The sequence below is a fragment of the Rosa chinensis genome, chromosome 2, assembly GCF_002994745.2.
Source record: "Rosa chinensis cultivar Old Blush chromosome 2, RchiOBHm-V2, whole genome shotgun sequence".
In the NCBI taxonomy this organism is placed as follows: domain Eukaryota; kingdom Viridiplantae; phylum Streptophyta; class Magnoliopsida; order Rosales; family Rosaceae; genus Rosa; species Rosa chinensis.
The window spans coordinates 54,558,124-54,702,302 of NC_037089.1; the positions used below are offsets into that span (position 1 = coordinate 54,558,124).

The 144,179-nt window shown below is 38.0% G+C and overlaps 8 protein-coding genes and 1 long non-coding RNA gene across 22 annotated transcripts; 5 read left to right on the top strand and 4 right to left on the bottom strand.

The window, feature by feature from the left end:
- The first annotated feature begins 6,816 nt into the window (after positions 1-6,816).
- LOC112188402 (pentatricopeptide repeat-containing protein At1g15510, chloroplastic) lies at positions 6,817-10,063 on the top strand. Its single transcript, XM_024327510.2, has one exon. It carries the CDS (start codon positions 7,033-7,035, stop codon positions 9,667-9,669), a length of 2,637 nt encoding a protein of 878 aa, XP_024183278.1. The 5' UTR covers positions 6,817-7,032; the 3' UTR covers positions 9,670-10,063.
- A 383-nt stretch (positions 10,064-10,446) lies between these two features.
- On the bottom strand, positions 10,447-14,147 carry LOC112188403 (titin homolog). Its single transcript, XM_024327511.2, has 7 exons — positions 13,927-14,147; positions 13,249-13,364; positions 13,022-13,140; positions 12,752-12,914; positions 12,440-12,666; positions 12,021-12,342; positions 10,447-11,916 (listed from the first exon to the last, which is right to left on the bottom strand). The coding sequence occupies exons 1-7, from the start codon at positions 14,083-14,085 to the stop codon at positions 10,692-10,694; spliced, it is 2,331 nt and encodes a 776-aa protein (XP_024183279.1). The 5' UTR covers positions 14,086-14,147; the 3' UTR covers positions 10,447-10,691.
- Positions 14,148-20,875: 6,728 nt separating this feature from the next.
- On the top strand, positions 20,876-22,690 carry LOC112188149 (molybdate transporter 2). Its single transcript, XM_024327197.2, has one exon. The coding sequence runs from the start codon at positions 21,069-21,071 to the stop codon at positions 22,458-22,460; it is 1,392 nt and encodes a 463-aa protein (XP_024182965.1). The 5' UTR covers positions 20,876-21,068; the 3' UTR covers positions 22,461-22,690.
- A 2,301-nt stretch (positions 22,691-24,991) lies between these two features.
- LOC112189510 (heat shock 70 kDa protein, mitochondrial) lies at positions 24,992-28,663 on the bottom strand. Its single transcript, XM_024328852.2, has 7 exons — positions 28,539-28,663; positions 27,830-27,897; positions 27,638-27,716; positions 26,962-27,528; positions 26,237-26,857; positions 25,181-25,843; positions 24,992-25,048 (listed from the first exon to the last, which is right to left on the bottom strand). Exons 1-6 carry the CDS (start codon positions 28,611-28,613, stop codon positions 25,217-25,219), a joined length of 2,037 nt encoding a protein of 678 aa, XP_024184620.1. The 5' UTR covers positions 28,614-28,663; the 3' UTR covers positions 24,992-25,048; positions 25,181-25,216.
- A 24,808-nt stretch (positions 28,664-53,471) lies between these two features.
- On the top strand, positions 53,472-69,740 carry LOC112186128 (U3 small nucleolar RNA-associated protein 20). Its single transcript, XM_024324484.2, has 31 exons — positions 53,472-53,643; positions 53,734-53,856; positions 53,936-54,093; positions 54,201-54,245; positions 54,416-54,494; positions 54,613-54,686; positions 55,624-55,736; positions 56,875-57,033; positions 57,268-57,471; positions 57,587-57,803; positions 57,902-57,976; positions 58,065-58,408; positions 58,778-58,967; positions 59,076-59,313; positions 59,397-59,736; positions 60,060-60,237; positions 60,338-60,478; positions 60,724-60,985; positions 61,443-61,904; positions 62,128-62,591; positions 62,865-63,001; positions 63,086-63,267; positions 63,355-63,747; positions 63,963-64,088; positions 64,278-64,343; positions 64,443-66,166; positions 66,241-66,520; positions 66,983-67,213; positions 67,736-68,260; positions 68,376-68,508; positions 69,087-69,740. The coding sequence occupies exons 1-31, from the start codon at positions 53,575-53,577 to the stop codon at positions 69,356-69,358; spliced, it is 8,004 nt and encodes a 2,667-aa protein (XP_024180252.1). The 5' UTR covers positions 53,472-53,574; the 3' UTR covers positions 69,359-69,740.
- Positions 69,741-70,761: 1,021 nt separating this feature from the next.
- LOC112186991 lies at positions 70,762-74,570 on the top strand. Its single transcript, XM_024325584.2, has 2 exons — positions 70,762-71,055; positions 71,184-74,570. The coding sequence occupies exon 2, from the start codon at positions 71,273-71,275 to the stop codon at positions 74,471-74,473; it is 3,201 nt and encodes a 1,066-aa protein (XP_024181352.1). The 5' UTR covers positions 70,762-71,055; positions 71,184-71,272; the 3' UTR covers positions 74,474-74,570.
- Positions 74,571-79,302: 4,732 nt separating this feature from the next.
- LOC112185811 (pleiotropic drug resistance protein 1) lies at positions 79,303-89,951 on the top strand. The gene is made up of 24 exons (XM_024324121.2): positions 79,303-79,883; positions 80,187-80,307; positions 80,424-80,512; positions 80,629-80,713; positions 80,832-80,991; positions 81,123-81,199; positions 81,356-81,409; positions 82,855-82,945; positions 83,060-83,361; positions 83,446-83,727; positions 83,826-84,142; positions 84,229-84,389; positions 84,491-84,594; positions 84,695-84,851; positions 84,931-85,014; positions 85,135-85,256; positions 85,385-85,717; positions 87,741-88,031; positions 88,133-88,216; positions 88,299-88,432; positions 88,529-88,756; positions 88,848-89,019; positions 89,107-89,361; positions 89,471-89,951. Exons 1-24 carry the CDS (start codon positions 79,576-79,578, stop codon positions 89,726-89,728), a joined length of 4,269 nt encoding a protein of 1,422 aa, XP_024179889.1. The 5' UTR covers positions 79,303-79,575; the 3' UTR covers positions 89,729-89,951.
- A 3,805-nt stretch (positions 89,952-93,756) lies between these two features.
- On the bottom strand, positions 93,757-98,166 carry LOC121048878. The gene is made up of 6 exons (XM_024325718.2): positions 98,108-98,166; positions 97,413-97,479; positions 96,692-96,748; positions 95,101-95,286; positions 94,527-94,654; positions 93,757-94,108 (listed from the first exon to the last, which is right to left on the bottom strand). The coding sequence occupies exons 1-5, from the start codon at positions 98,164-98,166 to the stop codon at positions 94,562-94,564; spliced, it is 462 nt and encodes a 153-aa protein (XP_024181486.2). The 3' UTR covers positions 93,757-94,108; positions 94,527-94,561.
- Positions 98,167-101,073: 2,907 nt separating this feature from the next.
- On the bottom strand, positions 101,074-108,548 carry LOC112187079. Of its 14 annotated transcripts, none has more exons than XR_005806226.1 (11): positions 107,519-108,539; positions 107,255-107,325; positions 107,077-107,123; positions 106,733-106,862; positions 106,515-106,577; positions 105,009-106,049; positions 104,226-104,876; positions 103,972-104,129; positions 103,799-103,890; positions 101,800-102,354; positions 101,074-101,356 (listed from the first exon to the last, which is right to left on the bottom strand). It is a non-coding gene; the product is annotated as an uncharacterized LOC112187079 (long non-coding RNA). The 14 variants fall into 14 exon arrangements; XR_005806229.1 differs by having other exon boundaries at positions 101,800-101,908; positions 107,519-108,537; XR_005806233.1 differs by having other exon boundaries at positions 101,800-104,129; positions 107,519-107,738; positions 108,177-108,548.
- Between the last annotated feature and the right edge of the window lie 35,631 nt (positions 108,549-144,179).

The window sequence follows — 144,179 nt, forward strand, 5'->3', positions numbered from 1 at the left end:
ATAGGCAATAACAAGTTTAGTTTCAAAAACAATAATTGACAAATTCAAACCGGTGCTTCTAAGGCTTCGATTCTTTTTGTGCCTATTTTTGGATGAAAGTTATTCTTCTAAATTTTGAAAAAGCTCATTTACCTTTTGCCATCCATAATTAAAACTAATATTAAATTATGGCGGTCATGTTCAAGGAAATGAGTGTTTTGTGCCTAATTATGTTTGCATTAGTTTTGATTGAAGAAGTAGATAGCACACAATTTATACACTACAGACCTATTGAAAGAGATGATGGAGTAATTCCTGGATGCAGCTCGAGGCATCCTCAGAATTGCAGGCATGGAGATGCAAATCATTATGGAAGAGGTTGTAACCCAGAATTGGGATGCAGGTCAAGCCCCCCGTACCCTCAGGTATAAATGCAACCAAATGATCAAGACTCTGCCTGCGATAACAGATTTAAGATTATATCTATATCTAAATTAATATAGTCATAATAATCCATGATGTATCAATTACATATTTAAAGACGCTATATTAAATAAATTGAGAAATCGTATGTGTACTTTATCGTAAATGTAATACCTTAATCGTACTACTACCTTTTTAAGTGGTCATTTACTATGTAGCGTTTAACTTTGTTTTGGAGTACTAATTATATGCCCATGGTTCTAAAAATCGCTAGATGCTAGTTGGGCGGTGGCCATAGGACTAGTACTCAGGTGACTAGGCGGCACCTAGGCGATTTTGTATTTTTTAATTTTATTTTTATTTTTATTGCACATTTTTTTAAATTGCAATATGAATAAGAATTGGGTGGTTCTATTCATACCTCCCATAATAGTATTTGGCCCTCTTTGGATACTTTTTACCATCAAACATCCAATTTTGCCCCTCTATGTTTTTTCTCTACACCTCCTCTCATTTGTGAAAATGATTTGGTAGCAAACAAAGAAGATGATGCCCAATTTCAAATAGTTGCAGAAAGACATCAACTTGACAAAGATAAATACGGGGTCGTTAAGGATTTTGCAACAAAGGATAACACCAGTTGATTAAAATGGCTTGATCAATTGATCTTTTCCATATGCTTGCTGGAGCGGTGGAGCCTCATAAAGTTGTTTGGGTGGCCCTTTAGAAATTGGGTGTTGTGCATAAAGGCTTATTGCAATGTAATGTCTAATATTTGATTGAATATATTATTTGTGTATATGTGTTTTTTTTTTCTTCTGTTATGCCTCTGATTTTAGTGAATCAAAAGAAAGAGAGGTTAGATAAAGAGAGGAGGGTAGAGACGATATGGGGCTTAGAGAAACTAGACCAGACGCATGGATGAAAGAAACTGGATATGAGAGACGCAAAATAAGATTTTTTTTTAATCTCAAGAGATTTATAAATGTTCAAAAATAAGATGAGGTCTAGCTACTAATATGGGAAGTATGAATAGTGTTAAATATCCAAACCAAATTCAAAGAATGTTCATGAATGATCCATTGGTTCTAGAATAATGTATTCTAGTTTCCCACAAGGAATTTATGAGGGTCAAACATCTCTTGGTTTTAGAGTTTGAACTGCATGGACCAAGATGAATGTGGAAGATTCATGAAGGAGCATTAATTGAAGGTGGTTGAATGGAGAATTAATGAAGTCATCTAGAGGGTTCCTCCTTGGTGTATATAAGGAGAGGTCATTTTTCCATTCCAATCAAGTCTAATCCGATATCCGATCTCATCCGATCCAATCCATTCTCATCTTCATCCAAGTAGAGAGTGAAGAGTGTCCACTCCAAGTTGAGAGTGTTGTAGTTGTTAGGTAGCAAAACAAGTATGTGAGTTAGGTAGCAAAACAAGTGTGTGAGTTAGAGAGAGTTTCCTTCAAGTAGTATTCTTGAAGTTGTATATCTCTTGTACCCACCTTATCATAGTGGAAGTTTTTGTTGTTGGTGCCCCGTGGACGTAGGCACCTTGCCGAACCACGTTATATCCGGTGTTCTCTTTCCTTTACTCATTTATTTCTTTGCATATTATCCTTTTGTGGTTGAAGTTATTATTTCCATTCTATTAATTTTCCCAACAGTGGTATTAGAGCCCTTGGTTAGTGGGGTGTTAGAATGGAAGGTTAAAGGAGTACCATGATCCGACTCAACCACTCAAATTGGATTACTTGGTAGCCGAGAATGGAGGATATTCTCTATTGCAAAGATTTGCATGAGCCAATCGAAGGAGAGGAGGCCAAGCCAGAAGGGACTTCAGATGCAAATTGGACAAAGATGAATCGCAAAGTCATCGGTCATATCCGCGAATGGGTGGATGATAGTGTATTCCACCATGTGTCCAATGAAACCAATGCACATGAATTGTGGTTGAAGTTGGAGTCCTTGTTTGAGAAGAAGACCGCTGCCAAGAAAGCATTTCTAATTAAGGAGCTCGTAAACATGAAGTACAAAGATAGTGTTAGAGTGACCGAGCACCTCAACAACTTCCAAAGTACAATCAATCAATTGGCCACGATAGACATGAAGATTGATGACGAGTTGCAAGCCTTGTTGCTATTGGGATCGTTGTCGGACAATTAGGAGACCTTCGTTGTAACTGTCGGTAATTCTGTTCCAAATGGTGTATTTTCTATGGATAATGTTAAAAGTAACATGTTGAATGAAGAAACTAGAAGAAAATCTTCAAGCTCCGACAATAGCCAAGTCTTTGTGGCGGAGAATAGAGGAATGAGCAAAAGCAAAGGCCCCAAAGGCCATGGAAGGAGTGTGAGAAGATCGAGAACAAGATTCAATGGAAAATGCCATCATTGTGGTATTTTTGGCCACATGAAGAAGAATTGCAACAAGTTGAAGAAGGATCCAAAGGAGGGTCGAGATGGCAATACTCATCAACCCAAGGATGACACGAAAAACACTGCAGTTTCGGTGTCTTATGATGAGTGTGAGTTACTTTGTCTTGAAGGTGAATGTCTACTTGTTGATGATTGTCCCGGTGTTGCATGGGTTGTTGATTCCGAAGCCTCTTTCCATGGCACTCCACACTTGGAGTACTTCACTACATACAAAGGTGATGACTTTGGGATTGTGAAGATGGGCAACGATGGCTACTCCAAGATTTCAGGAATTGGAGATATTTGTTTTGAGACCGATTTGGGAAATAAGCTTATGTTGAAAGATGTTAGACATGTTCCTGGTCTACGTCTCAATTTGATGTCAACCGGTGTGCTTGACCGACAAGGATTTCATCATCATGAAGGTGATCAAAAGTGGAGGCTTACCAAGGGATCACTAGTGGTTGCTAGAGGGAAGATGTGTTGCACCCTCTACAAGACATATGGCAAGATATGCAAAGGAGAGTTGAATGTTGTAGACGATTCTTCTCCAAGTCTATGGCACAAGCGGCTAGGCCACATGAGTGAGAAGGGATTGCAAGTTTTGGCAAAGAAGTCTCTAATTCCCTTTGCCAAAGGTGCCTCACTTGACCCTTGTGATTATTGTTTATTTGGTAAGAAACATAAACTTAGTTTCACAAGAACATTTACAAGGAAAGAAAATGTATTAGACCTAGTACACTCAGAGATGTATGTGGCCCCATGGAAGTTGAATCACTAGGTCATAATAAATATTTTGTCACTTATATTGATGATGCTTCACGAAAGGTTTGGGTTTATTTGTTGAAATCAAAAGACCAGGTGTTCCAAACCTTTAAGGAGTTTCATGCCATGGTGGAGAGGGAGACAGGAAGAACCCTCAAATGTCTTCGTAGTGACAATGGCGGAGAGTACAATTCGAACGAGTTCATATATTATTATTCGAAGCATGGAATCAAACACAAGAAGACAATTCCTGGCACCCCACAACATAATGGTGTAGCAGAGAGGATGAACCACACCATTCTAGAAAAAGTGAGAAGCATACTAAAGACGGCCAACCTGGCAAAAGAGTTTTGGGGTGAAGCAGTGACAATCGCATGTTACCTTATCAACCGAATACCATGTGTACCGTTGGGCTTGGAGACTCCCGAAGGCTTGTGGACTGGTAAAAGCGCTTCATATTCCCACTTGAGGGTGTTTGGGTGCAAAGCATTTGCACATGTACCAAAGGTGCAAAGATCAAAGCTAGATGACAAGGTCATGCCATGAATCTTTCTTGGGGTATGGCAATGAAGAATTGGGCTACTGGTTGTGGAATCCAAAGGCCAAGAAGTTATTTAGAAGCAGAGATGCGGTGTTCCAAGAAGGTACAATCAAACCATTGCGGATTTTGACAAAAATGAAGTAGAACATGCAGACCGCCTCACCTACGATTCATCACCGCTTTAAGAAGAACCTAGTGACATAGCTCAAGATATGGTAAATGAAAATATTCCTGATATGGCAAAAGCAGAAGCAACAGAACCTGCAGAACCTGCAGATGATGATCAAGAGAATCATGATCAGGGGGAGCAACTAGAAAATGCCTAAGTACCAGTTCAAAGATCCAACAGAGTGCCAAAGCCAAGTACCAAGTATCCTTCTTCACAGTATATTTTGGTCTCTAGTGATGGAGATGATCCATATTCCATATACATTCTATTGACCTATGATGGGGAGCCTGAATGCTTTGAGGAGGTAAAGACTCATGCAGACAGTGATAAGTGGATGTTGGCCATGAAGTCTGAAATGGAGTTCTTATTAATGAATGACACCTATGAGTTGGTGGGGCTTCCTAAAGGGAGAAAAGCACTCAAAAATAAATGGGTGTTTAAGTTGAAGAGACATGAGAATGAACATTTGACAAAGTTCAAGGCTCGCTTGGTTGTGAAAGGTTTTGGACAGAAGGAAGGAGTAGATTTTGATGAGATCTTCTCACCAGTCGTCAAGATGACTTCTATCAAAGTTATTTTGGGCATGGCAGCTAGCATGGATCTTGAGGTGGAGCAGTTAGATGTGAAAACGACATTTCTTCATGGTGATTTGGAAGAAGAAATATACATGGAGCAACCGAAAGGTTTTGAGGTTAAGGGAAATGAGCACATGGTTTGCAAGTTGAAGAAAAGTTTATACGAGCTTAAGCAAGCGCTAAGGCAATAGTACAAGAAATTTGATTCATTCATGGTGGGTCATGGGTACAAGAGAATTGATGCAGATCCATGTGTTTATATCCAGCGGTTTACTGGAGGTAATTTCATAATTTTTTTGCTCTATGTTGATGATATGTTGATAGTGGGCCAATATGTTTCTATGATTCGCAAGTTGAAAGCAGATTTATCAAAGTCATTTGATATGAAAGACTTAGGGCCAGCTAAGCAGATTTTGGGCATGGAGATTGCTCGTGACAGGAAGGCGAAGAAATTATGGCTGTAACAAGAGAGGTATGTTGAACAGGTGCTTGAAATGTTCAACATGAAAGAAGCTAAGCCAGTAAGCTCACCTCTAGGAAATCATTTCAAGTTAAGTAGAAGATTATGCCCTACTACACAAGTGGAGAAAGACAAGATGACAGGTATCCCTTATTCATATCAGCTGTTTGTAGTCTTATGTATGTTATGGTATGCACCCACCCTGATATTGCACATGCAGTTGGTGTTGTTAGTAGATATCTTTCTAATCCTGGCAGAGAGCATTAGGAAGCTGTTAAGTGGATACTCAAATATTTAAGGGGCACCTCAAAGTTGTGTTTGTGCTTTGGTGGATCAGGACCAGTCTTGGAAGGTTTCACAGATGCAAATTTGGCAGGAGACCTTGATAATAGAAAGTTCACTTCTGGATACTTAGTTACATTTTCTGGGGGAGCTGTGTCATGGCAATCCAAGTTACATAAGTGTGTTGCCTTATCCACCACAGAATCTGAGTATATAGCAGTAAATGAAGCTGGCAAGGAAAGAATATGGCTGCAAAGGTTCGTTCAAGAGTTGGGTGTGAAGCAAGAAAATTATGTGGTGCATTGTGATAGTCAGAGTGCTATTCACTTGAGTAAAAATTCAATGTATTACCCTCGCACTAAGCACATTGATCATCGTTATCATTGGATTCGAGATGCAGTGTCAAAGAAGTTTTTCCAATTGAGGAAAATTCACACCAACAAAAATATTTCAGATATGTTGACCAAAGTGGTTCCACAGCAGAAGTTGGAGTATTGCAACAAGTTCGCTGGGATGTACTTCAAGTAGAAGTCTCACTTCGCATTTCCCCAGAATGGTCTGGAGGGGGAGATTGTTAAATATCCAGACCAAATTCAAAGAATGTTCATGAATGATCCATTGGTTCTAGAATAATGTATTCTAGTTTCCCACAAGGAATTTATGAGGGTCAAACATTTCTTGGTTCTAGAGTTTGAAGTGCATGGACTACGATGAATGTGGAAAATTCATGAAGGAGCATTAATTGAAGGTGGTTGAATGGAGCATTCATGAAGTCATCTAGAGGGTTCCTCCTTAGTGTATATAAGGAGAGATCATTTGCCCATTCCAATCAAGTCTAATCCGATGTCCGATCTCATCTGATCCAATCCATTCTCATCTTCATCCAAGTAGAGAGTGAAGAATGTCCACTCCAAGTTGAGAGTGTTGTAGTTGTTAGGTAGCAAAACAAGTGTGTGTGAGAGAGAGTTTCCTTCAAGTAGTATTCTTGAAGTTGTGTATCTCTTGTACACACCTTATCATAGTGGAAGTTCTTGTTGTTACTGCCCCGTGGACGTAGGCACCTTGCTGAACCACGTTATATCCGGTGTTCCCCTTCTTTTACTCCTTTATGTCTGTGGTTGGAGTTATTATTTCCATTCTATTAATAGAAGCACTTATAAAAATATATAAAGATTTAAGGAGTAATAAAATTGAAAAAAATTTAGGAACTCCACCCTGTAGTGGTTATCGGTGGAGTTGCTTTTAAGAAGACAAAGATTTGATAATAAATTGCGGTGGCCGTTAATCCGGTCGTTAATCAGACAACACAATATCATAATATTTCTTGTCCATAAAAATATACATTTTATCCATTAACCGTTAAACCTCCAGCAAAACCCCTTCTTCCTCTTTGGAACACGGACAATGCTCTCAGTGCCCACAAATGGCGGTTTCAGCTAATACCTCTCAAATTCCTCACAGCCAACACCTCCCAAATCCTCAGTTCCCCAAAACCCACAAGCTCGAAACCCTAAGCTTCTCCACCAAGCTCCAAAGTCCCCATATTTCTTCTAGAAAAACCACCCAAGAACTCACTGTCTGCAGCACCTCCTCCGTCACCACCACCAACACCCAGAACCCCAACTCCGACCTAAACGAGCTCTGCCGCCATGGGAACCTCGAGAAAGCTCTGAAGCTCTTGGACTCTATGCAGGAGGTTCAGGTTAAGGTGGAAGAAGATGCTTATGTTGCTTTGGTTAGGCTATGCGAGTGGAAGAGAACACACGAGGATGGGGCTCGTGTGTACAAGTGCATATCGAATTCGATGACCCTTTTGAGCGTTAGGCTTGGTAATGCGTTGTTGAGCATGTTTGTGAGGTTTGGCAATTTGGTTGATGCTTGGTATGTGTTTGGGAGAATGGGTGAGAGGGATGTGTTTTCTTGGAATGTTTTGGTTGGTGGGTATGCGAAAGCCGGGTTTTTCGATGAGGCTTTGAACTTGTATCATAGAATGTTGTGGGTTGGGATTGTGCCTGATGTGTATACGTTTCCTTGTGTTCTCAGAACTTGTGGGGGAGTGCCGGACTTGGCGAGAGGGAGGGAGATTCATGTGCATGTGATTCGATTTGGGTTTGAGTCGGATGTCGATATTGTGAATGCTTTGATTACAATGTATGTCAAATGTGGGGTGGTTGGTAGTGCACGGGTGCTGTTCGATAGAATGCCTAGGAGAGATAGGATTTCCTGGAATGCAATGATTTCGGGGTATTTTGAGAATGGGGAGTATTTGGAAGGACTGAGATTGTTTCTTATGATGCGGGAGAATTCAGTTGATCCGGATTTGATGACCGTGACTAGTTTGTTATCTGCTTGCGAGGTTCTTGGTGATGACAAGTTAGGGAGGGAAATACATGGTTATGTTTTGAAAACAGAGTTGGTGGACGATGTTTCGGTGTGTAGTTCTTTGATTCAGATGTATTCAGTTGTTGGGGATTTGGGGGAAGCGGAGGAAGTATTTTCTAGGATGGAAGATAAAGATGTGGTGTTATGGACATCGATGATTTCGGGTTATGTGAATAACGCACTGCCTGAGAAGGCTGTGGAAACCTACAAAGTGATGGAGCAGGAGGGTATTTTGCCAGATGAAATAACTATAGCCAGTGTTATATCTGCTTGTGCTTGTTTAGGGAACTTAGATATGGGTATCAAGCTTCATGAGCTTGCTGACAGGACTGGGCTCATATCGTATGTGATAGTTGCTAATACTCTCATTGATATGTATTCTAAGTGTAAATGCATTGACAAAGCATTGGAAGTGTTCCACCAGATCCCAGGAAAGAATGTCATATCTTGGACTTCAATCATACTCGGCCTTCGGATAAACAATCGGTGCTTTGAGGCTTTAATTTTCTTTCGGCAAATGAAACTCAGGTTAAAACCAAATTCTATTACCTTGGTTTCCGTCCTAGCTGCTTGTGCTAGAATAGGAGCTCTGATGTGTGGAAAGGAGATTCATGCTCATGCACTAAGGAGTGGTGTAGCATTTGATGGTTTTTTACCCAATGCCCTTCTTGACATGTATGTAAGGTGTGGAAGGATGGGATCCGCATGGAACCAGTTCAACCATAACAAGAACGATGTCACTGGATGGAATATCATACTAACTGGGTATGCCCAGAGGGGGCAAGGAAGGAATGCCATTGAGCTATTCCACACAATGGCTGAGTCAAGGGTAGACCCAGATGAGATCACATTTATGGCGCTACTATGTGCTTGTAGTAGGTCTGGTATGGTTAGTGAAGGTTTGGAGTATTTCATTAGCATGAAACTTAATTATGGCATTGCACCTAATCTGAAACACTATGCCTGCATTGTCGATCTACTTGGCCGCGCTGGGCAATTGGCTTCAGCTCATGAGTTTATACAGAAGATGCCTATAAATCCAGATGCAGCTATCTGGGGAGCCTTGTTAAATGCTTGTGTGATCCACAGGCAGGTTGAACTTGGTGAACTTGCAGCCCAGAAAATATTTGAATTGGATGCCCAAAGTGTAGGGTATTATATACTTATCTGTAACCTTTATGCAGACAGTGGTATGTGGGAAGAAGTTGCAGTGGTAAGAAACATGATGAGGGAGAGGGGGCTAACTGTAGATCCCGGGTGCAGTTGGGTTGAGGTAAAGGGAAAAGTTCATGCTTTCCTAAGTGGCGATAACTTCCACCCTCAAATAGAGGAACTTAATGCAGTTTTGGAGGGATTTTATGAGAAAATGAGATCATTGGCTTTCACAGAGCCAGAAAGTAGGCTTAAAGATGAAGTTGAAGCTTCAAAAGCTGAGATCTTTTGTGGACACAGTGAGAGACTAGCAGTTGCATTTGGCCTCATTAATACAGCCCCGGGGACGCCTATATGGGTGACAAAGAATCTTTATATGTGCCAAAGCTGTCACAGTACTGTCAAATTTATCTCTAAGGTTGTGCGCCGGGAGATTTGTGTAAGGGATACTGAAAAATTCCACCATTTTAAGGATGGCTTCTGTACTTGTGGGGATGAAGGTTATTGGGGAAAGCCAGATAAGTGAGATGTTAAACAGATGTTGAGTAGAATTCAGACATGACAACCTCCAGGTCATACTCAACAACTAGCAGTGCGGGCCTCTGGATCATTGAGAACCCCTTGATTTTAAAGTCTACAAAGTGCTAAGCAGATATCAAAGAAGCATGGAAATTGGGATAAAAAGATGGTGTTCAACTGAGATCTCAGTTTAGGAGGAACGGCCATTATTATAGTGCAGTAGAAAAAGATGATTGGATTGTGGGCTCTTCAAAGGAAATTTTGGTATTACCTCAGGGCATTGTTATCTTACAACAGTTGTTAGTATAGTGTAGTCTTGTTCTCTACTTGTGATATACATAATTCCCTGGAAACTTGAAAAGGGGGTGATTAATTAAAAACAAATATGGTACCATGTTGAATATGTCTTTCTCATTATTTTTGTAGCATCGTTTATGCTTTAACACAACTCTCAGGGTAACCTTTCTGGCAGATATATGAGCAACCTCATAAAATTTGTCCCTCCTGCAACAAATCATTATCGCAATACAAGCCTTGTTTAGTGGTTCGAGTGTTAAAATGAAGATGCAGTGAACTTGCCCGGAACTAGTTATGATATAACAGATCCGTTCCAGCTCCTGGCAATGTCTAATGGCTCTGTATCCGGTAATCTTCTTACTCTTTTCTAGTCATTCTTCATTTTCTTCTAGCAGAGCTCATTTAAGTACTCTGGAAACCAAGATCTTGTAAGAAACGTGAATGGATCTTTATTTTTGAAAAATAGAGTAAATGAATTACTGCAGAGAGAAGGAAAAGAAACTTGATTTTATTTAGTAAGACAACAAGCTGTTATAAAGTCTCACACAAGCCAACACAACAACAGAATACCCAACACTCTTATTCTCTCACATAAGGCGTCAACGCCTATGCTTGCACTCTTCAATCGAAAAAAAAAAATATCTATAAAAGAATGATAATGGAATAACAATGGACAAGAAAAAGAATGAATACACAATTTTGAGCGATGGACAAATGGAACTGAACTTCTGCTCACATTTTCACCGCCTTCTTGATTGTCTTCATGGATGACTTCATGAAGCTGTTGTTTTCCATAGCATAGTTCTCTTCATCATCACTACTTACAATGGGCTTCTTTCTCATGCAGTCAACACCCTTCTTCATTCCCAAGATAATAGATGGAGAAGATGGGATTCGTCGAAAGACTCTTGCACTCTCAGACCTCGCAAGTTTTCTTTCCTTTCCATTACTTCTGTCCCTTCTTTCTCTCCCTTCAAAGCTCTTCCTGCTAACAACTCCCTCAACAGCAGAACCCATTTCTTGTGCATTGTCGTATTTCTCTCGGACGATTAACTGCTTATTTTTCTCATTGACCTCTCCATTACTTCTGTCCCTTCTTTCTCTCCCTTCAAAGCTCTTCCTGCTAACAACTCCCTCAACAGCAGAACCCATTTCTTGTGCATTGTCGTATTTCTCTCGGACGATTAACTGCTTATTTTTCTCATTTACTAGTGCCATACCTTCTTTGGCATCAGCTTCTGGAGACTGCAGATTCTTCGCCTCCTTCTGTGGGTACTTCAAATTCAATTTTTTGAGTATATCACTTGTCCCGTTTGTTTCATCATTCTGAGAATCCAACTCCTCTTCTGGAGAACTCTCCAACAGAATTTGAAGCCACTTCTCTACATTCCCCTTTCCACGCTGTTTCCTGCTTTCTTCATCTTCCTCAATTTCTGGTTCTCGAACAACCGGAAATTGAAACTTGTGCTTCTTCCCTTCTATTTCCAGTGCTCTCATTTTGTGCTCTAATGAGTTTTCATCCTCTAGTTCAACAATGAACCTTCCATGCTCCCCTAGGTTGTCAATGGACAACTGCTTTGTAGGTCTTTTAATCTCTTCAGCTAGTTCTATTTGCCTTTCATCTTCATTCTGTGATAAAGCAGCATCAGATGCCTTTTGTTCTTCCTCCAGAAACACTCGAAGTTCCTTGTGTAAGTTTCTCTTTGGCTTAATCCCTGGTAGATAAAGAATTGGCCTACTTTCACTCTCCTCATTCAAGCTATCATCGGTTCTTGATCTCTTCCTCGCATGCTCCCATTCAGGCCTTATCTGTTTCTCAATCTCATCTCTCTCTTTGTATTTCTTGTGGAGTTGGCTCTCTGATGCATCACACATCGCCTTTTGTGCCTCAAGTCTTGCCATGAGCGCATTAGTTGCTGCCTGGTTCAATCTCAGCTGCTCTTTGTAAAGCACAGACCTAAAAGAAAAAAGAGAGGTGAATAATCAATTTGTCAGAAGTATAAGAGAAATAGAAAATGACAAGCCCTCTACACGGATATTGTTATTAATGCTCAATCTTACTGGTGCATAGCATCTCGAATCATCTTTTCGAGTGTAGTCTTATATGATGACTGTGCCTCTGCTAGCCGCCTGCACTTCTCTGCCCTTCTCCGACGCTTTATCAATGTCAGTTCCAAGTTTTGAATGGTGACCTTTTCATCTTCATTTTTCTGCCTCAATTCGTTCACTTCATCATCCAAGCTTTTTATCTCTGCCTGCATCCTTGCAGCTTCTTCTCTTTGTTTAAGGGAATCTCGAGCCATGACAATGGCTTGGTAGGGGTTCATGACAAAGTTTGGGTCCTCATTTTCATTTGAAAAAGTAGGCTTCACTTTTCTTGCAGCTAACAAAATAAAATAAAAACGGGAAAAGAACACAAGGTTGTGATATTTGTTTTTACTAGAGAAGCACACTAAAAATCATTGAGCAGTTGCACTAACCAATTGCCGGATAGTATGGCCGTATCTGCTTGTTGTGGTCCAGGCATTTTAAAGCAGATGAAGAGCCATATGACTCCCTTCGAGATACAACAATGGCAGCCGGAGCTAAGCCGACATTCTCTTTTGATTCTTCAAAATGTTGTGGAAAACAATGTGAATCTACAGTCTGTAGCGAATTGAGTTCCTCATTTTCACCTTCAGCGAAGAGAAATGAGAATGCCCTATGCCTGCAAAAGTCATAGAAGCACACAAATTACTAAATCATCAGCAATACATGTTTTTACATTGAAAAACATGTGCAAGTAGTCTTACCTGAAATCTGAGTTGGAAGAAGCAAAAATGGATAAGAACTGGTTCACAGATATGCCCAACTGTAAATCCCACCATGGAATGAGAAACTCTAGCTTGTTATGCTTCCTATCGCAAGCTTGCCACTGCAGTATCCTCAAATTGCTTGGCACAGTCAATCCTCCCCCTAAATTTTCATCAAAAAACACAGGTTACTTATGTGAGAGAGAGAGAGAGAGAGAGAGAGAGAGAGAGAGAGAGAGAGTAGTGAGTGACAAGTTATGAGTAGTATACTTGAGCAAGGAAACCAATGATCTATATCCCAAGAAAGAGGAGAAGCAGAATCAGCATGGTAATACAGAACATTGCCATATGGGTCTACTCGAATCACTGCAGGATCAAATCCAGCATTCCTGAGATTCAAAGTAGAAAATGAAGTTGGATTATCATCAATTCATCATTTAACTCCCAAACTTTGTTCATTAAGAAGGTTTTATGTACAGAAGTATAAGAGGGGTTACCCAAGGTGGCTGAGCTGCTTCCACAGAAGACTAACAAAAATCTTGGGCCTGGCAGTAGGTTTTGCCTTGGGGTCGACAATGGGAAACATCTTCTCAAATTCTCTTGCTCTCAAATCCTGGAAACCAAATTACATCACGAAAACCAGCATTCTCAGAAACGAAAGAGAACCCAATTATCGAATACAAAATCCGAAACCAGTTAATGCAAATCCACGCATAGAATAAACTACGGAATTTCAAAAACAATTGGAAATTTCATACTTCAATTTCAATAACCCACTTTCAAGCTGATCTTAAATATTTCAGGCTAAGACCACAAATTCGAATCAAATTGATGGAACTACCTAATGACCATACTATTTCCCACAATCAATATATTAATCAAAATCTCTCTCCAATTTTCTTGCACATCCTGAGCTGATTTTTCTAGTTTTCAAAAACCCAAATCTGAATTTGCACTTCTCTTCCTATAGTTCTCTCAATTTATGAGTAATCAAACAGGAATGTCAAAAAGAGCGTTCTCTCTGTTTCCTATGACCCAAATCAGCACCCAAATCTTGAATTCTCTGAACATAAACTTTCTGACCTAAAGCCCAATTATAAATCTTCTTCTTCTTCAATCTCACTCTCAACTCCTAGGTAAGCAAACAGAAACTTAAAAAGGGTACATTCTCATACCTCTTGTTGCTGCAGACAATAAGGCATGAAAGTGAAGGGAGGGCCATGACTATACAACCCAGCGCGGCGGTCACGGCACAGCTTAGCGTAGGCATTTGGGTACCCAACGCCGTCGTCGATTTTCAGTTCCTCTTGTGTGAATGCGTAATCCAAAGCCATCGTCTTCAACTGGAAGAAGAGAAGAGAAACAGAGCGTATTGTTCTAGCAGAGTAATGGGCACAGGTTCAACGGTCAAATAGGGTTTAAGAAAAAAAAAAAAAAAAAGGGAGAAATTCAAAAATGAGATGCCACGTGGTGAGGTAACGGTAGAGGTGCAACGGCTAGATGCTGGGCAGGTCCACAGATAACTTATGATAAATAAATGTTGTGACAAAAGTCTTGCCTACTCCAACTCATGTTGGATTTCTATACTCTTTATTTTTGGACCTATTTGTTTGTTACAATTCTTTGATTTTTTTTGCCATTTTGAACTATGATTGAGATTTTTTTTTGTCTGATTATGTATTGAGCACATTTAGTTTATTTTTGAATTAGAAAATAGATTGACTTTCATTTTCAGTTAAGAAAATTATGATCGGTTTTAGATTATTATAGACATAAGGTCAGATTTAGTACACTATGCTTATCGTAGATTCTGTCCAATAGCGAAAGTTATGATAATGATATTTATTGAAAAATTTGTTCTTGATCGAAGTTTTTCTTAAACAATCATATGATCATATAACATTATATTATTTTTTGTTGTTTGGTAATTATTGTATTCATCATTCTTGCAAGAAATTTTACTACGTTAGACTACATTTTAAATTTCCAGTCTTTGAATTTATTTATTTAATCAAAGAGTAACCTGAGTTTAAGATGTTTTGTTTTGTTTTTTTTATATTTTTTTTTAGGAAGTTAACATTTGAAAAATGAAAGTGCAGTTTCTTCAAATTAAAAGCACTGAAGAACCTTGACCCAAAAAAGAGCACTGAAGGCCATGATTTCCTTTATCATTCTAGTTTGAACAAAATATCAACACTACACACCCTTTTAAGCTAGCATCTTATAAAGGCCCTTTTAGCACAAAGTCCACATTCAAGATATTCAACTTTTGGTTTTCCTGATTAGACTCATGCAATAGAGAGAGCATTTCCGCATGAATTTAGTTGTCATTCTTTCATGGCAATGCATTGAGCAATGAAACAAGCATGATGGGGATTATGAATTTGAATTAGCAATGAGTCTATACTTGGTTTATAAGCGAGTAATGGTATCTAAGAAACTACCGTTTATAAGCGAGTGGTATCTAAGAAATTACCATAGTGAGATATAAGGGGAAACTAAGCCGGAAAAATATATGTATCCCAATATAAAAATCTAGACGATTTTTACACTTCTTTTTTTTAATTTGTTTTTGGTTTTTGAGTTTTGGTTTATTAGAAGGATTGATTGTTAATATTCAATTGAGTTTGCTTTCGAATTGATAGATTATAGCTTGCTGCTATCTTGGGTCTATGGCACACTCAATAAATTTCAACTATATAGATCTTATATTGAAGCCAATTATGTTTTAAATATTTTAAAGATTGTAATAAATCAGAGTAGAACGATTTCTAAAACAGTTTTTTTGTTTGGCTATTAGAGATGGCTTTTTGCAGGAAACCTCATGCTTTCTTGAATATATCTACATGTAAATGTAATTAAAAAATAATGAAAATCAGCTAGAGATTTTTCAGATCTTTTTTTTTTTTTTTTCTCAACACACTTGAAAGCTGCAACGTGCAACCGCATGTTTTCTTTGAAGTCATGACCAGAATTTAGAGATATCTTATTTTGTACTCCTTAATTCACAAATTTTGATAAGTGAAGATAACTTTGACACTACGAAATGTTAGAATTAATTGGATCGACATAAGGAAAATTTTGGGCTAAGTAACTGCGGATACATGAACCATCAATTTTTGTTCTTCTAAACTAACATGGCCTTGAATAAGATACGTAAAATAAATAAGAAAATGATTATTAACCTTATTAAGGCATAAAGCCTTATTTTTATCTAGCATGCCATGTTAATCACGAATCAATTCATTATTTGCCAAATCATATTGGTAGTTGCATTGCATCAAATCATCATCAGTCCTTGTCTAAACTTTCAATAAAGAATCGTTAGTCGTGTACGGCTCCATTTGGCAACGTGTAGTTTAGATTTCCCTGAGAATTTCTTGTCCAAATTCTTTGAGGGAGGCAACGACAATGTACAATGACACATATCGGGTAGGATTTTGATAGAGCACGGTAGTTTAACTTTAAAAGGGGAATACCTATCGTTTGTATTACGTAAAATAGTAGTTTCATGTAGCCTTGACATTAGGTAAAATGTTAAGTAAAGATTAATTCAAATTTCGCTAAATGATGGTGATTTGTTATTGATAAGGATGTGCAATGAAATTTGTTATTGCATAGCATTAATATTGTCACTAGTTAATTAACCTTGTTGAACAATAACAAGTATAGATTTTCTTCCAAAATTAACATATTGGGATCATTGTCACTAGTTAACCATGTTAGTTACAATAGGGGACAAAATCCCATTATATTCATTGATTCGAGTAGGCCAAGAAATTTAACAATATTTAGACAAAACTCTTAAGACTTTAACATGGACTCTGACCAAAAAAAAATCTGGTTAATCTGTTCAATGATATTAGATCAGATTCACAGTTGACATCGTCATAGATTTTGACAGATTCTTGCGGTCTCCCCCACCCATTTGTCATATATGTTGTTGTGGATAACATGTATATATGCCAATATGTTTTCGGAATACCTTCATTTAAGAGCGGGAGTGGTCTGGTGAGGATTAATGAGGGTGGAGAAGGAAAGGTTGGGTATGGAAATCACCAATTCAAATTGTATGAGGTGACACGTTTCTGCTCATGAAGGACTGAAAGGATAAGGTATATGCTGATGGGATATCATTATGCAATACTATTATTGTAAAATTAGTAAAGAGAAAAAGAAAAAAAACGAACTAAATGATTTTGGTTTGGTAATTAGTACAGCCACTAACAAATTCGAACTACCAATGGATAGTTAGAGATGTGCAATTTAATTGGATTTTTTGAATTCAAGTGCTCGAAAATTTTTGCAAAATGATATCTGCATGCATGCAATCCCTCAACCTAATTTAATTGGCTTCTCGGCATTAATGTTACAACAAAAGCAACGGTTGGGGTTATTACCTGGTATTGCTATTTGCTCAGGAGCACCATCTGTCAATCATTTGTTATTTGCAGATGATAGTATGTTATATGCTCAAGCTATTCCGGAAGCTTGTTTTCAGATCAAAAATGTTATACAGACATATGGAAGGGCTTCAGGTCAGGTGGTTAACTTTCATAAAAGTTTTGTTGTATTTAGTAAGAATGTTGCAGATTGTGAGCAAGATAGAGTGGCTAATATGTTGGGTGTTGAAGTGGTGGACTCCCATGAGAGATACTTAGGTCTTCCTACTTACATAGGACGCAAGAAAATAGCTACCTTCCTTTATATAAAGGAGCGGTTAGCTGAAAAACTGAAGCATTGGCAAGGCAAGATGTTGAGTGGTGCTGGTAAGGATATTTTGATCAGGGTGGTGGCTCAAGCTCTCCCTAATTATGCTATGAGTGTGTTTCAATTGAAAAAGAATTTTTGTGAAGATCTTGAGCAGATGTGTGCTAGATTTTGGTGGGGGAATACAGATGATAAACGTAAAATACATTGGAAGAAATGGGATGATTTGTGTCATGCCAAGGAAGAGGGTGGCTTGGGTTTTCGGAGCTTATCAGAATTTAATTCTTCGATGTTGGCGAAGCAAGCTTGGCGGGTTGTCTCTAACCCAGATACTCTTGTGGCACAATTGTACAAAACTAGATATTATCCTAATGGTTCTTTTTGGAATGCAGAAGAACATGCTAGTCCTTCTTATTCTTGGCGTAGCATTTTTTTCTACTCGAAATTTATTGGTTGAAGGTGCTCATTGGCAAATTGGGAATGGAAATAATATTCTCATGTTGCGGGATTCTTGGATTCCTAATACTATTACTCATAAACCACAGCTGTTGGGACCGGTGCAAGATAATTTAGCCAAGGTGAGTGAGTTGATTATTCCTCCTAATTCTTGGGATGAGTATAAAATTCGTTCCACTTTTATACACTCAAATGCAGAAGCTATTCTAGCAATTCCTTTGAGTGCTAGAAGTCTGGATGATAGATTGACTTGGCATTTGGGGAAACAAGGTATGTTTACTGTCAAATCTGCATATCGTCATGCTTTCTCTAAAACTGCATCTACTCTTTCTCCTTCTGTTGTGAGTAATCAAAGAGTGTAGAAGAACATTTGGCATGCCAAAATCCCTAGCACGTCAAAGGTTAATGCTTGGAGGATGTGTCATAATATTCTACCTACTCTAGACAGATTGGCATCAAAGAATGTTATTTTAGAATCTAAGAGTTGTGTTTTTTGCAATGAGGTGGAGACAATTATTTATGTTACCAGAGATTGTGCTTTCACTAGAGAAGTGTTGTCTACCAATTTACAAATTGCTGGCAGTTGTTTTGGGGGGGATTCTGATCAAATGGATGCTCTTAATTGGTTGAATATATTTGTGTGTTGGGAAGTTATCAAAAACAAACTTTGATAAACTGTTGCATTTTATTTGGGGAATTTGGAAAGAAATAAATGACAGGGTATAGGAAAACAAAATCACTTTAGCTCGTGATATAGCTCTCATGTCTTCTGTCAGATTGAGTAACTTTATTTTTCACAATACAAAATTACATGGTTCTCAGGGAACTAGGAAAATTTTAAAGTGGCAGTGCCCTCCTGTGGGTTGGTTGAAGGTGAATTTTGATGGAGCTTTTAGTCCGAACTCTGGCAAAGCAGCAATTGGTTTCTTAGTCCGTGACTCTCAAGGGACTTTTTTGGGAGCAGTGGGGAAGGTAGTTACTCGAGTTCAGTCTGCTGAACATGTCGAGCTCTTGGCTTGTAAGGAAGCATTTGGTTATGTGATGGAACATGGTCTATGTACAGTAATTTTGGAGACTGATTGTTTGGTTTTGAAGCAACAAGTGTGTCAGGAGGAGCTGCAAAATTATTCTTGGAAGGTTATATGAGGAGCTTAGACAAGATTTGAAAGAGGTGAACCAAGTTAGAATTATTCATGCTAGAAGAGAGGCAAACATGGCTGCGCACAAATTGGAAGCTCATGCTGCAGATTTTGATCAAGCTTTCTTTTGGTCTAATATTCCTGCCTTCATTCAAGATGTAATAGAATCTGAGAAATGTATTCCTTAATCTGTTTATTAGTTATCAATAAAGTCTTACACCATTCAACTCAAAAAAAAAAATTAATGAATTTTCTGTAAAATGAATTTTGATGCTCATAATTTATTTATAAATTAACATAAAAATTTAAGTTAAATGGACATAAATCAAATTCTCATAATGAATAATGAAATGCATTTGAAAGAATAATGTTATTTGCACTCAAGGGAGTAACCCTAATAAATAAATAAATCAGCGGCGCTCTCTCTTAGGGCTTTGTTGAGCACAGAGAAGAATTTCGTCAAGGGTTTCAGCGTTCTTCTAGCCTAGGCACGTTGCTCTGCATCTGTTGCCGATAGAGGGTGAGTTTTGTCTTTGAACCGGTTTTAGCTTGGCTGGTGTCTCGTTGTTTTTGGTGATTAGATCCCGGAGGAATTCAGGTGGATGGAGACAAGAGTACTGCAGCTTCGAGGGTGCGGTTCGATTTTCCTGGTTACGGCCGATGCATGTTATTGGTGTTGCAGTTACGGCAATGTTGGGTCATTGGGGAGGAGCAGCGCATAGTAGATCAAGTTTTTTTTTATTTTTATTTTTTATATATATCATGCTGGGGCTTGCTTTAGCTGTCTCGGCTATGGGCAGACCTAGAAGCTGGCGGCGGCTGATACTGTGGAAGGAATGACTGCTAGAAGTCTGCCCGACGGCTGTGGCGGTGGCTTAGTAGAAGATGGCTTGTGCTTCTGCTAGGGTTGCTTGAGTGTGGGTTTGGACTGTTGGGGGCTCTCTTGGCCTAATCCATGAGCTCTCAAGGAGGGTGTCTTGCCACCCTTACTTATTACTTAGTGGATTAGGATGGTCAGGCCTAAGAATTAGACCTTATTAAGCTTTTAGGTTGGTATATGGTCTTCAAATACATATATATTTGAACAAAGACTTCTATTGGAGTTAGTAACTATCCTGAATAGAGGTTACATCTCAAGCGGATTATGGATGAGGAATAAATCCTACTAATTTGCTAAGAAGTGGTTTTTTGTTGGTACCACAATTACGTGATTGGCTAATAAGAAACTAACTAGCTTCGATTTTGCCCTATAAGACACGGAGTTTGTTTTTTGTACTATAAGTTTGCTGCTATAACGTGCTCAAAATTAACTTTGTAATGAGTCTACATTATAATAGAGTTTGTACTTCTCTAGCCATTACTATTGACTATTGAATCTACTAATGACACGTTTACTTACTTGGAATGAAAACTAATTATAAATCGGAGACAACTGGAATGGGAGAAGAAAGCAATTGGTATTGATTCCGGAGGAGTTGATTCCTAAACTCATCTCCCCCCTTCATAATCAAATTCCGGAGTATTCAGGAATCGATTCCTTATAAAAAAGTGGGACCTACATCCATTCCGATTCTTTCATGTGTTAGGTAATCCGGAATCATTCTGATTCATTTATGTATTAGTAAACGCATGAATACTTTTACCCTGTAATCATTCCCTTCAATTCCAAGTAAGTAAATAAACGTGCTCTGAAATCAATATCCTAAAAGATTTGTTTGGCCGACGAACAATCAGTACCTGCAATTCATCCAACCAATAAGGATGCCATGTCCATGTGTATAATTTTAGGAAAAGAAAAATGCATTAACCTTCTTTGACTCTTTCATGGTGGAACTTCCCTCCAAAAAAACTATCGTTCATCATAAATCACCAATCTTTAAGCAGCCCCAGTTGCGCTTGCGCAGTATACAAAAATATTTGGATTTACGGATAGTGTCTTCTTTGGAGTAAAAAGGGTGGAATCCTTCATCTACACTTAGCTACTAGGTTCTCATCAGCTGCCCAACTCCACCATGGAAGAAGCGTCACTCTCCTCCTTCACCACCACTACCCCTTGGAACCGATGGCGCCACCACCTCCGCCTCAAGACCACCCTCTGCGCCGAACTCTCCGGCGCAGTCGGCGACCTCGGCACCTACATCCCCATCGTCCTGGCCCTCACCTTAGTCTCCCACCTTGACCTCAGCACCACCCTCATCTTCACCTCCCTCTACAACTTCGCCACCGGCCTCCTCTTCGGCATCCCCATGCCCGTCCAGCCCATGAAGTCCATCGCCGCCGTCGCCATCTCCGAGTCCCCACACCTCACCCTCCCCCAGATCGCCGCCGCCGGCCTTTCCACCGCTGCCGTCCTCCTCCTCCTCGGCGCCACCGGTCTCATGTCGTTCCTCTACCGCTTCATCCCGTTGCCCGTCGTCCGCGGCGTCCAGCTCTCCCAGGGCCTGGCCTTCGCCTTCTCCGCCATCAAATACATCAGATTCGAACAAGACCTCGCCGCCTCCAAGTCTGGCTCCTCCCGCCCCTGGCTCGGCCTCGACGGCCTTATCGTCGCCCTAAGCGCGCTGCTGTTTCTTATCCTCACCACCGGCTCCGGCGATCACTCCGATCAAACGCAACACACGGTCGGTTCATTGCCGCTTTCTCAATCTCGTCTCCGCAGAAGGTTAAAGATCCTCTCGGCCATTCCTGCGGCTCTGATAGTCTTCTTATTCGGGTTAGTCCTCTGCTTTATCCGCGACACTTCCATTTTCAGCGACCTCAAATTCGGCCCCTCCAAAATCCAAGTGCTCAAAATCACATGGGAGGATTGGAAAATCGGGTTTCTCCGCGGAGCAATTCCGCAAATCCCCTTATCGATTTTGAACTCTGTGATTGCGGTTTGCAAACTATCAGGTGATTTGTTCCCGGATCGGGAAGCTTCGGCCAGGACTGTTTCGATCAGTGTTGGCATCATGAACTTTGTTGGGTGCTGGTTCGGGGCAATGCCGGTGTGCCATGGAGCCGGTGGGCTAGCCGGGCAGTACCGATTCGGGGGCCGGAGTGGCTCTTCTGTTGTGTTCTTGGGGATTGGTAAACTGGTGCTTGCTTTGGTGTTTGGGAATTCATTTGTGATTATTTTGAATCAGTTTCCAATTGGGATTCTTGGGGTGCTTTTGCTATTTGCTGGGATTGAACTGGCTATGGCGTCCAAGGACATGAATACGAAAGAGGAATCGTTTGTGATGTTGGTCTGTGCTGCGGTTTCGTTGACGGGGTCTAGCTCTGCGCTGGGGTTTGGGTGTGGGATTGTGCTGTTCTTGGTGCTCAAGTTGAGGCAGATGGAGTTTTCTACTTCTGGGTTTGGATCTCCCAAACTGAAATCGGAATCGGCCATAGCTGATGCAACTACTAGCTTGATTCCTTAAGATTAGACCTGATATTGCAACTGAAGGTCTTCAATACCGTGTTGGATACATTATAGTTCTAGCTGCTATGCATTCTTCGTCTATAGTATAGTGCAAAACCAATGGAGCTTGGAGCTTTCCTATGTGTTAACTATCAGCCTTGAATGTGCCTCGTTGCCTCAATTGGGCATAGTTGTATATATTGAAGGATTTAAGTAGTAAATGCAATATCATGATTGATGTTTCCAAACTCCTTTTGAGGTTCATGAGTCATTTACTCCACAGGTAATCCATGACTAGTAAGTAACAACCATAGTAAGAAAAGCCTAATCCTGGAGTAATTTGATATCAAAGATCTATACGATACGAAACGTTAGTTGTCACACCATACATGCTTAGCTCTCTAGATCATTCCAGCAAACTAGTATTTGGGATTGATTGTAGTTGTCATTTTCTCATGACATATGATAATGAAATAAGCGTGAATATGGTATCAATATAAATAAGCATGAGTTCTTGGCTAAAGAAGGGAAACAAATTAAAGAATTGTTTGAATGTATTTAACAATTGTATACAATTCGGTGGAAACAATACAATTGTACCAAAAAAAAACGTCGATCACTGAGATATAGGGGAAAACTAATGACAAGTGGGGAATGATTCATTAATAAAATGATTTGTAATTTTGTTTTTGTTTTTTACTTCAATTGCACAATTTTTGTGTGGATGAATATAGGGAGTAAAACTGAATGACAAGACATTGGTGATTATCTATACTCTTTGACAAATCATGGGTGGTTATCCAATTCATGCGTAATTCATATTGTGATCGCAAATCCATCTGCAAATGATTGTTTTGTTTCTTATTTTCATTAAGTTTGATTTCTTTTGACTTATATGTACATTTTTTTTTAATAAATTGGATTCAACAAGTATTTTTTCTCTCTCTAAACCATTCACAAATGAAAATTTTATGGCAAATTCTAGTTAGAAAATAAAACCTTGACTCAATAAGTTATAAACTTATAACTAAAAAAGTGCAACATTTACCTTAACCCCACAGTTAAAAATCCCCATCCAAAACTAATTTGATATTGCAGATAAACTATAGTAATATGTCAATTGTCACACCTTAGATGCTTAGTTATAGATCTTTTTGACAAACAACTATTTGGACTTTAGGAGTCGCAGAACACCTTCGCTTGATATTGTTTTGATATGACTAATATCATGATTGAACTCCAGTTGCGAAGACTTATGAACCTCAAAGTCATTTACTCCAACGGTAAATCTTTATACTTTTACCCCACAGTTAATCCATGAATAATAACCATAGCAAAAAAAGCCTCATGCCCGCCCTCATCCTAGAGTAATTTGATGTCGAAAATCTATATGATACGAAATGTTAAGAGATACCATACATGCTGCTCTCTAGGTCATTCCAACAATCGAGTTTTTGGGTCAAAGCCTCAAACAATCAAATAAGTGTGATATGATACCAATAAATAAACATGAGTTCTTCCCAAATATATTCTCGTGTGGAAACAAAACAATGGTAGCTCCTCTCCCAAGGAGAAATTAACAAGTTGGGAATGATTGATAAATAGAATGATTTATAGTTCATGACATGTGAGTTTAGACAATTTAGGCACGCATGTATAACATATATAACACTTTCCTAGTTTCCTTCCATCTGTAGAAAGTAAAACTTTCTAACAAATAATGTTACGCTGAAGTTTATGCTTGATATAAGCAGGGTCTGGTAATTCAATCTTGTTGATGTCTCAATACCCTTTACGTTCATAGGATGTGCAAATTAGATGCTTTTCCTGTTTCTTATTTTTTGATATTTTGGTATTATTGGTTCTCCATTTTGTGTGTAATCATCAGTATTAATTAAGCCAATAAGGCTTAAGGTTAAATTTTCAATAATCCTGCGATTGCCCTTTATTAATTAAAACTCTAAGACTATAAACTTTAATAGATAATGGATAAAACAGTAAATTAAAAATAGGAAAAAGAAAAACAGGAAAAGAGAAAAAGAAAAGAAGAGAGAGAAGAAACTGTTAATCTCAATGTGGGAGAGCTTTTACTAGACGTGTGAGCAATGAATCACCAATTGTTATTTACCACAAGTCCAGAAACTGTATTATTCATTATTTTTTTATTGCAGTTTGTTAAAGAAATAAATTATGTAAAATCAATTTTTTGGTACAAAAAAACATTAAAAAAAGCCAATTGACGCGTATGTTAAGAGGCTAGTTCTTCTTAATAAAATTGTGTTTTAACAAGTTGGTTTCTCGTCTAAATTATTCACGCGAAAAAAAATTGCTTGTATTCGTTAAGAACTTAAACTCATAATAGTCCATTCTCAAAAAAAAAAAAACTCATAATAGTCATAACTGCCAAAATGCAACTTTTTACCTTCACCCCAAAGTTATGCATAAATAAAAATCATGGTGGAAAAAGCCTCATTCAACAATAATTTGATATTATAGTAAATAATATGTTGATTGTAACATCATAGATGCTTAGCACTGGATCTTTCTGACAAACAACTATCTGGACTTTGGAGTCGGAGAACATTTTCGCTTGATTGTAGTTGCCATCTGTTCATGAAAATGCATCAAACAATCAAACGCATCAAACAATCAAATACATCAAATAAGCATGATATCAATATATATAACATGAAGTGGCTTATAAAAGTTCCAAGTACAAAGTAACATAAATATTCATACCTGAAGTCCTGAACCATACATTTATGCTGCAGGCACTCACTTTTTCGCTTCTTCGTAGAAATCTGCCTCAGGATTCTGGTCTCCACCCTGTGAACCAGATGAGGAGCTACCTCCATAACCACCAGACATGTGCTCCCCAATCTTTGAGACAGCTCTGTTTGCAGCCTCAAGCTTGGACTTAAGTTCATCCACATTATCCTCTCCCATTGCCTTTCTCAAATCTGCAACTGAATCCTCGATTTGTTTAGCGGTTTCACTTGGAACCTTGTCCCGGTACTCGTCTAAGCTCTTCTCAATGCTGTAGATGCTGGTCTCTGCATTGTTTCTGAGATCAACGAGAGCTTTCTTTTCCTGATCCCTCTGAGCGTGCATCTCTGCTTCCTTGACCATCCTCTCAATTTCGTCTTCACTGAGCCGACCTGATGTGTTGTTGATAGTAACCTGTTGCTCTTTACCAGTGGCTCTGTCCTTGGCAGAAACGGTAACTATGCCATTGGCATCAATATCAAATGTGACTTCAATCTGAGGCATGCCTCTTGGTGCTGGAGGAATGCCTCGGAGCTCAAACTCTCCCAAGGGCTTGTTGTCACAAGCCATTTCACGCTCACCTTGTAGCACCCTGACACCAACTTGGGTTTGGTTGTCAGCTGCTGTCGAAAAGAACTGCAATGTTGCAGAAACATATAAGGAACACAGTCCATGACACAAGGTATGTAAGAATGTAACATGCAAATACTTTCAGCAACATGTGCAGTTTGCGTGATTGAAATTCAAGGCTAACTGGAGAGGCCAAAATGCATATTGAACAGGGACTTAATTTATGACCAAGATTCAAAGACTTGGCAAGCAAGTTAGACTAAAGTTTACAGCTAAGTAGCTAAACAAGTAAATAGAGACTGCAAGTGGAAAAGGCACAACCACAATCATGTCAACTAGGCGTCCCACTTCATATTAACTTCTGTGATAACTAACGTTAAACCAACAAAATTATATTACAGGGCAAGACGATTGCAGGGCAATCATCTTAATAAACTTTTTAAGGCTTTGAAGACTGACCTGACTCTTCTTTGTTGGAATTGTTGTGTTCCTGGAAATCAGCTTGGTGAAGATACCACCTATTGTCTCAATGCCCAGTGATAGAGGAGTGACATCAAGAAGAAGCAACTCCTTAACATCACCACGGAGGATACCACCTTGGATGGCTGCTCCCAAGGCAACTGCCTCATCAGGATTGACCCCTTTGCTCGCGCTTTTTCCGAATATCTCTTGCACCACCTCTTGCACTTTGGGAACACGAGACATTCCTCCAACAAGAAGGACCTCATCCACATCCTTAATTGTCAAGTTGGCATCCTTCAAACAATTCTGACATGGAGCCTTTGTCCTCTCAATCAAGTGATTTACCAGACTTTCAAATTTTGACCTGGTCAGGGTGATGTTCAGATGTTTTGCACCTGAAGCGTCAGCTGTAATGAAGGGCAGGTTTATCTCTGTTTGGGATGTTGATGAAAGTTCAATCTTAGACTTCTCAGCTGCCTCCCGAAGCCTCTGCAAGGCAAGCTTATCTTTCGTAAGATCGATCCCATCAGTCCTTTTGAATTCGCTCACCAAGTAGTCCAGCAAAGCGTTGTCAAAATCCTCTCCTCCCAATAATGTGTCACCATTGGTTGCTTTCACCTAGATAAGTCATAAGAGAGACTTCTTATTGATAGCTTCCAAATTATAGTAATAAGTAAAGGAAGAGAGAGCTTAACTGAATGGAAAAACCATGCCATGCTTACCTCAAAAACACCATTTGATATCTCCAAAATGGATACATCAAATGTTCCACCACCAAGATCAAATACTGCTATTAGGCCTTCCTTGCTGTTCATACCGTAGGATAGTGCAGCAGCAGTTGGCTCATTTATGATTCTGAGTACTTCGAGGCCTGCAATCCTTCCGGCATCAGTTGTCGCTTGTCTCTGAGCATCATCAAAATAAGCTGGAACTGTAATAACAGCTTTCGACACAGACTTTCCTAGGTAAGCCTCAGCAGTTTCTTTCATCTTTGTAAGAACAAAGGCTCCAATTTGGCTTGGGGAGTACTGCTGCCCATTGATGTCAACCCATGAATCTCCCTTTGGAGATTTGACTATCTTATATGGAACCATCTTCATTTCTTTTTGTATTAGGGGATCATCAAAGCGCCTAGCAATCAGACGCTTGGCTGCATAAACTGTATTCGATGGGTTGGTGACCGCTTGACGTTTTGCTGGAGTACCAATTAGTAGCTCTCCTTTCTGATTGAAGGCAACTACTGATGGTGTGGTCCGAGCACCCTCAGAGTTCTCAACAACTTTGGGAATCTGTGAAAAATCCACAATGAGACATAAACCACATGCAACAAAAGTAGCATATACGATGTATTCGTGCAGAAAATTAATAAGAATATACATGCATGTCACTGGCCTTTACCTTTCCTTCCATCACAGCAACACATGAATTAGTTGTACCCAAATCAATCCCAATCACATCATTGCCAATAGGTCTTGAACTGTTCAAAGCACAAGATATCACTAAACTCATGCCAATACACAAACCAAAACAATAAAAAAAAAAAAAAAAAACTGCTCAATTACTAATCGGTCTAGGCATGTCCAAAAGTACCTGAAAGATCTCGCCAAACTTGTCCACTTGTGACCCAGATGCGGCGATGACTTGACAGTGTTATTCAACTGCAAAAGAAAGAAACAAACATGCATAGGACTAATCTGCTTCATACAACTGTTTGATTCATATTGAAGTGTCATATAAACTTAAAAGTTTAAATCAATGTCTGCTATCTCATGTCTTTATTACATGACTAGAACCACGTCGATGGAATACCGTCTATCATCTTGCCCCTCTTTTACAACTTCAAAGAGAAACTAGTCTAAGTTACAACCCTTTTCAACAAATTTGTCAAGTTAAAGGTCCAAAGTCTAAACACCATACGGAATTGCTAAGAAACACTTTGGGTCGAAATTTGTCAAGCTAGCTAAGCAATAACTTATTGGGTGTATATCTAATCTTCAATAAGATATATAAAGCATAAAACTTTTTAAGCATCAATCATGTGTAGTCAGAAGGAAAACCCAAATTGCAGAGCTCATAGCTATCGACAACCCAATCAAATCCAAAAAAGAAAAGAAAAGAAAATGAAAAATGTCAGAGGCGGGTATTTAGAAAACACAAGAAATCATTTACTTAACCATTTCTAGTTTTCTACAACCAAAAATTTTTAAAAGCGAATGAAACAGAGAAATAATCGAGAGTCAGAGCTAGCTTATGAAGAGGAAAATTAAAGTAGGGAAATGGAAAGGAATGTGAGACATACGGAGCGGTAGGCAGAGAGGGAGGCGGTTGCAACATTACGACTGCGTAGTGAACGGAGCAATGCTGCGGTGGCCATGAATTTTGGGTGCTTAATTGCAACTCAGACGGGGGAGAGAGAGAGAGAGAGAGAGAGAGAGAGAGACGGTGTGTCAAATTTGAGAGGCGATGTGAGGGTTTTAGAGTGCAGGGTTTAAGATAGGAGAAGAAGCTTTTTTCTTGAGCAACAAGCCGCAGTCCCAAAGCCCAAGCTGCTTGTTGTCAAAGAAAACATTTACGTGAGAGACAGTCAAATTTATGTCTCACCAAAAAAAAAAAAAGTAAAACGTTTGCATGAGAAAGTCAATTTATTTCTGTCACCTAAACCTTTTATTTGAAAATTCTAGAATATACACATTGTTTCAGAGAAACTGAAGAGTGAATTGGTGAGTCTTCTTCTCATATTGAGGGGGTTTATATAGGGTTACAAAGTAGTGTAAATTTGCCCTACATACATTAGTATATTTGCTACACAATTTCTCTACCTCTCAATGTGCATTCCATACAAACCACACATTCTCCACTTCTTAAGTGCATACTCCATGATATAGACATTTTACCTATTTACTACAACACTCCCCCTTGGATATATCATGTCAGTAGTATTGTCTTGGAGGTGCGCTTCTAATTTGCCTCGTTAAAAACCTTGCCAAGTAATAAAACCCTGTGGGAAAAACAACCTTGGTCGAAGGAGAAAAAGAGCACAACGCGCGTTGAGTGTGGAGTTTGTTTCTGGATAACATGGTGCTTCTCTTGTTGCCTCATTAAAAACCTTGCCGAGTAACAAAAACCCAGTGGGATAAAAATAACCTCGGTCGAAAGGGAAAAAGAGCACAACACACCCTTCACGCTTTTGAGACGAACATGTAGACATCTCCCCCTGATGTCTGTGCCTCCCCCTGATGACAACGATCATGGGAGTTCAGATAATTTCCGCAAGCCAATTCTTGCCACATGTTTCTCGAACGTGGATTTGGGCAATGACTTAGTGAACAAGTCTGCCACATTGTCCTCAGATCGAACCTGGTTCACCTTGATCTTGAGGAGCTTCTGTTGTTGCTGATTGTAGAAGAATTTGGGCGATATGTGTTTGGTGTTGTCGCCTTTGATGTAACCTTGCTTCATTTGTTCAATGCAAGCAGCATTATCTTCATAAATGCTCGTAGGCTCATCTGTGGTAGACTTCAAACCACAATTGCTTCGAACATGCGTAACTATGGATCGAAGCCATATACATTCACGAACTGCTTCGTGAAGAGCAATAATCTCTGCATGATTTGAAGAGGTAGCGACTAGGGTCTGCTTTGTAGACCTCCAAGATATCGCGGTTTTTCCCATGGTGAAAACATAACCAGTTTGGGAGCGACCTTTGTGTGGGTCAGAGAGGTACCCAGCATCAGCAAAACCTTCCAAAACACTTATATCGTTTTGGGATGGGGAGAGGGAACGCAATCCACCATGTGTGGCGTTCCTGACACTTGATGGGTCCGAATCCATCTTCTTTCTGTAGGGATAGAACAAGCCCATATCGATCGTACTACTTAGGTATCGAAAGATATCTTTAACACCAGTCCAATGGCGTCGTGTTGGCGCAGAGCTATATCTAGCTAGCAAGTTCACAGCGAATGAGATGTCTGGTCTCGTGCATTGTGCTAAGTACAATAATGCACCTATTGCACTTAGGTAGGGCACTTCTGCCTCTAGCACTTCTTCATCGTCATCTTTTGGACGAAATGGATCCTTCTTTGGATCAAGACTACGGACGACCATTGGGGTGCTTGAAGGCTTGATTTTGTCAGTGTTGAAACGCCTAAGCATCTTTTGGGTATAAGCTGATTGATGAATCAGGATACCATCTCTACGGTGCTCAAGTTCTAAACCGAGACAAAACCGTGTTTTCCCAAGATCTTTCATCTCAAACTCGGATTTCAAGTGTTCAGCGGTTTCCCTTAACTCTTTAAGGGTGCCAATTATGTTCATGTCATCGACATAAACCGCTACTATTGAAAATCCGGAACTTGTCCTTTTTATGAACACACATGGGCATAGTTCGTTATTGACATATCCCTTACCAATCAAGTAGTCACTTAGACGGTTATACCACATCCGTCCGGATTGTTTTAATCCATATAGTGAGCGTTTCAATCTAATTGCAAACGCGCTCCGTGGATTAGAGCCACTTGATTTGGGTAGTTGAATTCCATCTGGAATATTCATGTATATCTCTGTATCTAGATCCCCATATAGATATGCAGTAACCACATCCATAAGCTGCATGTTCAGTTTTTCGGAAACTACCAAACTGACAAGGTAGCGGAACGTAATAACGTCCATTACGGGAGAGTAGGTCTCCTCGTAGTCGATTCCAGGGCGTTGTGAGAAGCCTTGCGCCACGAGACGAGCTTTGTATCTTACAATCTCGTTTTTCTCATTACGCTTTCTAACGAATACCCATTTGTGACCAACTGGTTTGGTGTTGGGTGGTATTGGTACAATTTTGCCAAATACCTTTCTTTTCGTTAGAGAATCAAGTTCTGCCTGGATCGCATCTTTCCATTTTGGCCAATCAGCTCTACGTTGACATTCATCAACGGAGCGTGGTTCGATGTCATCGGTCTCAATAATCTCACGCGCCACTGAATACGCGAATACATCATCAATGATGATGGAGTTTCTTTCCCACGTCCCATGTACACTAGTGTAATTTACAGAGATCTCTATGTTCTCATGGATAGGTTCTGACACTGAGGCGTCCCCCAATGATGTCTCTTGGACATAACCGTAATCCGGAACATTCTCATGGGACGGGTTTTGAGTATCGATGATCAAAGGATTTATCTGTGCCTCATTCGCTCTTTTTCTAGGGCGAGTATCCTTCGAACCAATCGGTCTACCGCGCTTCCTTGCGGGACCTGCAGCCATAGATGCCACATTATTGCCATGTTGAGCAATGGTGCCATCTCCTGGCGTTATAGGAGTGGCGTTATGTCCATTATTCGGGACATCAATCCTTGCAGGCACGTTTGCAGCAGGTATGTGTGATCTCGTCACTTTAGCAATATCAGAAAACGCATCAGGCAGAGTGTCTGCTACGTTCTGGAGCTCGATTATTCTTCGCACTTCAAGTTCGGACTGTGCGGTATGGGGATCGAGATGAGACATAGTGGGGACAGACCACGACAATTCCTGTCGTTCCTGTTGAACATTTGTGTTCTTATCTCCCCCTAATGATGGGAAGACTGTCTCATCAAAGTGACAATCCGCAAATCTAGCGGTAAAGAGATCGCCTGTCAAGGGTTCAAGGTAGCGGACGATAGTTGGAGATTCATATCCAACATAAATGCTCATTCGTCGTTGTGGACCCATCTTAGTACGTTGTGGCGGCGTAATAGGCACATAAATAGTACACCCAAAAATGCGTAAGTGCGAGATATTAGGCTCGTACCCAGTCACTAGCTGTAACGCAGAGTAAGATTGGGTTGCAGTGGGTCGTAGACGAATTAGCGTCGCTGCATGTAATATTGCATATCCCCAAGCAGAAACAGGAAGATTAGTGTGCATTACTAATGTCCGTGCTATCATTTGTAGTCTTTTGATAGCAGCTTCTGCGAGACCATTTTGGGTATGAACATGGGGAACTGGATGTTCTACATCAATCCCCAGTGACATGCAATAGTCATCGAATGTTTTCGATGTAAACTCCCCAGCATTATCAAGTCGAATTGACTTAATTGGATGGTCAGGGTAGTGAGCCCGTAGACGGATAATCTGGGCGAGGAGTTTAGCATAAGCAGCATTTCGAGTGGACAACAGCGCGACATGTGACCAGCGTGTCGACGCATCAACCAATACCATAAAGTATTTGAAAGGTCCGCATGATGGTTGAATTGGTCCACAGATATCCCCTTGGATTCTCTGTAAGAACGGAATGAGTATTTTAGGATCCTTTGCATAGGACGGTCTCGGTCCTAATTTCCCGAAGGAACAGGCTTTGCAAAATGAGCGAGGGGCCTTAGAAGCAACCAATGAGGATTTTGGTTGGGCCTGAGCGTCTGTAGCGCTATTAGAAGCAAAATGTGTGACTACATCTCCTTCTATGGCATTGCAGCCATTGGGAGGAACAATCATGGCGTTATGCTCATGGTTGGTGTCATTACATGGGACTTGGGCAGCCTTATGGCGCCCCAAGACGGCTGCAGCACCAGATGCTGCAATTGTTGCGGTCTTGTTAAGTCCAGGAATCAATTCTCGATTCTTGCTTCTTCTCACTCTGAAGAATGGATGTCCGTGTGAAGTCTTTAGTATACGGAGCATCATATCACGACCAGGGTGCCCTAGTCGGTCATGCCAAAGCCAATATGTGTCAGAATCCAAGAGATCTTCTCTTATGACATTATTGGATTCAATTGGTCGAATTGTAGTGACATAAAGTCCACTAGATTGACACATAAGTTTCTCTAAGATGCGCTTTCGTCCGCAATCATTAGAGGTAATGCAAAGGAACTCTTTTCCGTTCTCAGTATGCGTTTCCGCATGGAATCCGTTGGCTCTTAAATCTTTAAAGCTCAATAAGGTTCGATTTGCCTTAGGAGCATAGAGAGCTTCAGTGACTTTAATCAAGGTGCCATTTGGCAATAGGAATTGGGCCATTCCATGTCCTTGAACTAAACCTGATGGCCCAGCCATCGTAGTCATAGTGGAATATGTAGGCAACATCTCCAAGAATAATTGCCTATGTCGTAGAATGGTGTGCGTAGTCGCACTATCAGCGAGACATTGTAGTTCATCCATTCCTTAAGAGAAAAGCTCGTAATTAAAAAGGAGTCATAAAGGAAAGAACTCAACTTTTATTAATAAGCCAAACGGAATTACATCATCATTTATTTCATCAAAGAAAGCGTAATCCAATAAACTTAGTTAATGCAAAGCAATGGTAGTCGTCTAACTTCTTTCGGTAATTCCAATGCAAAAGTGACCAGGTGAGTAGAGAGATGTTGGTGGAGCAAAGGCTCGCTTAAGTACCAATTATCTCAAAACCTTCCTAGACATCACAATTACATTGAGTACGCCTACTTTTGAAGAAAGATTAATCCCATTGGCATCTACTATAGGATAATGTGGCGATTGCCTACATCTCTTGGAAAATGAAAAGACTTAATCAAAATCGCCAGTTTCTGGGTTTTGATTTTTGTCGTCTTCCACCCTTAGATCGAGATTGCCATCTTGATCTTCTTGTTCCATGTAATTTGCCTCCCTTGCTTCACGATACATTTTGTACGCGTTTGCAACATTCTGGGATGCTTTACATGCCCTTGCCCAATGTCCAGGTAGTCCACATCGGAGACAAGCATCATTATGGTCAGGTTCCCTTGATCGAGGTGCTTTAGGAGCACTTTGAAAACGGTTGTTTCCATTGGTGGTGTTACCACCATAACCGGAGGCTTGGCCTCGCTCTCTCTTCACACGTTTACCTCCACGGTTCCGTGCACGCCTATCTTGGCGGTTTCCTTCCTCTTTAGGGCGAGAATATGGACCTGAACGTCCATAATTATCCCTTCTTTTAGGGTTTCGCTCCTTGCGTCCTCCCTTGGAGGTGCGACTATAATTAGACTCCGGAATTGACTTGGTTCCCACGGGTCTAGAGTTATAGTTCTTCACAAGTATGTTGTCGTGCTTTTCAGCTACGTTCATGACACCAATTAGCTCATGAAATCTTGTGATGCGTCTAGCATTGATATCAATTCGATAGTTTTTAGCTATCATTAATGCAGAGACAGGGAAGGTAGAGAGAGTTTTCTCGATCAACATCGTATCAGTGATTTGATGTCCACAGAATTCCATCATAGACTTGATACGAAGTGCTTCCGAATTGTAGTCAAGAACTGTCTTGAAATCACAGAAGCGGAGGCTTTGCCATCTCTCTTCTAAGTCGGGAAGCAGGGAATCACGGACGTTGCCAAAACGCTGCTCGAGTTCTACCCATAGCTTTCTTGGGTCTTCCTCATTGAGGTACTCATTTTGGAGCGCGTCATTCATGTGCCTTGTCATGAGAATGATGGCTTTTGCTTCATTAGCCTCTCTCTTTGCTCTATTTGCTTCAAAAGCAAGAGCTTGTTGAGGAGTAAGCACGTCCTGACTTGGCTCTTGGATCGTACTCAGGATCCCATCAGCCTTAAGATGCTGGCGCATATCACGGATCCACCTGTGGTATCCTGCGCCTGTTGTCCCTAGTGGGTTGAAGCTCAACTTGTTCAGGTTACTCATCCTGAAGAACAACAAGAAAATAGGGTTAGTTTCGGAGCGAAAAAGGCTACCACGAAAAACTATAAACTTTCTGAGCGTAATCGCTTTCAAGAAATTAGGGATTTTCTGAGCGTAGTCGCTTCCAAGAAAATCTTGATTCCAAGAGGGGTTTTGGATTAAATCGAAACAATGATGTATGTGGTCGATTGTTTTCTTCTCAACAAATTCTAAGTTTGGAGGACTCTACAAGCTCCAAGCTTGGAGTGAGCACGAACCCCCACAGTTCGGCCTTTTTGGTCTCCCCTATGAAGAAGAAAGGGGGGTAGAATAAGGGATGTTGGAAGTCCCCGTGAAAAGAAGAGAAAAGTAATAAAAACTTCAAAAACGGGAACTTTTAGAAAAGTTTACCTTAAGAATTGACCGGAAAAAGTGTCCGGAAAGTCGCCGGAAAAGTGTCCGAAAAGTCACCGGAAAAGTGTCCGAAAGTCGCCGGAAAAGTGTCCGGAAAGTCGCCGAAAAAGTCGCCGGAAAAGTGTCCGAAAGTCGCCGGAAAAGTGTCCGAAAGTCGCCGGAAAAGTGTCCGAAAGTCGCCGGAAAAGTCGCCGGAAAAGTGTCCGAAAGTCGCCGGAAAAGTGTCCGGAAAGTCGCCGGAAAAGTGTCCGGAAAGTCGCCGGAAAAGTCGCCGGAAAGTTGTCGGAAAGTCGCTCGACAGATGTGTCGACAGCTGCTCGGCAGCAGCTCGGCAGCTGCTGCGCAGGTGCTAGGCAGGCTGCTCGGCAGGTGCTCGGCAGATGGCTCGGCAGGTGCTCGGCAGCTGCTGCGCAGGGCCTCGGCAGATGCTGCGCAGGGGGTCTGCAGGGGGTAGGCAGGGGCTGTCGGCAGCACTTCGGCAGGGGCTCGGCAGCACTCGGCAGGTGATGTGCAGGGCTCTCGGCAGGTCTCGGCAGGTGGTGTGCAGGGCTCTCGGCAGGTCTCGGCAGGTGGTGTGCAGGGCTCTCGGCAGGTGCTCGGCAGGTCTCGGCAGGAGGTGTGCAGGGGTCTCGGCAGCTGCTCGGCAGCGGTTCGGCAGCGGTTCAGGAATTCCAGAGGCCGGTTCAGGCTGTTTTTGGCCGGTTTTGGAGGTTCTGAGACCGGTTCTGAGCTTCTGGGATCAAGGGCTTTGATATGTGATAGGATTTGGGGGTTTCTTGTAAGGTTGGTAAAATGACCTAGTTCGGATCATGAACTTTCACTACTCTAATCGATTTCGATTCTAATTCTAGAGCAATTTCGTGCTGATAACGTGTTTCAGAGAAACTGAAGAGTGAATTGGTGAGTCTTCTTCTCATATTGAGGGGGTTTATATAGGGTTACAAAGTAGTGTAAATTTGCCCTACATACATTAGTATATTTGCTACACAATTTCTCTACCTCTCAATGTGCATTCCATACAAACCACACATTCTCCACTTCTTAAGTGCATACTCCATGATATAGACATTTTACCTATTTACTACAACACACATAACTTTTTTTGTTTAGCCAGCTAAAAGTAGTTCATATAAAGTGATATTATGGATAATTTGACCCACCCAAATTGGCACACTAGGGAGAGTTTGGAAGAGATGGAGAAAGATGAGAGTCTGAGTGAGATATAATGGAAAAAATGAGTGGCAACACATAATTTTTGTGAAAGTTAAAGGATGAAAAGGAGAAATTGATAGCGGAATTAGTTAATCGGCTAACAGGGCTGTTTTTTTTTTTAAATTTATTTATTATTATTATTTTTTATATAAAAGCATACTTATAGAGGCTATGGGGAATATTTTCCCTAATTTTGTTCTTTTGGGTCAATGACTTTTTTGTTTGGCCTTATATTGAAATAAGGATTAGAGGACATTATTTAGATATAGTGGACAATGGGTTGTCGATCAAGCAACATATTTTGTAGAACGGTTTTTGTTCTATAGTAATTTTACTCAAAATATGGAAAATAACATGCGTAGATTTTTGTGATACACAACTTCAAGCAAAAGAAGAAACAAAAGATGAACTTGCAATCTCAATATCAGATGACTTCTTGATTTTTAAACATGGTTCTTGCCAAACGTACCACGTGTTTCTTTGAATGGTGTAGGGCGATTCTGGTACTTATAGATACAAATTAAGCAAATATAATTTATAAGTACACCAAGGGGAGTACATTATTTTCAGACTTGCATGTGTAGTCTTCTTTTAGTGTGGTGTTTGGTTTCCTAGCATTCCAAACAAAAAACACTACAAAGGCAAATATTTTCCCATGTTGAAAGCAATATTTTCTCATTGCTAGCATTGCAAACACTGAGAGAAAAGTAGAGATTTTTTTTTTTTGGGGGTATATAATGAGAGAGATAGAAGAAGAGGGTCCTCTCTATCACTCACTCAATGAGATTAAAGGAAAAAATATTACAAAGGAGGGAACAAAAAACTTAAACCTCCCAAATCCAAAATTCTATCTAGTTAACGAAAACGAAATTGCAAAAAACCCAAACAATAATTCCTATATCGCAAAACAATAAATGAAGATGGTGAATCCCACCACACTATTCTAGAAGAAGATGAATCATAATTTGTTAAAATATCTATAACTCTTAGAAAGATTATTTTTTCATAGAAATAAGCCTACCAATTAATCTCAACAATAGAGAAACCTTTTTCATCAAATCTACTCTTATTTCTAGCATACCAAACAAAACAGAAAACTGCAGTTAAGCCAATCCAGCATAATAGAGAGATTTTTTTTTTTTTTGAGGGCAACGAAAGACTAATCCATTGATAGAAATTATGACGACCTCACTCGGTCAAGCATGAAGGGTACAAGCACCCCTCATATTACAATGCATGCTCACAGATGAGAAGCAACACTCACCATGCTTTTGGATTCTGCTTCTGAGTAAAACACAGAATGAATAGTGTTTTTTTAATGAAATTTATGAAATGACAAATTTTATCCTCATCCTTTTCTAACAATTACCTCTGAGCCAATAGGATTACTTTAATCATCTCATTTCAGTCATTCCCAGCTTCCTTCCTCTGCCGTCAACGCATCCCAGCTCGAGAGATCGCACAAAATTCACGAAGCTTCTTCCAGTAGAACCCCACGATGTGATCAAATCCAGCGACGAGTTGTCCACCAAATCAAATGTCTTTGCACAAAAACGGCGGCACCGGAGTCTCCTGCAGACACTGAAGCGGCTGCGGCACTCCCACATAATCGTTACTCCCACCACTGAAAGGTTCAATCTTGCTCTCCTCACCATACTCTCGGGTTCGATCTTTTTTTCAATTTCATATTCGTGCTCATGTAATTGGTATTGTTTTGTGAGTTGGGTTTGTGCTTTTAAGCATTATTGAAGTTTCTTCCTTGCTTAATTTGGGATATGAAGTATAAAGGTTTAAACCTCTTTAGTTATGCAGTCACTCCAATTATATGTAGAGTTTGGCAAAGAGTGAACACTGCAAACTCTTGAAAGGTCGCCCATTTCAGTTTCAGGTAAGCTCCTTCCTTTTCATCACTTCGACTTCCAAATTGGTTTTCTCTCTCCAATTCTATTTCATTTATTTTTTTTTTATGCATTTTGGGTTACGAAGAGCTTTCCTTTGTATAGAGATTGTTTTATTGAAACTGTTTGTATGTGCTGTTGCAGGTTGAACTCGCCTAGCACATTTATAATGGATTTGGAAGTTTTGGGGCATGAGAAGGTGGGGAGAAGATTCCAAAGTTGGGAGTTGGCTTTCCTTTCCAGGAAGGTCTATTTAGTAGGGTTCAAGGTGTTCTGGAGACTCTTAACTGGTTTTTGTTTAAATTCCCAAAAGGGTGGCGAGGAAATTGGAGATGATAATGAGAAACTTTCTTTGTAAAGTATTAAGGAAGGCAGCTAAGACCACATAATTAAGTGGCAATGGTTGTCACATAGTAATGAGAGAGGAGGCCTAAGAATTGGTGACCTATTGAAGAAATGTCTGGCTTTGTTTGCCAAGTGGTTATGGAGGTTCCGTTTGGAAAGTGACTCTCTAGTACATTCTGATGAGAGACAAATATGGGATTAAGGAGAATGGGGGATGCAGATGTATTAGTGAGAGGCTCTATATGGGTCCTTGATAGGAGCATTTTAATGTGATATTTTAATAGTTAATTCCTCACATTTTGCTTAGTTAATTCCTTAACTGAATCGATTTTTAATTCAATTTCTACTTTTAGGTACATTGGAGTAAATGAAGGTGAAATGAGCGTTAGGTCCATAATTACCCGGAAATGATGGAGAAAAATGGAAATGTACTAAAAGATCAATTTTACACATATTCCTACTCCGGCTAGGAGAAACCAAGCCAAGCAAAGAAGAAGGAGCAGCCGCCTGACCAAATGAACTTCAAATGAGCTGAAACCTTCCAGATCCATTCTAGACACCCAAAGGATCATTTCTTATGAAGAGTGCCAGAGAAAAATATGAGTGGAAGGCCTTCAAACAATCAGCCCAATTTTCTACAGAAGCAAAACCGGAAAACTGGACCTGTAAGAGGTCCAGCAGCATTTCCGGCCCAACCACATGGATTGAAGCTCTGAAAATTTGTCAGGATGATCTACACTCATAGTGGAACATTTCATATGAAGAAGTCAAAGGCATATAATGAAGTCTTGTTGGAGAAATAATTGAAGGAATAAAGGGGAAGAAACTGACCTGAAAACAGCTCAACACCACATATTCATGTTTCCCACCCACATGAAGAAAGCTAGATGCTTTTCTCTTTTTCCTTGGATATATTTTTTCTACAATCTCTTTAATAGATCATCATCACTTCCATGTTGCTGCACCTTCATGCTTTGCTTTCATTTCATCATTTCTCTTTCTTTTCCATATTTTACAAATCACTTTCATACTCCACTTTCATTATTTTTCTTCCACTCATCATTTCACTCTTCTTTTTCTTCCCTATATAAACACCTTCTCCTCTCATTCTAAAACACATTCCTTCATCCATTTCATCTTCTTGTCTCACCATTTCCTCTCCATTTTCCTTAGTCACCAATTCCTTCAACCATTTCATCTTCTTGTCTCTCCATTTCCTTTCCATTTTCCTTCTCCATTCTCTAGTTGCAAAGTTCTGCGTTTTCAAGCAAGGAGAGGAAGAAGAAGAAGGAGCCGTGAAGATCATATCCTCCATCATCCACCTTGAAGGCTTGCTTCCAAGATTCAAGATCCAACCATCTAGCTCTCCATCTCCATCTCCCCTCACGGTGTAATTCATTCTTTTTCCTTGTAATGATTTTTTGGTTTCCTTGTTTGATTTCGTATGAACTTGTTTCTAGTTAACAATAATGTTTAGGGCAAAGTTTAAGCCCAATTTCTATGTTTAAATAAAGTTTTCGAATTCTATAATTGTGATCGATTCTAAGTTGCTTATGTGAGTTTGTTCGATTAAATTTGCTTTACAGAAAACTTTTATATGTTTATCTTATTTGGGTCGACACTTATAGGATTTGCATGTAATTGGTGCTAGGTTTAAGAACATGAAATCGACTTTTCGTTTTGTGTAACTTGAATCAAAAGTAGTAAAGGTTCTGGACAAGAATCGAATTTAATTGAAGAGGATTGCAATTAGGTGGACTTTTCCATAACTAAGTTGTACACTTGAGTTGATAGCCTTTCTCTATGTGTAATGCGTTGAACATGTCATGATTGACTAGCTTTCTAGGGCTTGATTGCATGTTTGATAGGATTAATCTAGGTGCTTTCGCTTAGGTTAATTAGCATTGAAAAGTAAAATATGGGAAATCATTTGCTTTCGAATGTTTCACATGATCAACTCCTCTCTCATGACTTGGAAGAACAATTATAGGGTTTGAATCGAATTTGATTACATGGAATTGATTTTGATCTTTGTTCCTTGCGTTCCACCCTTGTATATATGTTTTTACGTTTTCTTTATTTTATTTATTTTAATTTTAATTTTAAGAATCCTAATCCCCCCTTATTTGTGTTTACTTGTATATATTTATTCTTTATTTTATTTTTGTAAATAATACTTTATTTTAATTCTTTATTTGTTTATACAATTGTATATATTTATATTCTTTATTTTATTTTTGTAAATAATACTTTTCTTTATTTGTTTCACAATTACAAGTGTACCCTCAATCCCCGGAATAGAACGATCCCTATTTGCTTATACTACTAACGATATTTCAGGGTTAAATTGCGCGCTTGCCTTGAGCGCATCAATTTTTGGCGCCGTTGCCGGGGATTGAAAAATCACTTGCTAAATTGTGTCATTTATTGTATATATTTGTTGTATACAAATTGTTTAAAACTTAGTTTAAATATTATTTATATTATTGAACACGAATTTTAATTGTAGGTTGTAAATTGAGAGGAATAGGTGAAGTCTCTTTTATTAATATTGGCCTAAACCCCTTATTGGTACCTAGCTCAGGTCCCTTAAGGTTGAGGGCGGCCTTTATTAACACTTGTTGAACTGTCTTCACACTTATGAACTTTTTCATCTTAGTAAGTATAGCCTATGTGGAATGGTGTCTAGGAAGGGGACAACGTTCATGACGGGTTTTTGAATCCAGAAGTGCTTGCAAATGGGCCTAAACCACTATGTGGGAGTAGCTCATGCCAAAATGGATTTTTCCTCTCGTGTTCGTCCTCCCCTACCTGGCCATTTCAGTAAGGTTGCCCAAAAGATTTGAAAGGGAGTTTGTGTCTAGGCGACTATACTTGGGCCGCACGTCCACTTGATTTACCGCTTGGAATTTGATTCGATATCAATAATGTGTATAATAAAAGAAATACTTGTGAATACTCTATACATGTAAATTATTTTGTTTCACACATTATACTTGTAAAAATATTTTTCACGTTTTATACTCACTTGTGTACTTAACTTGTGTCTTATGTACAATATACTTGTTAATTTTACTTGTAGTTTGTAATTAATAGTTATACTTGTTTTTATTTTGTATTTCTTTGTTAATTATAGTTACTAACTTTATTTAATGTAGGTACCGTCTGGCTGCAAGACGTAAAATACAAGCGCTACTTGGGAGGCAACCCAATTCAGAATATAATCAGATTTGCTTTCTCTTTCCCTATTTCTTTTTATTTTTCAATTTTTCTCTATTGTTTTATTTTAGGATTTGTTTTCGTAAATGTCTTCTATCTATGCTTACTTATTTCATTGCATGCTTTTAATTGATTACATTGAGGATAATGCAATATTTAAGTGTGGGGGAAGGGATTTATATTTTTGTCTTTCATTTTGAGTCCTATATATATTTTGTCTTTTATTTTTGAGTCCTTTATAAAAAAAAAAAAAAAAATAAATAAATAAAAAAACTGCATTCATTCAGTCTTATTAAAGTCAGCTATTTACAAAAAAAAAAAAAATTAAAATAATAATAATAATAAAAATACTCTATACTAAGCTATGTCTGCATTTCCGTAGGAGTTGAGGCTGAGCTCAAGGGAAATGCGAGAGCCACCGCCATAACCGCTACCTCCCTCGGAAGTAGTCTTCATGTTGCCAAAGATGTCCTCACCATGCATGGGGAATAGTGGAAGGGTTTCAATCTCCTGGTGATATTCTCCTCGTTGTTCCATGATCGATCCATCAACACCATAGCCGACACGTGACCCAAAATTTAGATCAATGGATCTGTCAGTACTAGTAGAACCAGTGGAACCAAAGTTTAGATCAATGGACCTACCATCATCAGTAGAACTAGTGGATCCAAAATTGAGATCGAGAGAGCCACCAACCCGAACGTTCCGAAATTCCTTCAACTTCTGCCTCTCACGAGCCTTGAGGTTCTGGAACCAAAAGAAGACGTTCTTGTTGATGTCGCTTTTGGGAAGCGCATAATTTAACCCTGAAATATCGTTAGTAGTATAAGTAAGTAGGGATCGTTCTATTCCGGGGATTGAGGGTACACTTGTAATTGTGAAACAAATAAAGAAAAGTATTATTTACAAAAATAAAATAAAGAATAAATATATACAAGTGAACAAAAATAAGGGGGGATTTTGTTTTTGGATTTTCGAAAATAAAACTAAGTTAACAAAATAATTAAAATGCAAAAACATAAAAATAAAATGGAGTGAGAGAACAAAGATCAAAAACCGAAACATATGATTAAAATTGATTCAAACCCTAATATTGTTCATCTAAGTCATGAGAGAGGAGTTGATCATGTGAAACATTCGAAAGCAAACGATTTCCCATATTTTACTTTTCAATGCTAATTAACCTAAGCGAAAGCACCTAGATTAATCCTATCAAACATGCAATCAAACCCTAGAAAGCTAGTCAATCATGTCATGTTTAACGCATTACACATAGTGAAAGGCTATCAACTCAAGTGTACAACTTAGTATGGAAAAGTCCACCTAATTGCAATTCTCTTTAATTAAATTCGGTCTTTGCACAAAACCTTTACTACTTTGATTCAAGTTTACACAAAACGAAAAGTCGATTTCATGTTCTTAAACCTAGCACCATTCATATCAAAACCCTAAGTGTTTGCAACCACATAAGATTAAAATACAAAAGTTATCTATAACGCAAATTTAATTAAACAAACCCACATAAGCAACCTTCGAATCACAATAATATGAATCTGAAAATTCTCAATTAATCATAAAATTCCAGAAATTAATATTCATTCAAACACATATGTCAACTAGAACAAAACCAACGAAATCAAAGCAAAGGTTACAAAGGAGAATCGGATTACACCGTGAGATGGAGATGAGATGAACGAATTGAGGATGTGGTCTCTTGAATCTCGAAAGCAAGCTTCAAGGATGGTGATGGAGGATGATGCTCACGGCAATTCTTCTTCTCCCTTGGCCTTGCTTGAAATGTTGAATGCACTAGAGGATGGAGAGAAAATGGAAAGGAAATGGAGAGACAAAGAAGATGGAATGGATGAAGGAATTTGTGACTAAGGAAAATGGAGAGGAAATGGTGAGACAAGGAGATGAGATGGATGAAGGAATTGTGTTTTAGAATGAGAGGAGAAGGTGTTTATATAGGGAAGAAAAAGAAGAGTGAAATGATGAGTGGAAGAAAAATAATGAAAGTGGAGTATGAAAGTGATTTGTAGAATATGGAAAAGAAAGAGAAATGATGAAATGAAAGCAAAGCATGAAGGTGCAGCAACATGGAAGTGATGATGATCTATTAAAGAGATTGTAGAAAAAATATATCCAAGGAAAAAGAGAAAAGCATCTAGCTTTCTTATGTGGGTGGGAAACATGAATATGTGGTGTTGAGCTGTTTTCAAGTCAGTTTCTGCCCCTTTATTCCTTCAATTATTTCTCCAACAAGACTTCATTATATGCCTTCGACTTCTTCATATGAAATTATCCACCATGAGTGTAGATTACTGTGGTAAAATTTCAGAATTTCTTGCCATGTGGTTGGGCCGGAAATGCTGCTGGACCTCTTACAGGTCCAGTTTTCCGGTTTTGCTTCTGTAGAGAATTGGGCTGATTGTTTGAAGGCCTTCCACTCATATTTTTCTCTGGCACTCTTCATAAGAAATGATCCTTTGGGTGTCTAGAATGGATCTGGAAGGTTTCAACTCATTTGAAGTTCATTTGGTCAGGCGGCCGCTCCCTCTTCCTTGCTTGGCTTGGTTTCTCCTAGCCGGAGTAGGAAAATGTGTAAAATTGACATTTTAGTACATTTCCATTTTTCTCCATCATTTCCAGGTAATTATGGACCTAACACTCATTTCACCTTCATCTACTCCAATGTACCTAAAAATAGAAATTGAAATAAAAATCGATTCGTTAAGGAATTAACTAAGCAAAATGTGAGGAATTAACTATTAAAATACCGCATTAAAATGCTCCTATCACTTGTCCTCGATCTGCCCATACTGTTTCAGATGAAGGCAGATCTCTTGAATCTGCTCTGGAGTTGGGTACTTAAAACCCTTATCATAGTAAAGGCCCTTGAGGATTCTTAGTTGAGGCGGTGTGGGAGCCCACCGGTTACTACTCCCGGCTGCTTGGATGCTTCCTCCCTCCTCGGTTGGTTGCTGGGCTTGTAATTCCATTTGTTGCTGGGTTTGTAACTCCATTAGTTGCAGAGTTCGTGGTTCCATGTTGATGAAGAAAGGATTTGAGTCTCGAAAGAAAGGCTGAAGGGTTGAGAGAGAAAGGCTCGAACTCGGAAGAATTTTCTTTTGGAGTGAATAGTCGCTCCCTCAGAATGCACCTATTTATAGAACGAGTGAGCGGATCTCCACCGTTGGATGGACGATCTCTGAGATTAAATCTACGCGTTGGATTAAAGTCACCCGAAAACACGGAAAAGCTGTTGGTGCATGGAAGACACGTGGGGGAACCAAACGAATCTCGAGGAGCTGTGACAGATAAGCTACAGCCGAAAGCAGGTATGATTGCCGTAAATTAAGGAAAAGAAAGGACGCGTGGGGGAATCAAAAGAATCTCGAGGATCCGTGACAGACAAGCTATAGCTGAAAGCATGCCATAAATCCAGGAAAAGAAAGGAATATTTACACGTGGGGGAGTTTCTTGGGCCGTGAACTGTCATAACTCTTCTCCTTCCCAGAGAAGCTTTGTTAAAACCCTGTGCTTGTTGAGATTTCTACCCTATTTTGTGCTTCATATATACATCTTTTTTCTGTCTCCTCCAGATTTTACTAAGGTTTGTCTAAAGCGTGCAGTTTCAAATTTCTTCTACTTCCTCATGACTCGAACCAAGGTTATCCCTCGCAGGGGCGTCAATCAACGCCGTGTTCTCTCTTTGGAGGAAGAAGGTCGTCAAGCGGCCACTAGAGCTGGGCTTACTCGTCCATGGGACCATCGTCCTATCCGTGAGCGTACCCGCAGTCCCCCTCCTCTGCCTCGTCGCTCTCCCAGACTGCATCCCGGAGAGTCTTCTTCCTCACCAGCTGCTCGTGCTCCTCGGCCTATGGCCACCCTGGAAAGCTTGTCGGATTCGATTGATGAATTGCGTTCCTCTCTCCGCGATGGTATTATGGTGACAGATTGGAGAGTCAATTGCATGATCGATTACATTTCTGAGATGAACTGCTCTTTGATCCGCTGTCACACTGCAATAAATAAGCTTGCTCAGGAAGTCAATAACTTGCAGAGTTATCCTCCTGGGTTTCCTCGGAAGGACGCTACTGCATCACAACATGAGGACCCTCCTCAGGAGGCTGAAACCAGCAAGAGGGCTGCCACTCGCCAGCATACCGCTCCTCCAAAGGAGTAAATGGAGGTACAAGTCTAGGCTGAAAGACTTTAAACATTAAGCGCTGCATGGGAGGCAACCCATTTCAACTGTAGCTGTGGAGGAGCCATCAAACGCAGATTTGCTTTCTTGAACTCTTCCTTCTATTTTATTTTCTTAAATTTTAAGTTGTTTTAGGTTTCGTTGTGTTCATTTTCTCTTCTATGCTTGATTTATGCTTTGCATGATTTATATTTGTTTATACATTGAGGACAATGCATGAATTAAGTATGGGGGAAGGGTTATTGCTTTATTGTGTTTTTAGTAGTTAGTATATAAAAAAAAAAAATGAAAAATAGTTGATGTTGGATTGTGTTTTTTGTGTTTTTAGTTGATGTTGTGATACACTAAGGTATATTGGATTAAACATAGTCTTGAAAAAGGGTAGCTGTTTCAGTCCCATTGCACATCGAGACTCCTTGTTCCCGTACCTAAGTGTTGAAATTAATTAAATTGTAAAAAAAAAAAAAAAAAAAAAAGAAGTTGGTTTTAGAGTGTTTTTGTGTGTGTGAGTCTTAGGATGCTCCTAACGTCTAGGATGAACATGTCTCCGAATTCATGGCTGAAGGTTTTCACAATCAAAATAGGACTTAATTGAATTCGGTGGTTAATCGACATTGTGATACTTGTATGAAAATTTGAGATAGGATTGTAACTTGGTTCATTAAGCATGCTAGGATTAAGTCTAATTCATTTGACCCGAAGTGAGCTATTGAGCTAAAATACTTTCTTTTCGAGTGCTTAATTGATAATTCCAGAATTTCGTGGCTGTATTTGCAAAACCTCATCATTCTTTGAAAATCCAATGATCATGTGCCATAGATTTTAATGGACTAGAGAATACTAGAACTCGACTGTTGTGACTGTCAAAACTTGTATGCCATAATATGCCCTGATCTTGGATAGGATAGAAGGTATTAGGGTAACCACCATAGCCAAACAAGCATGTGTCCCCAATTGTGCCCGTCGTGGGACTCCTTAGAATGAACCCCTTTGAGCCTACGTTGAAAACCTTTGTTTCATCACCCTCACTACCCTACCATGAGCTTAGTACAGGATATCTCTATCCTTGTCTTAAGGACTTAGTAGAGCATGACATAGTATGTAGGGGTGACGATGAAAGACAAGTGTGGGGTGGGGAAAATCCAAGAAGAAAAAAAAAAAAAAATTTGCCTTGAAAAAAAGAAAGAAAGAAAGAAAGAAAAGCGGCAAAAGAGAAGAAAAATTGAAAAGAAAACTCTTGGGAAAATGTTGAAGTGTGGTTTTGGACTTGCAAATTTGTAGAAGGCTCAAAGTTGAAAATTATGCCTTTGTCCATTCCCATGTTGGTTAGAGTGAAGGTTTGGCCCAAAACAATGATATTTGGTCTACAAAAATGATGACATAAGGTGGTCCTTATATGCTCTGCTAGGTCCTTAGGATTTTTGTATCCTTAATCTTCATTTCGAAAACCCTAGCTTAGCCCCATTACAACCTGTTTTAAGTGCTGACTTGATCCTTGAGATGGGCTGTCTTTGGTTAGTGGAGTCAGTTACGCAGTCGAGCTTATGGTAGGTCCATTTGTGCACTTAGTCATTTCATGAGGTCTTTAAAAATTCTTCACAAAATGTGTTTATTGATGAAATATGCAAGCTGTTTGTTGCCTTACAATTTGTTCTCTTGCATATACTTGAGTGTGAAGCTTTTAAGCATAGCCATTTCTGAGAGAAAAATCGAGAGTATGCCCTGTGAGTTTGGATTGGACTTGTTCGAAACATGCTATCATTCACTGTATAACTTAAGTTCTCCATATCTTGCTTAGTCATACGAATGTCACAGGTTTATTAACCATGGAATTATCTTTGTGATTTTGATTAAGTGTTTAACGTGAAAGCCATGAGTTTGGAGTCTCTGAGACAACAGTTAGGAGCAATAGAGTCATTTACTTGCTTTTGTCAAGTCTTTGTTCTGTTTTGGATTTTTTTTGTTTTGTTTTGCTAAGGGACTAGCAAAAGCTAAGTGTGGGGGAATTTGATAGGAGCATTTTAATGTGATATTTTAATAGTTAATTCCTCACATTTTGCTTAGTTAATTCCTTAACTGAATCGATTTTTAATTCAATTTCTACTTTTAGGTACATTGGAGTAAATGAAGGTGAAATGAGCGTTAGGTCCATAATTACCCGGAAATGATGGAGAAAAATGGAAATGTACTAAAAGATCAATTTTACACATATTCCTACTCCGGCTAGGAGAAACCAAGCCAAGCAAAGAAGAAGGAGCAGCCGCCTGACCAAATGAACTTCAAATGAGCTGAAACCTTCCAGATCCATTCTAGACACCCAAAGGATCATTTCTTATGAAGAGTGCCAGAGAAAAATATGAGTGGAAGGCCTTCAAACAATCAGCCCAATTTTCTACAGAAGCAAAACCGGAAAACTGGACCTGTAAGAGGTCCAGCAGCATTTCCGGCCCAACCACATGGATTGAAGCTCTGAAAATTTGTCAGGATGATCTACACTCATAGTGGAACATTTCATATGAAGAAGTCAAAGGCATATAATGAAGTCTTGTTGGAGAAATAATTGAAGGAATAAAGGGGAAGAAACTGACCTGAAAACAGCTCAACACCACATATTCATGTTTCCCACCCACATGAAGAAAGCTAGATGCTTTTCTCTTTTTCCTTGGATATATTTTTTCTACAATCTCTTTAATAGATCATCATCACTTCCATGTTGCTGCACCTTCATGCTTTGCTTTCATTTCATCATTTCTCTTTCTTTTCCATATTTTACAAATCACTTTCATACTCCACTTTCATTATTTTTCTTCCACTCATCATTTCACTCTTCTTTTTCTTCCCTATATAAACACCTTCTCCTCTCATTCTAAAACACATTCCTTCATCCATTTCATCTTCTTGTCTCACCATTTCCTCTCCATTTTCCTTAGTCACCAATTCCTTCAACCATTTCATCTTCTTGTCTCTCCATTTCCTTTCCATTTTCCTTCTCCATTCTCTAGTTGCAAAGTTCTGCGTTTTCAAGCAAGGAGAGGAAGAAGAAGAAGGAGCCGTGAAGATCATATCCTCCATCATCCACCTTGAAGGCTTGCTTCCAAGATTCAAGATCCAACCATCTAGCTCTCCATCTCCATCTCCCCTCACGGTGTAATTCATTCTTTTTCCTTGTAATGATTTTTTGGTTTCCTTGTTTGATTTCGTATGAACTTGTTTCTAGTTAACAATAATGTTTAGGGCAAAGTTTAAGCCCAATTTCTATGTTTAAATAAAGTTTTCGAATTCTATAATTGTGATCGATTCTAAGTTGCTTATGTGAGTTTGTTCGATTAAATTTGCTTTACAGAAAACTTTTATATGTTTATCTTATTTGGGTCGACACTTATAGGATTTGCATGTAATTGGTGCTAGGTTTAAGAACATGAAATCGACTTTTCGTTTTGTGTAACTTGAATCAAAAGTAGTAAAGGTTCTGGACAAGAATCGAATTTAATTGAAGAGGATTGCAATTAGGTGGACTTTTCCATAACTAAGTTGTACACTTGAGTTGATAGCCTTTCTCTATGTGTAATGCGTTGAACATGTCATGATTGACTAGCTTTCTAGGGCTTGATTGCATGTTTGATAGGATTAATCTAGGTGCTTTCGCTTAGGTTAATTAGCATTGAAAAGTAAAATATGGGAAATCATTTGCTTTCGAATGTTTCACATGATCAACTCCTCTCTCATGACTTGGAAGAACAATTATAGGGTTTGAATCGAATTTGATTACATGGAATTGATTTTGATCTTTGTTCCTTGCGTTCCACCCTTGTATATATGTTTTTACGTTTTCTTTATTTTATTTATTTTAATTTTAATTTTAAGAATCCTAATCCCCCCTTATTTGTGTTTACTTGTATATATTTATTCTTTATTTTATTTTTGTAAATAATACTTTATTTTTAATTCTTTATTTGTTTATACAATTGTATATATTTATATTCTTTATTTTATTTTTGTAAATAATACTTTTCTTTATTTGTTTCACAATTACAAGTGTACCCTCAATCCCCGGAATAGAACGATCCCTATTTGCTTATACTACTAACGATATTTCAGGGTTAAATTGCGCGCTTGCCTTGAGCGCGTCAATTTTTGGCGCCGTTGCCGGGGATTGAAAAATCACTTCAAAGAATATTTCTCATGGACGAGATACCTTCTCTACGTGCTGTCAGGTTGCAGTGGGAAAGATTGATAGAGTAAGGTTGTAGGAGGACTTGTAGCTAGGGACAATTTGTTGAAGTCATTGTTTCCTAGGCTTCTTTACTTTTTAGACTAACCAGGTACCGCACTCAACCATAGCTACAACTGTTGATCACTCTATTTACCTTTTGAGTTGGAGTTTTTGTTTTAAGAGGGATTTAATTAATGCAGATATGAAAGAGCTATCTTCCATGCTACTGCTGATGGAAGGTGCTCGTTTTTTCCCTTCTAGAAATGACTCAAGATGGAGATTAGAAACTCGTGAAGTTCTTTCGTAGTAGGAGTGCTCCTGTGTTAGCAGGACACATTCCTATTGGGTCGTGCATGGCAGCTGGTATAGAGTTCCAAAAGAGGTGGTAAGAGCGGTTATCAAAAGGCCACACATGGAAGTGGCTACAATTGCTATTTCATTCCCCAAAATGCTTAGCAAGTTCTTAGATGATCTTTCTGATTCTTCAACTTTTGATCCTACTTTTCATATCTGTAAAGCAAAAGTTTCTTCCTAGATTAAGATTCTGAGTTGTGGCACATAGTAAGCTAAATATTTGCGACATGATTCAAAGGTGAAGACTGGGTTTTTTGTTGATCTCCTAACTACTGCATAATGTGTAAAAAGGGGGAGAAATCTGTGGATATCTTCCTTCACTAAGTTCTTAATATAAAATATAAAATATAATAAAAGGTAACTATAGTAGTTATAAACTATACCTTTGTAACTTTCCTGATGGGTCATCACAATGTGGTTACTGCTTTTGCATTTCCGAGTGGTTTCATATTACTCTATGGATCTAAATACTTTGTTCTGCAAAGTTCATTTAAAGGATGCTTGTTTTCAAGTGTTTTGCTATGTTTAGTACAATATTGGTATTGTGTAGCTCTAAATGAGTATTCAAAAGTGTAAATTTAATTGTCAAATAATTAGAATATTCTTTGTTAAACTGCAGCTTTGAAATACTCCATGCGCGTTGGGCCATGCTAGCTGCCTTTGGTGCTTTGGTTCCAAAAATTTTAGACCTGTTAGGAGCCTTTCACTTTGTTGAGTCTGTATGGTTGCGAGTTGGCTATTCAAAGCTTAAGGTTAGTACTTTATGTGTTGGAATTAACTTTTGTTTAGTGATCAATTTTTCTCTCTGGGTATTTGGTTTGCCATGTCATTCCTTTTCCTGTGAAATCAATAGCATAGATCTTCTCAATAAAGTGAAGACCATTCAACTACCTTGATTGTTCTAGGAATGATGAATTTGGATTTGTCTCCCTCAGCTTGCAAGAATCTTTTTAGTGGAACACCTTTCACAATTGTTGGATATAAATAATACTGTTTTGTGAGTATATGTTTATAATTTTGTCTTTTTGTCTTGTTGTGATGAAGGTTGCTGGAAACTTTTGTGATATTGATTATGATGAAAATGGAAATTACTTAAGTGAAGACACAAGTGAAGAGATGGAGGATAATGAACATGATGTAGATGGTCCGGGAAGACAAGAAATGGAGGTGTTAAGAAATGCAATTACACAAAGTCTAATGAATGCATCTACTTAGCATTTAGTTGCAAATTTCAAGTGACTTTAATATATTTTGTGTAATGGTTCCCGTTGAAATATAGTCAGGAAATTCATCCAAATATTCTAGATTTACTGTGTAATAGTAAAACAATAATATGCATATTGAAGGGTTTAAAGTAATTCTCTTATTCAATTCGGTCCAACCAAGGATACAAGAATAATACATGAGAATTTTTTTTTATTTGGTATGGTTACGTAATCAAAAAATAAAATTATGTATTTTAGTAGCATGTATGACCATTTTGGTAATTATACCGAGCTAAAGCACTTTTGCCTTGCAATTTATCAAACACTTAGAAATTGCTTTTCAGTCTCACAACACTTTTAAAAACAGTTCACCAAACACCTCAACTGCTTCTTCTCACAGCAAGTTCGGAAGTGCTTCCCCTCATAGCACATCAATCCCAAACTAAGCCTAATTAAGCATGAAGAGCTAATTAACAGATAATAAGCTAATTAGCTATAATTAACTAAAGTAACCACGTGTCGAACAAGAAGGCTAGTTTCCTAACACAACCTCAATCACCTCCTCTGATTCGGGGGTGGAGAGACACTGAGAATGATGATAGAGAGAGGGATCGATAGATATGAGATTTGAGATAGGCTATAGGGTTGTATTGCTATCACATGCCTCCCATGTGTATCTCGACTGTACCCATCAAAAATCAGACGCGGTTGGGTAACCGCGCGTGTCAGTCAGGCTCACTGTAACGGCTTGGTGCAGGTGGACCTTGGTCCACAGAAGACTCTTTGTATCTCCAAACTTGACCAAAGCCCTATGCTAAAAGATAGTAACGGAAAAAAGAAGAAGAAGAAAATCCAGAAACAAAATAAATCCAAGACTCTAAGAGCTTGCCGGTCAAGCATTTTGGCTTCCTAGCTAGTCATAGGCTTTGCTTCCATGAAGAGCCCAACCAGCTTTGAGCTCCCCTATTTCTGTAGGTGTCTTTCTGAAAATGTGGATGTATATACACCCGTCTTCCTACATGTGTCTTAGTTACCAAATACCTAGGTGATGACAGAAGAGCTGAATGCAAAAAGTATATTCTCAATTACTCAAACACTCTACTAAAACAAGTGGCCGAAACCTTATCTACACCTAATAGATTACAGTTGCACATAAACGATCAAAGTTTCTCAAAATTGGCAAGTTAATTATCCTTAATAATATCCTAGTTGATGGATACGGTACAACGAGTATATCTCATTATAGCTATTAACCACGACTCACGGACTTGTTTAATCAATTTATTATCTGTACGTTCAAACTTAATCTTAAAAATAGAAAATGAAAAGTGAAAAACAAAGAACTTTACATAAAATAATTAATAGACATTGTATATAAATGAAATTGACAAATTTAAAATGTATTAATGATCAAACACCTGATTATTCAAAAATCGATTCGTGACATAAAACCTAGGCCCATTCTCATATCCGAATGAGCTATTCCAATAAATCCACCACTAATGAGAAGATTAATTATCCCTCAACTTCAAAACCAAACCCGACCCGACCCAGAACCAATACCCTGCTTGGCGGGTTGTTAAACCCCTAATCGAAAGTCGGTCCTCCCTCTCTAGCAGCGGCTTGAAACACCCGCAAGAAGCAGAGAAGAGAAGGGTCCCCAAAACCCTTTCCCTTCTTTCACTCTCAACATGGCAACCTCTTCACAAGCTCAGGCCGTCAAGTCCCTCAACAAATCCGCCGGCCGCCGCCGCTTTGTCGTAAGCCTCCTCCTCCGCCACCGATTCAACTTCCTCCTCTCTATTCAATTTTCCACAACTTTTTTTTCTTTTTCTTTCGTGTGTGTACAGTTCAAGAGCGTCTCTGAGAGACTAGAAGAAGTCGAAATCGATGTCTTCCGAAGCCTCGATAAGCTAAAGGACGAGCCTTCCCCAGGCTCCACGTTTTTCCGGGACTGCCTCGTAGAATGGAGGGTACGATATAGAGCCCCTAATTTTGATCTTCCAAGTCTGTGGCTTTCTTTCTCTGATTGGTTTTTTTTTTCTGGTGTAGGAATTGAATACCGCAGAGGATTTCATCTCATTCCACGAGCAGATGACGCCGTTGGTCCAGACATTGCCTTTGATATTGTTGCACAAGGAGACCATTTTCGAAGCATTGGTTTCTAGATTGCAAATCAGTGCAAGGTTATCGCTTGAGCCTATTCTCAGGTGTGTGAGCTCATTTGCCGCCTACCCTTTTTCGGCTCTATTGTTTTTCGGATTTTTAGGTTTTCGAGAGAGGAGCTTAGTATTTTTGTAATGCACACTTTGAGCAGGTTGATTGCAGCTCTGTCCCGAGATCTCCTGGAGGACTTTATCCCGTGAGTTTGCGCTTCCTTTAGAATGCATTTGACTTTTCGATGCTGGTGGTTTGTTGTTTCTTTACTTGCTTAATTGGGCAATGGAGTGGAATGTTTCGGTGTCTTGAAGAATTCTGTTGTGTTCTTTTGTGCATGTACTTATGGTTACTCTGTATGTGGGTTTATGCCAGCTTCTTGCCAAGGATTGTCGACTCTCTAGTGTCTCTTTTAGATAGCGGTGCTGATAGGGAGCCTGAGATCGTGGAGCAGGTTTAGTTTTGTTTTATTGCTCCCTATAATGTTTGCTGATTGTGCTTTCCGTTTATTAGGTTTTACAGGTTGCTTTTAATCTTACATGAAGTCAGCCTGTGGTGTTTTTTTTATGCAGATCTTTACATCCTGGTCGTGCATTATGAGGGATTTGCAGAAATATCTTGCGCACAAGCTTGTAGATATGCTAGAGTAAGTACTAGTATCACTTTGCTTTTGTGATTTGCAGTGTGGGAAAGCACCCAGAGGTTTTTATATGATGAAAATAAACAAGTCTTTCTCTTTGGATTTCTGAAAAATCTTGATATTCAGTTCCATTGGGGCCAACTTGTGCGAATATGTAATGTTTTCATTGCAGAAGTTTCCTGTGTTCAAATGCTATCGCCCCTACCTATATGCATTGACCTAAGATTTGTTCTTCATATTTTTGTACATAATAAATGTAATAGTCGCAACCCACAAGAGCCAAGTTGCCGGAAAATGCATTACTATTAGAAATAAGTGGGTCCCACTATTAGAAATCTATCAAAAATATAGTGTTCTAACAAATGACTCAACTACTGCTCTAACCATGGCCTCTAGAATGCAAGTTGCACAACAAACCACCATGCTAATCTTGCATTACTATAAACCACCAAGAGCCAAGTTCATATTTTTGTCAACTGCATGTTTGGTTTCAATCTATCAATGTTTATTATGCATGTTGCCATCTGCCTATTGTTGTTAATTAGAGTATTCTGCTTTTGCTTATTTTCCACACATGTTGCATGTGTATCAAATTTCTTTCCTGTACCAAGGAGTTTGGATGTTCAGAACAATTGGTTAGAGGTAGCTAGAAAATACTTAGTCTTGAATTATTCCTACTGAACTTGTTGTTATATACACTTTGACAACCAATGATTGTGATTATTATTATCATTTTTTTTTTCATCTTCTTGATTAGTTTATTCTTGGAAACGGCCTCTGGAACAATTGCCTTATGTTTTATATTAGTACTTGCTGCTGTAGAGTTCAAAACTAAAAAGTTCAATAATCGTTGTAAATAACTGAAGTCTTTCAATTCTGGTAATATGCAATTTCCTTCTTCTGTATATGTACATAATTATCTATCTCTGGTAAATTGTTGTAGGGTGACTGCAAAGTTAAGATATTATCCAAAGAATTATGTCCAAGAATTAATGGCACAGGCGATGGGATTCTTGCTGAGAACGAGAACTGCACCTTTTGAGCAGCTTGACAAAGGTACAACCTTGATATATAATATTTTTCTCGAAAAGAAAGATTTTATTGAAAAGAAGATGAATACAGACGCAGTGGATAAGGAGTCCACAGAACAGAGATGCAGCAAAAACTAAATAGAAAAGCAACATAATCCAAGGACCCCTCATGAAACTCCCATAGGGAAACAAAAAGTACTCGTAAACCGCTGCTGCTCTCTAATCTCTTAAAATATGAGAGAAGCATTAATCTTTAAAGCCTCAGAAAGTTAGTACCAAAGAACCGCCCAAAATCTTACTCTCCCAAGGATCCTCAACCCTTACCCCTCTGTCAACACCCAGAAAACTGCAAGGACACCGCATCCCCACAACACTTTAGCTTTCTTCCCTTTAACTAAACCATAATGATTATGAGCAATTAAAGCAGAAATCTGTGCTGAAGATTCCCAAGTCACCCCGGCCTCCCTATAAAAACTTCTGCAAGATATGATTTGCATTCTCTCCTCTCAGTTTGCATAAGGCTCACCAGTGAGGAGAGTAACAACAATTTTGCGTTCTCCATTGAGGCATCTTTCATGCGCCACCAACCAGCCTAGAATCATAATTATTGGAGGAACTTTGTCTTTACACTGGTGAAGCGGAGGCTTGATTATATATCTTTAGTCATGAAAGAATAAATAGGATTATTTTTATGAGTGCACTTGAAGCATATCTTATTTATGTTTAATGTATGGAAGGACCTTTTGCTTCATGGATTTGAAAAGATGTGCGAGATTTTTTATTTTTTATTTTATCAACTGTTCATCTCGTGCCTAATAATAGATAATCAAAACAGATTGGGGCCAGTTATAGATAATCATGGGTAGTTTGTAACCTAGATAAGCTCTTAGGTTCATTTGTAGCTATGGTTATTGAATAATGCAAAGAAAGCAGATATTGTGGTTCCTGCCTTCCCTGTCATCTATACAAGGGCTGGATAATCATGTGTAGTTGTCTTCTATACCGCAATACCGCTCAAAAAGCTGATTTTAGTTTCATTCCCTGGCTGTAGTATGAGGAAATAACTTCAGTGTGGAAATTGTAGCTCATATGCCTTATTACTGGTGTAATGTTGAAATGGTTTTCTTTGACAGCAGTTTTTCCTCATCATCATATTTGAACAGGTGTCAGAAAGATCATGCTTGATGTTGTGGAGGAATCAACACCTTTCAGAAAATATGGAGTCAGTGCTTTACTATATTATACCATGACGGGAACCTCAACAAGGTTCCATTCTAGAGCCAAGCAAGTGTTACTTTTATTGATGGACAACTCAATACTTGGTATGTTCATGTGCTTTTTAACTTCATTTTTTTAATAATGTAAATCTGGCATTTTGTATCAGATTTTGCATTTAGATTCTCCAATGTTGAGTGCATCAATATGATAAATGATAATTTAAGGCTTTTGATCTTATTTCAATAAGTAATATTTTTGGCATCTTTATGCTTTTTATTTGCATCTGAGTCTCTCTCTCTCTCTCTCTCTCTCTCTCTCTCTCTCTCTCTACCTTGCAGGTTCAGCCACTGTTATTGAAGCCTTAATTTCTGCGTTACAGAGATTGTGTGAGGATTTGGACTCCAAGGAGTTAAACTTGATGTTCGAATGCTTTTATCAGGAAATAAAGGGCTGTGTGACTAATGGAGGTGTACTGCGTTTAAGCCGACTGTTGTCACTGCTTGTGTCTACCGTTCAGGTGAAGAATGGGAAAGCGGTTTCTGGTGAGTGATAGGATGTATTGGTTTGCCGATTCCTTTATTTTACCATATAGCATTCAGTTGCTTTAGTAATGTTTATCTGTACTCTCCTTGTGTGACCAAGTTTACCATTTGACAGATTACAAACAAATGCTTGAAATTGTGGGGGTGCTTGTGCGGACATATATCATACCCTCTGGCATTCAGATGGGAGAGGAACATTTATCTGAAGTCGTTGATAAGATTTTTCAGTTAATGCTCAGCATTCTTAGCGGACTGCACACTTATAATGATTTGTCAACCATCTCTGGCTGTTCGTTGCAATGGGCTCCTGTATTTGATTTACAGAAGTCAAGGTACTGCCTTAATTTAAGTATTTGGGCTTTTGGAGTTGCTTTTTTAATGTCCCTTTTTCTGGTTGCTTATTTGACATACCTGAGGCTTTGTGTTACAGCTTGTTGGGGTTTATTCAACAATTGCTACAAAAGGATATTTGTATAGTAGATACCTTCCGAGTTAACATTTTAAGGTAAGGATTAACATTTTATTTTTCTGGAATGTTTTTGTGGTAATGTTTTATTATATTTCTTTTGACTTTTTTCTAATTTAAATTTCAGAGTCATGAATGTTTTAATAGAAACTTCAGAAGAAGATGTTATATATCTGTTAGTCATCTTCTGTGAAAGGCTGCAAAGGGGAGCGCAAAGCTTTAAGTTACTAGATGGATCTCCTGAACTGTCCAGGATCCAATGTTTTCTGAGTGGCACGGTCAATAAATGGGTTGGGGTTTTAAAGGGTGTTCGGAATGGGGATTTAGCATCTACTTCAATTCATGAAGCTGACTTGGCCCTGCTGTGGGGAATCATTAACTGCTTTCCGCAAATAGTAGACTCCAAAGAAGGTCCATCCTTGTTACTTGATTTGACAGATGCAATCGATCAACTCCTGATGATTGAAGATGGTAAGCTACCTCATGTTTTGTCAGCAACCTATAGTTATTGAAGGATAGTTCAGTTTTTCCTTGTTTCCCTATGTTGCTTCAAGACTGATAGGCAATATTTTATTGCTATTCAAATTGTACCTGAGTGAGACTCCTATAAAAAATGGTATTCAAGATTCATAATTACTCAGGTCTGTAGGAAATGAGAATATGGTTCAGGTGGTTTGTTAGTTATTTCTGTCAATACTTTATTATGTTCAGAGTAGTTCCATAGATACACGAAACTGTTCGCATAGCTGAATCAAGTATGCTATTGGATTATACAAGTGCAATTTTCAGATATGCATGGGTTCTAGGCCTTCACAGTTAGTTCACTTTCTACTCTCGCAGGGAATATTGCAGGCTTTCCTAAACACACTTGGCAAAGCCTAATTGGCACTTCCTTAAATTCCTATTACAAATTGACTTGTGGTAAAAATTTGGAGCCAGAAACAAGCAGATTTTTAGCTCTTGGAAAAAGACACAAATCATGTTCACATGTGTTGGTTGCTGTTGCTGATTTTTTGGACTCTTTGTATGGGTAAGAATATGCATGTAAATGTAGATTCTTTTGCCTCATTTTATAGTTAATTTTCAATAATTACAACTGGTTGTGTAACATAACCTCCTGCTATCATGCAAATATTAGGTCTGCGATGGATGGCGACACCCAGTTTACAATATATCATCCAGAACTTAGTGCATATATGGCTATGGATGCTTTAAAGATGTTTGCTGACAATTTGTGCCACTCAGACAGAGGGATTCGTGCTTCAACTCTTAGAATATTATGCCACTTTGAAACTTTAAGTTGCGATGAGCCAGTTCTGAAAAAGATGAAAACTGAACTTTCTCCTACTTCTCATGTCGATAGCAAAGACTTTAATGTATGCATCTCTTTTATGCTCCTCTTGTTAGAAGTCAATCTTCTGTTTAGGTAATTTCATACTGATTTTGCTTCAAATATCAGGTTCTTCAGCTTCTTCTGTCAATCGAGTCAACTCCTCTTTCAATTTGTACCAGCAGAAAAGTTACTCTATTGATTTCTAGAATACAGATGGGCCTCTCTGCTGGAAAAATATCTGAAGCTTATCTTCCCCTTGTTGTAAATAGCATGATTGGTATCTTCCATAACCGGTTTAGTCATCTTTGGAATCCTGTATCAGAGTGCCTTGCAGTTCTGATAAGCCGAAGTAATGGACTTGTATGGGAAAATTTTCTCAACTATTTTGAGCAATGCCAGTCCTTATTTCAAGCATCTATTGATCATGTTGGCCAAGGTGATACTATGCTGTCCAACAAGTCAAGTGGTATGTAACAACTTAATAAACGCCTATTAAATTGTATTATTCAGAATGCATATTTAAACTTATGTAATACTACATTTATTTTCTTAGGCTTCTTGCTTGGTAGGTTTCTAGTCACCAAGTTCAGGAATTTTTTCTGTCCGGGGTAAATAATAAAAAAAAGTCATGAAGGTTGTATGTCATTGATGGTATAAGTAGGTTGTGTTTATTGGTAATAGATTACCCACGAGTTTTACATCTAATATGTACTGCAAATATCCTTTTATTGAAATGAGACATGGTAATTGCTGTGGATGCTCATCTTTTAACATGTCTTTGTTTTGCAGATCTGGTTGAACGTTTTAATTTGTTTGCTACCCCAACATCTGATAGTACACCAACGGCAACAGTTTTGTCTTCCTTGCTCCAATCTTTACAAAAACTTCCAATCATTGAATCCAAGTCTCATCAGATTCTGCCTTTATTTCTGAAATTTTTGGGCTATAATTGTGAAAATTTTGTAAGGTAATCATCCTGTACTGAATACTTCCTTTTGGATTTTGAACTTGTACAAGTTTAATCAGATATGTTATGGGTTCATTTTTCTTTTTCTTTGTGATTGCAGTGTGGGATCTTTCAATTCAAATGTTTGTAAAGGGAAAGAGTGGAAACGTGTCCTTAAAGAATGGTTGAACTTGCTGAAACTGATGTACAACCTTAAGCACTCATATCAGAATCAGTTTCTTAAAGAGGTTTTGCAAAATAGGTTGGTGCAAGTTTCTCATTTATATGATGCTTCATATTATACATTTAATCACTATTGACATCAAGGCTGGCTGCCATATTTTATAGACCATGTCTATTCTTTAGACTTTGTATAAATTATACATCTGGAGTAAATTAGCGGATTCCTTGCCCATTGTATTATAGTTGTTGGGCTCTGTTAATAATGTTTCTGTTTTCCCTTAAAAAAGACAGGCTGATTGATTTTCTTGTCATTTTCTTTAACAGGCTCTTGGATGAAAATGATGCTGAAGTACAGATGAAGGTTCTCGATTGCCTATTAATCTGGAAAGATGATTCCCTGCTCCCATATAGTCAGCAATTGAAAAACTTGGTCAGCTTCCAAAATTTAAGAGAAGAATTAACAAGATGGAGTTTGTCCAGAGAGTCTAATCTAATTGAAGAACAACACAGAGCTTACCTTGTGCCCATTGTTATCCGTCTTCTGATTCCCAGCGTCCGGAAATTGAAGAAACATGCTTCTCAGAAGGTATGTTAATTTGAATTTGAAAGATTATTGATCCTTGGACCTTTAATGTGCATGTATTTTGTTGTGTTTCAATGTCAGCCTTGCAATCGGATTGTTTCTCCATTGCACATCATATATTTTGATAAAGGGAGTGATTTTGGCACTCTACTTTCACATGTGCACTCAACAAGGTGGAGGTGTTAAGATGTCTTGATGTGTGGACTGCCAAAATCCCTTAACTTTATTAAATATGCTATATTGTGATTAATTAATCCATTAATGTTTGACTTAACAGTTCCTAAAGCTCTGTTACAGATTGTGTTCCACTTCACTTTGTTTCTGTATATTTTTGGTATCTTCTTATTATGATTGTTTCCAACAAGTCAAACAGTCTTGATGTGTAGTGCAAGTGTTTCTATGTGACATACTACAAATGGCATTCATTTCATTCTCTTATTTATTTAATGTTTTATTTCAGCACTCAAGAGTAAATCATCGCAAGGCAGTGCTCGGTTTCATAGCTCAACTTGATGTTGAAGAGCTACCTCTTTTCTTTGCATTGTTGATAAAGCCCTTGCAAATTATTTCGATAGGAAGTGAAGGTGCTGCAAACTGGTTTTGGAGCTCATCAAATGGTTCTGTGGAAGAATTTCAAACATTGAATTTCTTGAAGTATTTCACGTTTAGTAATATTACAGCCTTGTCTTGGAAGAAAAGAAGTGCTTTTCTACATGTGATTGAAGATGTTCTTGGAGTTTTTGATGCATCACGTGTTGGTCCCTTCCTTGATTTCATAATGGGATGTGTTGTTCGGATATTAGGAAGCGGTACTTTAGGTCTTGATGTGGCAAAAGGCAAAGGATCTTCTTCCCTTACTAATTATTCTGATGCTAATCTTGCTTCCCTTGGATATGATGGGGCAGTGGATAATAATGTTTTGGTAATACTTCATATGTTTACTTATTTTTTTGGTTAACTATTACTTATCTTCTATGAAAGACAGATTACCAAATGTGTAAAGTTGTGGACCATTTAGACAGCACTAGAATGGTTTTTCTGTATTGTTATGATTTTGTATTACTTCCAATAGATGCATACTTTATGCTGTTAATTGATTTAACAAATTCATCCTGATTTACTAAATATTTATGGTCTATCTGCAGATATCTACGGCTGTGGGGCAGTTGAAGGATTTGAGATCTTTATCCTTGAAAATTGTGTCCTTTGTTCTGAATAAGTACGAAGATCACGACTTTAGCTGTGAATTCTGGGATCTTTTCTTCGGGTCGGTGAAGCCCTTAATTGATGGTTTCAAGCAGGAGGGATTCAGTGGCCAGAAGCCTAGTTCACTCTTCTCTTGCTTTCTTGCTATGTCTAGAAGTGAAAAATTAGTATCACTGCTGTGTAGGGAGCAAAACCTTGTCCCTGATATACTCTCAATTCTAACCGTCACGTCAGCATCTGAAGCTATTGTGGCTTGTGTTCTGAACTTTGTTGAGAACTTGTTGATTCTTGATGATGAATTGGGTGTTGAAGACAATGCTGGAAAAAGAGTTATACTTCTGTACCTTGAAGCACTAGTTGATAACTTGCATTGTCTCTTCAAAAATAATGTTGCAGCCAAGAGGTAATAATGGGGTTCCCTTGTTTGTTCGCAGTACGCACAGTGAACTTCACCTTCACGATATGCTTGCACTAGCACATTTTTTTCAATTCGAAAAACGTCTGGATTGAGCTTCATTTTTTGTAAAAATTTTAAATTTATTATTATTAATGTTATTTATTTTCCTCCTTCGATTTGCATAATGTACACAGTGCTACCTAATTGATGCTAAGTGGTCGTACTGCCATCTAAAACCTTCTTACCATTATCACTTACCAGTTAGTATTTTGGTGCCAGGAAATTGCTTAAACACCCAGGGGAGACAGAAGTGAGGATTTTTCAAATATTACCAAAGTATATAAGTGATGCATTGTCAGCCTGGAAATTCGTGGATATATTGCTCCCTGTTTTAGCAAATGGAGCTCAAGATTCAGGTTCAAATATCTTGTCAACCCCAGTTTTCCTACTTAATAACAATTTTCACCTGTAATACTAAAAGTTTTCCATTCATCTTGCAGAATTTCGATTTGAAGCTGTGCAAGTCATTTGTGATATTGTTCCAGTACTAGGGAGTGACGTTACAAATAATATTTTGAATGCAGTATCTCCATTACTTATTTCTACCGATCTAGATAAGCGTTTAGTTATCTGTAATCTTCTGGACACACTTGCCAGAGCAGACTCTTCCATTCAATTTGTGGTACTTTGTCAACATCGCTCCTTTTTCTTCCCAATATTTTGTTATTTCTCTTTTGTCATTATTTTCTCATAACTTGGAGGAATGCAGGCAAAACTTGTCCAGGACTTGAATGCAACCTCTATCACGGAAATAGATAGCGTTGATTATGATAGAGTGCTCAATGCTTATGGAAAGATCACGGTTAATATGTTCAATACCATTCGAGAGGATCATGCATTGGTCATATTGTCTCACTGTGTCTATGACATGTCATCTGACGAATCAACCTTGAGGCACCGAGCTTATGATTCATTGCTTTCATTTGTTGAATTTTCTGCCCTCGTACTTGGCAAAGTATTGAACAATGACTCTGAAATGCCTGACGAGATGTTAGCCTCTGAGGATCATTGCTGGACAAAAGTTTGCATTCAGCGCATAATAAGCAAATTTCTTTTAAAGCATATGGCTAATGCTATGAAGAGTGGGACAGCTGTTAGAGAGGTATTAAGTTTGTTTTTGTCTTATAGTAGGGCTGATGATATATCAACGTCATGATTAAATTTACACAAAGAAAATATGTGCATAGTTGCACCTGCATATGCATGTTTAACCAATGCCAGGCCATGAGATATTGAAAAACTTATTAACATACTTGCTTAATCTCCAAGCTACATGTGCTTAATATGTTTTCTCTTAATGGACCGCTGTGACTTCAGGAATGGGTCGAGTTACTTAGAGAAATGGTGTTAAAACTTCCAGAAGTGGCAAACCTTGGTTCACTGAAACCTCTTCAGGATGAAAATCTTGAAATAGATTTTTTCAAGAATATCCTTCATATACAGGTGAAATTTTGCGTCATTTTTGCTAAGGATCTATATGTTTATACGGTCTTAAAATTTTACTTATGATATATTTGGAACTTTTAAATGTAATACTCTTTTCAATAATCCATTGTTAGTCAATTTAGATAAATGCCTACCTTGAATAAGAGTGATGAGTTTGATCTCACCTAATCACCTTTGCTTCTGCAGAAACATAGGAGAGCAAGGGCAATGAAACGCTTTAAGAATTTTGTCACAAACAGCTATATGCCAGAGGTATTTGCTTTCTCCTTTTTCTCTCAGAAAAGCCTGCTGTTTATTTCACTTCTGATTTTAGGAAGTCATTGAAACATATCTTGCTGATATCAATTCCAGGGCATCACAAAGAAACTGTTTGTTCCCTTCTTCTTCACGATCTTGATGGAGGAAGAAAAAGGAGAGCATATAAAAAATATGTGCATAGAGGTGATTGCTTCAATTTCAAGCAGGGAGTGGAGTTCATCCTACTTGTTGCTGATGAGATGCTTCAATGAGATTTCCAAAAATCCTCTGAAACAGAAGCTTCTTTTGCGGCTAATTTGCTCTATCTTGCACCAGTTCCACTTTTCAGAGACAATTGATACTGCCTCTGTAAATGAAACACAAACATGCCTTCATAAAACTGTGCTTCCTAAGATACAAAAGTTACTCAGCGATTCTGAAAAGGTCAGTGTTAACATCAGTCTTGCTGCACTGAGAGTATTAAAGTTGCTACCTGGAGATGTAATGGACTCGCAGCTTCCTAGCATTATTCATCGCATTTCAAACTTTTTGAAGAACAGATTAGAAAGCATCCGTGATGAAGCTAGGAGTGCTTTGGCTGATTGTTTGAAGGAGCTTGGGTTGGAATACTTGCATTTTATAGTCAAAGTTTTGCGAAGCACTTTAAAACGTGGATTTGAGTTGCATGTCTTGGGATATACTCTAAACTTTATCTTATCAAAGTTTCTCGTTACTCCTATCAGCGGGAAACTGGACTACTGTTTGGAAGATCTGCTTTCTATTGCACAGAATGATATTCTTGGAGATGTTGCTGAGGAAAAAGAGGTTGAGAAGATTGCTTCCAAAATGAAAGAAACAAAGAAGCAAAAGTCTTTTGAAACTCTAAAATTGATTGCTCAAAGCATAACATTCAAAAGCCATGCCTTGAAGCTTCTATCACCTGTTATAACTCAATTTGAGAAACATCTTACACCAAAAACAAAGTCAAAATTGGAAAGTATGTTGAATCACATAGCAGCTGGTATTGAGTGTAATCCAACTGTTGATCAGACTGACCTTTTTATATTTGTACATGGCCTGATTGAAGATGGAATAAAAGAAGAAAATGGTAAGGGTGAGACTTCGTTCATTACGGGGGGAAATGGACATCGTCGAAGGGATGTGATTGGAAAAGTTGATTCCTCAGGCCGCATTGCAGGTGCTAAATCAGTGTGTTCACATCTTATTTCTGTGTTTGCTCTTGGGATGTTGCAGAAACGCATAAAGAATTTGAAAGTGAGAAAAAATGATGTACAAATATTGTCAATGTTGGATCCTTTTGTCATACTGTTAGGGAAGTGCTTGAATTCCAAGTATGAAGATGTCTTATCTGCAACACTTAGATGCCTAACTTCGTTGGTCAGGTTGCATTTACCTGCCATTGAAGATCAAGCAGATAGTATAAAAGCAGTGCTCTTTGATATTGCTCATAGTTGGTTAAATACTGGCAGTTCTCTAATGGAGTCATGTCTGAGGCTGTTAACTGTACTTTTGCGGGGCAACAAAATTACTCTTTCCTCCGATCATCTACATCTATTGATTCAGCTTCCAGTGTTCGTTGATATTGAAAGGGACCCCTCATTTGTTGCTCTTTCACTTCTGAAGGCAATTGTTAAACGCAAGCTAGTTGTTCCGGAGATATATGATCTTGTTACTAGAGTCTCAGAATTGATGGTAACAAGTCAAGTAGAACCAATTCGTCACAAATGTAGTCAGATTCTGTCTCACTTCTTAAATGATTATCCTCTTTCAGAAAAACGATTGCAACAACATTTGGATTTTTTGCTGTCTAATCTGAGGTGAGTGCCTAATATCTCTTTGGAAACTTATTATGTATCCTTTCCGTTGTCTAATCAGGGTTAACTCTTCACAGGTATGAGCACTCTAGTGGAAGAAAAACTGTGCTTGAAATGCTCCATGCAGTTATCGTTAAAAATCCACGAAATGTTGTAGATGAGCAATCACAGACGTTTTTTGTCCATTTGGTGGTTTGCTTGGCTAATGATCGGGATAATGAAGTTCGTTTGATGGCTGGTGCGGCTATAAAACGTCTCACTGGTTGTGTAAGCCCACGCTCACTTCTCTCCATTCTTGAGTACAGTCTATCTTGGTATTTGGGTGAGAAGCAGCAACTGTGGGGTGCAGCAGCACAGGTAAATTTTTCTTTTTGGCTCAAGCTGAGCTTAAAGTTACTTAGCCAACTGATTTAGAGGACATGATCTCTTACCCCTTTGTCTCATCATCATAGTTACCCTTGAATTGCGGAAAGCAAGTTTTTGTTTTTTGTTCTTATTTTTTTTTTTGTATAAGAAAGACAATATTCTTACGTTACCGCTAAGAAAGTACTAGTGAAATATACAAGGAGTCCATCAAACAAAAAACCGCCAAGCACCCATGGCACATAGCCATGGAGAAAGCAATTTGTTTGGAAAAGCAAATGAGGAAGTTTTTCTGGAAGCAGAGCATCTGTGTTTTTCATATTTCATGTATTTGTATGACTAGTATAAAAAATTCGTTACACTAATATTCGAGGAGAATTTCACAATTGTATTGCTTTAAATTGACTGCTTCCTTTGATTTGGATGTTTCCCTTGATGCCCTACTTGCACGTACAGGTTTTGGGGTTGCTGGTTGAAGTTGAAGTCATGAAGAAACGATTCCACAAGCATATCAACAGTGTATTAAAAGTGACTAAAAGCATCTTGCAGTCTGCCATCGATGCTGTCACTCATGATTCTCCTCATGAAACTGCCATTCCTTTCTGGAAAGAGGCATTTTATTCATTGGTTATGCTGGAAAAAATTCTGAATCAGTTCCATGATTTGTGTTTTGATAGGGATCTTGAGGTATGCCGCATCACTCTCTAATGTAGATGTTATATTTAGTTTTTTGTTAGGGGTTTATTTATTTATTTTTGCCTTTTTGAGGAATTGAGAGGGGGGGGGGGGGTTTGGGTTGGACGCTTCAATATATAGAATGATTGTTTAGTAAAGGTTAATGCTGCCGATATAACTCAGGACAATGCCAAATTTCTTGTCCATCTTGTTTTTTATTATCTATAATTATGTTCTTACTTACAAAAAGAAAATGAACTCTCATGCTTTAAAAATAACAAAATGCCATTTATATTAGGATGGTTGTGGAGACTTTGATTTTTTGAGATCACAAGAGCATGAAGTTCTAGTTTATCTACAAGGGTAATGGTAATTAATGAACCAATATTTGATTCCAATATCTGTAGGTTTTCTTATGTTAACTTATCAGAATATGGAACTGATATCTATTGTATATTATTTTGCATGAATTGAATAAACTGAATTATTTTGCTTGTTTCTCTTGTAACTGTACCTTATTTTGCATGAATTCAGGATATATGGGAAGCAATTTGTGAGTTACTCCTGCATCCACACATGTGGTTACGTTGTATTTCAAGTCGTCTTATAGCCTTCTACTTTGCTTCCGTAAAAGAGTCTTGCTCAGGAGATCATGAAAATCCATTTGGCACTTACTACCTTATAAAACCTAATAAACTTTTCATGATAGCTGCATATATCTGCTGCCAACTGAAGACACAACTCATTGAGGATGCAGCCAACAAACTGATTACACAAAATCTTGCATTCACTGTGTGTGGTGTGCACTCTTTGATGGGACAAACAGAGTGTGCAGATTCTCATCAGTTTTGGTTTAACCTTGAACAGCATGAGCAAGACCGATTTCTTAAAGCTTTTGAGTTGCTCGAAGCTAGAAAAGGAAAGACCACGTTTTTATCTCTTGCCTCTGGCATGTGTGACACAAATGATGAAAATCCCTCTAAGAATATTCGATGCTTGCTTGTCTCTAACTTGCTCAAGAAAATGGGAAAGATTGCCCTTCAAATGGAGGCTGTCCAGGTTTGTATCAAAAGAATTGATTTCCTAAGCTTATTGTATATATATGCGAAAGATTTTCTATTTAAGTTTTATTTACCAAATGATTAGTAATATTCTGATTCTTTGTTATTTTCAGATGAAAATTGTCTTTGATTGTTTCGAAAAAATTTTGTCTGAAATGAGTCGGGAGGATTGCCTGCTTTATGCTTATGAAATGTTGCAGCCCTTGTATAAAGTTTGCGAAGGATTTTCTGGGACTGTGATCCCTGGTGAGTTTTTAGTCTCTTACTATTTCCCATGTTTTGATATTAATTTTCAAAGTAGTGTGTGAAAAGTGCTATTCATTATCATTGCCTTGGTACTTTGCTTGCACATGAAAATTGCTTTGACAGTTTCATGTCATGTATGTAGTAGGATTCCTCTAATCCTAGTATAACTATATCACTAGAAATGGGTTCTATAATATGCTATCAGCCTTTACACAAAATTGTATTGGTGATGTCTTCAAACTCTCAAGTTCTCAGTCAAAATGGAAGACTGAACACCTGTTCTGGCTCCACCAAAAAAAAAATAAAAAACTAGTTTTGGTGTGTGAAACATATTTTTCTAATCTTTTTCTTGTGGGTCTTCTTTACTCGATCAATTTCTCGAGGGTTATAAGGTCACTGAAATTGTGGCTATCTTTTGTTAATGGCATATTGATTGATAGGCCAGAACGATGAGAATAGGAAAAGCGAACTCTATGTTCCTATTATTCATATATATATATATATATATATATATATATATATATATATATATATATATTTCCAAATGTGTTTCTGAATGGGCTTACATTTACTACCAGAAAATATGAAGCAATTAGCAGAAGAAGTTTCTGGACGTCTACGCAGTAAACTAGGCAGCCAAAATTACGTACAAGTTTACAATGACATCAGGAAACAACTCAAGGCAAAAAGGGATAAGAGGAAACAGGATGAAAAGCGCTTGGCTGTTGTTAATCCTATGCAGAATGCCAAGAGGAAACTGAGGATTGCAGAGAAGCATCGGGCCAACAAGAAAAGGAAGATGATGACAATGAAAATGGGGAGATGGGCACATCATTCCAAGTCAAAGTGATTTTGCAACAAGTTGACATTGTTAAGGCCGACCAGATAAGGAGTTACTGATCACGATAATGCCAATACAAGGATGGACTAATTTCCATATTCTGTTAGATATTGCGGATGCAGCCCAGTTTTGTTAAGATGACTGTTGTGGGTGACTTTGACAGGGATGGCACTACCAAGTAGACATAGCAATCCGACTAATGATGTATAGTAATTTTTCTTTCCAAAATCATACCATTTATAAGTAATATTGAAAATAGCCTTGTTCAATGATCATCAGTTATGTTACCCTAGTTGTGATAGTAAACTTTGTTCTTCTTGGAACCAGGCTTGGATGAAATGAACTTTATGCAATGCAAAACCTATGAAATAGACCTGTGCAAGGGAAAAAACAAAAAAACTCAATTTCTGCGCGGATAACATTACGGCAATTCTTTGGGGATTGATGTGAGAAGAACTTGGATGTGAAATGATACATTTGATGAAGTTTCACCATTTTTTTAATGAAAAAATAAAAGTGAGATTTTGAATTAAAAAGAGGTGCGAGTTCACATTGTGGGTGTCAAAGTGGTATAATTCTGACTATGGTAGTGAACCTGAGAATTATTCTTAATTCAACATTTTCCATGGACCAAAAACAAATAGGAATAAATCACACCTTGAAGAATTGAAATATGGAATGAACTTCTGTTTTGACGTTTTAAATTGTTAGTAACTTTGCCTTCTAAAGTTATGGAACAGTTTTTCTTATATCAAAGCATATGCTGGCCTAACATCAACATCAACATCAACATCAACATCAACATCAAGTAAGACAGATCTAGAAACCATACGATTTTCTTGTAATCTTCCTTATGTATTTGTCCTTGTGCTTGAGTCTCTCTATCAGAAGTTATGTTCATGTTACCATTTTCAATCTTTTAAACTTGTGATGAGAAGAGATGGCCTAAATGATTTCCTTATTACAGGAAAAAAAAACATTTATTTCCGATCCACTTCTTTAAATAAGCAATCTATAGATAAAATATAGAGTAATGCTAGATAAACTATATTTTTGAGTACTTTATACATTTGATAACAAATGAAACACACACTTGCATATATAGAAAATGTCCAATTTTCCATACATGTCATAAAAAGAATAATATACGTATCATTCTATGAAATGTTTATAGTAGTCTTTTTGAGATTTGTAGTACAACTTTGAACTAGTTGTAGACATTATTATGGATTCATAGGATATCGGTAATATATGTACCTTTTTTTTGAGAAGTAATAACTGTAATATACGTACAGTTGAACGCTAACTATTGTTATCGTTTTTCATTTTCTTCTCTTTTATATTTGTTGGGGTCAATTTTCGTCTCTTATCTGGTGTCCAAGTTGATTTTGGGTGTGGTTATTGTAAATAATGTCGGAGACTCCATGCGTTTGGTGGGAAATTGTTCCAAGGAGTTGACCGTTAATCTTTATTTTTCCTGAAAAAAAAAGAAAAATGTCACAACTCTTTTACAGTTGCTTGGATTAGTGGGCAGAAAACATCAAACACCACAACCAGTTCAACTTGAGTTTTACTCTCTGTCTTCCTTATTTCCTACCCAAGATCCAGTCTAGTCCTGCTTAGCTCTCTCTCTCTCTCTGATCTGAAGCCCAAGATCTAAGTGGGTTCATCTTCACAGAAATCAATGCAAGAGGGGACAGATTCAGGTTAGTGTTCCTTGCTTTTAATCTTTGGTCGATATTTTAAACACTGAGCAAGAAAGTTAAAAGCTTCATGCGGACTCTTTGAAGACAAGTTAAATTGATTCACGGAATTGGTTGGATTAAATGTGTAGAAATTTTGGGTATTGAAATTTTGTGTACTTGGGTTGGTGGAGAGCTGAGAAATCTTGAAGAAAGTGATAAAGCTTAAGACTTTAAGATCATGAAGATTGCATCTTTGGTTGTTGTTTGGATTGTGTATGGGTTGTTGGGTTTGGGGTTCACATATTCATACCCTACTTCAGCATTTGATGATCTCAGAAATGAAAGAAGTGAAACCACCGTCACTTATAGCTATGATAGAATGGATGAAGTGAAGAAAGCATGTGGGTTTGTTCTATCTTCTGCTTCAGAACTGAAAGCTGAAGATGAGAGAGTATATAGTATGAAGAAGGAGCTCTTTTTTGTGAATGGGGATTGGAGGCAGGAGGTGGGTAAGGATCCAATCATGCCATTTGATGATAGAGAAGTTCAGAGTGAGTTTTTGGGTAATAGAACTCCGTCGAACTTGGCTTCGTTTTGGCTTATGGATATTGATCGTGCCCATCGATCCAAGAAGTCACTAAGTGTTAGTGGATTCATGGTTATGGGTATTACTATAGATGGTAGCTTTATGGATTATGGGTATCAAGGGAATCCCGAGTTCCAAATGTGGCCTAGCCATTCTCAAATTACAATTTCCTTCCAAGGGATTTACACTGAAACCAAGAAGAATGGTGGCGAAAGAGTGATGTGCTTGTTGGGGAGTACAATGTTGCCGTCTCGGGAGCCTGATTCTGCTAATCCATGGGAGTGGCTGAAGGCTTCTGATTCAAGTAATCAACCTCCTCTTTCTCAAGATGATCAGATTCTACTTGTTCTTCACTTTCCGATGACTTTCAATTTGACAAATAGGGCTATCCGAGGGGAAATGAGAAGTTTAAATCCAAAGTCAAACTCAAAGTACTTTGATGAGGTTCACATTTTATCACAGTTGGGGAAGTCTGCAGTGTATAAATTTGGATCAGAAAAGATTGTTTCTAGAGCATGTGATCCATACCCTTCTAATGATAGCTTGGTATATGGTGGCATTAGCAACTACAAAGGTTATGCTATTTGCGAAATCCTTGATGAAGTTGCACAGGACCAAGCTTTCACTGTTGTGCCGAACTGGAGATGCAATGGCACCGATGAGTTTTGCAGTAAGTTAGGTCCATTTGTGACAGATAAAGAGATTAAGGCGTCAGACGGAAGCTTTAAAGGTGTTAAGCTTTACATGCAGGAAATCAAGTGTGAACAAAAAGCTGCCAGGGGAAATGCCAGTTCTGCAAGGGTTTCAGCTGTATTTAGAGCTGTTTCTCCGATGGAGAATCTATATACTGCAGCAAAGAGATCCGGGCTTAACAATATGACTGTTGCTGCTGAGGGAATTTGGAAATCTACCAGTGGACAGCTTTGCATGGTTGGTTGCCTTGGACTTGTTGATGTTGTAGGGAGTCAATGCAATACTCGGATATGTATGTATGTACCTACCTCTTTCTCCATAAAGCAACGAAGCATTCTTTATGGAAGTTTCTCTAGCATCAATGATAGTGGTACATCATATTTTCCTCTCTCCTTTGAAAAGTTAGTGCAGCCTTCGGAACTGTGGAATTATTTCAGAGTCTCCAGTCCAAACTACAAGTACACAAAAATCTATTCAGCTGCTGTTGTCTTAGAAAAAAACGAGCCCTTCAGTGTTGGAACTGTGATCAAGAAATCTTTTCTGAGTTTTCCCAAACTGGAAGACGCAGAAGCTTTTGAACTCAGTCTTTCTGTTCTCTCCGAAGATCTAACCCTTCATGTGTCTGCATTTCCCGATCCAATTCCGAAGCTTCAGCCTCCAAGAGTAGACCTTCAGATGGAGATTCTCTCAGTGGGTCCCTTGTTTGGACGCTATTGGTCTCCACAAAATGGTTCCATTGCACAAGAGGAGACTCCTTACCACACAAAGTCTGAATACACTGAAAAGCAGCTCCTTCTAAATGTATCAGCACAGCTCAACATCGCCGGAAACGCCTATAGCAATCTTTCTGTGCTATATTTGGAAGGCCTTTATGATCCACATGTTGGAAAGATGTATCTAGTTGGATGCAGGGATGTTCGAGCCTCGTGGAAGATCTTGTATGATAGCATGGATCTTGAAGCCGGGCTAGATTGTTTGGTTGAGGTGGTTGTGGCTTATCCTCCCACTACATCTCGATGGTTAGTCAATCCAGCAGCCTATATTTCTGTAGCCAGCCAAAGGACTGAAGATGATCCTCTTTACTTCAGTACAGTCAAGCTCCAAACTCTTCCAATTATGTACAGGAAGCAGCGGGAAGACATTCTCTCTCGTCGGGGGATTGAGGGAATCCTCCGAGTTTTGACTCTTTCACTAGCAATATGTGGAATTTTAAGCCAACTGTTTTACATCAGGTATAATGTGGATTCTGTTCCTTACATGTCTCTAGTCATGCTCAGTATTCAAGCCATTGGGTATAGCATTCCTCTGGTCACAGGCGCTGAAGCACTCTTCAAGAAGTTAGCTTCTGAATCCTATGAAACATCAACATATGACCTTGATAACAGTCGGTGGATTCATATACTTGATTATACGGTTAAGCTTCTTCTGATGGCCTCATTGTTACTGACTTTAAGACTTTGTCAGAAAGTGTGGAAATCTCGCATCAGGTTACTTGCACAAACTCCTCTTGAACCACATCGTGTACCTAATGATAAGCGGGTGCTTATAACCACCTCAGCAATGCATTTGATTGGCTATGTAATGGTTCTAGTCATTCATAGTATGAGGACCGGCCAAAGATCTATCCGGACGAAAAGCTATAAAATTGCCAGGGAAGAATCTCGTGGACTGGGGGAATGGGAAACTGAACTTGAGGAGTATGTGGGACTTGTCCAAGATTTTTTCCTACTCCCCCAGATGATTGGTAACCTGGTGTGGCAGATTGATTGTAAACCACTCAGAAAATTTTATTTCGTTGGGATCACACTGGTCAGACTCTTTCCCCACATTTATGATTATGTTAGAGCTCCGTCTCTCAACCCTTATTTTGCCGAGGAGTATGAGTTTGTCAACCCAAGTTCGGACTTTTACTCCAAGTTTGGGGATATCGCCATACCTATTACAGCAATTCTCCTTGCAGTTGTAGTCTATGTTCAGCAGAGGTGGAATTATGAGAGGCTGAGCAAGATGCTTACTTTCGGGCAATGTAGGCTTCTTCCTTTGGGTTCCAGAATGTATGAGAGGTTGCCTTCCAGTTCCAAGGCATTCGAAGCTGAGCTTGTTTCTGGTGTCAATGGTAATGCTAGACAAGAGAACAAAGAGAGTGATGATGTAGAGTGATACGGAAACTTTTCAAAATTACATACAGATAAGGGTTGTTGCGACTTGTAAAACATATGTGCACAGTAATGTTAATTTGATGATTTCACTTGTGACTTGTGAGACGTTCTCTTTTTTCGGTGGAAACTTATGATGAAGATGTTAAGTTTATTGGGATCGTCTACGGTATATTAATGTATCGATACATCAAGTAGACTATGTTCAATACAGATGTAGACTAGTTCAGTACATGAGTAGACATGCATGGAGTTAATCTACTCTTATACCGAGCTAGTCTACATCTGTATTGAACTTAGTCTACTTGATATATCGGTACATTAATGTACTGAAGTATTTTCCAAGCTTATTTTGGGATTGTTCGACCTCGGATTTTCATTGGTATTTGGGCCTTTTGGATGGACCTAACGAGGCAGCTAGGCCATGCTCTCAATCATTGTTATGTCACTTATGTGGACTAAATTGTTTTGTTTTGTTGCTTTTATTTTGGTCAAGCTGGGACAGTCTTCAAATTAATACCCACCTTAAAAGCAATGGTTGACATAACGTAGCATCCATGGCCGGACCTCAAGCGGCGCGGCGGTGTAGCTGCACCAGTCTTCCGGTTCTGGTCCTTCGATTTTTTTTATTGTCTAAATGTATATAATTGTAGATATTTTCTCAGAAGCATCCATTAGCAATTGATTCATATAGTTCAGTTGGTAAAGTGTGTTCGAACTTATAGATTTAATTTTTTTTTTTTAATCTTTTCCCTTTTTTGGTCTGTCTGTCTCTCTCTCTCTCTTTCTTTGTTGGTTACAGCAAAACTTTATTTTCTTTAAAAAAACACAGAACGCCACCATATACAATTATATCTTTAATCGTTTATGTTTGCATTATTCAATTAGATGTTTGATTTAGGATTGTTTTTATATGGTCTTCGCATCTGATTGTTCATTTAGTTAGCTTTTAATAAAGTATAATCTATCCCAAGAGGGAGCCAAGAAACGGGTCCTAGTGGTGCAAAGAGCAAGACCAAGACTGATTGCAAGGTTGTCAAGACTTCACCTATGAAGCGCAGCAAGGGCTCCAAGAAAGTGAAAAAATTGGTGAATGGACTCCTTGAGTTCACTGTACCAGTGGATGTAGGTACCCCCAAATCCTCCAAAGGGAAGGAGGTAGCTCTACTTAGTTTGTTTTTCCAGTTCGAATAATGTCTATGCTAGTGGAAGCTTCTGTAGAAATATCTGGCTCTCTCGTACCGCAATAACGTGCTTGACATAGTAGGGTTAGATAGAATAGGTTGCCTACAAGGCGAGTTATTTTTTGTTTTTTTTTGAAATAAGAAGGCAGTAGCCAATTTTTTGATCAAAAGCCAGAATGACCCTACATACTCTTCCACTACAATCTAGACAAACAAGAAGATGTGTTAGTATCCACAGTGGTACATAGAGCTAGGTCACTAATTTGATATTGAATACATCGTAGACATAGCAGGATCCCCCTTCGGTACTACGCCGGAGTCGCTAGAATAGCTGAATAAAATAGAAGGATCCGACCCTCTCAACCTAACTCTGGAACAGTGAAACTAGTCGCCTAGAGACCTAAATTGGTGTACAACTAGAGACACTAAGACTTAAGTCGACAAGACCAAGACCCAATACTAAACTAGATGCACAAAAGTGCCTAGACTGTCCCTGAAAATAGGGAATTATTGAAAAAACTAGAGAAAACTAAATAATAAGGCAGGGCCCAAAAGAACCCCAACCCAAACTTCAGCCTATAATGGGCCCACAGCCAGTGCCCAAGCCCAGAAGGTTAGAACTCGAAGATGGGCCGTACCTAGCCCTCCTGGCCTAGACCAGCCTCGCCGCGCCTCTATCCCCGTCTCCACCACTGCTGTTGGACAGAAAATGACGACTTTGCCACCTACCTCCCGGCGAGGAACGCCACCAAACACCATCCCTATCCCAAACCAGATCGCACCCTGAACTCTGTGACAAATCCAAACCAGCAATTCGATCACCGCCATCAATCAATCGAGCAACATCCGATCCATTCCATCCCGCCGAATTCTGACCGTCCCCAGATACCGCCACCCCTCGGCAGAGCCCTGAGTCCACTCCGATCCTAGTCCGTAGCCACGGCTTAGCTACTCCTTTGAATTTTGTTAGCATAGACTACTTGGTGCTTACATTGTCCATTTGGAGTCTTTTGTACTATTCTTTGACCATAATCAGGGATCATATTAATTTATGATCTCTTTATCTCCAAAAAAAAAAAAAAGGTTTAATATCAAATATCGTTGTTCAATATGTACATAAATTGCTAACATTTAGGTATGCTATTGTGTTAGGGGACCATAAGCTGCTAGTTGTAGCTAATGTTAGCCTTGCCGAAGAGTCCTCAATTTCAGCTAAGCTAGCTTCTTGTGGCCTTGTGGTTTAAAGCTTAGCCACCCTATATAGGGGTGGGGATTAAATGTAATACGTACATAATATTAAATTGCTAGCATTTAGGCATACTAGCTAGGGTTTAGTGTTCACTTATTGGAAGTTTCCCATCCCACTTTAGTTGTCATGTTCATAGCTAGCTAGATTTTCAACTACTTTTTCCCCTTTTTTTATTTTTTTATTATTTTTTATCGATAGAAGAAGAAAAAAGTTACAACTTAAAACCCCTAATACAACCTACACTAGGAAAATCAAAATTGAAAGCATTAATAGTAGATAGAGGTAAAGCATGATTCCAACTTGGCAAACCAACTGTATGTCCTAAATAACAGCTGCTTAAAACAAAATAGAAACCGAAGAAAAGCTTTGTCATCCTCCACGTTATCAATTTCTCCACGTAACATTCTTCACCTACTAGTTCACCACCATTTTTCTTGTCTCATAAGATTAAACAAAAACATGTGTGACTTGTAGGTTTCGGAAAGCAGAAGCATAATGGGGGAAAATTCTATAATATATACCTGTATATTATACACTCATTTACAAACGTGACAACAAATTTGTTGTGAGAGTGTAACTTGAGTCATATTTTGTGTAATCTTAGGCCACGTTTGGTTGCGGAAAGTAAGCATTAGGAAATGACACTTGTTCCTTTCTTGCATTTGGGATACAAAAGGAAATGAAATATTTTCCTGAAGAAAGGGAAAATAAGGAGGAAAGTGGGAAACCAAAACCTAAAGGAATTACTCTTCCCTCTTCTTTTGTTGCATTTATTACTCACAACACATTATTTTATTGAGTTTTTCTATTGGAACCTCCAAATTTACTCACTTGACCTCTATGCTTTTTACATCTCCTATCAAATTTTCAAATACTAAATTTACTCATTAAACCTCACTAAAGTTCCTCAAATAACCTCACTCATATAATTTACAAACAAACTAAGATCTTTATAATAAAAAAACTTAGTCATTTTAATGATTTAATTACTCTATAAATCTTAATTACACCTCCATTCCTTAATCAGATAACATAAATCTCTTATCCAATAAAAAAAATCAAACAAAAGGTATTGAGTTTTAAAAATTAATAAAAATAAAATAACATGAACTATTATGTGATTTTTTTAATTTACTTTTTCTTTTTTAGTGTGCAACAAAAAAAAATAATCATTTTTTCTTAATGTTTCTCTATTTTCTGTACCTCATGATTAATTATTTGAATACTTTTTTATTTAATTTTATTTGCTAGCTCTGTTTTTTTTTCCTTCTTTTTGCAAATATAATGGATAGATTTAGATTTAGGTCATAATACAATTTCATTTGTTCTACCTGACCAATATGCGTTCAATATGCATATCATACATTTTTATCTTAATCATAGTTTTATTTCTTATTATATATATATATATATATATCTATATATATGAATGCTTTAATGAGTATGTAGTAAAATTGAAAAATGAAAATAGATAGGGAAAATAATAAAGAATGCAATCTAATATTATTGAATTGGAAAGTCTAGAGAAAATAAATATAACAATTTTTTTGGTATAATTATTGTCCTTAATAATCATTTTATAGTAGGTTATATATGTCATTTAATAATTCATAATAGAGTGAGGTCAAGTGAGCAGATTTGGAGGTCCCAATAGAAACTCTCTATTTTATTCCATTAGTTACATACACTTTAACAACTTTCCTTATATTACCAAACATCGGAATAGAAAGTTCTTGAAAAATTTCATTTCCCTTCCCATGGGAAAGACAATAAAATTACTTTTATTTCCGTGAACCAAACGAGACCTTAGTTTTACTAATGATAATTACACCACTTACGACCTTGTTATAAGTTTTTGAATAATTCATTGTTAGCGTTGTAATTGATTTAGTTATATGTAAATAGGGTAAATGACTATGGTAAATTTATTTTCAATGTTGTAATTTTGATCCATATAGATTGTAATTATTGTTCAAATAAATGTAAAATGAGTGTATGATAAACATCACAGTACCATAGCTTGTCTCGCTTAACAGATGTTATCATGTTAACAGGCTCATTGAACCAAATCACTAATAACAGTCATTATCATGGTAACTCAATATGAACATGATCCGATCAACTCCAATCCGAATATCTATAATTTCATCTGTGTTCATATTGTAGTTGGGTACCATTTTGCGAGGTCTAAAATTATGTGAGGTTAGTTGCTAATAGGTCAGGGATGTGAGCAATAATTCATTGGTCTAGCTTCTAGGCTCATTAAAGTGAGAGAAATTCTACCTTCTGGAAAAGAAAAATAATCAATTGAAGTCTGAATTGGCTTTCTAGAACCAAAATATCTCCATTTCCGCGCCAATATAAATAAGACCCTATCCGACCCAATAATTCTTCTTCATCTCTTTCTGGCTACGTACAAAATTTCATTTATATGTCAGTCTAGCACTGCCATCCTTACATAACAGTTTGATTTTTCAAGTTTCTTTTTCGGTCTTGAATTTCGAAGACAAAAAAAGAATCTGAGAAGAAACCATCTAGGTTTTAGTGGTTTTAAAAGCTTTTTGAGTCCTAAGTTCTTTTCTAATTCAGAGTTCAAAAGTCATGGCTTTGGTAGAAGTACTTTGGGAGAGATATTAGCTTTTCTGTTTAGTTTGGAGCGTTTTAGTTGTTGAAATGGAGAGTGGTAATATCCAATTAGGCAGTTCCTCTATATGGAGGAACCATGGTAGTGTGGACGCTTTTTCGAGTTCTACACGCAGAGAAGACGATGAAGAAGCTCTCAAATGGGCTGCCCTAGAGAAGCTTCCCACTTATAATCGTCTGAGGAAAGGTATACTCACCTCGGCCAGTGGAAAAGCTAATGAAATTGATATACCAAATCTTGGTTTTGAAGAGAAAAAGGACTTGGTTGAGAGGTTGCTTAAAGGCACTGAAGACGGCAACGAAAAGTTTGTATTGAAGCTCAAGAATCGTATTGATAGGTGAGATCCTCAACTTAATCCCATTATACATCATGTATGGTGTATCTATGAATATTTGTTTTTGCTATTTTCTTATTCATATATAATCTGTTTAGAGGGTATCTCACTTTTGTTAGATTCCATCCTTAACATGAATATGAATGTTTTAGCTGATTGGCCAAGCTTTCGGTTGAAGGTTTGATCAGTTAATTATTAAACTCTTCGTTAGTGACAAAGTTGGGAAGACATTTTTGTTTTAAAGTGTTTGATGCTTACTTTGATGGGTACTAGCTCTTAATTTGTTGAATGTGTCATGTTTCTCAGAGTTGGAATTGATCTTCCCACAATTGAAGTTCGATTTGAGCATCTAAATATAGAAGCAGAAGCTTATGTAGGAAGCCGAGCTTTGCCTACTCTCGTAAACTGGATTGCTAACATAATCCAGGTAACAATATGTTCAAAGCTAGACCAAACTATCTGCTCGTGTAGAGGACGATGCTTTCAATTAATCAATATTTGCTTGTTAATGCTCACAATTTACATTGTGCACTGATCTTGAAGGGATTCTTGACCAATCTCAGTATACTTTCAAGTAGCAAGACAAAAGTCTCTATCCTTAACAATGTTAATGGAATTATAAAGCCTAGCAGGTGAGCTTAGTTTTCCTTGTGTATTTTACTTCCTTACAATTTTAAAGAAAAACTGATATTTGGGTACTCGATCAGATATCATTTCTTTCATTCATATATATACATATATATTTCAGAATGACATTACTATTGGGTCCTCCAAGTTCCGGCAAGACCACACTGTTATTGGCTTTGGCTGGAAAGCTTGATCCAGATCTAAAGGTGCAAAGGAATCTCACTAACAGCTTCACAAATTTCTCTAGTTTTTTTTCCCTTGAAAATTTCAGCCACATCTGAATGATCTTGCTATCAAATTTGTAAACCAAAATTTATGCTTCAGCTATCGGGAGCAGTGACTTATAATGGCCATGGAATGAATGATTTTGTACCCCAAAAAACTGCTGCATACATCAGTCAACATGATATGCATATTGGAGAAATGACTGTAAGGGAGACATTGGCCTTTTCTGCAAGATGCCAAGGGGTCGGAACTCGTTACGGTCAGTTCATTTGTGGACCACTTTTCTTTTTCTTCTATCTGTGTTGATTTTACTCACATAGTGAACAATTGAATATGTTGTGTGTCTGTGTGCGAGAAGCAATTACTCATTTTCATTTTGGCCATGTGTAGATATGCTAGCTGAGCTATCCAGAAGAGAGAAAGCAGCTAATATAAAGCCTGATCCTGACATTGATGTCTTCATGAAGGTAGTTTCATCTATTGTTGAATGTCCAATAGACACGCGCATAGAAAATCTGTAACACATAAACCCTGGCCCGTAGTATAGCTTCTCCCAAACTTCCTTTCTGGGTCATCAACAACTATGTGCATGTGGTTCTAGTTATTCACTTCTGCTATTGTAGGCAACAGCAACAGAAGGTCAGGAGGTTAACGTAGTGACAGATTACATTCTGAAGGTAACCGACTTCGAGAATTTACCTCAACTCAACATTTACTTTTCACCTTTTTTTTATTTTTTTATTTTTAATAAGTTATTGTAGTGAAAACTTGTTGAATTGGTTAACAGGTTACCCACTTAAATGCTGACATGTGTCATTTTAAAAAATAATACTTACCACGTATTAACAACACATTCTTTCTTAATATGTAACATTGTTCAAAAACATGTAACAAATATTGTCAAAATAATAAATTACACTAGGTAAAACTAAAATAAAGACTTATGACCACACTTCTTGTGCTTGTGGTAATTGAGTGCTCAAACATGTAATATCATATAGTTGGACAACTTTTATCAAATGAAGAACTTTGATTTTTAACGGAGAAAATCCTTACAATATTGAGTACTTACATATCTTTTGGTCTAATATTAACTTTACCATGTTCACAACACAAATGTTGTTGTAGTTGTAAACTGGTTGATAATCTTGTAAATGATGTCGTATATGAAGTACGTACCACAAATATAACAAAACTTACCATTCTATACATCAATTGTCATGGACTCTGGTAATTATTGAAGTAATCATTTCATTAATGATACAAACTTAAAGATTTACCACTCTCACAAAAAAAATTGTTGTCATACTTGTTAAATTGTCTATAAACTAGTACATCAATTTAGGTGGAGTAATCACTATAAGTAGAACAAAAATTACAGCTTTTACATCAATCTAATAAATATGATCGTAGGTGGAGTAATTACCACAAATAGAACATTAACTACAACTTCTTACATCATTTATTGTAAAATGTATCATCATAGATATAATTTTCTAATCAATAACAGGCATTACATGAGAAAGTACCCTAATTACACAATTGAGAACCTTATACATCAGTGAGGACACATGCTCTATTTGTTCTACAAATGAAGTATTACCACTAGAACAACATATTCATTGTAACATTTGTAGATTGCTTTATAAACTTGTAAATATGGTTGTAGGTGGAATAAGAACCCGGATAAAATTTAATCCACATCTATATATAAGGTAATAAGTAATTATTTTATTTCATGATAAATTACTCAAAATAGACCACATTTATAATTTGTTAAGGAAAGTATTAATGATGTAGTTAATTAGTATTAGAAAGACTCGTTATTTTTTTTTTGATCATATCAATAACTAGTCTTTTTGTGAGTCGAACTCACAACCTCCCACTTACTAAGGGGAGACTTATGCCACTAGACCAAATGGTACTGGACTTTTTTTTTTTTTTTTAGAGAAAAATATTTCATATTTAATTTTTAATGATTTGGTGAAGGTGTAAACCATTTATGCTATTTTAAATATTTTGATCTGTTGGATATATTACTAATCTAATAGTCTAAAAAATTCACCAAAATTGGTGAATCCCCAACACTCGGGTACCTAAGAAATTCAATATTTATTTATAGATTTTGGGACTGGAAGTGTGTGCTGATACAATGGTAGGGGATGAAATGTTAAGAGGTATCTCCGGAGGACAAAGGAAGCGTGTTACAACAGGTAAAGAAAAATTCAATATCTGATGTGTCGCAAATACTAACTAGTAAAGAAATTCAATAACTGAAGTATCTGCAAAATTAACTAGTTCTTGACATTCAATATACTAACTTATAGGTGAGATGCTTGTTGGACCGGCAAACGCTTTGTTCATGGACGAGATATCTACCGGTTTGGACAGCTCGACAACATTTCAAATTGTGAATTCAATCAAACAAAATATTCACACATTTGATGGAACGGCTGTCATCTCACTCCTCCAGCCAGCACCAGAGACTTATGAGCTTTTTGATGACATTATCCTCCTCTCAGATGGCCAGATTGTGTACCAGGGTCCTCGTGAGCATGTGCTTGAGTTTTTTGAAACTACGGGATTTAAATGTCCTGAGAGGAAAGGCATTGCTGACTTCCTACAAGAGGTACTTAGCTGTGACGAATCTTTCTCATCCATCAAAGTAGAAATCTTACCATCACAATAATATGCACGTTCCATGTTTCCATAGGTGACATCAAGGAAAGATCAGGAGCAATATTGGGAAAGGAAAGAGGATCCCTACAGTTTCGTTACAGTTAAGAAATTTGTTGAGGCATTTGAGTCATTCCATGTGGGACAAAGACTTGGGGAGGAACTTTCAATTCCATTTGACAAAAGAAAGAGCCACCCGGCAGCTTTAACAACGAAAAAGTATGGTGCTAAAAAGGGAGAATTGTTGAAAGCTTGCATCTCAAGGCAACTTTTGCTGATCAAGAGGAATTCCTTTGTCTTTTACTTCAAGTTCACCCAAGTAGGTTTCAATTATATATCATATGTTCTTTATTAACATCCTGGAAAACAGTTTTTCTTTTGTTTATAGTTGGTTATCGGTTCTTTTCCTGGTTGTAGATTACAATTATGGCCTTGATTAGCATGACAATGTTTCTACGAACCAAGATGCACCACAGCTCAATAAATGATGCAGTAATTTATATGGGTGCTATGTTCTTCGCCAATGTCATAGTTATGTTTAATGGGATGTCAGAGATTTCAATGACCATTTTAAAGCTTCCTGTCTTTTATAAGCAAAGGGACTTTTTCTTCTTCCCTTCATGGGCATATGGTCTTCCAGCATGGATTCTCCAAATACCTATATCATTTGTAGAAGTAGCAGTTTGGGTGTTCATGACCTACTACGTGATCGGATATGATCCAAATGTTGGACGGTAAACAAGTAAAGCTTTATAGTTAACTTGCTTGCTATGCATAGAAATTTTGCAATCTTTGATACATGGTTGTTCACATGATGCAGGTTTCTCAAGCAATATATCCTCTTCTTGTTTGTTAACCAGATGGCTTCCGGTTTATTTCGTACTATTGGAGCATTGTGTAGAGACTTGGTTGTTGCTAACACTTTAGGGTCATTTGCACTGCTCATACTTTTCACATTAAGTGGCTTTGTTCTCTCTAAAGGTACAAACAACATAAGAAGATGAATTAATGCACGGGAAACTTAACACGAGTTATTCTCAATAGCTACGTTTTAAGCTTATATGATGCTTAAAATGTCGCAGATGATATTAACAAGGGGTGGATTTGGGGTTACTGGAGTTCACCTCTGATGTACAGTCAGAATGCAATCGTAGTTAATGAGTTACTTGGGAAGAGCTGGAGACATGTATGTTCATTATCATTTCTCCATTTTCTGTCAACACGTTTGTTTTTTCAAAATAATCTGATGATTTCTCATTTCTGAGTTGTATTATTTTGTACAAAAGGTACTGCCAAACTCTACAATATCTGTAGGAGTTGCAGCTTTAGAGTACCGCGGGTTCTTTACACACGCGTATTGGTATTGGCTAGGAGTTGGGGCACTGATTGGATTCTCATTGCTATTCAACATTTTTTATGTTCTAGCTCTCTCCTACCTAAACCGTTGGTATCTCATACCCAATTGTGATTGAAATTTTAAGGATTAAGGTTGTCCGCTAATGTCAAAGAAATGATTATGCAGCACTTGGCAAAATTCAGGCTGTTAAATCAGAAGATTCTGGGAGGATTGCAGAGGAAAGTCGGTCAAGTCAACCAACCACGCCAGGTGTAAAATCTCGTTGTTAGAGTGTAGTTCCAGAAGTCAACTGTGTGTCTGTTTTATAATGTTATTTATATATATATATATATTCCCCAGGATGACAGTAAAATTGCAATAACCATGCAGATAGTATGAATACAGAAGTTTCTGCGGAGGCTATTAACAGAGGGAAACGAGGAATGGTTCTTCCATTTGAACCACATTCCATAACCTTTGATGAAATCACATACTCAGTGGACATGCCACAGGTAACTTCATATGAAATAACGAGTGGAGTTTAAAAGTTCGATTGCTGAAAATCAACTAGGCTATATATTAGCTATTTAATTTTATTAAGTTGGTGCAAAATAAATTATTTCCAAATCTGAACCTACAGGAAATGAAGATGGAGGGTGTTGTAGAGGAAAAGTTAGTTCTTCTGAAGGCTGTGAGCGGTTCTTTCAGGCCAGGTGTTTTAACAGCTCTTATGGGTGTAAGTGGTGCTGGTAAAACGACTCTCATGGATGTACTGGCTGGTAGGAAAACTGGTGGATATATTGAAGGAGACATAAAAATTTCCGGGTACCCAAAGAAGCAAGAAACATTTGCTCGGATTTCTGGATATTGTGAGCAAAATGACATTCACTCCCCTCAAGTTACTGTCTACGAGTCAGTGCTCTACTCAGCATGGCTTCGTTTGCCACCTGAAGTAACATCTGAAACCAAAAAGGTACTTAAGTATGATGGTATCTAATTAATATTGGACTTATTTCACTGCTTATGTTTATCCTAGTGTTTGCCGTATACCCATTTTGTTAAATATTTTGGATCATTGGATTAGTGATATATCCAATGGTCCAAAATATTTAAAATTGATAACTTATTTAGCCCTTAGACAATTATTGTTTGATTATCAATTGATAATTGACAATTACGTTTTTTTTTCCTTAAAAAAAAATTAAAAAACCTTCTAACCTAGGCTCACCAAATTATTATTAGTTAAATAGTCTTTATTACTAATTAATGTTTCATTAATGCTTGATTATCAATTGAAAATTATACAATTGGCAATTACATTTTTCCTTATTAAAAACAAAAACCTTCTAACCTAGGCTCACGGAACTAGTATTAGTTAAATAGTCTTTATTACTAATTAATTATATCATTAGTAGTTTTCTTAACCAAATATAATTATTTTTACATGCATTTTATGACAACCACAACAATTAATGTAAAAATAGATAATCTTTGTTTTAGATGTAGTAACTACTTCACGTACAACTTGTTATTACTGCTTTTTGAACTAATTTACACATGTTATCACAATGTGTTATCATATAGGTAAACCATTATATTTTGAATAAAACCACGCATGTTCTCATTGGTGTAAAAAAGTTATTCCTTGTGTAATTAAAGTAATATATTGTGTAATATCCATCATCAAAGTTATAATTACTTTCAGACGATGTAATTTACCACAAACTACAATAATTGATATAAAAACGATAGTTTTTGTTCAAATTATAGTAATTACTCTATCTACAACCTATGTACTAGCTAGTTTATGGACAATTTAACAAGTGTGCCAACAAATTTGTTGTCAGAGTAGTAAATCTTTATATTTTTATCATTAATGAAATGATCACTTTAATGACCATGCATTTTACCACAATCCACGTCAATTGATGTAAAAGCGGTAGTTTTTGTTCTATTTGCAGTAATTAGACCACCTAAACTAATGTACTAGTTTATGGACAATTTAATAAGTGTGACAACAAATTTGTTGTCAGAGTGGTAAATCTTTATGTTTTTATCATTAATGAAATGATTACTACAATGACCATACATTTTACCACAGACCCCAACAATTGATGTAAAAGTGGTAATTTTTCTTCTATTTGTAATAATTACTTCAAAAAATACATCATTTACAAGATTATCAACCATTTTACAATTCCTACAACATTTGTGTTGTGAACATGGTAAAATTAATATTAGACCAAAAGATATGTAAGTACTTAGTAGTGTAAGGAGGTTCTCCATTTGATAATCAATGTTCTCCATTTGATAAAAGTTGTCCAACTATGATATTTACATCTTTAACCACTTAATTACAATAACCACAATAAGTGTGGTCATAAGTCGTAATTTTAGTTCTACTAGATGTATTTATTATTTTGACAATATTTGTTACATGATTCTGAACAATATTACATATCAAGATAGAATGTGTTGTTAATATGGTGAATTTCATTTTTTAAAAATGACACGTGTCAATATTTAAGTGGATAACATGTTAACCAGTTCAATAGGTTTTCACTACATTAATTTATTAAAAATAGAAAAAAAAAAAAAATAAGGGTATGACATACATCAAGGTACCCTAAACGACCTTTATGTTTAGTGAAAAATCCAAAAACAGGTCAATCTAGCTTGAATTGCCAAACCTCAATGAATTCAGCTTTTCATCTTTACATGTATTAATAAGCTCATATACTGATGCATTAGCTTTGCTAAATCAATAATTAAGCTACAATCTGAACACTTCTTCCCCTTCTTCAAGATATTTTGTAGAGTTCCCCAAGTTGTATATGTTTAATTAGCAAGTGTTATGACATTTAATATTTTATTCAATATTTAATATTTATTGTAATTTCACCAATAGTAAGTGTATGAAACAGTTTCAACTTTGAACAGGTCACAATTTGCTGGCTATAGTGGTGTTTAGTTCTAATTGTAAAATTCTATTGCAGGTGTTCATTGAGGAAGTGATGGAACTTGTGGAACTTAATCCATTGAGGCAAGCACTTGTTGGGTTGCCTGGTATCAATGGTCTTTCAACTGAGCAGCGCAAGAGGTTGACTATCGCAGTTGAGCTAGTGGCGAATCCCTCGGTAATATTCATGGATGAACCAACTTCGGGGTTAGATGCAAGAGCAGCTGCAATTGTCATGAGAACAGTTAGGAACACAGTGGATACTGGTAGAACAGTTGTGTGCACCATCCATCAGCCTAGCATTGACATTTTTGAATCTTTTGATGAGGTGAGAAATGCTAAGAGATTGGAAGACTAACTGTTTTTTTTTCTTCAGTTTTCTTCTCATATATCGTAGTCTGATGAATGAGAATAATGTTGTTGTTGCAGTTACTGCTACTGAAGCGGGGAGGACAAGAAATTTATGTTGGTCCATTAGGTCGCCATTCTTGCAATCTAATCAAATATTTTGAGGTAAGTTATAATTTTAAGATATCCACTACTTATACTTAAAACTTGTTCTTTAGTTCTCTTATGTCACTTTCTCTAAATTAAGGAGATTGAAGGAGTCTGTAAAATAAAAGATGGTTACAATCCAGCAACATGGATGTTGGATGTTTCCACTGCAGCACAAGAATTAGCTTTGGGGATTGATTTTGCTCATGTTTACAAAAACTCAGAACTATACAGGTCTACTAATTGATCTTCACTTCTATATTATTAGCATGTTTAACACCTTTAAAAACAAAATGCTGAAATACATATTTTTCAATGAATATGGTTCAGGAGAAATAAGCAACTCATTACAGAATATAGCACGCCTTCCCCTTCTTCAAAGGAACTCTCTTTCCCTACTCGATACTCACAACCGTTTCTCATCCAATCTATGGCTTGCTTGTGGAAACAACATTGGTCATATTGGCGTAACCCATCGTACAATGCAGTAAGACTTCTCTTCACAATAGGCATAGCATTGGTGTTTGGGACAATGTTCTGGAATCTTGGCTCCAAAACGTAAGTTAACCAAGAAACAAAAGTTGGTGAAATCTAGATCTTTATATCATTTTTCATAATGTATTAAAATTTGCTTTCTTACGAGATGCAGGAATAGACAACAAGATCTGTTTAATGCAATGGGTTGTATGTTCACAGCTGTTATCTTTCTCGGGGTCCAAAATGCAACATCTGTGCAACCTATAGTTGCTATTGAAAGAACAGTCTTTTACAGAGAAAAAGCTGCAGGGATGTATTCAGCCTTGGCTTATGCATTTGCACAGGTGATAGGTTTACTACATTGTTAACATCTTGGATCAGTAATTTAGATCACTATATGATTATTTAAATTTTCATATTTACTGTCACAGGTTATGATTGAGCTACCGTATATTTTGGTACAAGCTGTGGTTTATGGAGTCATAACTTATCTAATGATCGGATTTGAGAGAACTTTTGTTAAAATCTTTTGGTACATATTCTTCATGTTCTTCACATTGGCGTACTTCACATTTTATGGCATGATGGCTGTGGCGGTTACTCCAAACCATCACATAGCTACTATTGTTTCCAGTGCATTTTATGCAATATGGATGCTCTTTTCTGGTTTTCTTATTCCTCGACCGGTAAGTGTTGGTTAATTTTTAAAGATTAGAAGATAGAAAGTTTGCAGTATACAAAGTTCCTTATATTTCCTTTTGTTTACTTCATTTTCTTATACCTGGCCAACAACAGAGGATTCCCATATGGTGGAGATGGTACTACTGGGCATGTCCAATAGCTTGGACATTGTATGGATTGATTACATCACAGTTTGGAGATGTTGATGATATGCTCGAAAATGGTGAAACAGTGAAACAGTTTTTGAGAGCTTATTTCGGTTTCAAACATGATTTTCTGGGAGTTATTGCAGTAGGGCTTGTTGGGTATGCAGTGCTCTTTGCATTCATCTTTGCCTTTTCTATAAGGGCATTTAACTTCCAAAAGCGCTAATATAATCTTCAAAAAATGAGGAAAATGTTAAACTACCAAACCGGCCAAGTAACACTAAGAGTACCCTTCATATATAGTATGTTCCATGAAGATTTGATAAGTGGTTATTGCTACCTTTAGAACTTATTCTTTTAATTTGTGAGCAATTGTAAGCCTTAACCACAAAGTTAGAGGAAAAACCTCTGGATCAATGTAATGTTTGGTATACATTTTATGCGTAGTAAAAAATATTCGTTTGTTTTTTTTTTTAAATAGGAATTGATTTCATTAGTAATCAAGCCATGAAAATAGGCTGGAATTTAACATAACTTACATATGAAAAACTGGAAAATCAGATAACCTATCTAAGCTAAACTAAACTCATTAAAGTCTAAAAGGACGCTCGGATGACGCAAGCCTAACTAAGCAAGAACAACATGGCTTCCTAAGGAAAAATGATTGATCTAGTCTAATTTGCCGGCACGCAATTGTAATACAAATAGTACTAGAAACATATTAGAAAAGCTTATAAAGATTACCCTTACCTAAAGAAGACTTGCATCCAAATGTCGACTAGAACTAAAATATAGCAGCTAACAATCTCAGCAACAGGTTGGTCTTCTTGCTTCTCTGAAATATGCTGACTTGAATTGAGCCCAGTCCTAAAGGCCCAAGCCCAAACCCAAGCTATAGAAACAAAAGCCCATCCCTTTGCCAAGCCATCACCACTGCCGCCGTTGGCTCCTCCGGCGGTCGGCTCTTCCACCACACCATCTCACGTCAATCAGTGAACCATCAAAACTAGATGAATCTAGTTGGGAAGCCCGCCGATCTACCTCCTTGGTGTCTCTTCGACCACGACGCTTCCTCAACGCCACCAAGTCTCCTGGCATCCAACCAAACGACGATCACGATCTAGTCGAACCCCACCTCGCACCTACCTCGCGACCTTTGAAAGTTTGAAGGAGTCGACCTCCTAATTTTATTGGAATTAATATTTTTCCCTAAAAAAAAAAAATAATAATGATAAAAAAATAAAAGGAGACTTACAATTGAAATAAGGCTTCGTGGTGGTATGTCAATTTGATGTGTATGTCAAATTTGTGTTTGAGGTATAGTAAAGTGAGAGTGGATGTGATTGCCTACCTCAATTGTGTTTAAAGCCTTCATTAATTCACACTTCTAATGCTTTCGATCAAACCCTTTCATTCAATAACAGTAAACAAAAGCATTCATGTAGTATTATATCAATTAATTAACTGCAAATAGAGGTGGCAAACGGGCCGGCCCGGCCCATTTTAAGAGGGCCTGGTCGTGCTTCGTGCCGTGCTTGGGCCGACCCATTTATTATCTTGCTGGGCTCGTGCCGACCCATTTACATAAACATTAAGCTCGGCCTGGCCCATGGCTCGAGCCCATATCGTGCCGGGTCGTGCTCGTGCCTACCCACTATAAAACACGATTTTAAGATCTTAATTTGAACAAATAAAAATTAATTTTATTTAACTATTTAGAAAATTAAAATAAATTAAGTTCTACAACGTTTTTCTTAATCTTAGCTTTTTAAGATTAGATTTCTAATAATTTTTTATATTCCACTATAAGAAAGAAAGGAAAAAAAACTCAAAATTATTGTTTTTAGTATATAATTGTGAGATTAATCTTTATTAATATAATGAAGATTTAATATCTATTATTCTTTCCTTCATTCTATAGTTGTATTATTATGAGATTAGTCTTTATTAATAAACATATATTTAATATTTAGAAAAAAATACTTATGTCAGAACAAGGATATAATGTTTTGTTTCATTATTTTGACAATATAAAAGAAAGTATTGGTGGAATTGTCATGATATTTTAAATAAAAAGGTCTCATATTCAAATCTCATCATTGTAGTTTTTTAATATTTTTAAAAACAAAATGAAATTTTTTGTTTGTAATGGGCTGGCCCACAATATATAGTGCTCGGGCCGTGCCGAGCCCATTACTGGCTTGGGCCGGGCCGGGTCAATGGGCCAATATTCTTAGGCTCAGCCCGACCCGTTATTCTAACTAGCTCGGGTCGTGCCGGGCCACTAACGGGCTTGGGCCGTGCCAGGCCCGTGCCGTGCTCATGCTTAGTGGCCCGTTTGCCACCTCTAATTGTAAATTACAAAATCATAGTTTGAAACCGACTAAATAGCAAGTTCCCATTTAACTAAATAGAAAATTACATGTAAGTGTCATTTTGAGACGTATATTAGTCATAAAGCCACCTGCATTTTTTGTACAAATAAGGCCACATGTATCCACATATTATTTTGTTTGTGACGATTTTACCCTTCTACCCAATAAACTCAATTCCATCCTCATGATCGATCTGGAATCGCTCTCTCTCTGTCTCTCTCTCTCTCTCCTCGATCACAGTTCTTCACATCTCGGTCTCTGACTCTAATTCTGGATAGCACCGGCACAGTGCTCTCTCTCCTCGATCACATACAGATCTTCACAACGGTGGTTCACTCTAATTCCACCGCCTTATTTCGGTTGATGACTGGGAGGATGCAGCTCTGGCGACCGGAATTGGATTCGGGAATTTGAACAATTCGGCTGGAAGGACCCAGCTCTACCGTTTTTTGTTCGATCTGATGCTCTTTGGTCTTCGTCGAGTTCAAATCTATGAGATTTTGCACAATTTTTTAATTTGAATTCCCCTGAATTTTAGATCGTGCAGAAGACGACGACGATGAACAAGCTCTGATTGGAGCTACCTTACTAGAGGCGAACTCGAACTCAGATATCTATGATTCACTACTCTACTCATATCTTGGCTATCAGAAAGTTGCAAGAGGTCCTTGCACTTAATTCCGGCGTGCACTCACTACTACAAAAAGGTCATCAGACGACGGTGAATTTGTGTTGTGTGATGACCAAGTTCACCGTGGTCTAAGTGAGTGTTGTGTGATTGAAAAATCAGACAACGGTGATTTCACCGTTGTGTGATAATAGTTTGCTCAACAGAAATACCTATTCCCGTTGTGTGAGTTCTGCGCAGCATGTGCCTGGCATGGCATGCGCGGCGATGCCTCGGCACATTCAGACAACAGAAGATGAAATTTTGCCGTTGTCTGAGATTCATAACACACAACAGGTATGACTTATTCTTTGTTGTCTGAGATTCATAACACACAACGGATATAACTCATTCTTTGTTGTCTGAGATTCATAACACACAACTGATATAACTCATTATTATCTGAGACTACTAACAGACAACGGATATAACTTAATATTTGTTGTCTGAGGTAAGTAACACACAACTGAAGTAAAATTATCTCTCTTGTCTGTTGATTACTCAGACAACAGTGATCATTTTATTTCTGTTGTGTGTTATGAATCTCACAGAACAGAATTTTGTTTTCTTTTGTTGTTGGTTGTTAGTTCACACAACAACTATATTTGGTTATCCGTTGTGTGAATACTGTAATCAATTGGGTACCAACTAGTGACTGTTGTAGGAGAAGCCTCAATTTTGAACTATTTTACATTCATACAACACATTGTTTTGTATTGTGTTGTATGACTAAACCTTGAACAACAAGAAGAATATCAATATAAATGTTTGTCCAGAATAATGCTCAATATATTACCATATAAACAATACTCTAATCCATATATATCATTCAAGAACCATTATTCAAGCATCAATACATTCAAGTAACAAGATAATGCACCAAGAGCATTCTTAGCTAGCTACACAAGAATAAAAAAACTAAGCTTCTAGCATTGAATGCCTATCTCAGCTTTAAATTTTGCAGCTTCTTGTTTGTACTGTTTAGACCTGGAGATAGTGCCAGAAATGAGCAATGCATCCTTCTCCTGGTCATATTCATTCTAATTCCATTTCTCCTGTCAATTCCCATCCCAGCTATTCAATATGCAAGGCCATATAGACCAATGTTCTGCCATTTGGCGATGATCCCTCCTGGGAACCAGAGTAGTACCAACAAAGATGGCTCAACAAGGAAAGCTCTACCTAAGCCCCTAAAAAATCTCTGACCTCTGGTGATATGAAACCGTTCATTCATTTATAGACAAAAACACATATTCAATAGGAGAAGCAAACTATTACAGCAACAATAACCACGGTCGTAAGAGCATTACAGGTTTTAATACTACCAAAGGTTTTTAGCTAACAAGCTCAGACTGGACCTTTTTGACTAGGTACAGGGAAGGTAGATTTGGAGCTAAGGAGCCTCATCATCATTCTCAGCTGCTCCCCCTTTGAGATGCAAATGCTTTTCTCTCTTTTGAAAGTCTGTCAAACCCTTCCCACTGCCAGTCACCCCAACCTTTCCAAAAGGATCGTCAGGAGACTTGAAGATGCTCTCCCGCTTGCGTCCAGATAAATAACCACTCTGAAAAAAAAAAAAAGTTACAAATCTAGAATGTGCAATCGGTAGTAGTAAATGAAGGTTTTTTCTATTGCCTTGTATTCTTTTTTTTTTGTGTTTGTCAAAATAGAGTATACTTAGACTTGATGCATAATGTCTTGACGGCCATAGCAAAGTTATCTTACAATTAAGTTGAGCACTGCAGATTTACTTATTTTAGATATATACTAAATTGTAGACCTGAAACAACACTAACCGCAATATAATACAAGCAAAAATAAAAAATTGTGTTTCTGTACCTTTTTATATTGGTTCCCTCACTCTAAAAAATAATGGGGAATCAAATACGTGCATAAATAAAATGGTAACTGTAGATTACTGTAACTTGATAAAGATCAGAGCAATTTTGCAAGCAGAATGAAACGCATAAATACCAACTTACCTTCTTAGTCTTGCCTTGGTAGTTTGGAACTGCTGCTAAGCATTTTGACGCTTGTTCTGAGTGACTTCCAACTGCTCCATCCTCATTTTTGACTTAAAAGCATGTATCTTCTTGCGTTTGGCAATTTTCTGCAAATTTTGGAGTTGGCAAGCATCAGTATAAAAAGAAAAGTCAGAAAGATGTTCAAAAATTGTACCATAACTTATGGTATTGTAGGAAATGATAGATCACAAAATAATTTCAATCACCCTACAAACTAGTTTGGTGACTCAACCCACCAGAAACTTTGTGAATTGTGAAAAAAAGAAAAAAAAAACCCTAAATTGCAACGCTCCAAACCTAAGTTGCTTTTAGTCAGATTAGTACTTAATAGTGAACTACTGAACATTGTATTATTCCCATATTACATAGATGGGGTAAAGTGCAAACTTGCAAAAGGAATGCTCTGTGGGTCATTTTTTTGGCGAGAAAAGTTCTGGGAGTCTTGTCAGCAGATAGAGGGACCCCATTAGAGCTACCATTACCACACCCACACATCTAGTTTATTATACAATGATAGAGATGGAAAAATTACCACATCCTCAGGATCATCCGGTTCTATACGAAGCTTTGCCGGTAGGCTTCGTGATTGGAAGTCAACAGAAGCAGCTTGTGCAATTTTCCTTTTGATTGCTTGTTTTGTAGCTTCAACAACTTTTTCCGCTTCCAACAATGCATTGACAGCCCCTTCTTGAATTGGCCTTACATTGGCTGGATCCACCTGAGAGGAGAATCGTCAGTGACGAATAACATTTGCAAAATTTAATAATACACATAAAAGAAGTAGATGAAGCAAACTAAGGACTGTATGTGATTTAAAAAGGAACAAACAGTTGGATCCCTTTCCAAACTTCAGATAATAACTAGACAAACTCTTGAGGAGAAAATCTATGTTATCTAAAACTGCATTCTAGGTGATATAACTTTGAAGAACCATTTAACAAATCATTGGCTCGTTAGTTGAAAATCGTTATATAGATCAGATGAAAATTCACTGCATATATAGAATAATATGAACTTCAGGTAAACAGATTTCAATTAAACAAAACTATGTAATTATAGATCACAACTTCATAACCTAAAGACTCGATTGTACCAACCCTGTCAAAGGTGGGCCTCTACGTCACTGGGTCTTGGTACAGGCCAATTAATAATTCAACCATAAGAAAATTACGTACGGTTGTCAATTATTCAATTTCTACCCTTTCCATTACATCAACCATCTTTTTGTCACATGCCAATTACATAGGGGTATATTTGCCACTTCAAGGGTCAATCAAGGGTATGCCACTTTCAAAACAGAGGAAAGTTGGTTTTGAAATCAGTTTTGACATGTCGTTTTGAAAATGCCCATGAAATGAAAGAATGCCCTGCAAATTCACAATTTCAACCCATTTACTTATGAGTACAAATTATGGATTCCAGTGAATGACAAACATCGTCACCTACAGTATCCTTCCTGAATTTTGCCATGCATAGTACACAAGGAAAACAGAGAAAGCATTTTGGGAAGAAACCTTTACATATGACACCAAGTGGAGAAAGTTGTTCATGGTTATGGCTGTGTATTGCAAGTGATACACAATATGCCATTAATTCCATGCCTTAGACCCTAAAGACAGTTATAACTAATAATTATTCTTAGTCTAAACTAGTAATCATGGATAACTTTTGGGGAAGGATGTCTGGCCCATATATGTATATATAAATGTGGCTTAACAATGAATATAACTAGGAGACGGATGCATTGCTAACTTAAAACCATTAGGATTCAGTTATCTAAGATTTATATTGAATAGTTTAGTTGAAGAAATCTGATATATAACTGGCATAGCTAGAGCATAAACTGGACCTTCTTTTCTTCTCTCTTTGTGAAAACAAAATTTTCGTGGAGAAACTAAACCAGAACAGACTACAGAGCAATGGGCAATAAGCCCGCTGGATTAATCAACTAAGGAAAGCTATTTAAAGCAGCAAACAAGCAACAACTTCAACTACCACAATAATTACAGAATAACACTAAGATACAGCAGCACTACAATTTGAAAATAAGCAAACAATGGAAAACCGTAGGATGGTTACTGGTTTGAAAGCAAGAAGATATATGTAAGGAAAAAGAAACAAACCTCTGATGCCAAATCATCAAACCTGTTGTTGAAGACTTGACAGTATCTTTGTTTGTTCTGCAAGCATTTGTTCCAGCTCAGAAACATCATGCCTGCAAATGAACTTCCTAACTACGTCGGGTTGGGTTTTACTTTGGATTTTCATATCAGAAACGATTTAATAATAAATTGATGTATTGGACTGGGTTTGTTCCTTCTGATGCTACAAAAACAATGACAAATATAAGTCATCCTGAGATCATTGACTAATTGATTTCCTAATGGCTTATCTTCAATCAATTCTAACAGCAAATAACAGCAAAAATAGGCTCAAACCTTGCTTCAAACATCTGAATTATCAAAGGACAAAATTCAATAAAGACAACTGAAACAATTTCGTTATGAAACCCAAAGCATTATATCATATAGTTAAAAATTCTAACTTGAACTGAAAAACTGACAGAAAGCTAAATAAGTAAATATCAATTGGTGCTAACAGATTTTGAAGACCTTGCAAATCATGTTCCTACATAATGCTATAAGTCAATCAAAAGAAATAAAAAAAAAAAAAACTTAGAAAAACATCAATGAAGATAGGAAACGGCAACCTGATTTAAGCAGAAAAGATTAACAGTTTGGCCTGATCAAGTCTAGTCTCATAAACCCCATATTTTCCACTGAAAACCATAACCAGTACAGTTCACAAAATAACAACAAAGATGAATAAAATTACCAGCCCAACCTCTTTTCTTGTTTCCAGTACAAACCTCTCCCCCTTCAATATGTACAACCTCCAGATTAAGCACAGACTACAAAAATAAAAAACCAAATTCAACCTATGAACAATTCAATCAAAAAGACCTCAATGTAGGCTAGAAGCAGAGGCATGTATATATATATATATATATATATATAGTTGTCGATACAAACCACAATTTGTTGTCAATCACCAAAATCTGCTTAAAACTTGACCATCTAAGTACCGAGACAAAGCTAAACTGTCTATCCTAATACTGCAATGTGCACTCATATACTCACTATCTTAAAACACAAAACACACTTGCAAAGTTTGTAATAAATGTGCATTGCTCACAGCTCAAAAAGCCAAAAAAAGGAAAGAAAGAAAAGTAGCATTCCTGATTTTCAGATAATCTTGACAAGAGGACGTTCAATTTTCACTCTTTCTGCTTCTCTAAAGCAAAGAAGAGAGCAATTGCAAGCAAGTAAGGTAAATTTTCCCCCAACTGCAAAGCCAAAGCAAAACCTAATTGAGATCTGCAAACCTAAATTCCACAGAATCATTTAACTATGCACACACACACACACACACACTGTTCTCAAAGTAAATAAATTGAAAGGGTGCCAAGGACCAACCGGAGCTGTAGAGGCCATGGCCGACGAAGAAAATCAACCAAACAACAAGACAAATATAAATACCGCAGTTGGGAATGAGATCTGGCGGCTCTGTTTCGGTGGAGCCCGTGCTTCACCGCCATTGCTAATCGATACCTGGAATTCAATCAGCTTCAATAGAAAGGAAAAAAATAAAAAGGGATTCATTCCCTATTGGATAGAGCGATGTGGTGGTCAGAGAATCAAAATCCATCGGTAAAGTAAAACATGAGTGAACCCAGGTGGAGGAGATGTGGGGATTTGGGTCGGTATATCGGGGAAGAAAGTGGAGTGAACCAGATGGAAGACTGAGAGAAAGGTTTCACGAGACAGAGAGAGAGAGAGAGAGTGAGAGAGAGAGTGAGTGTGTCGAGAAACCATAGATTGCAGATTGATGATATTGAATACGCCATTGCTAAACCTCCAGGGAAAAACCTCCAACTGAACACTACCTTCAGAGAGAATGGGCTAGGATTGGGGGTTAGGGTTATGAGGTAGAAGGTCTTGGGGGACTGTTTGGGGGGAGAGGTCGAGAAATTGAAGTTCCTTCGGGGCCAGATCCATGGTTGATTCAAGATAGCTCGAAGCTTTAGGGCCAAAGATCGAAAATTTGGGGGAGATTTGGAGAGAGAGAGAGAGAGAGAGAGAGAGAGAGAGAGCAGAAAGAGGGATATTAGGAACGGAAGAAAGATAGTAGAAGAAGAAGACGAACGAGAGGTGGCATAAGAAAGGTGGAGTGAACCCTGATCGAGAGTATTGATTTCAATAAAGACTACATAAGTTGTTTAAAGTGGGAGACTTCAAGTTTCTCCAACAACAGAAAATTAATGGACCGTTGTATGAGTATATGATTACAAAACAGGCTGAGAGGGAAAATTTGCCACCTGTGACTCGTTTCATTTGAGTTAAATTAATTTTGCCGCGCTGTGCAATTTGTTTCCATGCTCAGACAACAGAACTATGACAATCTGTTGTGTAAATTTGTGCAACTTGCACTAGGTGTACCTAGAAGATTTCTCAAGGTTCATGCAACATTCATTATACAACAGATATCAAAAAAACGGTTGTGTGAATAATTCAAATTGAGGTCCTTCTGGGAGGGAATTATGTGCTCATTTCCCTCCATCTAGGCCTCATATTCACACAACAGAAACTTCTTAACTCAGTTGTGCAATACCTTCCTAAGAAAAAAGTTTTCAATTTTCTTACATTCACACAACAGAAACATATTTGTACCGTTGTATGATAGAGTTTGTGTTAACACACAACAACAAATTTTAGTTCTGTTGTGTGATGAGTGTTGTGTGTTTCGATTTTTGTAGTAGTGACTTGTGCTCGGAAGAAGCGAGATTGTTGGAGAAGGAGACTGACAGTGAAAGACGACGGTAACAAAGCACCAATTTCAGTAGAAGTTTGATTTGTGCATTTGTTCTCTTATATATGTCTAGAAGTATTGGTTAATTTTGTGATTTTGATTAGTTAGTTTCTTAAGTTAGACGATGAGGTGGAACAGAGTTATCAGATGCTATTTGAAATCATGTTAAGCAATTAAGAGTTTGTAATATGACGCTGCTTGATTAATCTGCAAGTACAGTACCATCTCAAATCATGCTGAGCAATTGAGAGTTTGTAATATGATGCTACTGTAAACTTAATTTAGAGTTTTGTCAGACTTCTTATATGTTGTGGATGAAATTGGATCTTAATTGTATGCATCATTGTTCAATTTTGATGTTATGGTATCTATGTTTTTGATGGTGTTTTATTCTAGTTTATGTCTTTGTTTTTGTGGTTGAATTCTGGCAATATTTGTCTTGCATCATTTCATAAAGAGAGCAAGTGAAACAGTTTTTAATGCTGGTGAGAATAGCTTTTGGAGTTGGTGAAATTAGCTTTCGGTTTTGGTGAAAGTAGCTTTTTGTTGTTGGTGAGAAGAGTTTTTGATGTTGATGAGAGTATTTTTTGTTGTTGGTAAGAGTAACTTTTGGTGGTGATGATTGTAGCATTTTGCGCTGATGATAGTAGTTTTTGACGTTGGTGAGAGTAGTTTTGTTGGCAGTAAAGGTAGCTTTTGGTGATAGTAGCCTTTTACGGTGGTGATAGTAGCTTTTTGCGTTAGTGAGAGTAGCTTTTGTTGATGGCTAGAGTAGCTTTTGATACTGGAGTAGCTCTCTAGTGTTAGTGAGAGTAGCTCTGTGGTGTTGATGAGAGTAACTTTTGTTATTGGTAAGAGTAGGTTTTGGTGTTGGTGAGAGTAGCTTTCGCTGTTGGTGAGAGTGGTTTTCTGTTGCTTGTGAAAATAGCGTTTGTTGCTAGTGAGAGTAGCTTTTGGTGTTTGTGACAGTAGCTTTTGTTAGTGGTGATAGTAGCTTTTGGTTTTGGAGAGAATAAGTTTTTTTGGTAAGGAGTAGCTTTTGTTGCTAGTGATAGTAGTTTTTGTCACCTCGCCGGAGGTTGCAGGAAATCTCACCAGAGTAGTTTTTGTTGCTAGCGACAGTAGCTTTTGATGTTAGTGACAGTAGCTTTTGTGGTTGCCGAAGTTGCCCGGAAGTTGGTTGGAGTTCCCCGGGGGTCGACCGGAGACCCGTCGGAGTTGACCGGAGACCTTGCTGGAGAAAGGAGAGAAGATGATTGTTGACTTTTAACTCTAGTGGTATTTATGTAAATATGTTGGTTCTTATATCCAAAATTTAACATATTTTTTAATCTAGTGGCCTTATGAGTGAAAAAAATAGTTTGTGGCCTTATGACTAAAAAAACATTCAAATATACACTTATATGTAATTAACTCTTAACTAAAATGTCTTTATATTAGAACATCCTAGATTAGAATTGTCTTTAGAATATACTAGGTTGAGAACCCGTGCGATGCTGCAGGGCAAATTTACTGCTTAAAGCTCTTGTGTTCCGTATGTTTTAAGTTTTTGGTGGACAAATAAAACCAATATGAAGAACATGCATCATAAAGTTAAACGAAGTTGTTTAGACTAAATCTAGTTCTAGGAGTTGCATTTTGTATGAAGCCATTATACAAACCATTTATATTATCAAAAAACGGTGGATTTCATTTCATTACAGAAGATCACTTCATATAAGGGATTATAAGCCATCGTCTTATCAAAATATGGTTGTTGTGTACCACAGAGCATTCCCATGTAGGAAGCAAAACTATGTGCCTGGCTTCGTTTATCTTCTACTGACGCTGTTCTAAAGAGTAAAGACGATCATTCAGTTTTCAATCTTGCTTGGCATGCACTTGATGCAATTTTGTATTGTCTTTGCTATCCTTGTCCACTTGCATTTTGAAGCACAGAGGAATAGATAAAACTTTGGTTAGCAACAATTATACACTACAAATAAAAAGATAACAATTAAGAATGAAAGCATCAACAGATGTCCAATTGGCCGTCACAATAACAGTCAAACATTATTTGCTCATACTTATAATTTCAAATAGATGGAATATCATGAATGCAGGCTGTGTACCATTTTAGGAAAGATTTCTGGGTTGGGAACCATTCTTTGAATTAAGTCTTTCCAAGAATAACCAGATTAATAAGACTTTCAGGGGATTTAAAGACAATAGCTTCTCTCGTACTATGCTAGATTGGAAAGAAGCAGTAGTTTAAGCACATAATTACCGGAAAAAAAAAAAAAGAACAAAAAAGAAAGTCGAATGCTAAAGATAGGCAAAAGATGAAATGTTAAGATAGCAATCAAATTTGCAAGGGAAATACCTGAGTAAGTTATTTTACGGAATACAACATCCAACCGTGGCACCGTGCATTGAGAGTGTTCTCACACAAAATTTTTCCATCTCAAGAAGCCAAGACTACACCTCCAGAACTGAAAAATCAGAAATAATCATCAGCGACTTCTGTCATTTATGTTCTTTCAATTAGAACAGGAATTGTTTGAGAAGCTAGATATTAGCAAGCCAAATTAAATCCTGGCCTAAATGCAAGATAATTGGAAACAAAGAGAAGTGCTAGTTGCAACTCGCCAACTCAATGAACTCATAACAGTCCTAATTCTACTATATTTGCTGCTAGAAGGCCCACAACTCGTACAAAATTAAGGCGGACCAAGAAACAAACTCAGAATTATCATAGGGATTAGGATGGGTGGGAGCAAGTGGAAGATAGATATTGTGGTCAACTATGATCTCTGGTGCATGAACATTTCTTTTTCCAGCATATTCCTGTGCTGCTGCTTCCAGAACTGACTCCACCAGATGCAGGTCATCTTTGCGACAATGCAACAAAACAGCAGACTCTCTCAGCCCGAGCAAACTATGCAACAAAATTAAAGTTTCCAGTAAAGAATAATAATGAGTAATTTATCCATGAAAGCATGCATGAAGTTGTAGAAACATAGAAATCATCCAGACTAATCATTGAAATGATATGAAAAATAACCATGAATACTTCAAACTAAGAATAGCTTTAGATAAAAACATTCATGCAGGACTTCTATTAGTTCTTTTTCTTTTCTAGTAGCAAATGCATGGTAGCCATAATGAAATTGAAAAAACTGAGAATGAAGAAAAAAGAGCCGAAATTTGCATTGAAACGGTTTCTATTGGCTAAACTATGCCTTAATCTTCAAGATCGAAACAGAAGTCTCTCCAATGGTCAAAAAAGTTTATGTAACAATGAAGTTGTCATAATGATTAGTTTCTGTTATTTGCATATAATCTTTGATTTGTTGTTTTATGCCATATCATGAACTGGAAAAGATACCAAATTGAAATTAATTTCTAACATCCTTTAGGGATTCTTTAAAGAAATTAATTCTCTACAGTTCAACACCACTATAGACATAACCCCTTAAAACTCCCAATGTTACAGCTTGTGTGACCTTAACAACAGACCCCAAAAACTCATCCGACCTAGCAATTTTCGAAACTTGCTTCAAGCTATTCGGAATTTCATCAGAATCAAATTGCAGAAACTCCTTCAAATCTTTAGACACAACTTCAATCGACTCAACAAAGTCTGAAACTACTTCAGCTACAAAAACTAAAGCTCCTAAAAGCTTCAAAAGCCTCTTTCTTTTTTGACATACAGAAGGCAAGTGATAAACCCTATAAGCATCATAACCAGAGAAGCCCAAGGCAGCCATTACAAACAGCCACTTCTTCCTTTTCCGGGCATAATCAAAACCATTTTTCGCCAATTCCAGGTCCACCAAGGACACCAATCTCAAAGTTCCAATTTTGATTTTTGATTCAAACTTTCAACAAACTATAGAAAAAGGGTCTAAATCTTAGGCCTTAGGTGTCTCAATTTACAGAAAACAAAGAACAGGGCTTTACCTCAACTGGGTCCAAAAGTTGAGGAAGAGAAGATTGAGAGAAATGGCGCTTGGGTTTTTTCACAACGAATTGAGTGTTGTCGTTTATATATTGTATCAACAAATCAGAGAGAGAAAGAATCAGACTTGTTAGAATTTAGGGATTCTGAAGAAGCAATTATAATCAACAAGAAAAACAAAAGCAAAATCTCAAAATTAGAATACAAAAACGAAAACAAAAAAAACACCACACCAATCACAAAAACCACTCACCCAAACTAAAACTCTAACCAGTAAAAAAGTTATATGGATTCACAACATCAAATGTATTTGGGGGATCAACTATTAAATGCGTTCAATTATGTAACAAACCAAGAACTTATTCTTCTTAACAGGAAACAATTTGCTGAATACAATGGGATAATTCTTTACATATATTACCCAACATAGAGGGCCTCGAGCACTAGTGCACTACTACCAAAACAGAAACCAAAGTCGTGGTTTCGAAAATCAACAGACATACTTCGGTCCCACTGGAAACAAAGAAAAACCATGAAGCAATTAAACCACATGTAAACAATTCCACCAGCACAATAGTAATCTGATTTTTGTACCTGAATTTCTGCTATTCTTAGGATTCAAAGGCAGTCACAATGGGAGTTTATGATATCCCATTTCGTAGAATTATTTCTTCTTCCCCCATATAAAGTTCTCAACTTAAAGAAATTGCATAGAAAAACGTAATGCATGGACCAAACGTAGGAAGTCCTTCCTGAGAATTGAGAAAAACGATCATGATTTAATTATACAAACGAAACAATATATTAATGGTTAGTTGATAGTGAGGAAATCAAATAGAATTGAGTACCGTTAATCCAGTGGCGGGGAGATCGAAAATGAAACCCAGTTCTGTGGACAACACGAAGAGACTGAAACTCTGGGTAAACCTTGTGGGAAGTTTCGACTCCATTTGAGTTCAATATTAGATACAGTTGCCCTCAGTTCATATGCCCATTTCAGAAATAGATTCCAACGTTTTAAACTTTAAAAAACAGCAATGAAATTTGATGGAAGATTTTTAATGAAATTTGGGTATTGAAGGCGACAACTACCTGTTCATCGAATTACTTCACTAACGGAAATCGCAAACCCAAATCAATACCCAATTAGAGAACCAAAAAAAAAAAAAAAGCATACATGAGCAATCACCATCGCTGTCTATATATTGCTGAATCTCTTCTTCTTCCTCTAGTCCCTTCGCTCTATATCTCTCTCCCTGTATCTCACCATCGCGCAGCCACGAAACCTGGAGGCAACTCGGTGTCATACAGAAGGCGCACAGGTGTCTTGGCAATTCCGTAATAGAGACGTGAGGCAGGGCACTATTCATTTCGTTTGTCTCTCTATTCTGTTTGAGTTTTAGTATAGGTAAGTAGATTAGATTGGATGAGTACTTGAAGGGGGCTGATGCTATGATGCAGATGCCAACCATTTCCCAAAAGGTTGTACGTGAGAGAGCCTACAAAGACAAGCAATGACAAGCATCAGAAAAAAACAGTACGTATACATGATATATATATATATATATATATATATATAATAGCCTCATAGAAAACGAGTTCCTCAACCAAAGTTGATAAATACTACTAACCAACACAGAACCCCTCACGAACACGAAGTGCATAAGCAGCAGTTTAGAATCAAAGCTAAAGTTTCAAAATGTGAAACAAAATGGGAAAGAGGAGCTAGGCAGCAACTGAATAACACATGGAATATTTACTAATTACTCTCTGTGTTTTATCAAGAAAGCAATATTAGCCCAAAATATGAAGATGATATATATGATACAAATTCTTGCGGAATTATTTTCATGGGACATTGACTGCAGACCTACTTTTAATTACAATATAATTCACTCAGAACATAACTTGTTCAAATAGCAATCCAAGTACTAAATTGTATATAAAAAGAGAGAGTATTTGAAACTTAATTATGAGTTTAGTCTTGGCATGGGCTTCCAAAAGAGAGTATTTATTCTTTGACCAAATGTAGCTACAGCTTCAGACTTTGTATACTAAATTATAATCAATGAGAATAAGCTCTATAGGAATAAAACGACTTATAGAAATATAAAATGATATGGAACCACCCCAGATCATATTCAAAACCACATTTATAGGCAAATGACCTCATCAATTATAGCTTGTATCACTACCACAAACTTGGGCTTTAGACACCATTAATAATGGTGTGAATTGGGGTTCAGACCACCGATCAATGGTGTGTAAAAGCAATAGGCACGGGCCCAGTCACCATTTTTGTAGGGGTTGCTATAGATGGCGTGACATATACTCATGGGCTCACTATCATTTTTTTGGTGCCTCAACTGATGGATACTGTTCATGCATTGGTGACAATGATTCAACACACCAATGCTGTGATTGGTGGAATATGTGGATGAATACATCACTATAATTAGCACCACACCAATTCTATTGGTGACTCGATAATTTAAAATGAAATATATTATGGAAAACTTAATTATTTTGAATATTATATAAATACAAATCCTCCTAGACTAGAAGACTCCAAAGTGTACTGTCTTCTTTCATATGAAGCCAGAAATTGCTTCTCATCTCTCTCCTTCCGTCACTGAACTGCAAGTCCAGTTTACAAAGTCCATAGCTTTCTCCTGCAAGCAAAAAAAAAACACAAGTTAGCCAGAAAGTATCCACCTGCAATGAAATTTCTTTCGGGCAAGAAACTTGAAAACAAAAAATTATCATTCACATTGACTATGTAGTTAAAGCTGGTTAGAGCTCATACATTAAACATCTATCGGCATGGTTGACACAGAGAAGGTGAAACCTGAAGCTAAAAACTAGGTTATATTGAACATTAGTGTACTATGCATCAAGTCTTTGAGCACTTGCAATTATACCATCATATATATGAATGGGGGTATTAGCCCACTTTTATAGAGGATGCATATTGACTCAGGCCACTTATTAGACTATGCTATCAAAATTATTGCAATTGTATGCAAAGCCATTCCAACCACGGTCAAGGAATACTCAGGCCATAAATATGTTTTCTTGAACTAGAACTATACATCATTATTCACATTTACATAAGATCGAATAGATTTTAGGCGTACCTTATTGAGTGAACAACATTTTTTTGTCTCCTCGTTCATAAGCTCTTGCAGATTTATAACCCCCTAGAAAATAATAAATGCTACATGTCAATTTAACATATAAGACATACATTAAAAGTAGTCTTGCTACGCCACATAACTCATCGAGTTTAAAAATCTACAAACTAGATTAAAACTAGCAATGAAATTGCATATGACCAGTCATTTAAGAATCTTACTTAAAAAGTTCAAATAGAGTGATGACGAATCAAGGACAAGATGATATCCTTGTGATTGTATTTCCCTTCTAAGAGCTTTCCATGGAGCAGTTTAGCCTTTGACTTTGACAATTATATTCACCTCATCACCCTGATACAGTGATATTAGTTAGTTAACAATAGGCCTCAAAAGCTGGAAAGATCTAGTTAGTCAGTAATTCTCTATTTAATTGGTGTAAAGAATATAAAATTTAAGACTGATACAAAGGTCAGATCTACAAATTCAATAAAATCTGATGGTAACCATTTATGAGAAACCTAAAGAACAAACAATGCTGGCTTTTTAATTTTTGTACTTCTCTAACCTCCACCCTTCACTCCATGAGGTGAAATATAATTCTGTTCACATAACCTTGCAAAACAACACAAAGTTCTCTTGGTTAGATACACAACCAAATTCACAAGCAGTAGGCTATTTAGAGCAGAAGTGTTGAAAGAAATTGTTAAAATTATAACCAAAAAATTCCATGAGCCCAAGTATACCGATGGGTTGTCAAATATATAAGCTCTCCATCAAATTTCAAGTTCACCACAATCAAGAAATTGCCTTAGACCTGCAGGGAAGAAACAACACAGGAGCAAGTATTCAGATAACAAACTCACAGTAGCCAACAAGTCTATAACATTGGACATCTGTTATGGTACACAAACAAGATCATCACAATCTCATATAATAACAGGAATAAGCATGCTAACACCTACATGTATCTCAACTCATATAATCTTGTGCAGTTTAAGAAATCTGACCTAGTGATTCTGCATTTGATTTCTAGTCAAAAACTAGCTCAATGGCAGCTCCAACTACACCAGGGGCATTCACTGCATAACCAATTGGATTAGTAAACCTTCCAAACCCCATGGGATTTCCAGTAAGGACAGGCACCAGTAAATAGGTGTTGCCATTAGACATGTGAGGATAGGCAAGATGCATTGGAATAGCCAGATACAACCATTGGTGGAACATAAACTGTAATTAGAGGAAAAAAGGCATCAGTGAAATTCAATTCACTAGATATATCAAAGTTAGTTAGAGGCAAAACATGTGAGAAATAGATTGGAGGTAGAGAAATGTGGTGTCCAGAAATATTTATCAAAAGCCCAGAGGAACTATAATCACATAAGATTAATGTAGTCGAACACCAGCACCAAAACACAAAATACAAAGTTTCAGCAGAGAGAACCAAACGATGGTGTTATGAGAAAGAACAAAATATGACAAACAAATAAGGACATATATTGGAACAAAAAATTGAATCCCTACACAATCATCCATAATAAAAATCTAAGTTTCAAAACTTGATTTTATTATTAAATTTTTCCAAGATCCAAACAGATTGACTAAGCACACCAACACTTTTTCGGGAATCAAATAGAAATAAATTGAAATTAAGTAAAGAAATTGAACTTGGTGCGAGGAAGAAGGATCGAGAGAGAGCTGAGATTGCATGCAACTTAGTCGCTCCGAATCAGTACTGTCTTGTAGCGGTAAGGACCAAGGACAATTCAATCCGAAACGAACTTGAAGTCATTCGATCTATGAGGACTGATCATCTCTTCCAGCAGATCGAAGAGCCAGATGATCGAGATCGGGGAGAGACAAAACAGATCTAGAAACCAAAAAACCTCGACTGTTTTGGTTTTCTTTACTTTAATTTTTTTTTCTGGATAACACCCACCATATAGAGATGATTTTTCTTCTTTCAGTCCTTTGGGCTTTGGCTATCACCAAAAAAGCTTATTGTTTTAAAGTATACGAAGATTCTGAGTATATTGCTGATAGGCTTTAATTAGGACTGAGCCAAAGTTACGTGTCAAGTTTCTCTTCACAAGTGATAAGTTCAAAATTATATAAAATTAGACATGCACCATTAGCAGTAATTGGTGGGAGATATTCACACCAATTAAAAGCAATGCTCCGCTACTAAATTGTAGAATGAGATTAATAGGTAATAATTTATTATTTTGTCACCATTAGGGTAAACGTGGGGATACATTAGTATCCTTAGCCCACATTTGTGGTAGTGTATCTTCTCAGAAGCTCTAGATACGCTTTCGCTTGAGATGCCTTCAATAACTGCGACCAACAAAAAACCAAGTAAAATAGTTAAACCATAAACATTTATCCTCATGTTCAAAAATATAATAAATCCAGGGTTTCTTTCTGGCTGAGAAATTGACCGAGATATCTGTGCAATGGCGGTGCCGTCGTCTAGGCCGTCGTTGCTGGAAGGAGCGGAAGAGGCCGTGAGCCTGCTTGGGGGCAGCGAAGCAATCCAGGACCCCTTCTTTTACCTGTGTGGCCGCTTTCTCTCTCCGAAGAAACCCATTGTGATCGATCCCGTCGCTCACGGCGGCAGTCTCTCGGATATGGGGGCTTAAGGAGCGGATCTTGATCCGGGAGGAGGAAGATGGAGTTTTTGTTTTCCAGTTCAAGGACAAGGAGATGAAGCACCGTGTCCTTAATGGCGGACCATGGTTTTACAGCAGTTCGATGTTGGTGCTGGCGGATTACGATGGTATCAGTTCATTGGCGGCGGTGTCTCTCCATCATCTAGAGGTTTGGGTAGCAGTGAAGGGGTTGCGATTCTTACGAATGGCCATGCGGAATGAGCGTGCCCTAAACCTCCTCGGGAATGAATTGGGGGTTTTTGTTCGGGCCGACATGATGGCGGTGTAGCGCAAGGATCTGGTTCAGAGGGTCCATGATGTGCTCCGGAGAATTTGGGCCCGGCATCTATATAGCTTTTCGCCAGAGGTCTCGTTTCTTTTGGATTTCCGGTATGAAAAGTGTCACAGCATCTGCCTGGAGTGCGGGTTGTTTGGCCATGGAGGTGGGGTTTGCAATAAGGGTTTGGTGGCCATGGGCGTGTTGCAGTCTGGTCCGGAACACGTAGAGCGCTTGCTAGCAACGGTGGGGATGGTGCCGATTGGGAAGGTGCAGGTTCAGGTGCAGCATGGGTTTGAGCAGCATGGGTTGGTGTTGCCGAAAGCGGAGCTGGAGGTGAGGCAGGCCGGCATGGAGGCTATTCCAGAGGCGACCCCGATTTTTTCGGCGGGAGACCCTAAATTCAATTTAGGGTTGACCCCTGGGTTGGGTTTGGCTGGACTGAAAGAAGTTGGGTCGGGTTCTGTGAAGGCTTATGGGCCCATTACTGAGGGATGGAACCCAACTACTGCATTGGGTGTGCGCAAGTCTCGTGACGTTGAGCTGATCCAAGATGAGAAGCGACTCTGTTTGGCGCCTATTTCTCTGCAAGGAATCTTTTAGGAGGGTTTGGTGGAGGTTCCTGTTACTACTGTTGGGAAGGCTCCAAAGAAGAAAGGTCGTCCCTGTGGTCATCAGAATAAGCCCAAGCAGGTGAGTGTGGATCCTGTTGCTAAGGAGTTGGAGGAGGTTCCCTTACCCCAGGAGGGGTAGGGAGATTTTCTATTTTATTGCTTTGAATAAGCGAGCGTCTGCTCGGCCCTTGCTCCATGCTCCTTGCCCTTGATTGCTGCAGTTTGCTGGTTAATGAGTAGCGATGTACACCATGAAGGTCTTAGGCACCATGACTTGTCATATTGGTTGCTTTGATTTGGGGTTGGTTTGGTGTAGGGGTTTTTAGTTTAGCATCTTCTTTTTCAGTTCGGTTTTCTTTTTCTTCTTCTTTTTTTGTTGCTTTGCGTTTTGCAGACTGTCTTGTGCATTGAGATGTATTATGAGGGATTTTCGAATTCCACTAGCTTGACCGAGTGAGGTCGTTGATATTATTAATGGAACCTGATTCTGTTGCACTCAAAAAAGAAAAAAAGAAAAAAAAAGTATATATATATATATATATATATATATATATAATAAATCCTATCACCATAATCAAAGAGAGTTGGACACAGAGAGGACCTGAACCAAATTTTTTTCTTTTATCAAGTCATGGTCTTGTTAACTTTAGAACTTACTAATGGAATCCTCCATCTTTGACAATGGGATTCTAATCTTCACTCCTATCTCATCTTCAATCGTTTTTTAAGTAGATCCTCTGACATCCAAAACATACGAGAACCACAATTACAACATATGAGAAAGTAATCGTGCAATATAATTTCAGTTTAATTTACAAGCTGAACTCTGTACCCTTTTCCTCTAATAAATCGAAGCAAAGAAGCCCCAACCTGCATATCAAACAAGAAAGAGACACCAAAATAAACAGAATGTGTCTCACCAAAATAACTCAAAAGTGAAATGGTAAGAAATTAAAAGGAACAGAATGGGGCATGTAATGAAAAGCATTATGGAAGTTGCCTTTGAAGTTCAATGTGCAGTAAGCAATACCCCCAACCAGGTCAGGTCTGTAAAGATCTAGAAAATTCCTACTGTAAGATAAATACAGACTCTTTTTGTATCTATTCAATAGTCACTCAGGCTCACTAGTAGCCAAGCTCTTCAGTCCGCTCATCTACCCTCCGAAAAATAAAGTAAAAGGCATTGCAGCATGAAGATAAAAAGATGTTGTAAATTTCAGTTATATATTGACACTGAGCGAAAACTATATGACAAATTGGCCTGGCGAAGTAAATATTTATCAAAGAAATCATGCCTCAACTGAAATTAAATGCTTTTCGGTTAAAAGCACTGTTTCTCCACCTAAAACTTTATCCTCTTTATTACGTTGCAATGCACTTGAACAAGTAGTGAACTTAGTTGCCTCCGTAAGTACTGCTAAAGCCACCTCTATGTCATTTTGAGCACTTGAAATTAATCTTGGTAGATAAGCAGAAGTGCACTTCTTCGTCCAGCTTATCTGAAACCTCCACTACTAAGCATTATGCAAATCCACATGTAACAATCAGAAAGAAACCTGGGTGGGGTGGTAACCAATCATCATGCGTATAACATGCTTTCATGTAACTAGTGTTGTTTCATGAACTCAATCAATCGGAAGTTTAACAAAAATGCCTATAATATATGCATTCATATCATCTGGAAGACAGAAACAAACTGGTTGGGTAGGCCAATTGGAGCCTAAGGAAAAAACACCAGAACACTAACCAGTAACCATTTAGATGTATCTGAGCTAACGCAGACCAACCGAGCAGCGGAATCACCCAATGTGGCTTAGTTGGACTCTAATTATGAATGAAAAATCAGAAACTACACCAATGGGATCCCAATCCGCTAAGAAAATTATTGCATTAACTAGTCCTGAGACCAATTTATCTGCGATTTGAATGTATCTCATGTAATTTGCAAGGGAAAATGAGGATTAATCAACATCCGTGCAAGTCCAAAAGTAGCAACCTAAATGATTCATCGGCTTCCGCATTAGTCAATTATAGCATGCAACAAGTACATTTGAGAAAATGGAACCAAATGTGGAGGGTAAGAGAGGAACAAACCTCCATAAGAGTAAGCAGGAGCCTCCGGGCTGCTTGGGAAACTCTGATCGAAGATCCATGCAGCAATCGACGAGCGGAGAGAGCTTGCCAGTGGAGGCGATGGCATAATTTTAGGGGAGGCATGCATTTGATAGTCACACAAGTTGTATACAGTAATCATGGATCTAGGAAGGGTATAAGTATGAAGGGTCATGACTATTGAAAGAAAGTAAAATGCATCCGACTCAAATTTTTCATGAAAAACTATCATAATTAGTAAATTTTTTATTTTTAAAATACGTACTTAAGAAAGCTCTGCTATGGAAACAATAGTCAAGACTCAAGAGACAAATGGATTCAAGGTGGTGACAGAAGCACAAAATATTTTCATATTTCCACTATGGTCAAGAGAAGGAAAAATAAAATCCTGAAACGGCCGGCCCTTAGCCTAGAGCCTCAGAATTTATGGGCCTCAGGTTATATATGTTGCCCAGCCCAAAAAAAGAATTGGAAGAACTGCCTGCTGCTCCCTCAATGAACTTCCTCCTCCTTAATTTTCCTTCTATAATTGTATTTAGGGGTCATCATTTGGCCCTTCGGCCCTAAACCCGTCCGACCCAGCCCCTGTATTAGGGCGGGCATGCCTGACCCTTTCTAAAATAGGGTAGGGCATGGGCCATAAAATGAAGCCCGGCCCTTTAAACCCGCCCGATAAGCCCTAATAATTTTTTATTTTTTCTATTTTTTTAATTATGTTTCTCTTTTTTCTATAATATGCAATTTATCTCTTTCTTTGTAATTGATTTCATAAGTTTTGTTTTCTTTAATTTCTATTTTCTTTGTTACACAACAATTAATATTGGGAGATTTATATAGATAGTTAATTGAATATAACCCCTTAACTAATATTAATAAATGTTATAAGTTAATTCCTATATATGTGTGTGTGTGTAGGGAGCTTCTATTCATACCTCCAAAATTGGTATTTGTACCTTTTTTTTTTTTTCAAAGTATAGTTGACTTTGTCAACTCATACCAAATTACCAATAAGGACACAAAAGAGGGGAAAAAAAATAAAACTTTTTTTTTATAATCTTTTTTAACCCCACCCCAACCCTCCCCTCCCATGATGTCAGTGAGGTTTGAAACTGTGACATCCACAATGCCAAACCCTCCAAATGCTAACTTTGGAGGTATGAATAGAAGCTTCCATATATATATATATATATATATATATATATATATATTAAATATGTCAACAAAAAAAAAGAGTCTTTTATTACGTATATATATCATTGAGCCATATTTTGAGAAGAGAAAAATAATGTTTTTTTTTTGTTAAACAAAAAAAGGCCCTTTTCGGCCCTATTTGGCCCTATTTGGAAGGCCTGCCCGACCCAACCTTTTCAGCCCTAGCGGATAGGGTTTTTCAGGGGGTAAGGGTTAGCATATTTAAGCCCCAGCTCCTAAATTTTGTTGACTTTGACTAGGCCCAACCCGCCCTAGACCGGCCCATGATGACCCCTAATTCTATTCAACTCCAGACACTTCAAATCTCAAAAAAATTTAACTACCCAAAATCAAAAATCAAAGACCCAAGAATTCAAAGCACTGAATTCAAAAACCCAAATTCCAGAAGAAAGAGAAATCGGGTTGAAGACCAGATGACGGAAAAAGAAGACGATTTTGAATCAAGAGGCTTGCTGGCCTAGTAGATTTTAAGTTTATTTAAGTATGTTCTTTGAGCCGATGGTTCATAGTGAACGGTTACCAACAGTTGCAACCGGAGCAGATTCGGCGGTGGTTCACAGTGAACGGTTACCAACAGTTACAGCGGGAGTTTGCACGGTGAGTTTGATATTGGTCAGATTTCTTGGGCCTCTTCTACTCAACCACCCTATACTTTTGTATTGGGTTCTCATTTACCCACTCAAGCCCAATCTATCTTAGGACCTTATGAATAGTCAAGTGGCTTTTGTACACCACATGTACACTCTGCTGGCACATCGTCAAGGCTGCAAATTGATTCAACGACTGCTCTTATCTCAACATCATTTGGGAAGTCACCTCCTTCTTTGCCATTTACTGCTTCTACTCTTTCAGATTCATCTCATCTCAATTTAGATTTGGTGGAAGTACCAATTGTGTCTCAATGTGTATTTGTCTCTTCTAGCCGTGTTAACTTAAAGAAGGCTACCCGTTCAAAGGTTACAAAAGCAGTTATGTTGTAGGAAAACTTGATCATATCTAATGATCCTCTTCTGACTTTTTTGAAGACAAATAATTCTTGTTCCCCCTCACATGCCTCTTCTATTGGAATTTCTATGGGACCTCTTCAAGATATTGGTAATTGCAATTCTTTAGATGTGGCTTCCTCTCAAACCTCCAAGCATAAAATCAAAGTAAGTTCTACTTCACGAGCTATTTATAAAGAGAAGGCACCTTTGGGTTCGGCTCAGCAGACCCGTTTCAAAAACTGGCATGCTCATGTGGTCTATGGAGTCATCTAAGAGGGTAAACTTGGATGGTATATTTGGTCTTTGATTCCTGATTACACGCATTTTTATGCATGTAATTGTATCCAAAACACTAGAAATATGCTAATACTTGAGCCAATTATAATGCAGTTAATCCAATTTTATTTGTTGTGTAGGAAATAAGCGGAATTGCGGAAATCGAGAGAAAAATGGCAGAAAATTGAGCAAAATGAAATTTCTGACAAAAAGACGAAATAGTCAAAGTGGGTCAACATGGTCAACTCCATCAAGGGAGCGGAATCTAATTGCCTCCGCGATTATGTGCAGAAGACGAAAAGAAGAAGAAAAAGGAAGAAAGAAGAAAAGAAAAAAAAATACTAATGGATGATGTCATCATGACATCACCCTTAACAATTAAGCTTAATTGTGGGATGGCATGCTGATGACGTCTCAGCCCTCTTTTCCTCTTTCTTTTTCTTTCTGGTCACGTGCAGCACATGACCATGATCCTTTCTCCTTCTCTCTCGGCCACAAAAAGGAGGCCACAACAATTAATATCTCTCTCCTCTCTCTTAGAGAAAAACAGTGGCCGACCTCACCCTATTCAATCTCATTCTTCCCCTTTTGCCGCACACACCCACCAAGATATCACCAGATCCCATTACTCTCTCTCCCTGCGCAACAGCCCATACCACCAACCCCCCATTATTTTCCTTCTCCTCTCTAACACCGAAACCACACCTCCATTTCTTCTCTTTTTTTTTCTTCTCCACACCATTTCTTCACCTCACCAAGATCCATTTCTTCACCTCACCAAGATTCATTTCTCACCTCACCAAGATCCATTTCCCTCCTCATCAAGATTCACCTCACCAAAATTCCATCAAATCCTCATCAATTTCTCAAAGAAATTTCAAGGAACATCAAGATTTGGGATTGGGTAAAAGTGAAAAGCCATAAATCAAGATTTGTCATAATTGCTCCATAGCAATTTGTGACTTGTTCTTGTTACTTTTCACTCTTCTTCACCTTTACCTCTTTAATTAATTGATGAATATTGTTGTTGATTTGTGGATGGGTTGTGAGTAGTCTATTTAGGAAGCTAGGGTGTGAGCCCTAGCATGGATTTAATGTAATAAATATGTTTTGATTTAATGGTTTTCAATTTCGTGTTTGGCATATGTTCTATTCTATAATATTTGGCTTAGATGCATGCTTAGGAGCTTGATTAACTCTTGAATGTGTAGATGAGCATGTCTAGAAAAATTAGGGGATCTAATAACTTCTCTAATTTATGGCTAGGATACTTGTTTAGAACATGGCTAGCTACAATACCAATTTCGATTGCTGTATTGGCTAACTTTGGAACCTTGATTCTAGGACTCTTCGCCTTTTGGTGCAACTAGAGGCCCTAACAAGGCTCTAGATTGTCCCAATTGAGTTTCTACGACCCTTGATCCGGAGTAGGAATATCTTTTAAGGAATCTATTGACCCATGAGCCTTGAAAAGCCTTGGCTACGGTTCTTGATGCCACTATGAATTGAATGACTATTGTTAAATTTGGCTAGGAGGATACCCCAGTGACCTAATATTCCATCAAATCCTCATCAATTTCTCAAAGAAATTTCAAGGAACATCAAGATTTGGGATTGGGTAAAAGTGAAAAGCCATAAATCAAGATTTGTCATAATTGCTCCATAGCAATTTGTGACTTGTTCTTGTTACTTTTCACTCTTCTTCACCTTTACCTCTTTAATTAATTGATGAATATTGTTGTTGATTTGTGAATGGGTTGTGAGTAGTCTATTTAGGAAGCTAGGGTTTGAGCCCTAGCTTGGATTTAATGTAATAAATATGTTTTGATTTAATGGTTTTCAATTTCGTGTTTGGCATATGTTCTATTCTATAATATTTGGCTTAGATGCATGCTTAGGAGCTTGATTAACTCTTGAATGTGTAGATGAGCATGTCTAGAACGGAGTTAGAGGCTTGACCCCCTCTAATTCCTAAGCTAGAAACCTTCAATTTCGTATTCGAGGGGTTATAAGCATGGTGATTTACACCCGTTGCGTGATTGCGCGGGCGGGTCGCTTAGTAGTCTAATTCCTCGATCGTTACGCCTCTTGATGTGAATTAGTGACCCTTGAACCGGCTCTAATTCATGCCAAGTGAGTTCTTACGGCCCTTGAACCGGAGTAGGAATACCATGAAAGAGAATTTCGGTCCTTGAGCCTTGAACCGCCTTGGATATGACTACCACCAAAGTAGGGATTTGTATCCACATTATATTAGATTCCGACACATAGAATTTGGGTGAACGAACCACCCTAACACCCGACATTCCCATTTATATTGTTTACGCTTTTATTAATTTCTTTGCATTTTTATTAGTTGCTTTACATTCATTATCTTTTTGTTAATCTAAAATCAACCCTCAAGCATTAAACTTTTCCACTCATTTGTGCATATCCATCACTAGGTTCTTAGTTTTGATTAGGCTTTGGTGAAAACCAAAACCGAGCATTGCTAGGGCTTGGTGCCTTAGATTAGAATTTTTATTTATTTTCTTTTTCTTTTCTTTGTTTGCTAAGTGTCTTTATTTCCGATTACCCAAGGATTGTGGGTTAGCTACTAATCCCCGTGGTACGATAAACTTTGGGCATAATATTTCCCTATCTTGACAACGATATGTACGCTTGCGTAAATGTGTATCAAGTCAATGGCACCGTTGCCGGGGACATCAAGAAACCAAAAGAGAACAGCGCCGCACAGTATTGGGGGCAGCCTTTGGGCTGGTCTCTTTCCCATTCTCCTCCTCCATTTTTCATAATAGTTTTAGTTTTCTTTTAGGTATTCATAGAATTTCTCACACAAACTTCAAGGATTCATCAAGAGCTACAAGATTCAAGCTTTAGGTATTTGTGGGAGTTGTAATTCAAGGGAAGTCATATTAGCTTCCTAGCTAATTGTGGCTACCTTTGTGTTCTCCTACACTTCTATAATCTTTTCTCTTTGAATTTTGTATCTTTGATGTTCATAGTTATGGGTTGTGAGTAATTTCTTTGTTGGGGGTTAGGGTTGTGTCCCTAACCCAAATTTTGTGTAAAAGATGTTTAATTTAATGTAATGATGCAATTTTCATATGATGGATGTTTATATCTATTTTTGTTGGGTTAAAATGCATATCTAGGAGCCTAGTCAACTCTAGGCGATTGCCGTATTGGCTAACTTTGGAACCTTGATTCTAGGACTCTTCGCCTTTTGGTGCAACTAGAGGCCCTAACAAGGCTCTAGATTGTCCCAATTGAGTTTCTACGACCCTTGATCCGGAGTAGGAATATCTTTTAAGGAATCTATTGACCCATGAGCCTTGAAAAACCTTGGCTACGGTTCTTGATGCCACTATGAATTGAATGACTATTGTCGGAATATATTTGTGCATTAAATTTGGCTAGGAGGATACCCTAGTGACCTAATTTCCATTTCTTGATTAATTTATATTATCTTTATCTTTAGTCGCAGTTTTAATTTTCAATTGTCAATTTTTATTTTTCAAAATCAAAAATTAAATTTCACAAACCACTTTCATTGTCCATACCATTTGGTTGTGAGTTTCCGCATTTATTTGTGGTTCTCTTGACCAATTTTAGGCTTGGTTGTTCCAAGCCGGGCATGTAAATAGCTTGGTGCTATTTTTCTAAGTTTTGTTTGTTAAATTGTTGGTGACTTAGTAATCGGCATAACCAAGGATTAAAGTTAGCTTTTCAATCCCCGTGGTACGATAATTTCGGGTTCAAATATTTCCCACTTCTTTGATGACCGTGCCCTTATTGCGCGTAAGTTGCATTTTAGCACTCAAATCAATTCTGTTACTTGTGGATCTCCCTCCGATATGAATCTACCAGTGAAGTCTTCCCCTGTTGTTACCACTATGATGTTGACACTACTAGTTCTTCACTATCAAGTTAAATCTATGTTGAATTGTAATTGTTGTAATAGAAGAAGCGATGACCTTTTTCTGCTTCTTCCCTACAGTTATTTGTACATAGGCCCTAGGAAATGTATTCAAGTAGCACATGTTTAGTTAGGTAGCGGTTTTGTTTCCTGCATTCCAATTTGGGGTAATGGATAGACCTTATTGGCTATCCAATGTACTTATATCTGATGTACTTATCTCAATTGCTTAATAATATTCAATTCTTATTCTCAAAAAAAAAAAAAAAAAAATTTCTTTGAGCCCTTAATTTCATTCACCTTGAGCCTCCAAATTCACAGGGCCAACGCTTAGACATGCAAAATATTATTGCAAAAAGTTTTTTCCAGAAACTATTTGCTTATGAAGAAAGTCTTGATCTGAGATTCAATATTCCTAATCTTTTTCGTTTTTCGTTTAGTTGATACCAATCTGTGAGAATCTAGTGGCTCCTATTAATTAGTTTCCAAGAAATATAACTGCTTTATTCTCTATCGATCGGAGGTCTTAAAGCCCTAGGTTTTGATGGCTTTCCTGCAATTCTCTTTCAAAATCATTGGGATCTTTGCAAAGTGGAAATCATTAACTTAGTTACTAATGCCTTTCTACAAGGTCAAATCCTGGAGGGTCTAAATCTCATTTTGATTATGCTAGTTCCTAAAGTTCAAGGACCTAAGATATGTATCTCTTCAGGCCAATTAGCCTTTGTTGTACGATGTATGAGGTTCCTAAGATATGCGCGCATCACACTTTGATTACGTCCGTTCTTAAAGCAACAAGGACCTAAGATATGCATCTCTTCAGGCCAATTAGCCTTTGTTGTATGATGTACGAGGTTCCTAAGATATGCGCGCATCACACTTTGATTACGTTCGTTCTTAAAGCAATGTCTGATATGTGACCATTTCGAAGCTTTTACAAGCAAAGGTACTTTTTCTTCTACCCTTCATGGATACATGCTCTTCCAACATGGATTGTCCGAATACTTATATCATTTGTAGAAGTAGCAGTTTGGCTATTCATGACCTACTACGTGATCGGATTTGATCCAAATGTTGGACGGTAAACAAGTAAAGCTTTCTAGTTAACTAGCTTGCTATGCATAGAAATTTTGCAATCTTTGATGCATGGTTGTTCACATGATGCAGGTTTCTCAAGCAATATTTTGCTAACCATATGGCTTCTAGTTTATTCCGTGTTGTTGCAGCATTGTGTAGGGACATGATTGTTGCTTACACTTTGGGGTCATTTGCAATACTCACAATTCTCACATTAGGTGGCTTCGTTCTCTCTAGAGGTACAAAAAACATAAAAAGATAAATTAATGCATGGGAAACTTAACATGATTTATTCTCAATAGTTAAACTTTTGGCTTTCTGATTTAGGTCATCTACCTGTGCAAAGTATTTCTGGAACTTTTGTTTCATCTTCACATCCATCCTTTGAAGAATTCTTTCTGCTTCATTCTCAAATTGATCTTCCTCTCTTTTAAATAGCTCCTCAATCTCAGATTGAATGGCAACAATGTCATGAAAAGCTCTATGTGAGGTAGTGTTGGTGGCATCACGAGTGTGAAAATATGTGCAATTTGTGTGATGTTACCTACTCCCAAGATTAGGAGGTCAAGTTTTAGTAAAGGGGAAAAGTAAGAGTATCGTACCCAAGGGATTGAGTAACTCCACCCTAAGCTAGATTACCGTGAAAATAAACCTAGAAAACACATGTGAGTCTATCTTTCTACAAATTAATAGTCTCGGCCCTTTGGAAGCCAAAACTATCAATATTGATATTTACAATGATAAAGTGGTGAATCGGCTTTGTTGATTTTAATTATTAAGAAGTAAATTTAAGTTGCACAAAAATAAAGTAAGCAAATAAAAATAGAGACTTTGATGTAAGAGAGAAATAGAGACTTAGGCATCACACCTAACCTTACTCACGCACATAATATAACCCCAAATTAATGTAACAACATGCTTTGATAAATTTCCCCTTAGTGCTTTGGTGAAGCTACCAAGAAACCAACTAGTCATGCAATTTAACAATCTCTTTTGAAGCAAAGCTAAATTACACAACCTTTATACCATTCAAATCTTCCGGATCCTAAATGGCCTATGGTGCCGTAAGCTTAAATTCTTTCGGAACCTAAACTCACAACATCATGCTTTAATTTCAAGGTAAGAAATTCAAGCAACTTAGTTCTTCCCGTAGGAATAAGCTAAGCCACCACCTATTTAGCTACACATGCTCACGGAATCAAGAGTTTATCAAGTTCATGTTTCCGATTCATTAATTTCCTAAAGCATACTTCTAGGTGATAAATCTATAAACACACTTAGGATACATGAAAGTATAGTAGCCAAAAGATTCAAAACATGCATAAACATCAAAGAACATAAAGATTACATTGTTTTGTGCACAAGTTTGGCTAGGGCTAAGCCCTAACCCCAAATTCAACTACTCACAACTCATATTTATACAATTACAAGCCATAAACATCATAAATAACAAATAAAAGAGAGCAAAGAGTGGAGAACAAGTGATATACCCATGGGTTTGACTCTTTTTGGAGCCAAACCAAAAGCACAAGATGTCTCCCTTGCCTCCTAGATGCTATATGAGAAGAGAAATGCTTCAAAGTATAGGGATTTCGGTTTCTAGAACCCAAATCACTATACAAATCCACAAAATCTCAAGAACAAAGTAAGAACAAGGCTTGAATGTGTGAGAAACAAGAGAAGTGATTGATCAAAGTGTGTAGAAACTTTGGTTTTGGTGAAACCCAAGTGGCTACACACCTTTCTCTTACACAAAACTCAAAGAACTATGTAAGGTATGAAAAACTAACCTAAAACTAAAGAAAAAAGAGATTTTGATGCTCCTAAATGAGAGAGCCAAGGGGGAGCACGGTTTTGGTGAGAGAGGAAGGGCAATTTAAAGGCCAAGGCAATTCAAATCAAGGGTAGAGATCAAAAGGAATGAAGGGCTAGATGTGATTGACAAATGTGTAAGCACAAAATGTGGATCTAGTTTTTAACTCCACATAGAAATGACCTAGAAAGCCCCTAGATATTTTGGTGGAGAAGAAAAATTAAGGGTAGAAGGGTCATTGTGTAGGGGAACAAGGTAATAAATGGGAGACAAAGGTGTAAGGTGTAAAAATTGGACCACTTGTCATCTTTCAATTTTTGAATTTCAAAATAACCTAGACCTAAAGTGTTAACGTTAGTGATCCGTGGGATCTCTAGTTAGCTTTAGAGAGAGAGAGAGAGAGAGTGACACAAGCGAAGTATAGTGGTTCACCTCCCGCCTTAGCGGGAGACTACGTCCACTTGAAAGCTTATACTAGTGTGTCGAGCCTTGCGGCCTAACAAGATTACAAGAGATGTAATGGGATTGGATTGTGTTTAAGTGGGAGGAGGCATTCCTTTTATAGGTGAAGGAATGTTTCTCCTTTACATTGTTTTCGATGTGGGACAAGTAACAACTATTCTAGTATAGAAATGCCTAGTTATGAGGGCATGTTGGCAAGGGCGGGAACGTGGCTTCCCGGCGACGGATTTGCCATTTCCGGATACCGTAGCGTAGCTTGAACATAGGGCTACACGATGCATGTCTCGGTTGGGCCTCACCATGGCTTGTGGGTGTCCCAAAGAGGGCGTTACTTATGCTTGGTGAGATAGCAAACTAGCCTTGCTAGTAGAGGTATCTACAGGTCCCCTAAGTCCCCAAGTAAGAGGAGCTTCTTGGTTGGGGAGTTATACACAAGATGTCACCAAGAATAAGTAACCGGGCGGTACGGAGCCCCTACAAGTCCCCGAACTCCGTGAGCAAGAAGGGACTCGTTTAATCCTACATAATGAGACAAAAAAACGCGCATATGTAGAATGCTTGTTGTATTGGTTACCGCTCGTATTAATGGAATGCGAAAAGAATTCGATTTGTAGCGAACAACAAATGGTAGAAGAATTCAATATTCCATTAATGTGTATGAACATGTAAAATATTGGTAGTTGTATATGTGGATCTTATGGCCATATAACACGCACAATAGATAGTGGCAAGTGTAATGGGTGTCCATATAAAATTGTGGGAGTAGTCCCGGTGACATCGTATGAAGCGTTTGTGAACTTGGGGCTTAAGTAAAACATGTTGGACATGATCGAGCAAGTTGGGTTGTTCGAGCAAGTTGGGTGTAGTTGAATGTGTAGGCGCTGTGCGAGCATGTGAGGCGTGGCCCAAGCGCAAGTCGTGGCCATACTCGATACCCAAGCGAGTCGTAACCCAAGCAAGTCGTTTATCCGAGCATGTTTTAGTAAGTCGTAAGTGTCACAAGCTTCTAGATGAGTGTCACATATTTATTTAATTGAGTTGCAATTAAGTAGTAGCATGGCATATGTGTATAGCATGTACTTGTAGGAAAGTTGCTAATAACATTTTGTAGGCATGGTTAAGGGTCATAGAGACATGTATAGTCATGGCAAAGGCTCTAATTGCAAGTGCGTAAGAGATAAGATATAGTTGCTTATCTTATGCCGATTTGGAGGCTAGCGGAGTTGGCCGAGCATGGCGGTCCATTGCTCCGGCGAAGTACCTTAGTCGAAAGGTGATGATTTCGCTAATTGGAAATGTGATCGGTGATTACGTCTCCTTGAAACAAACTATAGGTGATTAGTACATGAGTTTGTAAAATCAACACCAATAATTTGCATACGAGTTTTGATAAAATTGTAAGCAAAATAGTTGTTGACAACAAATGGCATACTTGATTGTGTGCCGCTAATGTGAAATTCAATATGGCAATGAAATGTTAAAGAAACATTTCAATATGTCATTACGTAAGTACTAGGCCGTGGAGAATGTCCAAAAAAGTGCAATTTACATGCAATGAGATGTAGAGCCATGGGAGTATATGTATGACTGGGGTAATCTAAGCATAGTATACACGTGTGGACTTTGAGACAAAGTCAAAGAGGAGCATGCTATATATGTAACCCAACAGTGTATTGATCATGTACCATGTGTCGTTTGTGATGTAATAGCTCAAATAGGATTTGATTACGATGCTAAGGATATCAAAAGGTTGATAGATAGGCATGCTCCGTTAATCATAAGAGATGATAAAATATTGTCACTGTTAGGCGGCAAAGAAGCTGCCAACATGCAAATGGATGGAATAATGTGGATATGCACTATATGCGCTGAGTGGCACGTGACACATGCACTATATGCCTTGAGTTGCATGTTAAAGTAGCATACGTGTGAACTGTGAAGCATGCATATATGCACACATGCATATGTTCTATTTAAATTGTAAGAGCTGCAGTTTCATATCAGTAGGGTGAGAGAAACTTAGCTCTCTGCATGGAGGTTGTGCCGCTAGAACTGGAAACACCGCTGCAGATTTCCAGTTGGGAGTTTGTCCTCTAGATGCCCAGGCGAACTGCATGGGTTTATTGAAGCTCTGCCACGACGTGAAGTCCTTCACTGCAGATTGGGGCTCCGCTGCGAAGTGAAGTCCTCCGCTGCAGTACAGGAGGATCTTGGCGGAGTATAGGGCGTCCAGAGTACACCGTGCTTCGGTATTGCGCTAGCCATGCAGAGTTGCAACTGGAGGAATGAAGTTCTGCCATGCTCAGCGGAGCGGAGGTGAGGGAAGCTGCAGCAGTGAGCGGAGAGCGCAGCAGTGAGCTAGCGGAGTCGTGCCAGAAGAGTTCGGCGGAGGCTGCCAGCGAGCTATGCTGCGAGCAGTGTAGCGGAGCGGAGCCGTCTAGTGGAGATGGCTAGTGGAGCTGCAGTTGCGGTTTGGCGGAGCGGAGGAAAGTGCCGCTGATGGTGCTTAGCAGAGGAAGCTCGGGTCAGCGGTGGTGAAGTTTTTGGCCGGCGGAGGATGACTCGGCGGAGAATGACTCGGCGAAAGAGCTTGGTCGGAGGTTTCCAAGCGGAGATTGTCTTGGTGGGCGGAGGTTTTTCCGCTGGTGCTCAAGAGTTCGGCCAAGACTCAAGAGTCCGGCGGAGACCGAAGAGTCCGGCGGTGGCTGAAGAGTTCGGCGGATGCTCAAAGTGTGGCGGAGATTTTGCCGCTGGTGCTCAAGAGTCCGGCGGAGACCGAAGAGTCCGGCGGTGGCTGAAGAGTTCGGCGGATGCTCAAAGTATGGCGGCGATTTGGAACTCAGCGGAGCGGAGCTCTTTCCTAGAGGAGGTTTTGCTCGACGGAGGCCTGGCTAGCGGAAGAGTTCAGCGGAGACCCTTCCGGCGATGAAGCTCAGCGGTGGTTGGTGGAGCGGAGAAGGATAGTTGGGCAGAGCTCAGAGCTCAGCGGAGATGGCAAACCTGGAGCTCGGCGGAGACTCGCTTGGCGGAGGCCTGCCGGCGGAGGTGAAGCTCAGCGGTGAACAGTCCAGCGGAGGCTTGGCTTGCTAGTGGAGGATGCTGGCGGGGGTGAAGCTCAGCGGTGAACAGTCCAGCGGAGGCTTGGCTTGCTAGTGGAGGATGCCGGCGGGGGTCCCCTGGCGGACGACTCTCCGGCGGAGGGCCTGGAGCTGCAACCTGGCGGAGGAGTAGGCCAGCGGAGCATGAAGATGGTCCGGCGGAGCGGAAGAGAGCTCGAAGTTCAGCGAAGCGTTGGTGTTCGGCCGAAGCTGAAGTTCAGCGGAACTGAAGTCTGGCGGAGCCGGAGCCTGATGGAGACCACGGGTTTGGTCGAAGTTGGACGGAGCTGCAGTTGGTAGGAACTGGCGGGAAAATTGAAAATTGGAGGGGTGCCCAGAGAAGTTTTCTGGGTGTCTAGAGAATTTTTGCCGCCCATTTTTTTTTTTTGGAAGGTTCAGCGTTGACTAACCTTGGTCAGCGTTGACCAAAAGTTGACCAAGCCTTGTTCGGCGTTTACTTTTGTGAGTTGGGCGTTGACCGACCCCGCCGGGCGTTGACCAAGCTCTAATTTGATGTTTACCGAAGTTCATGGTACGTGACGAAGCCATCGTGTTGGCTCCCCACAGACGGCGCCAATGTTAACGTTAGTGATCCGTGGGATCTCTAGTTAGCTTTAGAGAGAGAGAGAGAGAGAGAGAGAGTGACACAAGCGAAGTATAGTTTGGCGTTGACCGACCCCGCCTTAGCGGGAGACTACGTCCACTTGAAAGCTTATACTAGTGTGTCGAGCCTTGCGGCCTAACAAGATTACAAGAGATGTAATGGGATTGGATTGTGTTTAAGTGGGAGGAGGCATTCCTTTTATAGGTGAAGGAATGCTTCTCCTTTACATTGTTTTCGATGTGGGACAAGTAACAACTATTCTAGTATAGAAATGCCTAGTTATGAGGGCATGTTGGCAAGGGCGGGAACGTGGCTTCCCGGCGACGGATTTGCCATTTCCGGATACCGTAGCGTAGCTTGAACATAGGGCTACACGATGCATGTCTCGGTTGGGCCTCATCATGGTTTGTGGGTGTCCCAAAGAGGGCGTTACTTATGCTTGGTGAGATAGCAAACTAGCCTTGCTAGTAGAGGTATCTACATAAAGTCTTCCCACCTAAAGTCTCTAACCCTAATCAGCTCTTTCCTATTCTGCACACAAGGGAAATGTCTGAAATCCGGCGTTGACAACCGTTGACCCATTTTTTGTCTGTTTGCGCACTTTGTTCTCCTTTCTTCCTTCAATTGAATCTCCATCGAGAGTTCCGAATTGACCTTTGAATTATGCATACAAAATGTTCCTTTATGAGTATATATCATCCTGATAAAATTTTAGAGCTTAATTCATTGTGGTTTGCCCGGAAATGCTGCCGGAATCCGTACAGGTCCGGTTTTGCAGTTTTTGTCTTCTAGTGTAGAAAATTTCACCGATCTTTTGAAGGCCTTCCACTCCGAACTAGCTCTTATACTCTTCATAACAAATGATCCTTAGGATGTCTATAATGGATCTGAAAAGTTTCAACTCATTCGGAATTCATTTGGTCAGTCTGCCGCTCCTCCTTCCTTGCCTAGCTCGGTTTCTCCTAGCCAGAGTAGGAAAATGTCCTAAGATTGACTTTTTAGTGCATTTCCAAGCTTCTCCATCATTTCCTAGCATGATAAGGAAAACATAATAAATAGATATAAATAAACACAAAGGTTAAGCAAAAGTGCAAGATTAGGGGAATAATTAATAGGTAATTATGGACCTAACAAATACCTCACACTTACACTTTGCTTGTCCTCAAGCAAAAACATAAACTAAAGTAGCATAAACAAATTAAAAGTCATACTTGCATCCTTGATGAATTCAACCATTTCCCTTAGAGAACCGTGACTTAGTGGAATGACTTTCAATTGAGCAAGTTTAGAAACAAAATTTTCAAAATGCAAAGCTAATAATTGGATTTGGAATGTCATGCTCAACATAATATATTGAATGCATATGCCATGTGTGCCACCGTAAATGATTCACATGGGATTAACTTGAGCAACATTTGTCTAACCATCAAACTCACATGGATATCACTCATTTTCACTCTCAAGTGTTTAATGGTTAGTGTTTGCACTCAAAAGCAATTCAATTGACATGCTTTCCATAGGCTTGCTCTTCCATCTTTTCTCCACAAGATCATTGCATGAGTTCTCTTGGATCACAAGGTCTTTTATTTAGGTTGTAATGGGGCCTAGGTGAGGGGTTAAAGAAATGAAGGGAAAGGAAATCACAAATTCTAAGCCTCCTAATAAGCAATTCTCTTGTTGAGTTTCTTTTTCTATTGACTCTATGTGCTTTGTAAAACCTTCTTTTCTAGGGCTGGGCACGGGCCAGGCCTAACTATAATTTCACTGGGCCCGGACCCGGCCCGTTTTTTATTAGGCCCGGACCCGGCCCGTGTTGACAAAAACAGGGACCGGCCCGGAACTGGCCCGTTTCATTTCGGGCCGGGCTTGCGAGCTTTCGGGCCCAAAAACCTGTATTTGACCATTTGCTTATGCCTATATATATGTATCCAGATTTCATTCATATATAGCTGCAAATTTCAAGCTGTTGAAGATTTGAATCAAAACACAATATCAAGATACAAAGTTCAAGCTGCAAATTCGAGTTCAAAGTGTCCAAATTCAAATACTCATCAAGAACAATTGAAGGTACAATTCAAATTCAAAGTGTCCAGATTCAAATACAAATATCCAATGAAATATAAAGTCCTAATTCATATGCAGCAATTTAGCAATCCATTTTTCCAGTCTCTTATCCAGCAGCAATGCGGCCATCCATCAATTGGCTTCCATAGTTTTCCCTACAATAGCCATCATAAATAGATTTAGATAACAAAGAACCATTCAAGCTGCAACTTTACCATTAATAGCACTACACAGAGAACCATTCAAGAGCCAAAACTTTACTCAACTAGGAGTACACACAGAAGCTACTTCAATAATATTCAAGATTATCAACAAGTCAATATACAAAAATACCAGAAACTGCAAATCTCTTAATATATAAACAAATACCAAAAACTGCAACTCAACATAATCAACTTTACTCATTCATTTCAGAAACTGCAGGTAGCAAATAAAATAGCAATATGCAGCAAGCAAGTAAAAATTAATGCAGTAGGCAATAAATCAAATACCAGGAACCACAACTCACAAGCATATTTGCAGTCACTAAAAATCAAAAATTTAAATTTAGGATGCAACAATTCCATCACATTTCAGCCTCATTTTATCAGCAAACATAAATTGACAAACACAAACACAAAAACTCAATCAGACGCAAAAACAATCACTGTATCAGAATATCACAACAACTGAACAAATAGTTGCAAAAACCCAGAAAAAGAAACTCACAGATCGTTGTGTTCAGCAGTGGTACAAGCCTGCAATCACATAGTACAAGCTACATTAAAACCCATTTTCAGGAACCACAACTCACAAGCATATAAGCACATAAAGAGATCATATTTATCAATAAACTGAGGAACCCATGAAGCTAAAACGAGATGGCAGACCTGAAGAACACCGAGCTCCTATTTTGGTGTCTCGGCCTCACAGCTATGGCGGAGGAGAGGGAGAAACTGAGAGACGGAGGTGGCCTCTGGTGCGATGTGAACTCTCCGGTGAAGGAGGCGGCCGACTTTCGGGCCTACAGCTCCGCAGGTGAAGTAGGGAGAGAGAGAGAGAGAGAGAGAGAGAGAGAGAGAGAGAGAGAGAGAGAGAGAGAGAGAGAGAGAGAGTGAGCAGCGGCGGGCGTCTCAGGGGCGGGGGTCTGAGCCTCTCAGCGGAGGAGAAGGAGGCGGCCGCCTCTCATTGCTATGTGGTTCAGATCGGGCTACACGAAGGAAATGAAGGCTGAGGAGTGAGGAATGAGGATTAGGTTTAGGTTATTAGGTATTTGAGTGAGAATGCAATCCTGTGTGTATGATCCTATTATAAAATTTTTGAGGTTTATATGAGGACCAATACTACGTGAACATCTGTCCTCTTTAATATATGACGGGCCTGACAGGCTTTGACAGCTTTGAAATACAAGGCCCGGCCCGAACCGTTTGTCTGAAGATCAAGGCCCGGGCCCGAACCGTTTGGTTAAAAAAAAAATTGGGCCCGGCCCGTTCTGGTCGGGCTTTGACGATTCTGTCCGGGTTTATGGGTTTTCGAGTTTAATTGCCCAGCCCTATTCTTTTCTTTTCCACAAACCCAAAAACTAAGGACTACAAAAAACTATTATTCCCCTTTTGTACAACCCACACTCTTTTTGTATTTTTTTTTTCGCTCACACTATTTTTGCATAACACTTTTTCTATTTTTTTCTTTCATTTTCTTTTTATTTTTTCCTTTTTATTATTAATTTTTTTTTTGGGTGACCCTAGTCCATATTGACTTTGAATAATTCTTTTGATATTTGGAACATGTTTCTAGAGTCACCCTTTTCTTTTCTTGGCTACAACCCGTAGCTCACACACACAATACTCTCTACCCATCTCACACTTATTCTTTGAACACTTCCTCTAACCCATTTACAAGCACCAAAATAGTAGGACTCACATTGCTTACCACTTAGCTTAGAAAGGGTAGGAAAAGTGTTTAAGTTTAAAAAGGGTTTGTGGTGGTGAAGAAATGAAAAGGCTAACACAATTTACTTAGGCTCAAATTGGCTTACTAATGGATTTTCTTTTCGAAGGACAAAAGCTATTTGGCCATGGTGGATTCCTAATGCCTTGGTCTTCCCCAATAACAACTCATGCTTTTGATATAAAGTCTCGAAAGATTTGGAGCAAGTTCTAGATTACATGCACAATGAATTGATCACATAATTAGGCATAGATAGTTTCAACAAATTTAGTCCTTATCTTTCCCACATGAATGCATCTAAAATGACATAGGCAATATGACTTCAAATGCATGTGAGCACAAAACGCCAAATCCATTTATTAAATAAGCATTGATCGATCTTCAATCGCTAAACATGCTTAAAATCAATCAAACCAATTAGGCATAAGTTTAGTCTCATCCTCGGGGGTTATTTCGGCTTAGGAACCACGCAAGCAAGCCAAAATCTTTTTGTATTTTTCAAAAAATTTCAATTTTTATGGGATTTTTTCAAAATTTTCAATTTTTATTGATTTTTCAATAAGGGTAACAAATGATGAAAATGATAAGGAATGTAATTACTTAGCCTTACCACCTCACACTTAAATCACACATTGTCCTCAATGTGCCGTTATGAACAATTGTGAAACATGTGCAAAGCGTAGGACCAAATAAAAACTTCCTAATGCTAGTCAACATAATTTATTAACAAACTAAACATTGGCTTAACAAGCACCTCACACTTAAAACATCATATAGTCCTTAATGTATAATGAAGCTATTAAGATCCTATCAATGTTTTGGGGAGCATGCATCATAAAAGGCCAAGACTAGCATCAAAACAATTAAACTAACTACAAGGCAAGAGAGATAAGATAGCCACCTCACACTTGAACTTTGGATAATCCTTTCAATAAAAGCTAAATCTTTTGTGTTTTATCCATTGACCAAGGGTGAAATATCTATCCAAACCTCTTGAAGCCATAAATTTATTAACATAAAAACACATAAAAACTAATCATGCTTAGGAAAGATAAAAGTGAGAGATTAGAAAGCGCAAACTCTTTGAAGATCCTCCGCTTAGCTCCATAGTCCAAAATAGGTGATAACCTCACAAGGCCAAGTTAGGCACTTGCCATCCCTAGCTCCTTACACATAGAACCATGGGGACCTCACACTTGGACTTGAACAGACTAACCATGCTCACGACTTCATGCGTCAAACTCTCAAGCTCTTCATCTTGGTTTATTTTTTCTTCATTTTGGAGTCCGCCAATCCGGGTTTAAGTTTAAGGACATTAACAAGGTCCATAATGCCTCAACTTAAAACAAAACAAACTACAAAATTAGAACTTTAACAATTTCTAGAAAATTAGAACCCAAATTAGAATTTGTAAGTAGAAAAGCAAAAGGGAAGAGGAATCCAAATTTGGGTGTTGTTTAACACTCAACAGTTCGGTAACTCCTCATGAAATACGACCAGGTAAGAGTAGGAAGAGATTTTGGTGGAGCCGAAGCTCACTTGAGTACACTTCTCTCATTCAAATCTTACCTAGACATCGTATCCAATCGGATGAGCCTACTTGTGAAGAGTGAATAAACTCGACGTTACAAAGATGGAATCCAAATCCTGTTTACTTAAAAACTACATGCTCTAATCAAATTCTAATTCACAAGAAATAGGTCAAAGGACCAATTTTAATTAATTAACTAAAAGGTGAAATTGAACAAGTAATAAGCAAATAGCAAATAGGCAAGACTATTTTCATCATTTTCAACATGCTCAAATTTTTTATTTATTTTTTTAGCCTTTCTATTACCGCAATTTACCAATTTACTTACCCAAAGTACTTATAGCAATTTCAAAAATTAAACTACCACACAAAAAAACTACCAATAATTAAAGAAAAAAAAATAAACTAGAAAAAATGGGTTCTCTAGTCCCACGGCCACCTAATAGGGATTGAGTTTTACCTTAATCCCCGGCAACGGCGCCAAAAACTTGTTGGTGGCATCACGAGTGTGAAAATATGTGCAATTTGTGTGATGTTACCTACTCCCAAGATTAGGAGGTCAAGTTTTCGTGAAGGAATGAAGGGCTAGATGTGATTGACAAATGTGTAAGCACAAAATGTGGATCTAGTTTTTAACTCCACATAGAAATGACCTAGAATGCCCCTAGATATTTTGGTGGAGAAGAAAAATTAAGGGTAGAAGGGTCATTGTGTAGGGGAACAAGGTAATAAATGGGAGACAAAGGTGTAAGGTGTAAAAATTGGACCACTTGTCATCTTTCAACTTTTGAATTTCAAAATAACCTAGACCTAAAGTCTTCCCACCTAAAATCTCTAACCCTAATCAGCTCTTTCCTATTCTCCACACAAGTTCTCGGCCGGCCAACTCTGCCGGAAATGTCCGAAATCCGGCGTTGACAACCGTTGACCCATTTTTTGTCCGTTTGCGCACTTTGTTCTCCTTTCTTCCTTCAATTGAATCTCCACCGAGTGTTCGGAATTGACCTTTGACTTCTGCATACAAAATGTTCCTTTATGAGTATATATCATCCTGATAAAAATTTAGAGCTTAATTCATTGTGGTTTGCCCGGAAATGCTGCCGGAATCCGTACAGGTCCGGTTTTGCAGTTTTTGTCTTCTAGTGTAGAAAATTACACCGATCTTTTGAAGATCTTCCACTCCGAACTAGCTCTTACACTCTTCATAACAAATTATCCTTAGGATGTCTAGAATGGATCTGAAAAGTTTCAACTCATTCGGAGTTCATTTGGTCAGTCTTCCGCTCCTCCTTCCTTGCCTAGCTCGGTTTCTCCTAGCCGGAGTAGGAAAATGTCCTAAGACTGACTTTTTAGTGCATTTCCAAGCTTCTCCATCATTTCCTAGCATGATAAGGAAAACATAATAAATAGATATAAATAAACACAAAGGTTAAGCAAAAGTGCAAGATTAGGGGAATAATTAATAGGTAATTATGGTCCTAACAGGTAGGCCTTGTTGAAGCACTGGCCCGAAAGGTTACTTCATAACAAACCTTCAAAAACTGGATGAAAACCTTAGCTTTGTCCCAATCAGCTTGAACTGGTGGTCTAATCCTCTTTTTTGACTTCAGATCAACCAATACAAATCCATCCTCATTCGGCTCAATATCATCAAGTTCATCAAAATAGCTCTCATACTTGGACTCATCATCGTCAGCCATTTGATCAAAGGCCTTCTTAAGCCCTAGAGCAATCTCCAACATAATAAATGTTGAATTCCACCTAGTTGGAACATCTAAGACACATATTTTTCTAGACTCCAGCTTCTCTTTCCCAACACAATTCTTGAAAGCATCAAGCCTTGCCGAACTGATCCTCACATACTTAACTGCATTCCTAATTAAGCTCACAGATTTATCTAACATTATGAGTCTTAATCTCACAATGAGATTGAGGATGTGAGCCATACACCTCACATGCAAAAATTTTCCTCCCATAACCGGCTGCTTCACCCAATTTACCATTTTCTTTCTCACAAAGTCAATTGCATGCTTATTAGCAGAGGCATTATCAACACTAATCGTCAAAGCCCTATCTATACCCCATTGAATCAAACAAATTTCTATCAGCATCCCTATGCTTATGCCCTGGTGATTAGAGATTACACAAAAGTTTAGAATCCTTTTGTGCATCTTCCATCCAAAATCTATAAAGTGTGCAGTCAAGACCATATAGTTTATGTTTTGCACTGATGTCCATGTATCAGTGGTTAAACATAAAGTATGGCTCTGCAACTCCTTCCTCAACTCAAGTCTTTTTTCATCATACATCTTCAAAAACAGCTTAACAATGGTTCTCCTAGATGGAATTTCCCACTTAGGGCATGCCATTAAACAAAAGTGCCTAAACCTTTTCCTCTCAATTGCACTAAATGGAAATTCATCCATCACTATCATCTCAACTGCTGCTATCTTACAAGCATCTTAAGTCCAATTTTTCAAAGCTAAACTAGGTTCATCATTCAGACTCCCATCACTACCCAAAACGTGCTGCCCTTTTTCTATATCAGCCCTACCCGGATACTTCTTACACACATCGTTAATGTATCTCCTAAGACTGCTATTCCATTATCATAAGGTTCACAAGCTAAGTCAGTTGTGCAGTACTTACATTGGGCACGAGTTACAGTCCGGGTTTCCAGCATCTTCCCATCAACCATCTTGAAAAGAGGCTTCTCAATTTTGTCAAAGTGCTCCTAAACCTTGGAACGAAACTTTGTTGTTGGCTTCTCAACCTTCTTCCTCTTCCCCTTCCCTGGGTCAACTGGTGGTCGAGATGTTGGACTTGGGGTGGAGTTACTTGCATATGCTGTGGAGCCTACCGAAACAATAGCGTTTGGGTTTGCCGACGCACTACCTGAAGCCATGCTTGTTGCAGTTACACCATCTTGTAATGAATGATTTGAAGCCATTGGAGTTTTAGGGTTTGAAATAATGGGACAGAATGAAACAAGTTGAGAGCTCGAGTCAAAATCCTGGGTCTAGGGAAGGATATGATCGATGAATTGAAGAAATTGGACCAACTGATGTAAGAAATAATCCTAAATGGGAAACAGTTAGGGTTTGGGGATGAAAATTGGGGAAGAACAGTTGAGAGCTCTAGTTGAATGATCGAGCAAATGAGAGAAAATGAGCTGAGGTTAGGATTTTCGGTCGTCCACATCACCACATGTATAAATTAAAGACCAATAAAATACTACCACATGTATAAGTGAAAATATAGGTCCGGGTCGGTCTACCTGAACTCAGTATCATCTAAAACCGAGACCGACCCGTTTGTTTACTATTCGGTTCGGTTTTGACCCGAACCGTGAAGAAAAATACAAAAACCCAAACCGACCCGTCGGTTTATTGGTTATTTGGTTCGGTCCTTCGGTCTATCGGCCTCAAATGCCCAGGCCTAAATAAAATAGTATGACAACCCAACATACTACTCAAAAACTCTCATCTAGGAGCAAGGACGTAGCCAAGCCTAGGGCAAGGCTACTTGGCCTGTAGCCCAAGGGAAAATTTGGGTCAAAATCTGCCAAGTATGGGTACAACCCAAATAAAATTAAAAAAAAAATATATATATATACACAAACACACACACACACACACACTAATGTTTTGTTGATGTAGGTCGACACTCCCGACTCTTAGACTTTCCTATCTCCCGCTGTCTCGATTTTGCTTCCGCCTTCTAGCCACGAGTCCTGGCAGTCCGCCGAGCCACCTCAACCGCTCCACACGGCCAAGCCTAAGCCACCTCCTCCACCACTGAACCACCTCCACTGCAAGTCTGCGACTCCTTCAATCTCAGAATCCCAAGTAAACTGATTACCCATGTTTTGGACTTTGGTTGATCTAAGAATCTGAGATTTGTAGTGGGAAACTGGGAATGGATTGTTGATGGGTTTGGTTGATTTGATTATCTGAAATTTGTAGTGAGAATGGGTTGTTGAATGTTGATGGGTTTGATTGATATAAGAATCTGAGATTTGTAGTGGCCAGTGAAAATGGGTTGTTGATGATGCTTGATAATTGATTGTTTGATTGTTTTGGACTTTTGGTGTTTGTCCATGAGGTCGGTTGTTGATGATGTTTGATAATTGATTATTTGATAATTGTTTGTCTGTAAGCTTAGTGGCCATTTAATTTGCATTACTAATTTTATTTTGCTTAGGCCATTTAATTTTGCATAATTGCATACTAGCCCCTTAATGTCAATTGACTTTTATTTATTTATTTATTTTAATTTAAAAAGTTAAGTAATTTCTCTCCTGATTTGAGGAAGCTTCTTCTTTTTTCATGGGAGGTATTGTAATTTTTTCAAATATGACATAGTCTATTGATTATCTTATCCTCGTGTAGAAATAATTTATTTATTAATATCTATATTATGTGAGGGCATATATGATAGTTCAAAAAATTAACCATTCTCCTAAGAATTGGCTTAATTATATAAGATTGCATTACTGATTTCTATCTAGCATGTCAATTGTTAATTGTTACATTGAAATGTATGTATATATATTATAGGTATTGAATAAAATGACGGATGGAAGATGACTTTCTTGATGATTTGATGGTTCTCTCTACATTGAAAAAGAGTTTACCGATAGTATTGATAATGATTCAGTGATTGCTGAATTTGAAGTTAGTAGGCCTCAGAGGGTACGATTCAGTTGGATTTATGCTTGTAATTTTTAATTTACGGATTTTTGGTTTTATGTCCCCCTCCAATTGTATGTTTTGAATAATAAAGGCATGAGGATGAGCCTCCCATTGGATTCCAAACCTCAAGAAAAAAAGAAAAAAAAAAAAAAAAAGCTCTTCTCAAGATTTTTGTACGCTTAAAATTAGCACAACCCTATGAGGATTCTTGGCTACGTCCCTGTCTAGGAGGATCCACGTAAGCCTAATGGGTCAACTGCAACCCAGATCTGGAATGAGGTGCAACTAAGAGCATATTCAACTATAGAATGCACAACCATTCAAAAAGAAGCACGCAAAGGAGATTTGACCCTTGTCTGCACTAACATTGTTTACGATTGCCATCTTCTGAAGTCCGCCGGAAATTGGTGTTTTAAGGCCTTGGATAAGTTTAAACGCCAGTCAGCCATCTGTGCTACCTTTTTATGGACTCTCAATGAATAGATCCCCAACTACAAAACTCATTGCACAGCCTTATTACAGTCTTGAGGGACATAGCCCAACTATGAGACTCAAAACTATGAAGCAACTTCTTCTATTAAAATACCAATTGCACTATAAGTCTATAATCAACTTGTAAAACACTTAGAGCAAATCCACCTGTTGGGTCTCAGTGGTAGAACACTATTCACCTTTTTTTTTTTAATGTTTGTTTCTGTTTCACTCATTGGGTCAGGGTCTCTAGTTAGAACATGACACTATTCACTCAAATTTCTATTAATCCATTTATTAACTGTAAAGGTGAAAACCACAGCAAGTGGTTAAGTGGATACACTAAGTCCCCCCATAGGAACCTTTCAAGATGTAACCCCCACTGGAACGTTTCAAACTTTGCATCCGAATGCTAGCGTTTTTAGTTTCATCATTTAATATAAAGAATCCCATATGGAAGATATGGTACTGCTGGGCAAGATGTGTACGGTTTGGACCTTGTATGGTTTGGTTTCTTCGCAATATGGAGATGTACAAGAGGTGTTCGAGGATGGTGTTCTGGTCCACTTGTTGTGACATATTATTTCTGTTTGAGACATGATATGTTGGGAGTTGTTGACTAGTGCCTGTAGGCTAGGTTTACACTGCCAGATCTTTGGGTTTTTCTTTGCCATCAAGACCTTTATATATAAAGGTGATAGATGTATCATGTATCTTATACTCTTTTGGTTTGCATTACATAACCATCGGCAGTTTAACTATTTGAATATTTAATGATTTGATCCATGGTCTGCTTCAGTCCACTGTCGACCCTACTATACAGTCTACTTCGAATAAAACCTATCGTTACCTTTTTAATATCTTCTTTTATCAATTCCAAATTCCCAACCTCTTTTATTCTCAAATGTCCGTCTACGATTGATGTTGTTTTTACAAATAACTAGGCCTAGGATCGGTTTGGCTCGACTCAGGAATGGGCCTATACCAAGACCGATAACGAGTTCATAGTCGGCTCAGATGGTTCGGAATGCCGGAATTTTATCAAGGATACTGATTGGTTCCGAAACCGATCAGTTCGGTACAGTTTCGGTACCAGTCAGTTTCAACAGTTCTAAATAACATAAAATCCTAATTCTGTGTCCAACAATGATTCACCATATTAGACCTCATGTTATTCAATCATTTTACCTCAATTGGGTGATAATCCTCTCCCAATAACATTCAAATTAGCACACAAAACCAAAAAAACAAGCATTGGCCTTTAAGCCAACAAAAGAAGCCATGAATACAATGAACTGAATCAAGTAATCTACCAATTTTGTTTTTACCACAAACTTCAATCAAACCCATACACTAAACCTAAAATCTCAACAAACACAATGCATCACAGCCCTATCATCTTCACTACAATACACTGAGATTGCATTTCAATTGGCATCAATTTGCTACCAAAGTCCAAAAGAAACAAAAATGATAAAAACGAAAACAAAACCAGAAAAAATCTTAACACAAAAGGTTCAACCATTTCACTCCAAGAAAACCAAAACTAGCAGAAAAAGAAAGAAAGTAAAAGCTACTCAAAAACAGCTCATGCCACTATTACACAGCCAAAAGAACAAAACTAAACACCATTCCACTAAAAAACAGCTCCAACTTCATTACATAGCCTAAAGAACAAAACCCTAATTTAAGCCACTTCAACAGTTCAACACCTCCCAAGCCTAAATTGGCACCAATCAAACAAATTCACAATCACTATAAAACACAAACAAACACAAGTAGTCAAGCATAGCAAATTGACCCTTAACCCCAAATTCACCACACAATTCAGTTTCGGTACCAATTGCATAACTGCATGTCTGCATAAGTGCATATAGTAGAAACTGTTCTAACTTAATATTACATGGAAATGTCCACAGACGACAGTAGCAAATTGAAATCAGTTCAAAAGCAGAAATCAATTCAGTAGCAAATTGAAAAGTTGAAAAATGAAAACTGAAAACCTAAGGAGTCCATGCTTGCTGCAGAAAGCAGAAAGTCAGAAACTGATCACCATCAAGTCATCAACTGTTTTCTGAATCATCAGACATCATTTCTTCAAAGCCATCTTCATTGACTTCAACAACTTTATCTTCAGATTCGGTGCCATTCTTTCTCTTAGCTTTTGGAGGAGGACAAGAGCTTGAAGAGGCTAAGGTTACATGATCTACATACCAAAGTACAAAATACAAGAAACTGATATTAGAATGTAAAACAATAAAACATAATTGCAAAAACTAAAACGTATTAAAAACACAAACGCAGAAAGTTAGAATTCTTTACCTTTCTCACATTTTTCATAGAACTCATAATCTTTGTTGCATGGTGCATCTTCTATGCAACTAATATCATTCCCCCTCAACCAACTTAATGGATAAATCAATGCTTCCATAGATTTAGGAGTCAATGAACTCCCAAGTTGTCGATTACTCCGCTCCCTCCGTTGCTAAAAGCGAACTCCGATGCAACTGTAGAAACTTGGACAACCAACACATCTTTGGCTATTGCTGCAAGTATAGGGTACTTGGGTCAGTTGATCTTCCACCATAATAGAATTAGGAACTCAAACCCTTCCTTCTCATTTGTGAATTCAAGAGGGTCCAGCAGGTATTTGTCTACTTCATGTGAAACCACAGCCTCATCAAGCTCAGAAACTACTTTCCTCCAATCATTGATGTAAGATTGTCTTCCTCTGATGCCAGTACTTGTTATAGTGCTTTGTGAAGATGAGCTTTCAACCTCTGTTTGACCTCTCTTCTTTGTAGAGGCCTCCTTTGGTGCATACTCATCATACAAGGACATCAACACATCACGTAACTCCCTCTTTTATTCTGCACATTTGTTACATGCCTTAGCTTGAATTTAGAATCAAGGATCAGCCCCATAACTACAAATGGATTCAAATCCCTAAAGCCACTACAATACTTGATGAATTTGGACCTCATATTTGCTGCCATATCAGCCAAAACCTTCTCGATGTCCGAACTTGTTGCCATTTCAGGTTCTATGAAGAGCTTGCTAATCTCGGTTTTGATTGACAACATATCATGAAACGTGGTATGGATTATGGGACGATTACTTGCACTAACTCTTAGAGTAACTTCCTAGAATATCCTAAGAAACTGCACAAACACTTCCGCCTTATCCCATTTTTCATTGGATGGAGGCCCTACTCTAGGCCTCTTGCCATTGCTTGGAACCAAATTTCCTTCCTCATCATACACTTCCTCAGGCTCTTTGAAATAGGCTGAAAAGCCCGGTTGCTCATCCATCCTTACAAAGGCTACTTTGAACTTCAAGGCAGCTTCTAACATTAAAAATGTTGAATTCCACCTTGTCGGAACATCCATAACAACTAAGCCTTTATTTGCAAGGAATTTCTTCCTGTTCTACACACGCCTTAAAGCTATCCAACCTTGATGATGAAGACCTCACAAACTTCACCGCATTTCGAATGGCTAGCACTGTTCTATTCAATCTCTTCAACCAACTTCCAACAATCAAATTACAAATATGGTTAGTACACCTAACATGCATGTACTGACCCCCTAAGATTGATTCTAGTTTTTCTCTTTTATTAAGTTTGGACCTAACGAAATCAATAGCACACTTATTGGATGCTGCATTATCTACTGTGATGGTTAAAACCTTGTTAATCCCTCATTGCAGCAAACAAGACTAAATCAAAAGACTTATGCAATTCCCAATATGGTTAGAAATAGTGTAGAAATTGATTATCCTCTTATGCATTTCCCACTCATCATCAATAAAGTGTGTTGTTGGCACCATGTAGTTGAAATTTTGAACATTTGTCTAAGTGTCAGTAGTTAGGCAGACCCTATAGTATGCTAAATCAGTTTTCAACTTCTTCTTCGTCTTATCATACAACGTAAGAAACTGTTTCACCAAAGTATTCCTACAAGGGACCTTAAACATCGGTACTGCAACATGACAAAAATGCCTAAACCCTTGCTTTTCAACAAAGCTAAAAGGAAGCTCATCAACTATAACCATTTCAACACAAGCTATCATAACTTTATCAGGATTAAATGCTACCAATTTCATTGAATTACCCTTACTTTTATCACCAACAAGCACTTTTTGATTTTTATCTATCGTTCTCCTTCCTAGATAATACTTGCATGATTTGTTTATGTGCCTAATCATCCCCTAAGTACCATTTTTATAAGAATCACAAGCATAGTCTCCTATCAGACCCTTAGGACAATATCTACACTTAGCCCTCCTAAATTCTTCTACCATATCTTTTTGACCCTTCACTTTAGTGACTTTTACATCTTTGTATTCCACAAAGTGCTCCCATACCTAACTAATTTTCTATCAGCTCAAAGATCACTAGTACAAAAAGTTAATCACACAACGAAACACAAATTATCTGTTGTGTGTTAAAGTCAGTTTTGTTATACAACAGTGCTAGTTATATTCTGTTGTGTGAATGCCAACAAAGTGATAATTTTTTTATCGGAACTACATTGCACAACGGAATTAAGCATGGTCTGTCGTCTGAGCCTTAAAAAATTTAGCTGCAGATTTCCCTCCACTTTGGAGTTTTGGTTGGATCTTGAAAAACTGAAATTTTGGCTACTAGGACAACGGGTTTTACTATTGCCGTTGTGTGATTGAAAAATCAAGCACCAAAGTTGAAGGATGCTTGCTTAAATGCTTAAATGTCTTCACCTAGATAGGCCTAGTGCAAGCTATTGTAATTGTATAACAGATTTAAGATTTTTGTTGTTGTGTGAACATGCAACTAGGCAGCAACATTTTAACCAAAAATGCTGAGGGCGCCATGTTTCCCTCCATGATTTCACATTTTAATTTTTAGTGATGCACTCAAACGACAGTGAGAGAGATTTCTGTTGTGTGAATAACTTTGAAATTTTTTTACTAGGTTTAAACAAAAGAAAACAAAGCCTTCCACTTAGTCTTCTCTCGACACTCGACACTCGACATGAAAGGAAATCTCAGTCCTCTCTCACACTCCTCCTCCGCCTTTCTTTGCTGATATACCAATCCAAATCCCCATATCTCCTCCTCCTTGCTCTCAGATCTCCTCCTCCTCACCTTCAAACTATGGTCAATTGAAGAGATGCAGAAGACTAACAGACTCTTCAAGCTCCCTGTCACGAAACTCTAACAGGCTAACATCTCCATGGCCGCCAACCTAGCTGCTGTATCTTCTCCGCCGCAGCGAAGAAGGACCATGTCCACTCTCGAAGCCCGAATCTCCCTTGTTGCTGCTCTCGCCACCCAAGCCTCCTTCGTCTCCTAGTGACATAAATGTTCAAATCCCTTTCCCACAATCTAAAATTTTCCTTGATTTTCAGGCTTAATTGGTTCCGATTTGGTTTTAACATTTGGTGTTTTCTTTCTTATTGTTGCAGTTTTACTCGATTTGGCCACCAAGACAGCCAAGTACATCTTCTCCAAGCAGTTCGAGGCTCGAACTCTCGAGGAAGCTCTCATCTCAGTATTGTTTTGGTTTGGTTGTTTCTGATTCTAGTTTGAAATGCTGATTCTGAACCCACTCTGTTGCTATTTCTTTTGTTTTGAAGCTAATTTGTTGATTTCTTTTGTTCGTTTTCATGGATTTGGGAGGAAGATGCTGGAGTGGAGGCCAAAGATTGCTTCTAGATTTATCTCGGTATGATAAATTGTTTTTGTTTTAGCTTAAATGATTATATTGAGAATAACTTCTTTTAATCTTTTATCAAATGCAGATTACAATATGGGTTAGCTGTATATCGTTTGATACATATGCTGATATTGCATCTGAGGGCACAATTGATGTAAGCATTGTCATTTTGTTTTAGTATATCTCTTTATGCATCTATTTGTTTGTTATTGGTATGCTTCTATTTGTGCTTGAGAAAGCTATTGTTTTCTTCAAATGGGTCTAATTATTTGAATGTTTGTTACTGTAAATCTAGGTTGCATTTCTTTTATGGTAAGAATTTGGAGCGAACGACTAGGATAGTGGATCAAAGAGGATTTTTGGTGAGCCCAATAGACGTTCTATATTTCAGGTTTCACTTTTCTTCAAATCAGCTTCTGGGTATACTTGTTTTCTACTAATTTTAGTCATTTCAATATTGGATTTGCCCCTTGGAGGATTTTGGTCAATTTATTTGTGATGGAGATTATTTCTTTTGATGGAAACTTTAGGTGATATCAATCAAACATTTTGGTGTATATTTTGATGGGTTGAACTTGTAAATTTGGACTTTGGTTGAATTTGTTCACTCATTTAAAAGAATCACGTTGATTTGGACCAAATGTTTAGGGGCTGCTTTAGTAGTGTATATTTTGATGGGTTGAATTTGTAAATTTGGACTTTGGTTGAATTTGTTCACTCATTTAAAATAATTACGTTGATTTTGACCAAGTGTTTAGGGGCCAATTAATGATAGGCAGATTTTAATTCTATAAATAAGTTAATATGGTATAGTGAAACTGCTAGATTGGATTATTTAGCTATACATATATAAGACGAAGTTTGGTCTGGGTCTTATTTTGCATGTTTTGGGAATTTTGGAATTACAAGCATGTAATTGTTGTAATTAGAACAAGCCTTCATAGTAATGGAACTCTACAGAGAGTTAGTTGTAGTTTTATATATGCATTTTCAGTTTTCACTAGGTTGGAGATAGAATCTCTTTTATTTAGTAACCATCAAAATTTAGTTGTACTACTAGAACTTGCTGTACACTATCTTCCCCCTGTGCTTATTTAGGTAATGAAAACTAGTTAGAGGTGGCTTATTTCTTTATGCTATATGTATACTCATACGCGCACACACACTTTTGTTGTCCAATTTGCTTTCTTTTTAAAGAATATGGTTGTAGAATTTTATTGAATTCTCTTAGCTTCAGTTTCTCTACACAACTGTCAAATTTGATTACTTGGCATTTTTCTCTTTATTCTTCCTTTCTTTTGTTATACATAACACCTGATATTTTATGTAACAGATGATTCGCTAGAAATGGCTGGAGAAGAACAAAAGAAGATATAATTTTAGAGGTTAGCTCTAGATTCAGCTTATAATGAACAACCTTGTTTCATTGATTATAACACTTATACTAATGGAAGCTTTCCTCTTCTAATCTTTCATGGATGTCCTCTATCCCTCTCTTTTGTTTTTGAAATCTATCCCACTCCATTTCATGTTCTAGTTTGATGACTGTACTACTGCTTATTTGCTTACATAACTATATCTTGCCATTCTCTGCCATTTATTTCAGTTACTGTGGTATGTGGGTTGTACTCTTACTTCCTTTCACTCATTAGTTAACCTTCTTATCCAGATAAATACTCTATTGGCAACTGGAGACAAAAACACTTTTAAGGAAAGCAGTTACCGAGAAAATGTACTTTGTATGCTTCTGTTCTTTCGATTTACTGTTAAGCTTTCTGATGTGCTCAAAGCGAGCGCACAATTTAACCCTGAAATATCGTTAGTAGTATAAGCAAATAGGGATCGTTCTATTCCGGGGATTGAGGGTACACCTGTAATTGTGTAACAAATAAAGAAAAGTATTATTTACAAAAATAAAATAAAGAATATAAATATATACAATTGTATAAACAAATAAAGAATTAAAATAACAAAGCATTATTTACAGAAATAAAATAAAGAATAAATATATACAAGTAAACACAAATAAGGGGGGGGGGGGGGATTAGGATTCTTAAAATTAAAATTAAAATAAATAAAATAAAGAAAACGTAAAAACATATATACAAGGGTGGAACGCAAGGAACAAAGATCAAAATCAATTTCATGTAATCAAATTCGATTCAAACCCTATAATTGTTCTTCCA

Excerpts from the sequence above, each read along its gene's own strand:
- LOC112188402 (XM_024327510.2), top strand. The coding sequence starts at position 7,033 with ATGGCGGTTTCAGCTAATACCTCTCAAATTCCTCACAGCCAACACCTC.
- LOC112188403 (XM_024327511.2), bottom strand. The coding sequence starts at position 14,085 with ATGGCTTTGGATTACGCATTCACACAAGAGGAACTGAAAATCGACGAC. Across the intron at positions 12,915-13,021 it reads TCATTGGTTTCCTTGCTCAA|GGGGAGGATTGACTGTGCCA; the intron begins GTATACTACTCA and ends ATGAAAATTTAG. Across the intron at positions 12,667-12,751 it reads TCTTCCAACTCAGATTTCAG|GCATAGGGCATTCTCATTTC; the intron begins GTAAGACTACTT and ends TGACTTTTGCAG.
- LOC112188149 (XM_024327197.2), top strand. The coding sequence starts at position 21,069 with ATGGAAGAAGCGTCACTCTCCTCCTTCACCACCACTACCCCTTGGAAC.
- LOC112189510 (XM_024328852.2), bottom strand. The coding sequence starts at position 28,613 with ATGGCCACCGCAGCATTGCTCCGTTCACTACGCAGTCGTAATGTTGCA. Across the intron at positions 27,529-27,637 it reads TTGCTGTGATGGAAGGAAAG|ATTCCCAAAGTTGTTGAGAA; the intron begins GTAAAGGCCAGT and ends GATTTTTCACAG. Across the intron at positions 26,858-26,961 it reads TATCAAATGGTGTTTTTGAG|GTGAAAGCAACCAATGGTGA; the intron begins GTAAGCATGGCA and ends TGACTTATCTAG.
- LOC112186128 (XM_024324484.2), top strand. The coding sequence starts at position 53,575 with ATGGCAACCTCTTCACAAGCTCAGGCCGTCAAGTCCCTCAACAAATCC. Across the intron at positions 58,409-58,777 it reads ACTCCTGATGATTGAAGATG|GGAATATTGCAGGCTTTCCT; the intron begins GTAAGCTACCTC and ends CTACTCTCGCAG. Across the intron at positions 60,479-60,723 it reads AAAGAGGTTTTGCAAAATAG|GCTCTTGGATGAAAATGATG; the intron begins GTTGGTGCAAGT and ends TTTCTTTAACAG.
- LOC112186991 (XM_024325584.2), top strand. The coding sequence starts at position 71,273 with ATGAAGATTGCATCTTTGGTTGTTGTTTGGATTGTGTATGGGTTGTTG.
- LOC112185811 (XM_024324121.2), top strand. The coding sequence starts at position 79,576 with ATGGAGAGTGGTAATATCCAATTAGGCAGTTCCTCTATATGGAGGAAC. Across the intron at positions 82,946-83,059 it reads AAGGAAGCGTGTTACAACAG|GTGAGATGCTTGTTGGACCG; the intron begins GTAAAGAAAAAT and ends ACTAACTTATAG. Across the intron at positions 89,362-89,470 it reads GTTTTCTTATTCCTCGACCG|AGGATTCCCATATGGTGGAG; the intron begins GTAAGTGTTGGT and ends GGCCAACAACAG.
- LOC121048878 (XM_024325718.2), bottom strand. The coding sequence starts at position 98,166 with ATGGCGGTGAAGCACGGGCTCCACCGAAACAGAGCCGCCAGATCTCAT. Across the intron at positions 96,749-97,412 it reads TACTGGAAACAAGAAAAGAG|AACAAACAAAGATACTGTCA; the intron begins GTTGGGCTGGTA and ends AAATGCTTGCAG. Across the intron at positions 94,655-95,100 it reads CGGATGATCCTGAGGATGTG|AAAATTGCCAAACGCAAGAA; the intron begins GTAATTTTTCCA and ends CAAAATTTGCAG.